Source organism: Strongylocentrotus purpuratus, unplaced genomic scaffold (assembly GCF_000002235.5).
Source record: "Strongylocentrotus purpuratus isolate Spur 01 unplaced genomic scaffold, Spur_5.0 spur5_scaffold_16, whole genome shotgun sequence".
In the NCBI taxonomy this organism is placed as follows: Eukaryota; Metazoa; Echinodermata; class Echinoidea; order Camarodonta; family Strongylocentrotidae; genus Strongylocentrotus; species Strongylocentrotus purpuratus.
In genome coordinates this window covers 17274276-17418454 of record NW_022145601.1, presented here as the reverse complement: position 1 = coordinate 17418454, position 144179 = coordinate 17274276, and the positions used below count along the sequence as shown (strand labels likewise).

The following is a 144179-nucleotide window of genomic DNA, read 5'->3' as shown; positions in this document are numbered from 1 at the left end:
TTCATTTAGACAATTTAAATGTCTTTGAACAACTATTTCAGATATTTTTTAGTGCATTTTTTCGCCCCAAACTCAGGATTTAGCTTGAGTAAATGTCACTGAATTAAATGGAATACAAATTTAACAAATGATTTTGGACCAATTTGTTTGCACTAATCATAAGTAAGATTTTCGGGTTCCTGAACTCAGATTAATTATTGTTGCAGGTTTACTTTCTACCATACCGTCAGCTTTACATTTAAGTAGAAAGAGATAAAGTCTCACTACATTTTATCTCCTATTAAAGGTACTATGTCCCATTTGCAGGCACAACAAAATGAAAAAATTAAATTCCACCGGCATTCGAAAGATAATACTAATTTAAAACTTCCCTCAAGACGAACTGGCTTGACAATGTCTTTTTGTTGGAAAATAACACCAGTTAGTTTTCGAATCGACTTTAGTGATTGCAATCATTTAAGTAAAATATGGTATGGTTTTCAGACCATTGTACCGAATGGCTGTACGTGTTGTGCTGCACAAAGATTCAATCAGTTTAATTTTAGATTTTGGGCCATCACGAGAAGTGGGTTATTAAAGTAGACTAATGCGCATGTACCGTTTACAACTCATTTTATGTATGTTATTACCAAAGAAAATGAAAGTCAGTCAGTCACTCAATAGTGTCTGGCAGTTAAGTCAAGAAAGTAAACGGGTTTCCTTGCATAATTTGAATACTAGAACACTGCTAATGGTAACATTTCACAAATACGTAAAATATTCATGATTCCTGCAATTTTTTTTTTTACAGAATTTGATGTTGGCTGCAATAGGACATAGTACCTGTAAGGAATCTGTCATTTCCAATCGAAAATAAACCATTCTCATTCATGTCTTTCCAAACCATGCTCATTCGTCTTTTTAAGTCTTCCTTTGTTTATCTGACTTTTAACATTTCATAACATTCATTTATTTTCTTCTACCAGTAGGATTTAATTTTTTTTGTTTTTTTTGTACACATTAGTACTTTTCTTAAAGACCGTCCACTTGCAAACGATTTCCGTGGCTGCACGGTCTTAAAAGCTAAACCCTTTTTTCAACATATCAAAGCCTATTTATATTTTCATGTAATAGTATATTTGTAAAGCGCTTAGAGACATTTATATTAAGCGCTATATAAAAATTAAAAAATATATATATATTATATATTATCTAAACTGGTGATCAAATACTGGAAAAAAATCACACTGAAGTAAATTCATCTGATCCACCCTTGATAATAGTAGTAATAATTGTGTTGCCCAGGGAAGCTACATCAGCTTCAATGCTAATTTACCTGAGAAATACCTCCGGGCAACTACCCACATCACATTAAAATCACATTTACTATAGGGGTTATTGAGGATTCAAAACCGAGTGCTACCGAATTCAATGACATATTTTTGTAAAATAATTTTTTTTTGTGCACATTTTTGTCAATGTAGTAGTAATGATCTCATTTCACACTCTGGCTTTTAAACTTCCAAATAAATTACATGACTAAATGCCACGTTAAATGGTGTTTTTTCCCCTTTCACGAAAGATACTGTAAGATGCACTATACCGACTATCAATGTACTCATCTGTCAAGAACAGACGTTTCGCCTATTGTCAAAACTGCATGTACTGTATAGAATTTTCAACCTGTCTTCTAAATATTGAAATGAAAAATAACACCTCAATCGAGGCGCTTGAAACATGTTCTTCCACCTGATCCTTAGAAGAGATCACGTTAATGTTGTAAATTGGGTTTTCGACGATTTAACTTAAAGATAACGTTGGGTTCTGGGAAGAGGTGAACAATAATTTGTTTGCGTTATCATTGTTTTATGTAAGTGTGGAAGAACATCAGAGAAAAATATGTTCACTGAAAAGCACGGCTCTTCAAATGCCTTAATATTCTAAATATGGCATGTAACATCATACAAATCGAGACGGATTTTTATCCAACATGTTCGTGTAGTCCCATATACATCTTTCGGTGTACAGTTTTTGTAACTTTACTAAGACTGGGCGAAATTTCTCATTTTGATGATTTCCGACCCTTGCAGTACACACCAATACTTATACGCTAGATGATCAACCTTTTCTGAATGATTCCACAACGTTTCTTTCACAATGCAATCGCATGACCAGAACTCAACTTTATCTTTAATGGACTAAAAATGTTCTAGAACTATTTAAAGTGGTAAATATTGTTTTAGAAATAATCTTGAGTCAGAAAAACAAATTCACAGTCCATCATTCAAGTATCAACTACAGATCATTATACAAGCATAAAGCTATGGTCACAAATCAGAGCAGCGACCGACCGATTAGTAGCCTGCTCGGTCGCCGCTGGAATGTAGGCATCGCCCAACGATTTTTTTTGAGAAGTCGAGCAGCCTGTAGGGCCCCAGCGATTCCTGGGCGATGCCCTGTCGATTTCCCGTCAGTCGCCGGTCAAATTTAGGTAAGAAATGGGCGACATCGGAGAGCTTCTCCGGGGGGGGGGGGGGGCGTCCCGGCAGTGACCGATCGATGACCCACCGATACCCGAGCGGTCTCCCACCAGTGATGAGCCTGGGCCAAATTGGCTCAAAACTCGCCGCCCGGCCGCCGAGCAGGCTACTTTTAGGTGATGTGACCATAGCTTAAGTCACGAAGGTTTATCATTATCTTCAACTTTTATTATACCATAGGAATTTACTGTTAAAATAAATAAATACTAATTAATTCTAACTTAATCACCGTTTAGTTTCGAGCAGTTCCGAAGCCAAATAATGCATTGGTTTCTCTTCTGAAGTTGTTATTGACGCCGTAGTAGACAAATATATTGATGATGTGGTTAATGAGACGCAGTTGATATAGAAAATTGACTGTCGCTTCCCCAAGAGAAGAAATCTGCATCCTGATGAGTTGTCTAGTTGGGATATTCTCCAGTGTTAGCACAGGTATAGAGGAGATAACATAAATTACGGTAGCGATGAACATCATTTTGGTCATCGCGTCCTTCTTCTTCCGAGGTTTGGATGTAGCAACCTGGCCCGAAGTAGCTCCATGTGCTGCTTGTACCGCTGGTGAAACTTTATTCTTTACACCGACATGACCCCTGCCGGTATGCATCTTTGACGAGTCCAAGTTTTCAGTCGGGAAGGACACTTCGCCTGTCATTCCATCATCATCCAAAACCATTTGCGAGCGCAGCGCGTCCTCCCTGTCTTCTGGCCTCGTATTGCGCTCTTCCAAATCAAATTGAGCAGGAATGCCAGATGAATGTCCTGGTTCTTGTGTTTCGTGCATGTGTTGTGGAGCTGTAAAACATTTATTTATCGCGGACACGGTGCCGGAATTTATACCAGATTGCGTTACATATGCAGTGTCCTCGTTGTGCTTTCTGATCTTAAGGTAAATCATACCGTAGCAAAAGAAGCAGCTAATGAGTGCCTGGAAATAAAGAAAGATTGGGACCATTGAAGATGCGAACTGAAGCCAAGTTGGTCCAGTGTACGCGCAAACCTTTGAGTCGCCAACCCCGACTGCATTGCCGTATACACCAAAATATAAGCTAGCCGCGAAAGCGAATACGTAACTCACTACAATAGAGATATTTGCAGCCCTTTTCGATGTCTTCAATTTGCATGGACTGCATACCAAGACGTATCTATCGAAAGCAACGAAGCTTCCAATAAGTGAAGATGCATAAGCAAACGCTCGACGAAAGAGCCAGAAGAAAGCACAGTTAAAACGAATTCTAAACCCTTTAGCGACGGCCCATGTGACGGGTACAATAAACAGGACGCTGCTCAGAAGATCGTCAACAGCCAAGGCGATGATCAGTATGTCTGTGGCCAGGTTTGTTTTTCTTTTTCTGAAAACTCGTATGATGATGGCATTTCCAAGGATGCCCAATACACAGGAAATTACTAGGTAACTGATGTTGAAGGCAACCAACAATTCCATCTTGCGAACCCGGTTTTAGAAAAATAACCTCCAAAGAACATGCTTCGATATGATATATCACGAAAAGAGTAAGACGGCATAGATATCAGACATTGGCATTGCATCCCTTCTGTTCAATTCATTCATGAATATGTAACAGGAAGGGATTATCCAAGCCAATAGAAATATAAAACGCGTCAGAGAAGCTAACGTTGCTTGGTTTAAGATTCGTTTGAACATTTGATGATGGCATCAACCAATGGTTTTCAACCCTAACATGTGGTTTGTCTGCTTCATCGACTCGAAGCATGCATCAATTCGTCCTAAATGGAGTTGGCGGTTTGAAAACCGGAATGACGATATTCACAAACAAATATACAAATGTATGTCCACCATAACAACAAATGGCGATTTGCGTTTCTCATTAAATTCATTTAATCGAAGCAAAGAAACGGTGCATTCCCCAAGACTTGGAGAAGGATTTTTTTATCTTTTACAAATATCTTTTCGTGCTTCACCTGAACACAGATTGATTATAGTTGCAGGCACTAACGACCATACCGTCAGCTTTCCATTTATGTAGAAAAGTTATTAGTGGTCTCACCACATTTTGTACCCTAACGGGCTGAATTCATGAGCACTTGATTTCCTAGCTGAAGAAAAAAAAAACGGTTCTGTCATTCGCAATGGAAAGTAAACTATTCTCATTCATGTCTTTCCACACCATTCTCATTCATCTTTTATGTCTTCCGGTGTCCATCCGACTATGAAAATGTCATAATTTTCATTCATTATCATCCACCAGTAGGGATTGTTAATATACATAAATACTTTTATTGAGGACCGTCCACTTGCAAACGATTTCTGTGGTTGCTCGGCCTTGAAAAAGAATACCCTTCATCATTATCTCAATTAGGCTATGGACATTTTCTTGTATAATTTATTATTTTCTTCACTGATGGTAAGATACTAGAACAAATCACCCTGAAGTAAATGTATCTGAACCCTTCTTAATCGTAGTTATAATTGTGTTTAACACAGAGAAGCTTCATCAGCTTCAATGCAACGTTACATGAGGGCTAGGCAAATATTATTTCCCCAGTAACTGCCTGGTTCCCATTTACACAAATGTGAGAAAGGCAAAAGAGAATTAATGTCATTGCCGATGGACGCTATAGTGCCGAGCTAGGATTTGAACCCTCAACCCTCGGATTAAAAGTCGAGTGAATGAACCACCATACCACGTATGACACCCCTACTTCGCTTTTCCTCATCATCGTCCTGTCATCACTTTGCACATTGTGATGTCGATCGTTCTATGCGGACTGTCAAGTCTGTCTGTGACTATAATAACTCTAGTAGCACTAAACGTTCAGACATGCATACAAAGATAGAAACCCCTAATGTTCCCACAAATAAGATAAATGAGCGTTTTATCGCTATAGCATTAAACGATTTCTTATATACAACATGTCCCGTACGACATATGTCTTTCCCGCTCATTTTCATCCAAACATCTTGAATCTCTTGATTTGACAATCGAATAATAATGCTTTCAGGTGTTACTATCGGTTGTCATGTTCATATCAGAGAAATTCCATTGGTGGGTGAAATATATGGATAAGTGTCTTGCGTCGGATTGCACGGAATAGCCATTTTTTTTATTTTTAAAGTTCTTTCTGATCGTTATCATCGCAATACTTTGCCGGATAGCACAACGACATTATTGGTTGCACAGTCTATTAAAAAAGGCACAATAATAATATTATTCAAAACCCAATTTAATTTGTTGTTGGTTTCTTCCAGTTCAGTAACTTCAAGGGAGGTGTGGGCGAGTTGTGTGCGCGATTGTGTGTGTATATTATATGTGCGTATGGGGTGCACGTGAGCGTGTGCGTATAGAGTCACTGTACTTTTTCTATACAGTGAACGTACCCCAAATGTAAAGAGAGGTATAGCCATCGGGCAATATTTTCGTGCAATTCTCAAGCTCGTTAAGTGATGCTTTTGAAGAAAAGAATTGAGGTTACTTTTTTAATAGGACATTGAATTCACAATAATCATAACAATGTTTTCATACCTCTAATTACACCCCGAGGCGCATTTAGAGTGTAATTATATTAGAGCCTGGTCAATCACATTTTATTTGGATCTATGTGTGTGTGTAATTGGGTTTTTACAGACGTGTATCAATCATATATGATTATTTACGTCTGGGGACCGACCTTTAACGTCACCATCCAAAATACGTGACTCAGTTTCTAACCTGCGTCCTCGGCTGGTACACGGGGCAGCCTTTATATGGTTCAATCATAGTTTCTCAATTTCTGGATAAACGCCACCGGCATAGCTATACTACAATAGGGAGTCGGGCTAACTCGGCTCAAAGACAACTCGGTCCAGCTGCAAAAAACGGTTAGTTTGTGCAGGTTTAGGGTTAGGTTTAGGGTTAGGGTTAGGGTTAGGGTTAGGGTTAGAGCTAGAGTTTGAGTTAGGGTCAGGGTAAAATGACAAAAACTGACCGCTTTTGCAGCTGGGCCGAGTTGTCTTTGAGCCGAGTTGGCCCGGATTCAATAATAGCTATAACTTCTCTTCGACAAGAAATCGTTCCCTGCTTATGAATCGAATAATGTGATGCGTGGAGTCAAGTCTTTACCCATTGATGAAAGGAGTAATTGTGGTGGGTCTTATTATCCGGGCTGGTTATTTTTGTTTTGGAAATGTGAACATCCTAGATTCATGGTAATCGAAAACGGGTCAGAATATTGCCCTGAAATGGTGATGAGCTGCTTTATTTTATGGGTAAGAAGGGGAAATCGGTCACGGTAATGGTCATGAGTTGCCTATTACTGCTAAAACCTAACTAATCAACATCCGGCGAGGCTCATAGCTCGTTAGATGAATAACATCCTGAGACCTACACTATCTGTTTTGGGGAATAACCGTACGTAGTATTCGTGGGTTCGGCCCCTGCGCCTGTCGATCAGATGATATTAATAACTTCAAAATCGAGTAAATGACCCTGTTTATTTTCTTCTTTTTCTTCGTACCCCCTTCCCCCTTCTCGTCCCTGCCCCTCCGCCACCACTCGAGCGTTCACGCCACTGGTGTGTATAGTATTGTTTGCGTATTTATTATGGTCTCATGTGTATTTCTCTTTGATTTTGACTGTCGATCGCAAGGTCCGCGGTTCGAGTCCCGCCGCGGCACTAATGTCTTTTGGCAAGACATTGATCTACATTTGCCACACTCAACCCAGGTGATGTAAATGGGTACCTGGAAGGAATTAATTCCTTGAAATGCTAAAGCGCTGTATAAACGGCTGCTAGGCTAAAGACGGGGTAATAATAAATGTGCCTCGGAATAGAATTATCTAGATAGATGGCGCTATAGAAATGCCTATTATTATTATTATTTTGATTTTATGTTCATTGATTTTTAAATTAGTTTTAGTTTGTATATTTCATTTTGTATGATTGTATTGTTTCATTAATTTTTTAAAGTAAGTGGACCCCTATGAAGAAGAAAAAAAAAGCACTCGTGCTAAAAAGGGTGTTCTAACCCAAAAGTGGTAAATTAATAAACTTAAAGATAAAAATGAGTTCTCGTAATGCGATTGCATTGTGAAAGAAAAGGTGTGGAATGGATCAGAAACAGTTGATCATGTAGTATGTAAGTATTGGTGTGCACTGCAAGGTTCTGGAGTCATTAAAATCAATAAAAAACCTTGATTTCCTTGTCTTTCTATGCTCATTACTCAGCCAGTAAAATTGTTTGGCAAATGTCATTTATTTGTAATCTTGAACATTCAGTGTAAGTTTCGTTTGATTCTGTGATAATTAATTTTTTTTTTTTTTTTACCAGAACTGGAGTTTATCTTTAATCATCAATTAATGCAATGTTTTGTCATATATTTTTGCTAGCGTGCGTCCCCGCTATTTCTAAAGCAGGCTTTGGTTCTTCAATGTAGAAATATTCCTGAGATCGGACGTAAAGATACCATGGATAAAAGATTCCTATACCCCATTTTCCTAATTCGACTGCATTCGTCGAAAAAAAGCGGAAATCTGTGAATTGCATTGGTATTCGTATACCGGTACAGCAATATGCCGTAACATGTCAATACACTTCTGATATCCATAGTGAACTTCTAATATACATGGTGATAGACCCCGGGGCAGACCAGCCAAGAAATGGATAGATTGTGCAAAAGGTCGATGGTACTACTAGATGTCTGGGATCCCTCACAGAAGCGACCAGAACGTCACAAGATAGGAAGATCTGGCTTCAGGTCATGAAGCAGAAGCCATCACACATCTCCCAGATGGTGTGGAAGGCTTAGGTCAGGTGGGTCAAGTTGGTCTTTATAACTAAGTATAACGACGATAAAAGAGAAAACAAAGCTTTACATATATATATATATATATATCGTCATTACAAACAACAAATCTCCAAACATGGATTATGTCGTAGTACTAACTCAAGCTCTTGCTCGTGATGCCTGCAAGGAAGAAAAAAAAATCACTGATGGCAAAATATTTGATACGCATCTCTTCTGAATCGACGGTTGACGAAAAAGTACACAAACCCGTTAATGAGATGGTTAACACTTTGCAGTTGATACAGGAGAAACACCGTCCACTGTCCGAGTTCTGTCCCCTGTAAGGATATCATTTGACTAGGAGAAAAGTTCTCTAAGACTGCCACTGGGAGAGAGGTGATGAAGAAGATGATGGTGTAGATCAGAAGCATCTTAGTCATTGCATCCCCCTGTGCTCGACATTGGCCTTTGTGGCGCTTGCTTCCACGACCTGATGGTCTTTCTTTCCTCAGCATGCTTAGTGCGACTTTCCCTTTAGAGGTGGCATGTCTACCTTCCCTCCAAGCGCTAGCCGGAGCATTTATCTCATCAGAAAGGAAGACCGATCCACTGGGCCTCTCGTGTATCGCTTGCAGTAGTGTATCAGACACACATAGATGATGTTTGTCATTTGGTTCAACACTTGGGTTCAATGGTGATCTGGTCATTCTAGAACTTTCTCCTTTGCCTCTCGAAGAACCCGGCTCGCTGTTATTTCCGATACGACCTACGACCGCTGAAACAGAATTTATTCCAGTTGTGCGTTTTGGAAGGTTCTGCCTAACTTGTGAACCAGAGTGAGATTCCAGGCCTACATCATTATCGCATGCGTCATTGAAAACATCGTCTAGAGTAATGTCAGGGATTGTGCGAGACGGTTTCATTGTAACTCCCTTCGTTGGCAAAGTTTTCGTGAAAACCATGGCAGAGGAAGTAGATTCACTTGTTTCGTTCATATCGGAATCAGACGACCCATCAGGGCTTGATGTAGAGCGAGAAGTAAATAGACTCCCCGTATTTGGAAACGGTGGATTCATGCAATTGTGTGTCTCTGATACTTGTGACACCAAACGACCCACTACAGGCTTGTCACTTTTATCTGAACAGTGGTTGATCGCCCTTTGCGACAGCCTTTCTCTCTGTCTCTTTATCTTCCAATAGATACTTCCATATGCAATTGAGGAACACATTATAGCGCATACAAATAGGACATCTACCACACATCCTGACAGTCCAGCCAACCAGTTAGGTCCATTGTAAACACAAATAGAGGACTCACCGGTTGAAATGACGTCCCCATAAACCAGGAAATGTACCTGTGAGAGGAAGCCGCACGCGAGTCCTAAAGCAACGACCAGTTTACTATTCCGCCTCGAGAATTTGAACCTCCAGGGATTACAAACGTGGGTGTATCTATCACAAGCGATGATGGTTGTCTGGATGACAGATGCCGCAGCCATACTACGTCTGCAGAAGTAGAGGGCCCGGCAAAAACTGACGACATGAAATCTGACATCTGCAGTCCACACAATGAGCCCTATCAAAAGGATGCAATATACGAGGTCCGTCGCAGCCAAAGCTCGAATGAATATATCCGTTGATGTCTTCCCTGACTTTCTTACAAAGACTCTGATTATCAGCCAATTTCCGAGTATGCCCACTGTAGAAAGTAAAGCCAGGAAAACCAAAGCAACGGCAGAAATCACGCTCTCCATTTTTAATTTGACGCTGATCGATGCCTGAGCTGGTGCTTGAATTGTTGGTAATGGACTGGCGTCAGGAATGAGTGGTTTCGTGCATTACAAGCCAAGTGATTTGTCCTATCACCAGAGGTTCCTTATACTTTAGGCCACCCTCAATGGAATGACGGTGGTAGTGCAGCAAGATCATCTCCCAGATTGTTGAAGATCACGAAGAAAATCTTTGGAGTAATGTAATTGATTTGCACCATAAAACCATATGAAGTACTCTGTTTGTTTCCCCATAAAACATGGTCAATTGAATGCAATCGATAGTGGTGTATGATCTGAGCATCTCCTTGAATGTTGATGAAAAATGAGTAAGCCCTTGAAGCGATCTAGAAACCATCTTCGGAGTGTTCCACGAGTTGTTCCGCAAATTCTCAAACACCGTCAATGAAATGAAACCACTGATCCTGCATGAGAACCTCCTTGAATGTTAAAAAAAAAACAGTGAGCAAGTCCTTGAAGAGATCTAACAACGGTTACATAATAAAACCATCCTCGGAGCACTCCACGAGGTATTCCTCATATTATTGACAAAAACTTTGACAATGAAAAGAAAGTGGTACGTAGTAGTATATGAAAATGTCCTTGATTGTTCAAGAGCAATTAAGAAGCAGCAATGCAATTCCTTGGAGCAATTTAACAACTTTTGTACCATAAAACCATAAAACCATCTCCTGTCGGGTTTCAAATCTCCCAATTCTGAGCCTTTTGTCCATCTCATTTAGTGGGGGTCATCATAAGTTTACTTGTATCATATGAGGAGGGGGTGGTACAGTTTTACCCGGTGGCTAAAATGGGAGATGCCATCGATAATAGGATATGGAATGGGTCGTATCACATCTTCTTCCCATGTTCCCAACCCCATTTTCACTTTATCTCAGTCCCCCTCTCTTTTTTGCTCATTTTTAGCCTTTTTTGCCATTTGATTTTGTTTTTAAGGGAATGGGGCACCTCCCGCAATGCCCCGCCTCCTTGTAGCTACACCACTGATCTCAGGTAATACCTAGTCAAATTCGTCATCGAAGACGAAAAAGCAATATCAAACACCTATAAATCACCATCGTCTACTTTTTCAATATATCTTGATCGTTATGACATAGATATTATCAGCCGGGTGGTTTTTTGTAGTGGGTATGATTACAGCGTGGGTTAATAAAAAAAGAAACCCTTTACTCAGTCCCCGATATTAAAATATCTCAATGCTGGCACAGTAACCCATATTTTCATTATTAGCCTATAAATCACAATTGTCTACGTCTCCAACATCTCGTGATCGTAACGACATATATATTATTACCCGGGAGAGCAGCTGTCACGCTTAAAATGTTCGTCAATAAAAGGGGAAACAATATCAGAATATATCTTCGTAACCAATTATATTATTTTCATGTTTAAAATGTGCGTCAATAAAAGGGGAAACAATGTCAGGACATCTTTGTAGCCAATTATATTGCTTAGATCCACTATAATTATGGCACGATAGTTTCAACTTTTACCCCATTTAAGGTAAAATAAAAAAGATAGCGATGGATAAAACATCTGTACCGACAACTTGGATTATGGATTAAAGGAATCTTAATGGTATCTTGAGATATTGATGGTTGAATGATGGTTAAAAGTACTGGGTTTCCTATTTGATGTCAAAATGTATAGTCATTGGAAACAAACAGACGAACCGAATTGATTATCGTCAAGATTAATAGGTTTCTAGTTGTTGTGACGGTGATGTTGTTGGTGATTCTCTCTCTCTCCCCTCTCGCCCTATCTCTCTCTCTCTCTATATATACATCTAATAGCACAACATGTCCTTACATGTCGTTAAACCCTGGGAGCTCTTGGAGTTCATACATGAGAAAGTATTTCAGTTATTGGATCCATTCGATTTACAACCCAATCTATCAAATAATGCTTGAACACTATTGCAATAACAATGAGTTTTGTATCAAGGGGCTTAGTTGACCAAAAGTTCACCAACCGTTCTGACAGACACAAACATATTTTACTTTACATCACAACTGACTAACGACCCGGCCCTTTTGTACATTACCTCTCTTACATCCCCCCCCCCAAAAAAAGAGTCCAATAATACGTTTGAAAAGATTATATTCGGCATTTTGTATGGCATGAATTATTAGATAATGCCACTTTTTATTCACCAACTATATAAGTATTGTCAATGTAATTCTGTCCCAGACATTTTCCTCTGATACAAAATTTGATACACCTCTTGTATTGTGTTCTACATCCGTTTATTGCTTTTTTATGAAGAGCTCTCTAGATAAAATCATGACATATATCAGACAACTCAAAGAAAAATTTGCAGCTTATCGTTAAGGATTCCTTACAAGTCGGAGACTATTGTCAAGATTCCAATTAAGTTTAGACCCTCAGGCCTAGTCAGGGGGCGAAGTACGCTATGCACTTTGCTCCGTTAAATGTTTGCAATAGGAACATGATGGAGCCAAGTTCGTTTGCAAACCTATTTTAAAGTCAATTCTGACGCAGCAAGATAAAGTTTTGGAAAAGAATATAGTACTTGCGGTCTATTTGTGAACTAACACGGTTGCCATACGAACGTGCTGCAAAGTTGTGTGAGTATGATTATAAAGAATATTTATGTGCATGACTATAAGCTTTCTATTCTGTTTGTAAATGCTTTGAAAATGATATCTGAGTGCCGGAATAGATGGACCCTAAAATATAATACCTTTATGATCAAATAAATAGAACAGCCTAAATATTGAAGTATTTAGAACAATTTGGAAAAACACAATTTTGAAAGGAAAGTATCTCAGCATATCGAATTAAAGTGGTATTGTTGTTCATTCACTTAATTTTAATCAAAAGGTGAGGTTTCCTTTCTCTGTCTTGCCCTAAGTTCTTTGGCAAGATAGATGGTAGCTTTACGTCCGATCTCAGGAATATTTCTACATTGAAGGACCAAAGATGCTTTAGCATGGCTGCCATCACGGCGCTGTAGCATTTCAAGGAAATCAACTGGGTCGAGTGTGGCAAATGTAGATTAATGTCTTGCCAAAGGACATTAGTGCTGCGGCGGGACTCGAACCGCGGACCTTGTGATCCACAGTCCGGTGACTCGACCACGACATCTCTACACCTCTAAGAAGTATAGAGTTACTCCGTGAATATCAAGCGTTGGCTTTAAAAATTACAGCCCAGTGCTAACATAGATAATGTACTACATTGGCAACAATTCAAAATTAAATAATTCATACAAGTCTGCAATGCATGAAACCTGAGATTATACTCGTATAGTAAGACAGTGACAACCAATGCTGCATGATGACTGGTGTATTTCTCCAAGAATGATAATGGATCATTTAATGTTCAATAAATACGCAGATCCTGTCTGGAAAGATCTATTGATTGCATGGAATCACTACAAGTACTACAACACAGTTAAATTAAAGAAATTATTTACCAGACACTTTGCCTGAATTCTCATATACTGGAAGGCCGCCGAAAACCTGTCAATATTAGACGTTTTGATTCTGATATGATATATGTTAAGGATATTTCGCACATTGATGGTTCATTTGTGTCTTTTGATCGAATCCAAATATTTCGAAGAAAAAATTGGATAAGACACATCATATGGGGGATAAAATCCTCAGTGACATCTGGATGGATGGTAAAGACAAGAAGTGAGAATTTCTAACTCCTTAGTAAATGGGGAAGAGGAAGACCAAGAAATGGAATGATGTCAGACTTGATAGGTGATAGATCATGATTAAGACATAATGAGGAAGTAGGCTAAAGAAAGAGTGGATGCATGGAGAAAGAACTAAAGAGGGATTCGGTTTGTGGACCTGCCTTTGGCAGAACATCTGACTGAGGCATTACCATACGAGATGTTTCAATGTATGACATATACACTGTACAAGCCTATTTTACGATATATTGAGGGAGCCAGGCGCCTTTGAATGCTTTTGCAGATAAATGGCGCTATACAAATGCTGTTCATCATCATCATCATCATCATCATATATTACTACGCGATTTTTAATTGATTCAGTAACATTATGAATAATGGCACAGGTACGAATAAAAAGTAATTTGCTCTGCAGAATTAGTTTGTTTGATAAAGTTGTCAAAGTTTGATTAGTCTTGAAATTATCTTGTACACGAAAGGACTGCCCTGCCGCAGTAGGCCTACAGCTACTATTTAACAGCAGTACTACATGTATGTCCATTCAAGTCCTCATTTCATAAATAATTAACAATTTTTTTTTACGTGAGACATGCACATCATTTTATAGTTCATCCGTTGATATCTCTACACGGCAGATTATTGAGTTATTTTGTCGCTTGAAGGCTTAAATAAACACTTAAGAGAAATGATGCACATACGTAAAGAAGCTTTATGAAATGTTTGCATAAAAGTTTATATCTATAGTATGATGAAAGTCCACATCAGCATTAAAGGTAATACAAAGTTTTGGTATGGGACCATGAATTTGGTTCAAATGAACATATTGGAAGCATATGCGATCTTACACTTGTCAATGATCGTTGTCGCCGTTGAAATCGAGTAAAAAGTGATGTAATTGTGAATGATAAACTCTTTATTTTGTATAGCTCCCTCTCAAAATCGGTATTACTTCGATATTTCTTGATTAAAATCGACCGGTTTTTTCTATTCCCGTTTGGAAATTATATATCAGAACTGCATATTCCGAGATGTTCAAGGTCGCAGCTACCATTGCAGGCGCGGATCCAGGATTTTCCAATAGGGGGGGCCGGAAATTCGAAATTCGCGCAGACCGTTATATAAACTTACCAATACTGACAAGGTCACATTAGAAGCACTGTACTTTAATAGTGTATTGGTACCTACAAACGGGCACAATTATTTTGGAAAGGGGACATGCTCACGTCACATCTCTTGTCCGATATCAACATTCCCCGTTTTCAAGTTATGCTCGCGCGCAATTTTTTTTGACATTTCCATCAGTGGGGGCTGAAGCCTCTTGCCCTAATATCTATTTCCTGGTTTAATAATTTGGCGAGTGAGCGGAAATTTGAGCTTATGTATGTTGTGAAAAGTGTTAATTGTCACCAAAATATACGAGATAAGATATAACAAATGCATATTGGTAATTTTTAAATTTTCGGGGAAAGAGAGGCTGCAACACCATCACGCATTAACTGCAGGTGTTTTGAAATCAAATCAGACTCCCCAAAAATTGTTAACCAAAACGCACGAATCCAGTTTCAAAAATCCAAAAAAATGTCAGCTTCAGAGGGGGGCACATCACCCATCAGACTCCCTCTAAAAGTATTAACCGAATCGCACGAATCTAGGTATAAAAAAAAAATCAGCTTCAGAGCTAGAGAGGAACCCCCCCCCCCCACACACACACACCCTGTGCGCGCCAGCGTGAAATTAACGCTGGCGCTAATGCGTAAGCAGGGGCGGAGGAGCTATTTCCAAAGTGGAAAGCACCAACAAAAAAGGGCACCTACAAAGCGAAATCTCAAAGCGAAAATATACATTTTTTTAGACATTGGTATATACCCTTTCATTGTGATCCCATTATCAGGGACGATTTCAATATTTGTTTTTCTTTATATATCATACAAGTTATTGCTTAAGCATCACACTTTCGGCTAAGTGTGATTGTCTGAATATTCATTTGCGAGCGAGCAAAGCGAGCGAGAAAAAATGTAAGATCTGTGAGGTCGTAGAGTAAAAAATTACATCTTATAAAGAGGGGGGGGGGGAATCATGATGGGGTTATAAGCATCACGGAAGACTAAAAAAACATTTGTTTTAAAGTGACATAATTATAATTGTATCATCTATAAATGCGAGCGAGCGAGCGAGCTTTAGGGGAAATTACTCTTAGTCGCTTTAAATTTGGTGCAAGACTAATGATGAGCAGGTTGGGGGCACGTGCCCCCCCCCCGATGATGAGAGGTTAAGGGGACACATATCGAAAGGGATAAAGACACTTATTAGAAAAGAAAAGGAGCATGTGTCAAGGTACAAAGAGTAATTATCAAAGGTTCAAACTGGGCACTTCTTACACCTGAAAGGAGGCACTCACCAGAAATGAGATAGGGCACTTATGAGTATGGGAAATGGGCATTTGTCGACGGAAAAGAGGCATCCATCAGAAATTGATTTATCAGAGGTGAAAAGGGGCATTTATGAAAAGGGGATAGGTCCCTATATAGAAAGGAAAAGGGGCACGATTCAAAATTAAAGGGCAGTTAGCAAAGGTGAAAATGGGCACCCATCATAGATGAAAAGAGTACTTATCAGGAGGGGAAGGGGTACTTTTCAAGGTAAAATGAGCATCTCTCAGATTCGAATAGGGGCAATTATCGGAGGTGAAGAGCGCACTGAAGTGAAACGAATTAACTTCATATATATGAAAATGGTCATTTACCAGAGATGAAAAGGGACACTTTTTATTTATGAAGGGCCTCATTTTTCTAAATAGCCCTTATCAGATAGGAAAGGGGGCACATGTGTTGATGAAATGTGCGCTTATCCGAGTTAAAAAGGGGAAGGGGCACTTCTTTACAAAGTAAAAGTGGCCCTTTTAGGGGGGGGGGGTACTTGAAGAGTGGGGCGAACTTTGCCCCCTACCCCTGCCACCCGCCCCATCATCTGAAAATCCAAAATGATGTTGTAGGGGCCGGGCGCGGCTTTATCATGAGTGCATGCTTTTATGTGAACCTCTTAAATATAAATATATTATGCTGGATTCTGACCCAGATTGCACACTCTAAAATGATAGTATGATCATCCCCAATACGCTTGTAGTTCACGTATGCACCCCTTCCTCCTAATTCGTCGTTACCGTCACTGCCATTTACGTATGGCCGGTGTGACCGCGTAGAATGTAACCCGCACCGATCGTCCGACTATTAGAGATCGATCGAGAGCGGACGATCGGTGCGGATTTTATCCGCGCAGAATGTCCGTGTCGGACATTCCGTGTGCGCCTCAAATGTCTGACGGACAATCCATGCGGAAGAGGTCTCGCACCAATAGTCCGCCTGCCGCACCGAATGTCCGTACTCTAGTCCACACATATACATAGTCAATATAGGGGAGGCTGTTAGGGCTAAATAGGGGTTGTTTGGTGCAGATTCTTCTAAAAGCACCAAATTTGCCCCAGAGGTAGATTATACCATACTTTTACGATTTCTTCCGGACGCCAAGAAGGGTACCCTCTGGGTATGCCATATTAGGCAAATTCAAAATGGCCGCCATCTGAGTTAAAGGTCAAGCGTAGTTCGGAAAAGCGGTTGTATGATAATAGTTTATATATTTATGGGGTTTTGGGGGTCAGAGAATCTGATTATGATATTCTTTCATCAATTTAAGATCTCCTTGGGGCTGCCATACTGGTCATATTGGTCAAATCCAAAATGGCCGCCATCTGATAGTTACAGGTCAAGTGTAGTTACGAAAGAAAATGGGCTAGTATGATAAAAGTTTATATATTTATGGGGTTTTCGGGGTCAGAGAATCTGATTATGATATTCTTTCATCGATTTGAGATCTCCTCGGGTCATACTGGTAATATTGGTCAAATCCAAAATGGCCGCCATTTGATAGTTCCAGATCAATAGTAGTTCCAAAAGGAAAAGAGCTAAAATGATAAAAAAAAAATTTTTATATAGTAAGGGGGTTTTCTGGGTCAGAGAATCTGATTATGATGTTGCTTGTATCAATATTGCAGGTCTCCTTGGGGCTGTCATGCTGGCCATATTGGCCAAATAAAAAATGGCCGCCATCCGATCGAGTTAAAGGTAAAGCGTAGTTTCAAAAGGAAAAGGACCAGTATGATAAAAGTTGATGAATTCATGGGGTTTCCGGGGTCGGATAATCTGATTATGATGTTCTTTTATCAATTTTATTTCACCATCCTGTCCTAAGGCTACAATGAAGTCCATTTCCTAGTTGAAGAAGATGAGTGAAGATGCGCCAAATTCACACTTGAGTGGGTTTAAATCTTGGCCTGCGCCCATATGTTTCATCAATATGCAAACTTTCCTCTGTGAAATGCATAATACATTCGTTTTCGAGGATTGGCAAGGAAAAAAGATAAACAGTAAAAACAGACCATGAATAAAGAAATAAACAGCTTGTTCGATTTGTTTTGAAGCATTATATTCAAAGACCCGGACAGCTTTATCTTTATTATCCATATAAATAACGTCTCTAATCACTGTCAGACGGGAGATAATACCAATACGAAATGCATTAAGCAACGTCTAGACATAACGGTCGAATCTCAACTTTAGTTTTCTCATTCTTCTTTACATTTCGAAGCGTTACATGGGATCTTAATCCTTAATCTTAATTTAAGCATGCTTTGAATCTGGTCACGCTTCGAAAAGTTCGTGGCCTAGCATTTTGCTTCTGTTGATGATCAAATAGAGAAAGCACCCTTTATAGATCAAGGAGAGTTTGAACAAAGCACGAAGTAGGAGCAGTGCAATTTAAATATCAAGGGATGGATTAGAGTTTATTTCTAAAATGAAATGAAAGGGCTATTTTATTTTCATGAGTCCTTTCACTTCATTGAAGAAATAACCTCTCTTTATATCTTAGAGACACTTTCTCTTGAAAGTCAAATAAACTCGAGAGCATCCTAGGGCTCCGCCCTGGAACCCCTGGTAGGGGCTCTTCCAGGCCCCTAAAGCTGTGCCATAGTGTACGGATCCATTAGAAAGCAAAATAAGCCCAATAAATAATTTGTATATATATATATATATATATATATATATATATATATATATATATATATATATATATATATATGTATGTATGTATATATATATATATATATATATATATATAGTTCTCCTATGCAAACTTCCTCTGTGAAATGCATACTAAATTCGTTTTCGAGGGTTGGCAATGAAAATAGATAAACAGTAGAAACAGACCATGAATAAAGAAATAAACAGCTTGTTCGATTTGTTTTGACGCATTATCTTTAAAAACCCGGACAGCTTTATCTTTATTATCCTTAAAAAATAACTTCTATAATCACTCTGAGATGGAATAAAATACCAAAACGAATTGCCATATGCAACGTCTAGACATAAAGGTTGAATCTCAACTTTATTTTTCTTATTCTTCTTTTAAATTTCGAAGCGTTGCATGGGATCTTAATCCTGTTTTTTTTTCTACATACATTAATGCCCCCATTTAAGCATACTTGGAATCTGGTCACGCTTCGAAAAGTTCGTGGCCTAGCCTTTCGCTTCTGTTGATGATCAAATAAAGAAAGCAGTCTTTATAGATCAGGGAGAGTGTGAAAAAGCACACAGTAGGAGTAGTGCAGTTTAAATATCAAAGGATGGATTAGAGTTTATTTCTAAAATGAAATAATAATAATAAAATAATGTGACAAATTTATATAGCGCTTGTGACAAAAGTTTCAAAGCACTGTACATGTACACAAATCAAAATTACTTCAAACAAAATTGCTATTACTAATGGAATTAACATTACTCAAATTACCAAGAAAACAAAATACTACCTACATAACAACTAATTATCATTACTTATATTAACAAGAAAATCAAATATTTCTATCATAACTTAACAAATTGACATTACTCAAATTACCAAGAAGATCAAACATTACTAATATTACTAAAGAAATTAACAAAACATGTAAATTCCTTGGAAATTAACACATTATATCAGTAATAGTAATAATTTGAAAAGACATAATGAAGGCATGGTAATATTTATTCGAACTTATTTTAGAGTTATTTGGGTTGCTTTTGGAATAGATGAGTTTTTAGATTCTTTTTGAAAATGTCAATGGTGGGTGAGTCCTGGATATGGGCGGGGAGAATGTTCCAAAGTGTGGGGGCACAGACTGAGAAGGCCCTGTTACCATAGCGGTTGTGGGTGCGAGGACCAAGTGCGAGCTGGGGTCTGGATGATGATCTAAGGTTCATGCCGGTAGTCTGTTTGGGTGAGATCAGTTCAATCAGGTATGATGGTGCGTGTTGATGGATGATGTGGAACGTGAGAAGAAGAATCTTGAATTGGATCCGTTGGGGAATTAAGAGCCAATGTAGGGTGCGGATGACTGGAGTGATGTGATCGTGCTTTCTGGTGCGAAATGAAACTGAAAGGGCTATTTTATTTTCAAGAGTCCTTTCACTTCATTTAAGAAATAATCACTCTGAAATGGAATTAAAATACCAAAACGAATTGCATTGTGCAACGTCTAGACATAAAGGTGAAATCTCAACTTTATTTTTCTTATTCTTCTTTTAAATTTCGAAGCGTTGCATGGGATCTTAATCCTGTTTTTTCTACATACATCAATACCCCCATTTAAGCATACTTATAATCTGGTCACGCTTCGAAAAGTTCGTGGCCTAGCATTTTGCTTCTGTTGATGATCAAATAGAGAAAACACCCTTTATAGAACAGGGAGAGTGTGAACAAAGCACGAAGTAGGAGCAGTGCAATTTAAATATCAATTTAAAAACCCAGACAGCTTTATCTTTATTATCCTTAAAAAATAACGTCTATAATCACTCTGAGATGGAATAAAATACCAATACGAATTGCATTATGCAACGTCTAGACATAAGTCGAGTCCCTGGGGACTTGGATCACGATAATGCCGATAATACTTTACCGATGACCAGATTTCAAGTAAAGTTTACTATAAAGAACCAATTCCGACATTCAGAAATGATTTTCGGTGACTGATGTGTCAGATGTGATCATTCACAAAGGAAAGGCCAGCACACAAAAACAAATTACAGTTCCTCTCTCAGCTCTCTTTATGTTCATGTAATCTTTGTAAAAGTTCGTTCCCGATTTTGGCGCATGCGGAGTGTGCAATTACGAACTCGCTAATGGATAAAAGAACATCATAATCAGATTATCCGACCCCGAAAACCCAATGAATTCATCAACTTTTATCATACTAGCCCATTTCCTTTCATAACTATACTTGACCTGTAACTCAGATGGCGGCCATTTTGGATTTGACCAATATGACGAGTAAGGCAGCCCCAAGGAGACCTCAAATCAATGAAAGAACATCAAAATCAGATTCTCTGACCCCCAAAACCCTATAAATATATAAACTATAATCATACAAGCGCTTTTCCTTTTGGAACTACGCTTGACCTTTAACTCAGATAGTGGCCATTTTGGATTTGCCCAAGATGGCAGTCCCAGAGAGCGCCCTTCTTGGCGTCCGGCAGAAATCGTAATAGTATGGTATAATCTACCTCTGGGGCAAATTTGGTGCTTTTAGAAGAATCTGCACCAAAATATCCCTAACAGCCCCCACTAATACAAGTATAATTATACTTAATGAATGAAACGACTGGATAACCCATATTCAGCTTTGCCAGCTAGCTAGGGACTACACTACAGGTCTTCCCGGCGCGGGTCCATGGGGGAGGGGGGGGGGGGGGCGGGGCGAGAGGGTCTTGACCCCAAACCGCCAACAAAAAAAAAGAAGAGAGAGAGGGAGAGAGAGAGAGTCAGAGAGAGAGAGAAGGTAAAGCGGAGAGTAAGGGAAAGGAAGAAGAGGAAGAAGAAAAGAAAAGGGGGAAAAGAAGGAGATCGGGGGCGAAAGGCCTTTGCCACCCCCTCCCCCCTCCCCTCAGCAAAAGAGAGAGAGAGAGAGAGAGAGAGAGAGAGAGAGAGAGAGAGAGAAAGAGAGAGAAAGAAGGAAGGAAAAATAAAGGAAAGGGAAAGGAAGAAGAAAAGAAAAGGGGAAAGAAGGAGATCGGGGAGCCGCCGAAAGGGCTTTGCTTCCCAGGTTGTTGCCCCCCCCCCCCCCCAAGCAAAAAGAAAGAGAGAAGGAAGAGAAGGAAAAGAAAAAAGGGAAAAGAGGAGATAAAGGGAAAGAAAGAAAAGAAGGGGATATCAGTTGCAGTTTTCCCGCCAACAAGTTGGGGATCGGGGGGGAGGGCAAATGGCCCTTGTCCCCCCCCCCCCTTCTACAGCAAACTTAAAAGAGAGAGCAAGGAAGAGAAGGGAAAGGGAAAGAAAAGAAAGGTACGGGAGATCAATTGTGATTTTTCCCATCACGCGGTGTGGATCGGGGGCGAAAGGCCTTCGCCTGCCCTCCCCTGGCAAACAAAGAGAGAGAGAGAGAAGGAAGGAAAAGAAGGGAAAGGGAAAGAAGAGAGAAGAGGAAAGGAAGAAGAAAAGAAAAAGGGGAAAAGAAGGAGATCGGGGGGGGGGGGGGCGGAAGGGCCTTGCCGCCCATGCTGTTGCCTCACCCCCCCCCCCCGCAAAACAAGAGAGAAGGAAGGAAAGGGTAAGAAACAAAAGAAGAAAAGAAAAAAGGGATATCATTATCAGTTGGGAAAGAGGAGAGCTAAAATGGAACACAAAAGAGGAAGAAGAAAAGAAAAGGGTGAAAAGAAGCAAAGATCAGTTGCGATTAATCCCACCAAATTCGTGTGGATCGGGGGGAGGGGGCGAAAGGCCCCTGCCTCCCTCAGCAAACTTAAATGTGTGAGAGAGAGAGAGAGAGAGAGAAGTAAGGGAAGGGAAAGGGGGAAAAAAGAGGAAGAAGAAAGGTAGGGAGATCAGTTGCAATTTGTCCCGATTTATACCCCTTCTCCCCCCCCCCCTTAGCAAAGAGAGAGAGAGAAGGAAGGAAAAGAAGGGAAAGGGAAATAAGAGAAAAAGAAGAAGAAAAGAAAAAAGCAAAAAGAAGGAGATTGGGGGCCGGAAGGGCCTTGCCGCCCATGCTGTTGTCCCCCCCCCCCCCGCGCCAAACAAGAGAGAAGGAAGGAAAGGGAAAGAAACAAAAGAGGAAAAGAAAAGAAGGAATATCAGTTGCAATTTTTCTGCAAACAAGATGTGGATCGCGGAGAAAGGCCTTTGTCTCTGCCCCCTCCCCTCCCCGACCACCCCACCCCCTCCCCGCCAAAAAAAAAGAGAGAAAGAAGGGAAAGGGAAAGAGGAGAGCTAAAATGAAACACAAAAGAGGAAGAAGAAAAGAAAAGGGTGAAAAGAAGCAGAGATCAGTTGCGATTAATCCCACCAAAATCGCGTGGATCGGGGGGAGGGGGCGAAGGGCCCCTGCCACCCTCAGCAAACTTAAATGAGAGAGAGAGAGAGAGAGAGAGAGAGAGAGAGAGAGAGAGAGAGAGAGAGAGAGAAGTAAGGGAAGTGAAAGGGAAAGAGGAGAGAAAGGGACAGAAAACAAAGAGGAAGAAAAAAAAGTAATTAGGGAAGATCAGTTGCGATTTTCATTGGTTCTTCTATCATCAATTTGCAATTATCATTGTACAAATGTATTTATATATTCATTTATTTATTCTTGTTTGATAACAAAAATATGAATATAAACTCATAAACTCATAACAGCAACAAAATTAAATGTAGAAGGAAACTATCTTGCTGGGAGCAAGAAGCGCAAAAATTATCATGCATTTGCATGTACATGTCAGTGTATCATTAATATAATTCATATTGTTTAATTACATCTTGTGAAATAGTATGCATTCAAGCTTTGGGGATTTTTTGTTGGTGTATTTGTTTGAAAGAAAGCGTTTGGAGCTTATAATGCACATGTTGCAATTTCAGGTGCAACTTAGTGTTCAAATATGGAACACGCACGGCCAGGCACTAGTGTAGGAAATCTTCAAATGTTAATCAGGTATATGACTAAATTACTTGTCTGTTGCCTTACGAAAAAGTTTATATTTAGTCAGGCCTGAATTGAGTCGCAAAACAATTATTATGTTAAAAGGAAAAAAAACATATGTGATGACATTGAAATTCCCCAATAACCAATACGATTGGAGAGCGAGTACTCGTTTTTGTTTTTCTTCAAAACTTACTCAACTATAAATAGCTGGCCCGGATACTTGAGCCTCTCACAAAACGCAAGTATAGGCCTGATGTGTCGTCAGTGGCGTCGCTAGTCCTTTTTCAGTGGGGGGGGGGGGGGGATAGAGGTCAACGATTCCCGACAAAACAAGCCACCAATTAATTACCGACAAAATCAAATGTTCCAATATCTACAAATTTAACCCTATAAACCCGGGGCCAAAGGCTAAATTGTTATGCGCAAATGGTCATTGTCGTCGACGACATCAATATACAAATTATTTCGTCAACTTAGTAAGCATCATGGCTATATATTTTAATGCAGGCGCGTAGCTAGGATCTTATTTCAGGGATGGGCGGTATTGAGCAAGCGAATCACTTAAAGAGTGCGCAAAGCGCTCCCTAGGTGGGGGAGGGGATGGGTGAAAGGCATCCCGCGCGAAGCGCAGTAGCTTAGACGTTCCATTAAATTATTATGAAAAGAAGACGATTTGTTGTACCGTTCTCGACTCTTAATCCTTGTCTGAATTCAGTTTCCCCATCCCACACGAAGCGCGGAGGCTTAGACGTTTCATTAAATTATTATAGAAAGAAAACAATTTGTTGTATACCGTTCTCTACTCTTAAGCCTAATTGTCTGAATTCAGTTTCTCCCCCTCTTGTGCGAAGCCCGGGAGCTTCGACGTTTCATTAAATTATTAGAAAAAGAAGACGATTCATTGAACCGACTCTAAATCATTGTCTGAAGTTTCAAAAATGTTTCTTTGTCCGATAAAAAGTCACAGCTTTAAGGGGAACAAATTGCTGGCCGACCGACATAAAAAATACCACCGACTTCAACCCCACCCCCCCCCCTTTAGCGACGCCCCTGAATGTAGAGTGGCCTGAGCGGGTAGGCACAGGGCGTGGTTCTAAACTTACAGAGACACTTCGATGAAGACACCTTTATTTCATGATTGCGTGTGTTGAACTGCCATGGGCTTTACAACTTTAAACCTCCATGGTTTATTTTGCATATATAGGGATTTACATGATCATTTATATAATAAAAGGAAATAATGAATATTCAAATATCATAGTTAGCAAATAAAGGATGACTAACAGAGGAATGAAAACAAACAGATAGGAGAGGATGATCAAGCATAATGATGTGCACCAATCTATACATGTGAATTACTAAGTAGCCTGTTCACACTACAGCTCTACACAATAACAAAGCATTTGTAGCCTTACTTTTAAGCAGTTGAAGAAATTAATAAAAGTAGGCCTACTTGAAGAAATCGTTGAATTATAAGATATTCAGTTTATTTTATTAAGTATGACAAAACACACATTTAACACCTTTGGAAAAAATAATACCCCAGGAACGTGAAAAACAAAACTTTTATTGTCACACATGCCTATAATCGGACATATTTAAAAACGGAAATGTGGCACTTTGTCTTTGTCTTTAATTTGCACCTGAAAATAAATTCTTTGTTCCTCGTCTATGTCATCGCGGCGAAAAATTTCAGACTTTTCTTCTTTTCATGCAGCCTCAGACAAATGTGCCAAAGAAGTTCTGTCTTCTTGTATTCCTGAAAACAAAGTTTGGGCAATAGTTTTCAAGTTCAGTTTATCTTTACGAGATTTCGTGTAATATTAAGCTTTGGTTGAGATTTCTTTGGGTCATTGTACTTATCGGAGAAGTTTTGATCCGTTTCAAGACAGAGAATGTTCTCTCGCAAGTTGCCGTTGTAACCGGGATTGTAAGGTAAATGAGAAGAAGGATGTGCACCTCTGAGAATGATCTCTGATAGATTGGACTGTTGTTGAAAATCTCACAGATTGTTTTAATGTATATTTGATAGGTTTACTCTCATCGTCGCACACGTCTTGGAGGCTTGTTAGCTGCCGAGTTAATGCTACAAAGTCAATATCTCCGGCATACACTTCCCTCAACTCATCAGCACGAACAAAATATTGGGGAGGGGGCTCATGATAACCGAGCCCGGCTGAAATATATATATATATATATATTTTTTTTTTTGGGGGGGGTGGTTCAATGATATCCGGGCCCCTCAAAAATATTGGGGGGCTCCGTGATGTTATCCGAGCCCCCCACAAATATCGGGGGGCTCCGTGATTTTATCCGAGCCCCACCAAAAATACTTGAGGGGGGGGGGGGCTTATGATATCTGAGCCCCACCAACATATGGGGGGGGGGGGCTCAATGATATCAGAGTCCCTCCAAAATATTTGGGGGTTTAAATGATATCCGAGATCTACCAAATATATTTTTGGGGTCAATGATAAGCGAGATCCGATGTCTGAGCCCCCCTCTCTCCTCCCTAAATAAATATTTATAAAATGTTTATATTTGAATGGTACGTCTGTAGATTATAGGTATACATGAGTTTCATGCCTAGAATATAATCATTGGGGAGGAGGGGGTTCATGATATCCGAGCCCCGCAATAAGTCTCGGGGGCGGCTCAATGATATCTGAGCCCCACTTAAAATATTGGGGGCTCAATGGTATCTTAGCCCCTAAGGACTCAATGATATCTAAGCCCCACCAAAAGATTGGGGGCTCAATTAATGATATATATATGCCCCGCCAAAAATATTGGGGGGGGGGGGGCTCAATGATCTCTGAGCCCCCCCCCCCAATATTTTTTTTCTGCGCCCCCCCCCTATCCCCCTCCCCCCGATTCCTAAGCCTAATTACAGTTCAATGAAGTCTATTTTTTAAACTTAAAGGGATTGGGTAACTTTGTTTTAGGTTCTGAATCAAAAAATCCTGGAATGATAGTTAGGGCTAGTTCTGATCGGAAAACGACCCAAATATCGGAGTATGGCAAGCTGCCCCAGGGCCTTTTCCTATATACGGATCAGAGAAAAAATACTTTAAACATTTCGGGGGTTACTTTTTTGACTTTCGGGGGCTCTTTTTGGCATTTCGGGGGCTAATTCACCCCGAGCCCCCGTGTATTTTTCCTCCTGATACGGATAAGTGAGTGCCCTGATGGGTCTACTTCTAACTCGTGTTTTTAGCCCTTTTTTCTTCACTTTTTCCTTTCCTTTCTCTTTTCTTTCCTTTCATTTCTTATTTTTTCAAAGAGGGGGGGGGGGGCGGGTCCATCGCCCCCCGTATATCCGCGCCTGAGTGACACCCACACAACTAACCTTATTTATTACCGAATAAAAAAATGAAGAAAGAGCCCCTCGACACCATAGGTGTAAGTATTCAGCCAGTTCCTACCCCCCCCCCCACCAATATAAACTTTAAAAGTGATTATTTTTTTCTAATTTGATACCAGTGATATACAGATGTTGCTGAATACTTTTTATGCGTTTGTTGGAGAATGACATATATCACAATTTACAGTCAGGCAAAAAATGTGCTTATTTACTATTTAGAGGCCGACATGTCAGGTCCCGCGGAACGGCGGGCTTGGGGGGTTCAAGCCCCCCCCCCCCTCCCACCCCCACACTTTTGAAAAAGTATATTAAAGAGAATTAAATAGAAAGAAATAGAAAAGAAAGTATGCTCATGTAACCGTAATTAAATGCCCATACCCCTGAGCTAATTCCGGAGGCTCTGCCCCCTGGACCCCATCTTGGGCCCTAAGGCTGGCCCCTGGATGCTAATCTGACCTTAATTGTAATGTCTAAAACCCCTGCGCTTCCGGGGGCTCCGCCCCTTGGACCATCCGCCAATTAGTGACCTGCCAGTGTCATGAATATGGTATTAAAATATGCTCATCTGACCGTAAGTACGAAGCCACGTACAATCGATTACAACAGTAATTGTGGGGCCAATATCACGAGTATGCCTTCATAGAATAAATGTTTTAAAGAAAATATTCACTTCTACTTTCAAAAGGACTGGCCCATTTGCTTTAAAAAATTGTAAAGAGTTATTATTATGTAATTTCTAGAAAAAATGCCAACCACATGATTTACAATGAGTCTAAATACATTGATTTGCCAAATGTCTTCCTTTTTATCAAATATACACGTAAAGCAATGGGGGGACAGACTGCGCGGATAGCAATCCGCACGGATCGTCCCTCGGACGATCCGTGCGAGCAGAAAACCCGCATATTATGTCCGACGGACAAACGAAACTGGTAGGACAAACGGCGCGGTCACACCGGCCGGCGTATTTTTTATTTACACGCTAGCGAGGGGAATTTCTCGATTAATTCCAATGAAACCGCTTAAAATTCCAATTTACATCCAGGAGAAAGTTTGCTTAACTTTTTCTTGAAACACTTGAACGGTTATGGAAACTGTTTGTGTTTCTAATCTTCAAATATTAATATTATTCTGCATCAAATATAAAACATTGATTTCTACTGTAATATGTAAAGGCACGAACTTACGTTAATACATACACATATTTTTTTTGTAACCAAGAAGGTGCACCATGGTAATACATTTAACAAACACATCAACATGTTACCTAGACAACTCATCACCATAGCCATTGTAAAACCATATATTAATGATACATGTAAAATATAGATTGAAGCAATTCTCGTCGATTGGCTGTATCCTGAGTGTGATTTATATAATGGATTTTGAGTAACATTTGCATCTACCTGTAGTTGAAGAAAAGATACAGTGTATAACATCAATTAAGTTGGAGTTCAATTAGAAGGAAGTAACGAGGAATATTGAAGCAAGGGAGACTGGGAGATGAGGAAAGCAGGAAGTTAGAAATTGAGAGATTACTCGCGTGACAGCCTTGCATTAATGAATCCTTTATATAATGTTGTCTTGAGAGAAAGTAGACGATTTTTTTTTTAAATTGGAGATTAGTGCAAGTATTAGATATATTGGAAATAGAATAAATGAGAAAGTTATTTTTTATCGAGATCAATACATGGGGGGGGGGCACCATCAAAATAGGGCACTTTCTGGAATATAAGGTGCACCTACAAAGGGAAACATCAAAATGTAAATCTACCATATTAAGACATTGATAGACGTACGCGTAACGCATGTCACACACAGAAAAATGAGAAGAAAAGAAAGAATAATTTTTTAAAAAAGAAGATAGAGGAAAAGGAGAGAGACAGAGAGAGGGAGAGAAAGAAAGAAAGAAAGAAAAAAGGAAGAACAGAAACTTAACTTTACACTTAGGCCTACATATTATTACATTTCCGACTGAGTTGGCTCGACATGTGCTTAAGTAGTCTGCGGACGAAAGTACAACAATACGAAAACAGAAGTTATATGAAATTGTCTTTAAGAGAGAAAGAGAGGTTAAATTCTAAAATGAAATGAAAGGGGTTATGTGACTTTCAAGGAGGAAATTACAATTTCTATCGCTCATGACGACTATTTGGAATTTCCTAATTTTTTTTAAAGTTCAAGAACTTCCTGGGGCTCCGCCCCATGCAAGACTCTCGGCAACAGCAAATTATTTACACAATTTCTTGCTGTCTGCTGCCTCGAGATCACTGGAGCGAAGAAAGGTAACATATAGCAAGAATCCCTATTCAGTGAAGGATTTATCCCTTTTATTATTAAAGACTCCCGACAAAGGCTCTCCCCCTGCAAAATTGGAGAGAGTTTTATGTAGTTTAAGCTTCTAACAACCACGCCCGTGGACCTTTTATTAGTTACACAAAGGTAAAAGTGTATAGCAAGAATCCCTATTTAGTGAAGGATTCATCCTTTTTATGCAGATGCTTCTTCTACCATTCTTGACCAGAAGTGCGTTTCAAACTCAATGATATGGGCATCATCCCATTGAATGTTGTGTCCAGTGTTACGGGTTTGTTTTGCTACTTGCTGCCTAATCTGAGGGCTCTGTTGTGCTCTTTAAAAAGATGACACAATAGGGGCGGCGCAATTTAAATATCAAGGAATGTATTAGAGTTTATTTCTAAAATGAAATGAAAGGGCTATTTGACTCTCAATAAAAACTCTAATCCATCCCTTGAAATTTAAATTGCACTGCCCCCATTCAGTGTGCCATTTTCAAAGAGCACAAAAAGGCTTCAGATTGAAGATTCCATCTCATAAAATCGTCTATAAGAGAGAAAGAGAGTTTATTTCGAGAGAAAAAATGAAATGAAAGGGCTATTTGACAAGAGCCCTTTCATTTCATTTTAGAAATAACCTCTCTTCCTCTCTTATGCTATGGTCACATTACCCAAAAGTAGCCTGCTCGGCGGCCGAGCGGCGAGTTTTTAACCAATTCTGCCCGGCGGCTGCCCGGCCACCGAGCGGCGACCGGCCGGCCACCGAGCGGGGACCGGCCAGTCACCGCTCGTTGTTAGGGCATCGCTCGGTCGCCGCTGAAGTTTTAGCGCGGAGTTAAAATTTGGGCGGCGCCTGCCCACTTTTCACCCGCCGCCCAAAATACGCTCGGTGCCTGGGCGGTCGCCGCCCGGGCACCGAACTAATCGCTGGGCGATGCCTAATTCCAGCAGCGACCGAGCAGGCTACTGATCGGTTCGTCGCTGCTCTAATTTGTGACCATAGCTTTATAGACAATTTTCTCTCTTGAAAGTCAATAACCCTTTCATTTCATTTTAGAAATAACCTCTTTTTTCTCCTAAAGACAATTTCTCTCTTGAAAAGGCTCTGCCAGACCCCTCAAGCTCTGCCATGTTGTATGGATCCATTAGAAAGCAAAATAAGCCCACTCAATAATTGATATAAATTATATTAAAACGTCATAGCCAGGGCTCAAATTAATTTTTTGTCCACGGGGGCTCTTCCCCCCCCAAAAAAAAAGAGCCCCCGTGAGCCTTCTCACGGGGGCTCTTTTAGTACTGACGGGGGCTCTTTTTTATACAAATATCCATTGAATTGGTACCTATGATACTCCTCAATTATTTGCTATTTCATCATTATCATTCCAATCAGCATTTTCCCTCTTACAAATTTACAAGCTACATAGCTGTTACTGGCCTGTGTATATAATATATACGCATACAACACTGATCTTTATGATGTCTTTAACGTGACATATCTTCTTCTCCCCTTGCAAACGAGAAAGAAAACAAGGTCATTAAAAGGGATTAAGCGACAAATAATGATTGTGATTCAAATTGATGCGAATATTTGTTTGAATAAGCACTGCTATTCACCCGAATCTTCTTTGTAAAAACAACTTTTACAAATCTCAGTCATGCTTACTGAGTTGAGACGTTCCATTCAATGTAAAATACTCATTAAAGAATACACTTCTCCTAATCTGAAAGTGATCTTACAACACAGTGGCAGATTTGCATGGCTGAGATTTGTAAAAGTCGTTTTTACAAAGAAGATTCTGGTGAAAAGTTTATTTATTTATTATTTATTTAAAAATATTTATACAGGATGACAATATCAACCAAGGCTGTTTTTCATATTGGTCCTGTATATACATACATGGTAAAATACAAACAATGAAATACAATATATCAATGAAATACAAATATCATTGAAATATGCAAAACATGAATAGATTAATGAATATTGAATAATAATAACATTTTATAAAATAACCAGCAACTGGATACATATATTTACATTCAAAGGTTTACCCAGGATCACAAAAAGAGTGATTTGAAACAATGTACGAAAAAAAAAAAAAAAAAAAAACTAACAAACTTGTATTTATTACAGTAGGGTAAAAAAAAAATATATATACACACATCCATGAGGATATTGGTTATTTACAACATTAATGAAAGTACAATCTTTTATAAAGGTATTTAAATGAAGAAATAGATGTAGAATTCTGTAAGTTAATAGGTAATGAGTTCCAGATAACTCCTCCTGAGTACATAAGACTGTTCTTAAAACATTCTAGATTAGGTTTTGGTAATATTACATTTGTTTTGTCAGCGGCTCTAGTATTTAAGTTATGTCTATCGCAGACCATTTCAATAGCATTACACAGATGTGTTGGTGCAATACCATGTACAGATTTATACATTAAAACAGCTAAAAAATAATTTCTCCTTTCGTCAAATGATTGCCATTTCATTAATTTTATTAAATCATCACCTCTAACATTTTCATAGTCATAGTTGGATGTAATTATACGTGCTGCTCTCTTTTGTAATCTTAAGAGTAACTCTTTATTTTGCCTTGAGCAATTTCCCCAGACTGTGCATGAATAGTCAATACATGGTAAAATAATTGTATTATACATGAGCTTTAAGGATTTAACATCTAAAAATTTGGACATATTACGTAATGAAAACAGTTTCATAGAAATCAATCTGGTAAGTCTTTTAACATGAATATCCCAAGTAAGGTGTTCATCAATTTCCACCCCTAAATATTTAAAATTATGAACCTGTTCCATTTTCGTTCCATCCATGTATATATTCAAGTTATATGTTTTACGTGTACTTAAAAGCATAATTTTGGTCTTTTCAGCATTAACTTTTAAATTATTCTGAGTATACCATCTATGTATTGAATGAACATCATTTTGTAACAATATGGTTAGTTCATCAATATTTTTATGAGAAGTATATATAACAACATCATCAGCAAACATATTACAGGTACATGTCTTCAAAGACTGAGCTATATCATTAATAAAAAGTAGAAATAAGATTGGTCCGAGGACACTCCCTTGGGGTATTCCATTTGATAATGTCTTTGAGTTTGAGAGTATACCATGACAGAAAACCATTTGTCTCCTTTCAAACAAATAACTACTAAACCATTTCAACTGTTCATCCTTTATACCATAACATTGTAGTTTCTTAAGTAATAATTTATGGTCAATTGAATCAAAACATTTGGAAATATCTAAAAAGCACGCAGCTACTAATTCTTTTTCATTAAAAGATTCCAGCCAATCATCTATAGTTCTATGAATACATGTATTGGTTGAATGGTTGGGTAGAAAAGCTGATTGATCAATAGAAATCAATTCATTCAAGCGAAGATAATTCAATAATTGTTTTTGGATGACTTTCTCTAAAATTTTAATTACATGACAGGTTACAGATATTGGTCTATAGTTGGTTGGATCATCTTTTTTTCCCTTACCCTTATATATAGGTGTTACTTTTGATATTTTCCAATCAGACGGAACTGAGCCATTTCTTAGACTTGCATTATATAGTAAAACCAATGGTTTAGATAGAACCGATGCTCCAATACAAAGCAATTTAGAATCTACATTAAATAGGTCAAGATTACTTACATTTCCTAATTTGCATAACAATTCATAAACAACATTTTCCTTTAGTCTTTGAAATTCAAAACTATAAATACATTCTGGATGTTTCCAGCTAAAATCGTCATTTTTTGGTTTATTCATTTTTCCAACTGACGCAAAAAAATTGTTCAATTTATCAGCACTTAATTCATTAGGCAATACATCATTTTTACGTTTCCTGCCGGTGATCTTATTCAGCTCACGCCATATTTTTTTACTATCTTTTTTACAATCTCGAATAACATCCTTGGTATAATCCCTCTTATTATCACGTCTTAATCTAGTAATACGGTTTCTTATGCATTTATAATCTTTTTTTATTGCTGGGTCGATATTAGATTTCCTCTTTAAAAAGTCTCTTTTATAAATCAATTGGACTAATTCTTTTGAAATCCAGGGACAATATCTTTGTTTCATACGCATAGTTTTAAGAGGTGCATGTTTATCACATACCTTAGTAAAAGTTGATTTCCATTTAAACCATTTTTCATCAATATTATACGTATCATCTTCAAAATCAAGATTACTGGTATCAAAGCTTCTTTCTAAGTCCTGTAAAAAAACATCTCTATCAAATCGTTGATAATCACGAAAAGTAACCTCTTTGTGATTATTATGTTTGGTCATTGAAAAATTTATGCATGTATAGATGAGATAATGGTCACTTAATGAAATCTTTGCAACATTGGTGACAGCATGTCTTTCAGGTATCGTAGTTAAAATATGATCTAAACATTTTGAAGAATTGCTTGTAACCCTAGTAGGCTTCAACACTAATTGTGTCATGAGAAATAAGTTTTCAATCAAATTAATTGGATTATTACATAAATTATGGTCTAAGATGTAATCATAATTAAGATCACCTAATATTATAAGTTCCTTATTTTCTTGTGACACCTTTTCTAATACATCCAATAGATTATTAAAATATGATACATCAGCATTTGGTGGTCTATAAATACAAGACATCAATACTTGTTCATGATTAAAAAACATTTCAAACCAAATACCTTCCAATGAATTACTTATTAGATCATGTCGCAATGTGTATGGAATAGATTTTAAAATATATACACAAACACCACCACCTCTTTTCTTGTTCATAGTCTTTGGTCTATCCTTACGAATTATTACATAATTGTCTATAAAAACATCATTATCATTTATCTGATCATGTAGCCATGTCTCTGAAATACATAAAACATCAAATTTTATTTTCATAAGTAATAATCGAATCTCATCTATTTTATCTAATAAACTCCTAACATTTAAATGCCCGACTTTAAGGCCATTATGTTTAGATAATTTAAAGTTACATTTGGAATATTCATTACTATGTTTTAGATTTGTGGTATGATGAACATTATCAGATATATCATTAGCAGTTATAATGGAAACACGGTCATCATATTCATTCTCCTCTTGAGCAGTTACAGAGTGGCCATGATGTACTGTGGCGCTCTCTTCTTGGCCTAATGTTCATATATAACAGTTTTTTATCTTGTGACCATACTCGAGACAGTTTCTGCATTGCAAAGGCGCACCATGTCGACAGCTTAATGCATTGTGGTTTGGTTCTCCACAGTACTCACATCCTGGTCCTTGAAGTACTGAGGCATATGTAGGGCAGGGCATGAGCTCCTTTCCACGACCCAAGTCTGACGATCTGTGCCAAGGTGCTTGACGTTGATGACTTGGTGGGATGAGCGGATCCACATATGACGGTCCCATGAATTGATTTTTTTAAAAGCATTGCTTATTCAAAAAAAAAATCCTTGCATCAATTTGAATCACAATGATTATTTGTCGCATGATCCTTTTATTAAATAACCTTGTTTTCTTTTTTGTTTGCAGGGGGAAAAGAAGCTATGTCACGTTAAGAAATCATAAAGATCAGTTGTATTATGCGTATATACATTATGATACCAGAACAAATGTTGATTATCAGAATGTCATTTTGGAATACCTCTAAACAAATACCACATTGTCTTTAGCCCGTATCAGTATTAGTATCATGCAATATAAAGCTATTATTCTTTATTTAATTCAGTATAATGCTTTTCCTCAAAAATAGTTTTGCCATTTTGTTAGGGTTGAGACGCTAAGAAATGGTTTCAAATGTACATTACACGAACCCTGAACCATTGCAAAATGATGGTGGTTCTCTCTCTCTCTCTTTACTTTAATCATGCATTATCAACTACATATAAAGCAGCAACCAAAAACTTAGGGTTATCTGAGATAGGTGAAAGTAAGAGTTAAAAAGAAAGTCATGCTAAAACGGCGCTTCACTCCCCCCCCCCATGAAAAAAATAAAATAGATTAGTAGTCCTCCTCTCCAGCACCCCCCCCCCCGCTTTAATATCACATTTTCACTTGGCAGCCCAAGGGGGCCGGGGGTGGGAGGAGGGGGGTTAAACCCCTAACCCCCCCCCCGTAGATCTGCCCATGTTACCATATCATTCCACGACATCTTGGTCTTCCTCTTCTTCTCAATAGGGACTTTTAGATTTGCGTGGACGTGGACGTGTTACGTCCTTTTAAGGCACTGGCAGTCACATGTCACGTCCTTTTAAGCACTGGCACTGCCTTAAAAGGAGGTCACACGTTTCAGTCCACGTTCCCATCGTGCAAATCTAAAGGTCCCTAATATTGATTTACTGGTCGAGGTTCATTATTTGCTATTCATTTGAAATCACCAGATTTCAGCGGGTTAACGCTTTCACAACGAAAAACTTCTCCATGACCATGTTTCTGCCCTTGCGCGATCGCCTCCAGCTCCAGCAGACATAGCGCGGCAGCGTGCACACGTACCGCTACTAAGGGCGCAGTAGGCCTATAACCACTGCTGACGGCGGCACTGCACTGTGAGCTGAATCGGTAATAATAGGCCTACTCATAGAACGAGAAATCTTGCACGCTAATCTAAATTCCATTTCATTTGAAAATTGAAACTCAATATCGTGTTAAAGTTATACCAGAAAAGAAAATCTTTATATTATAATTCCACGGGGGCGATTTTTTATTTTGCAATCGCCCCCGTGAGCAACCTGACGGGGGCGATTATGTAGCTCACGGGGGCGAATCGCCCACCGCCCCCGTGTATTTTGAGCGCTGTCATAGCGATTCATCCAAATAAGAAATCCAAGTAAGAGGCATTTTGAAAGTTTTAAGAAAATTCTTTCAAATTCCAGGATATTGGGTGTTCTTTTTCAGGAAACTCTATTTAAACGAGTGAAAGCACTGGCGGTTCTGTTTTTTAAACTGTAACAATTCTCCTTTGATCAGATATAGACCAAAAACAAGCCTCATTATCTTCAGTATACAAGTGTCATTTCGGACCTTACAGCTTTCATAGAAATCGCTTCTGGACCGTCAAAGAAAAAGTTTGAGAACCCCTAGTCTACGCATTATACACATCAGGACCAACTTGACAAAAATTTGAGGGGGGTTCGACCCCCCTCCCCCCTCCCCCCTCCCCCTCCCCCCTCCCCCTCCCCCCTCCACCCCTGCGTATACGCGCCTGCATGTGCATCCCTTCCTCCTTATTCCCTTATCCATCGTTACGGTCACTACCATTTGAGTAGGGCCGGCCCCCTCCTTAATAACGACTCCAAAGCCATCAAGAATGACCCCATCATAGATTACCATTCTGCCGTTCTTTGGAGGGGCCGGGCGCGGCCTTTTCAGAAGTGTTTCTACACTAACCTTTTCATGCACTCCGGCTTAACATAAACAAGCATGCTAAGATTGTTTTGAAAAGAAGCATAATTTCGACTCAGTTTCGCATAACCTAAAAATAAGAATACGGCCAGTCACCCCTTCCCCCCCCCCTCTCCTCAATGCATCCGCCTTCACGCACCCCCTTCCCTTTGTCTTTCCCTTATTCGTCGTTACTGCCATTGTCACTAATTTTTAGTGCCATTTCGTTGTCTTTCTTTCTCCCCGGCTCCTCTCTTCTTTTTCTTTCCTCTTTTTTGAACTCTCTCTTTCTTTTCTTTACTTTTTTGTTCTCTTTTCTTTTATCTTCTCCTTTTTCCCCCTTTTTTTCCTTCTTTTTTTCTTTCTCTTTTTTCCTTCTCAATTTTTTTTGCTTCGCCAATAGGGGGGGCCGCGGCCGTTTCGGCCCACCCCTGGATCCGCCACTGCATTGTATGGCCTTGAAATTTATTTAAAGCACCGATAAATTTGACATTTTTTATTTCTTGAAACTCTTCTAAATTTCTCGTTTTTGAGCCCATTTTTTTTTAAAAGTTGCTTATTCTAACACTAGATTTCAAAATGGCTATGCAAATTTTTAATTTCATAATTCAATCCTGTTGAAATATTACCAAAACTTTGTATTACCTTTAACTATAATTATTTATCTACGGTTCGTGGAAAGGTTCGAGGTACATATATGTATATACATATTGTATGATAGCCTGACTACACAGATCACTGTACATTTGTCTCCTATATTCATATCCGGTACATGTCATGATTTGATCTGTAAAGGGCAATCTTACCCTTGTAATAATTTTATTTATATGAAAACAGAAACGTAAAATAAACAGAATGGCGAAGTTTTAAATAAATCGGACAAATAATACAAAAGTTATGAATGTTAAAAATATGAGGTCACTGAGAGATCAATGAGAAAAAAACCCCACCCCTTGGTCTTAAATTTTTGAAAAATTATTTTAGTAATTTGTGTGTTGCAACAAATAGGGAAGTTGTCCGCCATTACATAAGAGAGTGAATCTACCAATTCAGCCAATTTAAAGAGCATACACTTATAATAATTACAACAAAACATTTTTTTTCCTTCATCCGTTTTCATTGATCCTTTCTGCTTAGTATAGTTTGCTATCAAGGTTGGATTTCCCTTGAAGGATGTGTAGCTTTAAAGAAAGTGCACTTTCTGAGAAACTTCTAACTCTTGGTAGATTCAGAGACAAACTTTTGATTACCAGTAACCCTTGCAGAATGAAAATAAAAAATCTTTACAGACACTGTGATAGTTAACAAAAAAGAAAAGTTTTGACTCAAGGGGACCCTCAATTATTGCGAATAATTTGGATGACATTGGTTTTCGAAGTCACAAGGACAAATTTATTTCACAATATGAAAATTGAATTGACCACACTGTGGATAATTTTTGTGAACTCATCTCAAAGCGTTTTCAAGTGTATCAGTTCTTTAGTTGTAAAAAAGTCTCCACTTGAAATGAAAAAAAATAATGTAAAAATTCAAAACCCTGAATGCAACATAAGAACCCCATTATAACCACATGCCTTTAATACATTTAGCATGTTTTGGCCGGGAGCGAATTTCACCAAGGAATATGTCAGGTCACCCTTGGAATTCTACAATGTGGATTCATTTTTACGAATACAATGTGCCCAGATAGTGCATACAAGGTCGGCACATGTAGAGGGTCACAAACTTCATTTTTATCATTTTGTAAACGCACTATTGTATTTTGACAATCTACACGGAAGGCATATTATCTATCGATTTCTCCTTTTTCCATGTTCCCCCCCCTCTCTCTCTCTCTCTCTCTCTCTCTATCTACCTCTCTCTACCTCTCTCCGCTATCTCTCTGTGTCTACTATCGGCCTTCCTGTTCATATTGCATCGATATTCTATTTAATACCAAAAAAAAACTGGATCAAGATCACGGTCGTCCTAATTGGTAACAGACATGAACAAATGATAACTTTCAGTTTAAAGTACATGCACTTTAGACAATTTCAGCACAGCTTGCGTGCAGTGATCCATGGTCGCTTTATGATGTCATGTCAAAGTCTTCAATCAAACCCTGTTGAGATTGCTGCTTGATGCCAGTCAAATTCTAAGACCATTGTGTCTTACTCCGGAGCTCTTTTGAAAGAAATAGCGAAAAAGGGAATATTGCCCGGGAATTCTTTCACTCAGTTATTGCCAATAATGATCTTAGAATTGCTTGTTTGAGTTTGGGCAAGACGGCAAACGAGCCGTTGCAGGCTGGGCGCTTTTATCGATGGATCGCTCGTCGCGAACACGACACGGGGAGCACGGGGTCATTATTTATCTAATGTTAGCCTAAGAATTGTCGTACAAATGAAAACAAATTTGGATATGTCAACTTGCGATCACTGCTTGACGGGTGTTCGAGCAAAGATCTGTTTGCCTTCGAAGTAAAGTTCAAATACGGCATAATCACTCAGTAAGCATGTCGGAGTGATCTATACTGGGCAATCCATATGTGATTTCAACGGACCCAACCTGATCGGAACATTCTGTCATGTCATTAATTGCTATTTACACTTACAGAAGATGTCAATGTTTTGCAAAATAAATTATGCATTTTTAATCTTTAATGGAAATGAATAAAGCAAGCAATCAATAAATCAATACCACCAACAAAAAAAACACGCTTGCAACCGTACCAGTTGCCCTTTCCAGTGAAGCTCCTTGATATTACATTATGCCTCGAGAGATTCGACCTTAGCACTAGGTGTATGTTTATTGTCCCTGTGGGGTGGCTACGGGGGTAAATGGGGGACGCGCCCCTCCAATCGAATAACAAATATGAAATTGGAAAAAATAACAAGAGAGAAAAAGAAAGGAAATAATGGGAAGGGGTGAAAAAAGAAAACAATGGCATCCTTTCCCACTTAGCAGAGACCTTGAAAGTTAGCATATCATTTCCAGAGTGAAATCGGTGTACCCTCCCCTCCCCGTGACCCCCCTCCCAATCCCATGATTCTCGTGCCCCCTCATTGGCTGGACTCGGGATACGCCACTGTCTGATTCAGTGAAGTTCACTGAATGCTGAACCAAACGCGTTGGTGCCTACATTTCATACTTAGTACCTGGGCTACCGTCACACAGCATCAACAAGTCTGTCCTCTACCATTAACTACTAACTTTCTTCAACCATGATTACAGGAAGTTTGCACCAATACATAACAGCCATCCCACGCAATGATTGTTTGGTCCATTATTTGAGCAGCCTTTAGTGTGTATGATCGTACGATGCTTGGATTTTCTTACTTGTGAACGTACTCTCGTTATTTTGCTTCTGCATTGTTTTTCTATTGGTAAAGAACCCTTGGGGGAAGGATCCGTCCTGAGACAGAACAATGTCTTGGTAAGTCCGACTTGATTCGTTTCATTGCGGCACTTGTTGCTTTACCTCTCCTTGGATTGCGTTTGTGCTTTCAAATTCAGGACATATTCTGCATAGACACACGGCCAAGTCACATCAGCATGAGAGCGATCGAGTGTGCGATTTGTTATCCTGACAATGTTCTATGTGGTTGCTTTCTATGTAGATAAGTCCCAACTTTATCGATTTACATTATGACTGTTCGTTTTATTCTACATAGTTATTTCCGCACTCTTCAATGACGAATACTTATTTATATTTGCTTTACATTGTGCTATGTTGATTCCACCAACTTTGTTTCATGTATGATTTTATTCTCTTAGGAACCTTCCAACAAATTTGTAGCATTTACTGCCACTTTATACATGCCTTCGCCAGCCCCCACTGTAACTCATTAATCCTTGATTTAGAATTGACTAGTACAACTACAAGCAAGTCATTTGATTTAGTATATTTTACTTTGCCATGTTTAATAAAGAGAACTTTGTACTCTGTTTGTTTCTATTTTGGATGAGTGCAATTATTGACTGATTATGATTGCGGACTCTGAGGTTTCGGCTTTGTGTAACTAGACACAATAATAAGTCTTAATAATTATTTTCTCCCTTTGACCCCCTCTCTCTCTCTCTCTCTCTCTCTCTTTCTCTGACTCTGTCTGTCTGTCTATCTCTCTTTCTCTGTCTGCCTGCCTGTCTGTCTCTGTCTATCTTTCTCTCTATTTTTGCTTCTTATTTATCATGATTCTAAAGTTTTCGAGGCAAGATGACGTCCCACACAAAGCTCTCAACAGGGATATACCCTCATCACGTGGTTATCGAAGAAGAACGAGGGGAGAAAATTGTAAGTACGGAACAGACTTTTAATTGCTGCGATTAATTCTAAGCGTTTTTTTATCACGCAATATCATTGTTTCGTTGACCTTCAGTGATTCTGTAATGAACGTTTGGTGGTAGAAAAGTTATCACGCATGATTTTAAACTGGGGCGGTAACGTGGGCCAAGGCACCGACGAGGGGGCACCGACAGCAAATTGAAAAAAAAAGGGGGGGGGGGGAGGCACCGGTCTTTTTTTTAGTCGATGCCAGGTGAATAACAAGGGTAATGGGTCATGGTAGGGTGTAGCAAGGGTTCGCACCATCATTTCCCCCCTCTTTTGCCATTTTATGGTTCAGGTGGTAAGCGCTCCGTTCCCCCCGCCTACGCCCTGCCCTAAAAAGGTCAACTGCCCCATTCAATAACTGTATCGGCCATGAACTCGACCCGGATTCGTTAAATATTTATTTAGGTTGAGTCAACAAGACCAACAGCAATTAAGTGGTCCAGTAAAATACTTCGCGAGTGACGGGGCGAGTGACCCGTGGTGCCCATACCGTTTAACAGCAACCCTGATGTAATGTCATAACCATTTCCTTTGTAACATTTCAAATTCCGTTTGGCTTTGAGTACTACGTATTTTGTCAAAAAAGTGCTCGTATTCTTTCCTTTTCGTGATAAATTCAAACAAAATTGTATTTCCCTAAAGGACAATACCTAGTTTATAAAGTTTGAAAGCCATGTTATTCAACGCAGAATGTGTATTTGTAGCAGTAAACGAAGTGCGTATTAGTTGGATGTGCCAGTATACCGCATATAAAGGTTAAGCTTAAATTATTAATATGACCCACACACTGATTAATGAGCAATGTGTAACTTAACATGTGTTCAAATGACCTATGCTTTATGTACTGTATATAGTTGTAACCATGTGAAAAAAAGAATTTCCACTTAATGTGGATAATTAAAAAAATCAAATCTATACCTCTTTACCTTTCCCTACGTGTATCTTTCTCTTTTTTCTTTTGTGTTCATTTAATATCGGTTCGATTTATTTCAAAACGTTCGCCATTCTGTTTCTCTCGTTCGATTTTACACATATGAACTTATTACAAAGGTTGAATTGTTAATACAAATATAAGAATTACGCGCTGAACTTGAACTGTCGTCATTGAAGTTCGGTAGAATGAAAAGTACGCATAACAATTTATTTTTATTTGTAGGAGTGCTGGGGGTACAGAAAGAGTAACATTCGAACTGTTGCAGTATACGGTGCGGGCATCCTGACCTGCGGTGTACTATTCCTGATCATATTTTATTGGAAACCCGACTGGGGACTGCGTCTTACCCATGCCAAATGTCCAAATGAACACGCCGACAGCCTGATAGTGAAGGTAATTTTTCAAAGTTTGAAGACATGTTTTTTTAATTTTGTTATTATTATTTTCTAGAGTACTGTTTTTGTCTCATTGTCTTTTCATTCTGAATCTAATCCATTGAAATGAGATTCAAAATAACGTCAAGAGAATTTCTGTTAGGGAGTACTTGCATTTGTTTGGAACCTAAAAACACAAGTATTTCGCAATGCAAGAACATCATACAATGACGTACTGTCCATTCCGATAAGTTTGATTATAAGTATAAGTATAAGTATAGATAATCTATTCTGGTAATGGCATATAATAATTATTGTTTCTATATCTTTCAATTTAACACCTCTCGCCTTCTCTCCCCTCCCTCTCCCTCCCTCCCTTCCTTCCTTTCTTTCTCTCTCTCTCTCTCTCTCTCTTCTTCTCCGTCTCCGACGTGATTTTCCTTTTCTTATTCCCTTGTTACTTTCTCCTCTTCCTTCTATTTGTCTTTTAATTTTTGCTCTTCATTTTCTTCTTCGTATCATCTTTTCATATATTTTTAAAATCTGTCTTCGAATCCCCCTCTCTATCTCTTTATCTCCTCCTCTTCCTCTCTGTCTCTCTCTTTCTCTCTGTGTCTCACTCGCTGGCTCTCGCGGCACCCCCTCTCTTCCTCTCTCACTCTCCCCCCTGCCCACCCCCTCTCTCTCTCTTGCTCCTAATTCATCAATTCCCAGGATATCTATGCAAGGGACCATAAATGTAAAATCATAAGAGAACGTGTCATCGGAGACTCGGACATCAGGTAACATTCTTTCTTATATTTCAATATCGCGCACTTCACTTAAGAATCAAAATGAAATTGTTGACAATTACGCCAGAAATCTCTGTATAGGAATTGCCTTTAATCGGCCAACCAAATTACTTCACTACTGCTCAGACATCGAAAATACATCTCCATTATACATATTGAAGGACAAAAACACAAGTCCGAAAATCTATTAGGAGACCAAAATATGTGTGCATCGTAATACAAAATTGGGTTTCGCCCCCTTAAATCATTTTTTAGGCCGCCATCCTTGTCACGCATCGCTTATGATTGCGGTCTCTTGCACTTTTTCAACAGATAGTTCGGATAATACTAGGAAGAAACAAATGTTGACATGAAGAAATTAATGTTTGTATATGTTGTATTATACCTTACATTTATTTATATGTTCTTTGATATTCAGTTATATTTTGAAAAATGCAGAAATGAAATAAAATAAAATCAAAATATGTCTTTTCCCCTCCACAGCGATGGGCCGACTCTCTCACTGCCATTGATCAACACAGTAACACAGCGAGAGACGAAACTAGACAAGGGGCACATGAGATACTTCAAATTTCAGAAAGCGGTCTATATTTGGGATTCAGATGGACAGCTTTACTTTAAGCTCAGGTATTTTTCAAAATATTTAAAGTAGTAAGATGTATTTTTCCAGAATCCGTTTTTCCTAAGTGTGTTTGGTCATTCTGGAGGTTAGTTATTTCGAAGGTTCGTTCATTAGACAGTGATCAGTCAACGAGCATTACGATTCAAACATAAACTTGTAAAATCAAAGAGGCTTTGGATTTCTGGACAGTAACAAGCCTCGCGGATTAATGATCATTTTGATAACATTTGGATAAAAGTGCAGTTTGATTGTCGCACCTCTGGGTTATTAAGCATGATTGAAGAACCCATTTATTAATAAACAGTTGTGATTAACGAACCTTTGGACTAGTCAACATTTTCATTAATTTGACGAACCTTTGGACCAGTGAACATTTTGATTAATTTGACGAACCTTTGGACTAGTGAACATTTTGATTAATTTGACGAACCTTTGAATTAATGAAATTTTGATTGAATAACCTTTGGACTAATGAACATTTTGATTAATATGACGAACTTTTGGATTAATCAACATTTCGATCTACGAAATTTAGGAATAATGAACATTTTTAATAACGAAGCTTTGATTAAAGATAAACTTTAGTACTGGTAATGCGATTGCATTGTGAAAGAAAAGGTGTGGAAAGGATCAGAAACAGTTGATCATGTAGCATGTAAGTATTGGTGTGCACTGCAAGGTTCTGGAGTCATCAAAATCATGATAAATTTGACCGAGTCTTGGTAAAGTAACAAGCACATACACAGAAAGCTATGTATGGGACAACACGCATGGTGTCGGGGTTGGTACTACCTTGATTCCTTGTCTTTCTATGCACATTACTCAGCCAGTATACATTTTCTTCCAAAATTGTTTGGCACATGTCATTTATTTGTAATCTTGGACATTCAGTGTAAGTTTCGTTTGATTCTGTGAGAAATAATTTTCTTTTTTTTACCAGTACTCAACCTTCTCTTTAATGCACATTTTGATTAAAGAAACACTTGATAAAACACCCTCTGAATTGATAAGTCGTTATATTCACGGTGCTAATCGGATTGCCGTATCTGTTAATGTAATGACAGACATTCGGACTGAAGAATACTTGGGGGTTTAGCACGAGAAGTTTGACAATGTTTGATAATCAAATAAGGAAGCTACCTACATGATCCGTTATCATAGCTACCTTGGGTGTTAGAGCTGAATAAGGCATGGATTCTAATATTTCTTCCTCAGTCATATTTCCATATGGGAATGTTGAAATATAATTATCTATTAAAATATCATTTTGACCGCTCTCCTTGGAAACATTCCCACCTCTTCTATCGTTTTTTTTCTTACAGAGGCCTTGCACACAACGTCCCCTGTTCAGATTTCTATGATATCTACAGCAAAGGACTCGACGAAGAAACAACTCAAGAAAGGTAGACAGATTCTCATTTCGGATCATAAGATTTATAATAAAAAAATGATACCGCTTGCATTAAGCACTATTCTCTGATTTAGTGAGATAACACGAACATTCTATGTTGTAATATACCTTCCCTCAAAATAAAGATCATCAAATAATCATCTCCATTCGATTACGTTCGGTATAGGGGATCTTTATCTAGTAAACTATAAAGACTGAAATAACAGGAGTGAAAACTCAATGTTTGCATTCAATTTGCAGTTATAGATACGAAACCTTGTGTTATGTAATATCTTTTCCCCCCAATGAATCTGCGTTAGATGGAGGCAACACATTCGAAATCAGTATAAGTTTTATTCAGTAAACTAGAGACAAATATTTGGTAATAAGCTGGCTTAAGAGCATTGTAAAGTGGGCTATCGTTTCTTCAAGGCCTTTGCAGTTATATGAATATTTCCGGGGCGATAAAGGATTTCATTATTGTCCACTTGCATATTGCTGCCTGAAATGCGTTTTAACTGCAGTGGACTTATCCACTGTATACTCACTACCCCCCCCCCCCCCCACACACACACACGTAGATACCCACGTCCATAATGTCTACTCTCATGATTTAGAATGGGGGTCGTTCTTACACACTCCCCCTAAGCCCCACACGCGCATACATATAGTGGGGGCTGTTAGGGCTAAATAGGGGTTGTTTGGTGCAGATTCTTCTAAAAGCACCAAATTTGGCCCAGAGGTAGATTATACCACACTTTTACAATTTCTGCCGGACGCTAAGAAGGGCACCCTCTGGGTATGCCATATTGGGCAAATCCGAAATGGCCGCCATCTGAGTTTAAGGTCAAGCGTAGTTCCAAAAGAAAAATCGCTTGTATGATAATAGTTTATATATTGATGGGGTTTTGGGGGTCAGAGAATCTGATGTTGATGTTCTTTCATCGATTTGAGGTCTCCTAGGGGCTGCCATACTGGTCATATTGGTCAAATCCAAAATGGCCGCCATCTGATAGTTACAGGTCAATAGTAGTTCCAAAAGGAAAAGAGCTAAAATGATAACAGTTTATGTATTTATGGATGTTTCGGGGTCAGAGAATCTGGATATCATGTTCTTTTACCAATTTGAGGTTTACTTGGGGCTGTCATGCTGGTCATATTGGTCAAATCTAAAATGGCTGCCACCTTTGAGTAAAGGGTCAAGTGTAGTCTCAAAAGGGAAAGGGCTAGTATGATAACAATTTATATAGTAAGGGGTTTTCCTGGTCAGAGAATCTGATTATGATGTTGCTTGTATTAAGTACAGGGCTCCTTGGGGCTATCATGCTGGCCATATTGGCCAAATAAAAAAATGGCCGCCATCCGAGTTAAAGGTCAAGCGTAGTTTTAAAAGGAAAAGGACCAGTATGATAAAAGTTGATGAATTCATGGGGTTTACGGGGTCGGATAATCTGATTATGATGTTCTTTTATCAATTTTATGTCCCCATCCTGTCCTAAGGCTACAATGAAGTCCATTTCCTGGTTGAAGAAGATGAGGGAAGATGCGCCAAATTCATACCTGAGTGGGTATAAATCTTGGCCTGCGCCCATATGTTTCATCAATAGGCAAACTTTCCTCTGTGAAATGCATAATAAATTCGTTTTCGAGGATTGGCAGGGAAAGTAGATAAACATTAGAAACAGACCATGGATAAAGAAATAAACAGCTTGTTCGATTTGTTTTGAAGCATTATATTCAAAGACCCGGACAGTTTTATTTGTATTATCCATATAAATAACGTCTATAATCACTCTCAGATGGGAGATAATACCAATACGAAATGTATTAAGCAACGTCTAGACATATAGGTGGAATCTCAACTTTATTTTTCTCATACTTTACAATTCGAAGCTTTGCATGGGATCTTAATCCTGTTTTTCCTACATACATCAATGCCCCCATTTAAGCATACTTTGAATCTGTTCACGCTCCGAAAAGTTCGTGGTCTTACCCTATTATCCATACAAAATAACGTCTATAATCACTCTGAGATGGAATAAAAACCAATACGAATTGCACTATGCAACGTCGAGACATGTGACCTTTGTAAAAGTTCGTTCCCGATTTTGGCGCATGCGGAGTATCTAATTACGAACTCGCTTATTGATGAAAGAACATCATAATCAGATTATACGACCCCGGAAACCCCATAAATTCATCAACTTTTATCATACTAGCCCATTTCCTTTCGAAACTACACATGACCTGTAACTATCAGATGGCGGCTATTTTGGATTTGACCAATATGACCAGTATGGCAGCCCCAAGGAGACCTAAACTCAATGAAAGAACATCATAATCAGATTCTCTGACCCCCAAAACCCTATAAATATATAAACTATTATCATACAAGCGCTTTTCCTTTTGGAACTACGCTTGACCTTTAACTCAGATGGCGGCCATTTCGGATTTGCCCAATATGGCAGTCCCAGAGAGCGTCCTTCTTGGCGTCCGGCAGAAATCGTAATAGTATGGTATCTACCTCTGGGCCAAATTTGGTGCTTTTAGAAGAATCTGCACCAAAATATCCCTAACAGCCCCCACTATAATGTCTACGCCCATGATTTAGAACGGATGTCATTCTCACATACCCCCCCCCCCCCCACGCTAAAACCCACATCCATAATGAATTCTCTCATGATTTAGAATGGGGGCCGTTCTCATACACACTGCCCCAACACACGCACACATACCCACATCCATAATGTCTAGTCTCATGATTTAGAATGGATGTCGTTCTCACAAACTCCCCCACACGCACACATACCATATCTACTCTCATCATTTAGAATGGGGGTCGTTCTCACACACACACGCACATATACCCACATCCATAATATCTACTCTCATCATTTAGAATGGGGGCAGTTCTCAGACACTGGCTTTCCCTACACACGCACACATACCCACATCCATAATATCTACTTTTATCATTTAGAATGGATGTCATTCTCACACACTCCCCCACACACGCACACATACCCACATCCATAATGTCTAGTCTCATGATTTAGAATGGGGGTCGTTCTTACTCACTGCCCCTCCCCCACACATACCAACACCTTAAAGGTACTATGTCCCATTTGCAGGCCAAAAAAATGAAAAAGTTAAATTCCAACTGCATTTGAAAGATAATACTAATTTAGAACTTCCCTAAAAAAGGTAGGGCTTGAAAATGTCTTCGATTGGGAAAATAATGACTATTAGTTGTCAAATCGACTTTAGGGCTATAGAGCCCAGAAGTAATAGTCTTGATTTTCAGACAATTGTACCGAATGGTCATACGTTTTATGCTGCGCAAAGATTCAATCAGTTTAATCTAGGCCATCACAAGATGTGGGTTATTGATGTAGACAAATGCTCATGTACCATTTACAACTCTTTTCATGTATGTTATTACCAAAGAAGGAAAAAAGGCCAGTCAGTCACTCAATAGTGTCTGACAGTGAAGTCTAGCAAGTAAAAGGGTTTCCTTGCATAATTTGAATATGAGGACACTGCTAACTTTTAAATTTCACAGATAGGACATACATGACATATTGATAATTCCTGCAAAGTTCTACATAATTTGAGGTTGGCTGCAAAAGGGACATAGTACCTTTAATATGTACTCCCATGATTAAGAATGGAGGTCGTTCTCACACACACACACGCACACATACCCACATCCATAATGTCTACTCTCATGATTTAGAATGGAGGTCGTTCTCACAAATTCCCCCACACGCACACATACCCATAACCATAATATCTACTCTCATTATTTAGATTGGGGGTCGTTCTCACACACACACGCACACATACCCACATCCATAATGTCTACTCTCATGATTTAGAATGGAGGTCGTTCTCACAAACTCCCCCACACGCACACATACCCATAGCCATAATATCTACTCTCATCATTTAGATTGGGGGTCGTTCTCACACACACACGCACACAAACCCACATCCATAATGTCTACTCTCATGATTTAGAATGGAGGTTGTTCTCACACACTTCCCCTCCCCCACACGCACACATACCCATAGCCATAATATCTACTCTCATCATTTAGATTGGGGGTCGTTCTCACACACACACGCACACATACCCACATCCATAATGTCTACTCTCATGATTTAGAATGGAGGTTGTTCTCACACACTTCCCCTCCCCCACACGCACACATACCCATAGCCATAATATCTACTTTCATCATTTAGAATGGGAGTCGTTCTCACACACACACGCACACATACCCACATCCATAATATCTACTCTCATCATTTAGAATGGGGGTCGTTCTCACACACTGCCCTTCCTCCGCACGCACACATACCCACATCCATAATGTCTAGTCTCATGATTTAGTATGGGGTCGTTCTCACTCACTGCCCCTCCCCCACTCACGCACACATACCAACACCTTAATATGTACTCCCATGATTAAGAATGGATGTCATTCTCACACACTCCCCCACACACACAAACCTACCTACATCTATAATATCTACTCTCATCATTTAGAGTGGGGTTCGTTCTCCCACACTGCTCCTCCCCCACACGCACACAAACCTATATCCATAATATCATGATTTAGAACCGAGGTCATTCTCACACTCTCCCTCACACACACGCACACAAACCACATCCATAATATTTACTCACATGATTTAGAATGGATGTCATTCTCACAAACTCCCCCACACGCACACAAACCCACATCCATAATACCTACTCACATGATTTAGAATGGATGTCATTCTCACACACCCCCACACGCACGCATACCCACATCCATAATATCTACTCACATGATTTAGAATGGGTTGATTCTTAACCGCTGCTACTAACCTGGAGAAAACATCTCTGTGTTTTACCACACATTCATTGCGGTATATAAATATTTATTTTGTTTCATCAATGTAACAGACTTACGATGATTTTAGGGTCATTGCCTCGACGTGGTCCTAAACAGATCTAATTTTTTAGAAACAAATTTACTGGATGATTTGTTATGGATTCCCGCAATTAAATCGATAAACCCTGCTGGAAAGAACATACTCATTCACAGTGTGAAATCACAGTTCACACTGTGAACACATTGAGAAACACAGTGTGATTCACACTGTGAATGAGTGTGAATGCGTGTGTTCTTTCCTTTTCCGGTTATCCACACTGTGAACCACAGTGTGACACGAATCGACCACAATGTGAAAACGGCCCAATTTAACATTGTGGAGCACACTGTGATTCACAGTGTGAAACACAGTGTGATTCACACTGTGAATTAGTGTGAATGCGTGTGTTCTTTCCTTTTCCGGTTATCCACACTGTGAACCACAGTGTGAAACGAATCGACCACAATGTGAAAACGGCTCAATTTAACATTGTGGAGCACAGTGTGAAACACATTGTGATTCACACTGTAAATGAGTGTGAATGAGTGTGTTTTTTTCCTTTTCTGGTTATCCACACTGTGAACCACAGTGTGAAACGAATCGACCACAATGTGAAAACGGCCCAATTTAACATTGTGGAGCACACTGTGATTCACAGTGTGATTCACACTGTGAATGAGTGTGAATGAGTGTGTTCTTTCCAGCAGGGAATTCATTACACTTTGCATCTAGTTTCCAAAAACCCTTGCAACAAATACTTACTTTTATGTATGTCCGCTTCCTAGACAGCAGCTTTATGGTCTCAATGAGATACAGGTACGCGTCCGGCCAATCCTGGTACTTCTTTTACAAGAGGTACGTAATCACAGATGTGCATCATGTATAACCTTTTATTCCAGGATTGTTCAAAGTCTATATTCATATCTCTTAATTTGTGTGCGAATATAAATGACAAAATCTTATTATTTCTGTCTATTGTCTTCGAAGCTTGTTTTGGTACCACGCACTCTCATTTTTTGTAATGGTGAAATTCAACATATTTATAGTCGTATTCATATTATTATTATTATTATTTTTATTTTTTTAAAATATTTTTTGGGGGGGATAAAAATGTGGGTTGCCTTTCTATCTGTCAATCGGAAAAATGTTATAGTGATGCTCTGAGGAGACAAATCTCTGCTGGATGTATATACTTGCTTATCTTGTATTTCAAACAATTCTTACGATATCCTTTTTTAAAAAAATCAAATGAATTAGTCATTCTGTTTTGATTTTGCATTGTTTCTTGCCTTCGTTTTTCTTTTAATGGTACTTTTCTTTTTAGTCCATGATTACTGGTTCTTCTCATTAAAAAAAACCCCTCTAAATTTTGAATGAAAGCAAAAACTGTTGAATTTATTTCAATAGATCTATTTGAATTTGATGTAAAACTCATCTATGTCTACTATTTAAAAAAAAATTAATGTTGGTGTAGGTGATGAACCCTTTTTACATTTTTCAACTCTTCGTCGTCATCTTCTGGTTTTGTATCAACTACATCTACTACACGCTTTGTATCGTGGTGATGTCGGCTGTTTCTATCTCCGTCTCACTTTACACAACGAGAACGGTGAGCTTCCAGATATTTCATTTTAAGGAATGTTTTTTATTTTGTATTTATTTATTTCTGCATACGGGCGGAACACCCTAGTCAGCACAGCTGTTTTCATATGGGTCCAATTAAAATACATAGCATGTTTTTACAAAAGAAACAAGACAATGAATCAAATATATAAATATCAAATATGTTTGAGACAACATTGTTATGTTGAATGTTGAATAGAAAAAGAAACAAATAAACTATTTTCGCCCTGAAAATATGTTTGTTCGATTGAGAGTAGAAAATGAGAGAACAACTAGATTAGTGAAAAATTTAGTAAAAAGGATAAAGAAAATGAACTTGTTAACTTATTAAGTTGATATTGATAAATTGCAAATCGGCAACTCTGTGACGCACCTGTGAGTATCCCTCTCATTAAGTTTCCTACTGAAAGATCATCAACCCATTTCCATTTTCACGGCTGTTGACTGTGAAACGGAAATGTTATATAGAGGGGATGTACATTAGACCTTATCCAATTGCTGAGCCTAAGCGTGCTCCCCAATCTCAATCATTGCCCGAATCCATTATCATTGATGCAAATATAGCCCGAAGCAAACATCGCAAGAGTAAAGTTCATAATAATGAACATGTTTGCCTATCATATCACCGACATATATACGTCAGGATATATTTATCGTCTTATTTGATCAGTATTCATCATTCCAATTCCTCAGTGCATGTGCTTGTAATCTAATTCTCAGTTAGGGGCTTATTAAGATCAGGTTTTATTGATCTTCCCCATAAATGTCATTCCTCACATTTTTAAATTTAATTTACTCATCTTTTATTTTCTTTCATGTTTAATCGATAATTTTCATTTAAAATGAAATATCACATAGTAACTTCATAAACCATGGTGGATTATACTATAAAAACATAAATGACATGAAATGTACACGTGTCTACATACATTAGAAAAATCAATCAATTGTCAAAAAACTATTATTATTATTACTAATGTCAACAAAAGTACATAACATAACAAGAGACAAACAGTAAACTAAGCTTATCAGAAAGCAAAACAGTAAAACAGAGAGCAGGCACCTGGCCAAATGAAAATGAAAATAAAAATGTAAAACATAACCTCTCATTCTACCCATTCAATACACTCTTGCTGGTCAGTGGTGGAGCCAGAATTTCAATTTAGGGTGAGGGTGGAAATATTATTTTCTGGTAGTTAATACAATTTCAATTTGGCTACACATCACTGCAACACCAAACGACAGCTACACATAGCGAGGGAATGTAGATATGTAGTAACAATGTGTTGTCTATTATGATTTCCTGTGATGATATAATATATTTTGTTTCCATATTTTAAGAATTATAGTTCCGTTGAAGGCGTGTCATGAAATACCACGGTTACATAGTTACGTAGCTCCTTGTGCCTCGTCCATTAAAATGCTGCGCTGACCTATTTAATAGACATTTACGAGATCATTATAGTTGCAAACAACATGTTGAAATTAAACTAACTAAAATATCTACGCAAGTAATTAAATATCTTTCGATGACAGATTCCATTTTATCGATGGTTAAAACAAGGTTAATAGCACAATTTAGGAAGACATCAACTACTGTAATTGTATTTAAAGTTCCTACGTTAGTTTACAAAGGTATCATATTTTGTTAATTGAAAATAAAACATTTCTTCGGTGACAGGAAAGCACTCGACTTCGGACGATGGCAGAGGTTCATGAAACAGTGGAAGTTTTACGCAGAAACGGAGGTATGTTATATTAAATAATATGGGTGGTATTCTCGAAAGCGGACTAACTTTAGTCCATGGTTTAATCCACCAACTCATTATGGAATGCCAAGTGTCCATATGAATATTTTTTCTAATAATTTAATATGTTACTAAATTAAAATAAAATGTACATAACACGATATTTACTTGGGTAATATCCCAAAGTCTCTTTACCCCCCCCCCCCCATAATTGACACATATTCAGCTATGGTGCCCCCACCTGTGAAAACGTGGGTGCAGTCTATGAAAAACGACCAAAGTGTGTAACTCGTTTGGGATATATTAAAACAAATGAACAAATAGGTGGATGTTAAGTATGTACAATGTTGAGTACATCCCATAAGATCAGAAAACAATCACGACTTTTTTTTCGTCTCAATGGTCTTTTGTTTGTTTTTTCATTTTATGTTGGGGCGTCGGTTTAGATTTTGGTAAGGGGTGGTTTTGTCAGGCCGAAGACAGGGATGGGTTAGTTTTTTTTCCTCGTAATTTCAGAATCTAATCGATTGTACAACTCCAATGAAAAGCGATGGCCCATTGCCACGCCCCCTAGCTCTCTTCTCCCATTCTAAATATGCATGACCCCCTCTCCTTCCATCATCCTCAAGATGTATAGACGCCCTTGAATATTTGATATTGAATAGTACCAGCAACCTCTTGATAACTCCAGATCGTGAAACAGTGCCTAACTCGGAGCTTGTACCTGGTGACGTCATCATCATCCCGACCAATGGCTGTAGTCTAACCTGTGACGCAGTACTTCTCTCGGGCAACTGCATCGTCAATGAAAGTATGCTCACAGGTAAGTGTGAAGCATTATATTGGCCACAATTTTAATGAATGTTAAAGATAAAGGTGAGTTCTGGTAATGCGATTGTATTGTGAAAGAAAAGGTGTGGAATTGATCAGATAAAGCTGATCATGGAGCATGTAAATATTGGTGTGCACTGCAAGGTTCTGGGATCATCAAAATCATAGTAAATTTGGCCCAGTCTTGGTAAAGTATCAACCACTGTACACAGAAAGATGTATATGGGACTACACAAATGGTGTCGGGGCTAGCTTACCTTGATTTCCTTATCTTTCTATGCTCATTACTCAGCCAGTATACATTTTCTTCCAAAATGGTTTGGCACATGACAATGATTTGTAATCTTGAACATTTAGTGTAAGTTTCGTTTGAATATGTGAGAATTCATTTTCTTTTTTTAACCAGAACTCAAGTTTATCTTTAAGATCGAACACAAAGTTAGCCTGGCACTATCAATTTATGTTAGACCATTTTAGCCACCATAATCATATTTCGAAATTGGCCTGTTATGGGTTCAAATTTAATGATTGAATAACTCCATAATGTCGGATAAGGAGAATCGGTTAACGTACATGTACTGAGTTTTTCGCATAAAATGGCGCCATACAAGATTGGACGATCACCCTTTTACATTAAAATTAAACGCAATGGTATAACACGAGGTAAGAAATAATCAGTCTCCCATCCTCTTCTCTATCTCTCTCTCTCTCTCTCTCTTCCACCCTCTCTCCCTCTCCTCTTTTTCTTCTTCGTCCCCTACGGGATTCTCCTTTTTTTAATTCCCTTGTTACATTCAGACCAAACCAGCCATTTTCTTTCAATATGTGGATACGCTCTAACGCTCTTTGAAATTTACTACGCTCTTTATATCTTCTTGAATCCTTTGTTTTTTTTCTTCATTTCATTTTTCTAACAAACTTAAGGGTTAAATCAGTCGAGAGAAATTTGACTAAGTTGTTTTTTCTCTGAGGATTCGGAGTTGGTTTATTAAAGCTCGACTGAAAATCGGCGGTTATTTTGTTATACATCGGAGATGACTGATGACCACAAATGCGTGTTTGCATGATTTTCATACCAAGTTCCAATTTATTATATTAAAAAAAGCTCAAAACAGACGGGAAAGCATCCGCCCCTGTTTGGATCCCATCTTGAGACTTGTTAATCATTTTTATTCCTATACCATTTTCGTAACACAGGAGAGAGCGTACCCGTGACAAAGACGCCCCTACTTAATCCCCAGGGTGTTAAAATGATATATTCCATGGACACACATAAAAGACACACTCTCTTCTGCGGCACGAAAGTGATCCAGGTGCGAACTCATGGGGATGAGGCTGTGAAATGCGTTGTTACTCAAACAGGTAAACATTTTTTTTTTTTTTTTTTTTTTTTTTTGGGGGGGGGGGGGGGTTGTTGGACACACGGGTGACATATTCGAAGCACAAAATATGAAAACAATCGCATTTCTATCATGAACAGTGGAATCATAGAAAAATCTTCTTCAACTACCGTTGTAACTTTTCTTTGGAATGTATTGAAAAGGTATCGTGAGTTAAATGAATATTTTACTTCGACTTACGTTATAAACCGTGCCAAGAATGCACAATGAATTTTTATACTCTTACCGCCTCGACGCTAAAAGCCTTCAGCGTGTACGTCTCACTCAATGTCACCTTGCTTGTTAATATGAGATGGTGCAGTTCACTTTACATTTGACAATACCAAACAATTCTTAGTTTTAAACTAATAGTTACCAGGGAGTATGTTTTGTAGCTAAACTCACGTTTCCTGCAAAACAATTTACCTAGGGTTTTCAACTGCCAAGGGACAACTGGTGAAGTCTATTCTCTACCCGAAGCCTACCGAGATCAAACTATACAGGGATGCCCTGCTCTTCGTTGGAATACTCACAATAATAGGTACGTGTCTATTGATTTTGAAATGAGGGGGGGGGGGGTTAATGCCTGCAAGGGTGCCAGAAGAAGTTTTGCATGAGTAAATTTGCATTTGTAGCTTTGTCGGCAAATCTTGAAAATGTTAGGACCTTAGGCTTATTCATGCATTATTTTTTGTTTAGTTGCAAATATTTGTATTCTAGTGACATGTCTGCGAGAGAAAGAGAGAGAGAGAGAGAGAGAGAGAGAGAGGGGGGAGGGTAAAGGTAGATAGGGAGAGAGAGAGAGAGAGAGATAAAAGAAAATGTCCTGGGTGTTATTTTGGTGAAAGAAAATTTGATACAAAATATTGACCATAAAAGAGAGCGTTAGAATAAAACTGGCAAATGGTGTTTGGGTGACTTGGTGTGATGGATACATCATCGGACTGTGGATCACATGTTTTGAGGTTCGAGTCCCGTCGCGGCACCAATTGTCCTTTAGTATGACGTTAATCTATATTTGCCACTCTTAACACAGGTGTAGTGATTTGTTTAAATAACGTTTTAGCCCTCCATTGGCTTTTTTCATTGAGTCAAACGAAACATTTTACAATTCAATGAAATAAAGTCTTTCTTTAACTCCAATAAAACAAAATTCGTTCATATTTCTCTCCTCGATGTTTATACAAATTAATGTTGAAGGGTAGTAAATTGGCTACAAAAGTACATTTGAGGCGCCTTGAGTATACCCTGGGATGAATATGTGCGCTATATTTATGTACCAATTTTTTTTTTTTCAAGAGCGAGAGGCAGAGAGACAGAGAGAATTTTTTTCGCAAAGATAAGACAGAAAGTGAGGATAAGAGAGGAAATGAAACGGAGAGATGAGAAAGAGAGAAAAAAAAGATTAAACAAATATATATATATTAGTTACCCATGACAGCTCGTGCGTTAATACCGCTATTTTTAGTTCGGTTCTTTAGTAAAGTACACTTGGTGCAAACTTTAGAAAGTTTAACTTCCTTGCATTTGGAGGTTGCTGGTCTTAAGAACAACAACCTCCAAATTAAAGGAAGTTTAGCTTTCTAAAGTTTGAATCAGTCTGGCATAAAATCAATTCTTATGTGAGTTGTGGTATACACCACTATGCTTTTATTACTTAGTGTACTTTCAGTAGCATTTACGTATCTACGCTGCTTTTATTACTTAGTGTACTTTCAGTAGCATTTACGTAATACGTAAATGCTACTGAAAGTACACAAAGTAATATAAACAGAGTGGTGGATACCACAACTCACATAAGAATTGATTTTATGCCATTCTGATTTCTTCTAAAACCACGATCTTGTGGCTGAACAGGTTGAACACGGGTGATTCTCCTGTAATAACTTTCATGTTCCCCTAGGACATGTTGTACATGATATACATCAACCCCCAAGATGCCGTTAGTTTAGTATACTTGTTTTTACTCTGTGTTTATTGGAAAGCATGCTTTATTTTTTCAGACCTTCAGCACATAAAAATATTTCCCATCTTGACCATTAATTGCCCCAGTGAGAAATAAATCTTGCCACTATTCTTGCTTGGTTTCTTTTTCTTTACCGTTCACGAATAAATCAAATCAAATCAAAGTTCTAAACTTGTCGCCATAGTGCAATATTTACTTCCGCAACTTCTGCTTTGTCACGCATTGCTTGGCTTTGTTTTTTTACCTTTGTTTTCATTTTGTTTCTTTTTAGATTTTTTGAGAGAGCCTGCCAAATTTCCCACGAATAAATAGCGATGTGCATTGTGATTATATATCGTTTACTAGTGATTTATCCAACCATACATTTGTTACCTATTTAAAATCCTCTTTTGTAATATTGCTTTTATATTGGTGTATATCCATAATTATTGTATTTCAGTAAATTTATTCTATTTGATTTGATTTGATATGCTTAACTTTTTTAAAGTATCTACATGAACATCCGCTTTAAATTCCTGAATACCCATATACCATGAATACAAGTTTGGATTTTATTATTTTAATTTAACATGGATTTTAGTCAGTGATTATCTTTTTAAGATTTTCTTCCCTTTGCTCAATTTCAAAGCTATCATCGGGTTTATCTACACGGCGGTCATAATGACGCTTCAGGGGGTAAGAACTTACAATAAATACTTAGATTTATAGGAAGGGAGTCTGAGAGTTGAAACCGGGACTTCTCGTATACCCCGAACCAAAATCGTCATTATCTTTCTTTACTCCCCTACCCAACCAAAATAATCATTGATTCCAGCAGCGGAGAAGAAGATAAAGAAAGGGGGTAATATTTGATAAATGTTAAAGGTTACACATGTTAAAAATATAAATGACATCTGGTGAAAAGATTTTTTAGAAGTTTCTCGGACCTTATCCGATGCAATTATTGTTTTGTGAGCAGGGGAAAATAAAGAAGTGTACTTAGGACAAGGCCTTTTTTTATGTGTGTTTTTTTTTTTTGGGGGGGGGGGAGTGTGGGGGGGGGGGATAATGCCTACAGAATGTCGAATGTGCAAAGCAACCAGTCAAACCTTGTGATATGAATATGTAGGCTTCATATGGTAAGAGCTTTAAAAAGTGTTTAATAGCTACATGAAAATAAGGGCTTTTAGACTACTCATTTCATGACATTTGCAGAAAATAACAATCTTTAAAACTGGACATCTGCATGGTAGGAGTCGTGGTTTATGAAGGGTTACTCACCTCGGAATATGCTAAATTCATTCATTCTTATATAATTCATTTGTCTTATACATTTCCTTCTTCTAAGGCAAGTGCCTCCAAAACGATTATCCACGCTATCGACATACTCTCGATCGCCGTGCCCCCAGCACTCCCCGCTGTCTTAACCATCGGTATGGTGTTCGCCCAATTTCGGCTAAAAAAAGAAGGCATCTACTGCATCAGCCCTCAGCGAATCAACCTATGTGGGACTGTAGATGTTGTTTGCTTCGACAAGGTTTGCTTTTATTATTATAATAATCATTATTATCATTTTATTTAAATTTTTATTTATTTGTTTATTTACTTATTTTATTATTATCATTATTATTATTATCATTATTATTATTATTATTATTATTATTATTTTTTTTTTATTTTTTTTTTATTTATTTATTTATTTATTTATTTTTTTTTTTTGGGGGGGGGGGGGGGGGGGGGGGGGTGGCACATCCCGCCTTTGTCCCCATGTTTAAACTCAATGTGCCATACATGCACTAAGTCCATACAACCAAAAGTACAAAATAATTGTACATCTGCACCCCTCTTATTTCAGACTAAAGAAACCCTCGCTCTTTTGTCTCTTTTTGTTGGGCCGGGGGGGGGGGGGTGGTTAGAATATGTTATATTGTACCCCCCCCCCCCACATCAGATTATCATTGTTTAAAGTGTACCATAAGTAAAATGTCTGTTAGAGATTTTTATAAAGACAATATCGGAATTTCCTTGTATATAATCTTAATCTTTCATAGAAGTGGGTGTAATATATTCTCCGAAGTCGCCACTATTTTTCTATCTCTCTCTCTCCTTTTCTCTTTCATTCTCATTCTCTCCGTAATCCCCATCCTCTTCCGGTTCCCATCTCATCGCAAACCCTCTTGTCACAATCTCTCTTCCTCCCTCTCGTCCTTTTTTTCCAGACGGGAACACTTACTGAAGATGGACTTGATCTTTTAGGAGTGCAAGCTGCTTCAAAAGGAAGGTATTAAAACCATGCGGTGTAAAAAATAATTTATTATCTTGTGTGGTTTGTTTCCAAGAATTTCAAATGCAGAGAAAAACTTGTACACGTTATAAAAATAAAGTGAATTAATGAGGGACAGAGGCGAGAAAAGTATTTTTGTACAGGTTGAACTATGAATACAGGTGTCAATGGGAAACTCTCCTCATAGGAAAGCAAGAATGTGGTCCTTATATGCAGGGGGTCGTGAAGGCCAGTTTTGACTGTATTTTTTATCTAGATCAAAATGTAGTATATATCGAGGGGTCAGTGACACAAAGACGTAACTTCATTTTGGCCATTTTTAGAAAAAGTGTTTTATGTGTCACTGAGTTAAGTATATGTTTCACCAGCCATTGACTTCGATGGGGTGTTGGGTGGGGTTAAGTCTTTGTGTTTCCTGGAAATCCCACATTTTTCTGAACATTTTGATTTATCAAATACTCATTTTGGCAAAATATGGAGTTACGTCTTTGTGTCACTGCACCCTCGATAGGTAGTATAGTTTGTTATTGAATTTTAAGGGTTATGTTGCCTGTTAACTGAAACTCGTTTGTTCGTTCGTGTCTCCTTAGATCAAGATTAATGTATCTTGATCTTCAGAGTAGTTGCTACAACCGGCCGTGTCAGACACGTTGCCCCGGGGTGCGAGATAAAACTACAGTTACAATAAGCAAATGTTGCTAGAACATCGACAGGCTTAGCGACTATATATTTTTACTCTCTATAGCTTCAGCCCGATGGTAGCCGATGCCAAGTCGCTCTTCTCCGAGCCCGTCTCCGTTGCTATGGCAACCTGTCACGAGCTAATGGAGGTGGATGGAGAAATAACGGGGGATCCCCTGGATATCAAGATGTTTGACGCGACAAGTTGGGTAGGTAGCATTTGAGATTCATGCCGATTCGTTTAAACTTTATTGACAAGCATTTTATGAACATTTTCTCCATCGCAGACGAATCTTTTCATCTGCTAAGATAATTTGAGTTTTCTGTTGTACGCGGTAAGCCTAAATTTTGAATTCTCTCATCAATACCCGACTTCAGACACATTTGTTTAGAAAATCCTTGCAGAAAAGTGTCTTAAATGACATCCTCTTTAACATTATGATACAATTTAAGTGAATTTTGTCATCAAATTTCGGGGCTCCCAACACTTTAGTGGGACTTTAACCCTGTAAAAATAGCACATGTAAAGAAGACTTTCTTTAATAAGGGGCAGAACCATTGACCACGTTTAGAAAAGTTTCATGAAGTCAAAAGAGTCCCATGATGAAAGATCATGTTAGAATGCAAAGTGCGTTTTTTCATAAACTCAAACGATTGCTTTTGCAAATCAAGCAGCCCTTAATTCCCACCTCCATTCTTTAATAACTATTTTCTAGAACCAGAACCGTTCTTTTAAAAGAGTTGTAAACGAAGGGACAAAGGAACGCACACATTGAAGAAAACAAAACTCTAACAATTTCAAGAATTGCATTAACGGTTTAGCGGTTGTTTTTCTTGATCTTGATTTATAAAAGTATACCCCCTTGAAATAAGCCAACTCACGGTTGCAGTCTGAGCATGAGCAGATAAAGGTCATAGCAGAACAATTTTTGAAATACACGGAGACGAAATACTGAATACGTGCTCATGAAAGTTATGCAATCATTATTCATTCATGCACAATCAGTGCACTTCATGATACACAGGTGGAAATATTTCTTTGAAAAGGGGAAACAAAGACTATTTATATAGCACCTCCATCGCTGTAGGAGTAATTATTTCATAATGTACAAAGTGGGACCTCTTCATGTTTTGAAGATCTTTGGATATTCGGGGTCATTGCAGTAATATGCTAACCGTGAACTGGTCTATTGGCGAGCAATCCTGCGTGCTCACATAATTAGCATATCCCAATGAATATGTATAGAATATTTATTCGTAATATAACCCATACTCTCATTTCCTGCCAGGCCTGTTACTGTTCCTATACATGTATATTAAACATTTTCATCCCTACAACAGACCCTGGATCTCGGTGAGAAGGCGAGTAGCCGGCTTCCAGGTGCAATGGCGATTGCGAAGACCGGTTCGTCGGACCAGATCGGAGCAAAGGGCACTCTTGATGAAAAACAGGTCAGAAGATGTTTTTTCTTTAAATTATTTAAATCTCCGGCTGTTGCTTCTATTTGACTATTTGATTAAGGTGCTAGAGTTTTGGTGGGAGACATAGGTGTCAGCATGGTCAGTTGTGAATGTTCTCATTCTTCTTATTGCATGCACTTTAAAACAGCAATAAAGTACACTGGGAAATGTGTTAGTTGACTCGAGGCTAGAGCTAATTTTAAAAGAAAATCATGAAAAAGAGGTACACAGATGTTACGACCGCGAAATCTTTCTTTTCATACGTATGTTAACACAATAAAAGTAAATTTTCCCTTGTCTTCATTAAAGCATCTCATATGGTGGCCCAGACGGGTCGTCTCGTATTATAAACTTTGCTGTGAAATTCGCGACAAAATATGCGACAAGTTGCATATTTTTTCGCATATTTCAGAACAAAGTTCATGATACGCTATGTCCCTTGTGGGCCACCATAATCTCAGAATAGGGCAACCTAAAAAGGTGCAAATTGCATAGCGTTACAATCTTTACGTTGCTATTATTACCGTTATATTTATATACCCTTTACACGTCAGATACATTAATCAAACTAGTTAAACAGCATGCATGTTACAAATATGACTATTGGTATGGCAGGAAGATTGATCGAAGCTTCACTAGGAGTAGTAGCTACCCCACAATACGTACATTATACTTTGTCTTTTCACAGGAGTTAACCGAAATTGCGACGTTAAAGATATTTCCTTTCGCGTCGGCTCTTCAGACCATGTGTGTCATTGCCATGGATACAGTGACCCGGAAGACATATGCCCTTGCGAAGGGGTCACCAGAAAAGATTTCCAAGCTCTCACAAAAAGACACAGGTAACGAGAATAACATGACCCTCCCACACGCACTCCCTTCACGTTTACTAAGAGGTCCTACAAGATCGAAAATACGCCTATAGTAAAGGTTAAGTTGAGTTCTGGAAAACAATGTTAATGACGTCTTACAGTATAGCCAACCAAATGTAACCCTAAACATAACCTAAAACACAATTGAAACCCTAACACTAAACATATTCTTTGGACGAATTAAAACCCGGAACAACTGTTTATGGGGGATATGTAGGATTGGAGCTGTTAAATTGTCAGCCCATCATCCCTATTTATCGAGGACGCAGACTTGGTCAAACATACACTGTAACAAAAGAAATCACAATGTCATCACAGTTTGTCAATGTAAATTAATCTTAATGGGAAGGATTTCTGAAAAAAAGAAATTTTGCTGAATTGTCAAAGAAGTGTTCCATTAAATGCAATATCTCGTATCTTCTTCTTATTTTTTAATAGTGCCACTGGACTTCCAAGACGTTTTAGATGGATTCACAAAACAGGGCTTGAGGTTAATTGCATTGGCATGGAAACCCATCGATATCAACCCAGACGATCCCAATGAACTTTCAAGGATCCAGAGGTTAGTAAAACTATAAAATTATCATCATTGTTTTCGTCGTCAGGTTCGTAACCGAATTTAGTACCACTATCATTATTATTTTTTATAATCATTGTTTCATTATCATTCCCATTGTCATCATCCTTGGCATCGGCATCATCACGGTCATTATCTTAATAAAAACACAATACTTTTTCTCATCATTATCATCATCATGATGTGGTGCGTTCCTCTTTCTCCTCCTCCTTCTCATCCTACACCTCCTTAACCCCTCCACCGCTCCTCCCGATCATCATCATCATAATCATCATCATCAGTATGTGGTTCTCAAATTTATATGCTTTGGCAAATTGCTAACCGAGTCTGGGTAATTTAACTAATGCCCGAACAAAATGATGTGTATTATTTGTTTTATAAAATTATGTTTTATTTGTTTTATAACATGATTTTACTAACGACCGGTCATTATAAAAAAATACGTGTTAGGCGAAATAAATGCCTGGTCACGTGTACGCTCTCAACCAATCATTTGATTAGGATCCACATCATCATCTTCTAAGTACTTCTTTCTAACGACTTTCGTCATTATCATCTCGAAGTTTAAGGTCAGCTGATATCAATGTTGTAATGCTGTTTGTTAATGGGATGTCGATGGAGTTACAACTGTTTCTGTTCGACTATGTCAGAAGCTGTTTTGAACAGAATTGTCTATATCTAAATTCCATTTGTATTTTATCGTCTGGCATGTATGTAGAGATATAGTGGAGTGCGATCTGGAATTCGCTGGTCTCCTGATAATGCAAAACAAACTGAAACCTGCTACGACTCCCGCCATTACTGAACTAAATGAAGCCAATATTAGAACCATCATGGTGACAGGTAATTTCAATCAAATATTACTTTATTCCCCCTCCCCTTTTTTTAAAACCGGCCATTACCATTATTTTACTCTTTTTTTAAAACCGAATATCACCATGATGGTAATTGTGCCTACTGTCAGTTTTACATCTCCTTCTTCTTATTCTTTTTCGTCTTTGTCTCTCACTCTCTCCCTCTCTCTGTCTCTTTCTCGGTCTGTCCCTCTATCTGTCTCTCTGTCTCTGTCTCTCTTCACAATCTCTTTCTCCTTCTATTCGAGCTTGTATATTATCTTGTCGCTGTGCCCCCTCTGTGTGTGTGTCTCTCTGTCTGTTTCCCCCCATACCTCCTCTCTCCGTCACAAGTCTACGAAAAAATATAGCTAACGTCATATACATGTACATGCCGATGTTCGCTTTAATAGGGATGCAGACGATTTTTTTTCTGCAGTTGTAGATCGGCCCATAATTCCCTTCCATGTTCTGCTATTTCACATTGAACTCAATTGCATGTTTGTTTGTTTGGTTTTTAATGTGATAATGACTGTCTACTTTCCATCCTTTGGGGGCATACTTTTTGCTAGGAGACAACATCTTCACAGCGATCAACGTGGGGCGGGAATGCGGCATGGTTCGACCAGGCGCAACCATCATGCGCGTCGAAGCCGGGCCTCCCCACGACCACTTGAAGGCCAAACTCGTCATTACACCTCTGGTCGATGACGTGCAGAGAGACGTCGATAATAATTGCGATACAAATGGGGTGAGAATAATTCAGGAATTGTTTTGATTTTGTTTCAGTCTGCCTCTTGTGTAATCTTAAAAAGTGATTGTACTTGATACAATTCACCTTCTCAGTAGGTTTTTTAAAATTATTTTGGAATAGTTATTATTGTATGTTTTAATGTTATTAATAAATATGTTTGATGTTATTTTAATACATTTTAAAGCCTTCTTCAATAAACAATGTGTTTTCACAAATAACTTTTTTATTCTACTGAAAGTAAAACCACTGCATGAAATATTTGTGACGCATTTCTTTGCAGTAATGACTTTTATTATTTACTGCTTCATGCACGACTACTTCTTCTACCACTACTACTACTACTACTACTACTACCACCACCACCACTACCACCACCACCATCACTACCACTGCTTCTACTACTACTACTACTACTACTACTACTATTACTACCACCACCACCAATACTACTACTTCTACTACGACTACTACTACTACTACTACTACTACAACTACTACCACTACTACCACCACCACCACCACCACTACCACTACTACCACTACTACTACCATACCACCACCACCACCACCACTACTACTACTATTACTTCTACTACCACCACCACCACCACTACTACTACTTCTACTACGACTACTACTACTGCCACTACTATTACCACCACCACCACTACTACTACTTCTACTACGACTACTACTACTACTACCACTACTACCACCACCACCACCACTACTACTACTACTACTACTACTACTACCACTACTACTACCACTACTACCACCACCACCACCACTACTACTACTTCTACTACTACTACTACTACTACTACTACTACTCCTACTGCTACCACCACCACCACCACTACTACTACTACGACTACTACCACTACTACCACTACTACTACCACTACTACCACCACCACCACCACTACTACTACTACTACGACTACTACGACTACTACCACTACTACTACCACTACTACCACCACCACCACCACTACTACTACTTCTACTACTACTACTACTACTAACACTACTGCTACCACCACCACCACTACCACCACTTCTTCTACTACCCATACTTCTACTACTACTATTACTATACTGTTGATACTACAATTGCTATTACTATCATTACTACGAACAAATCCACCACCACTTCTTATCGTTTTCCTGTAATTCTAGACGATGAAAGAAGATAAAGTGCTCATTTCCCAGCAGGGAGAAGAGAGCCCATTGATAGCCTGTGACGGTACAACCTTCGGCATCATTCGAGATCATTACCCCCAAATAATGCCAAAGGTAATAATAATCATTATGATCATAATGATATCAATAATGATGATAATACAATAATAATGATATTACTTGTAGTGATAATAATAATATACTATACTTATAAAGCACATATCACAGATAGTATGTTTCTATGCGCTGTAATAGAGAGAAGGAAAGAGAAAGAAAAAACTAGAGGAGAGTGGGACACGCTCACCATACTTCTTGAAGTCACCAGTGAAATTTAAAGCTTCATTTTAAAAACGGTTTTAGTCGTTGTTGAGGTAAATTGGTCTTCATACACTAGGAATAGATTTTCATTGTAGGTACACATAAATTGACGTGAAGCCAATCAAACCGTTTGGACAGAAAGAAAAAAAAATCAAAGTATCTGTATAAAATATTTAATTAGAAACGAAAATAAAAGTAACAGTAATGTGCATTTCTTTTTAACACCCCAAAGCTTATCGTTATGCTAACAACTCCTCGTAATGTTTTTTTCACATCCATTCAGAGTTAAACAAAAATATCACTGATTTCCAAGAAATGCATCAGAACTACATCATTACCACCCATATCATCTGAGCGTCCAATGTACATGTAACTATGTCAATTTGATAGATATTCACAAAGAGGATGACAAACGTTTCCCCAAGTTGAACAGAGTTCAAACTACCAAACTAAATTTTGCGAAAGACATATCTGATTAACCGATTGAGCGTGCCGTGTGCGCGGTCGTAACCTCTCAAATCTTATTATGTCATCAATATTGTTTTGACAAATAGACGAGCTTGTCGTTCTTGACTTAAACATGGACTCAAGAATTGTGAAGAATTTTATCACGGTACTTCAACCTTCATTTAAAGATTTTATTTTCCAAAATGTTTGAATTAATACAGATCGCAGCGCAGGGTGTAATATTTGCCAGGATGTCCCCTGACCAAAAATCACAGCTGGTCGAAACGCTCCAGTCACTGGGTCTATCTGTTGGCATGTGTGGAGATGGTGCAAATGACTGCGGTGCTCTCAAACAAGCCCATGTCGGCATAGCTCTCTCAGAGGCCGAGGCATCCGTAGCGGCTCCGTTCACCTCTAAAACGGCAACAATCAGCTGTATCCCGACAGTCATAAAGTAAGTTGTTAACTTCAGTTGATTGGAAGTTTTGTTAACACAATGTTTATGTTCAATAAGTTCTTAAAGTTTGAAGTTGAATCATTTATGTATTAAAGAAAAAAAATGGAATTTGAATTCAATACAATTTTGAGAAAAATAGAGGGTCAAATTTTCGTCAAAAAAGGCCTTTTTGATCAGTTAATACATGCATATGTATCCCGACAGTCATAAAGTAAGTTGCTAACTTCAGTCGATTGTAATTTTTTTAACAATGTTTAGAATTTAATTTATTCATTTCCAAAGAAACTTACATCAGCCTAAAAAAACTGCTTTTCAGCAAGTCCGTGTTTATGTCCTATAACTTCTTAAAGTTTGAAGTTTAATTATTTTATGTTTAAAAAAAATGAAATTTGAACCCAATACAATCTTAAGAAAAATAGAAGGTCATTTTTTCGTCAAAAAGAGCCTTTTCATGTTAGCCTTTTTGATCAGTTAATACATGCATATGGATACGATCGTCATAAGAAAACACATAGCTCAGGTTTAATAACTGGGTAGACATTCACAGTACAAGTATACAAACGCACACACTCACACACACACGCACTCACACTCATCGAAATAGTCTTTGTATCATTTATAACTTTGGTTAAAAAAATTGGTGAATTATTATTTTATGTCAAGGAATGAAAGGGGAAAAAATAACTAGAACCCTCACAATCCTGCAGTTTTGACCAAAATAAACTTTACGTTAATTATATTTTATTCAGTCTCTCACTCTCTCTTTCTCTTTCTCTCTCTCTCTCTCTCTCTCACTCTATGTTCCATTTTGTAGGGAGGGTCGTTGTGCCATGGTGACGTCATTTGGTCTGTTTAAGTTCATGGCTCTGTATAGTCTCATCATGTTCACCTCTGTAACAGTACTCACTTCGGTATGTTTATATCCATCGACATCCCATATTACAATGCTTATACTTCTCGTCGCAGTAGCAATATATTAATGTGTATAGATTAATTTGTAACTATATAAGAATATACTCTATGTCACAAATACACCGGTCGGAGAAAGTTCAAATTGCTTAAGGTTCCTCTGACCAAAACGCCCTCACCTTTGGTTCCAAATAGTCTGTTCTTGTTGTTTGTTATGTGATCCGAGATTGTTACAAGTTATTTTTTCGATAGATTTGTACACATGTTCTTATTTTAATCTTACAATTAGGGTTACAGCTTAGGGTTATATTGCTTTAATTTCACCAATCTTACAGATACAGGTTATATGTTACAGTTTAGATTGTATAAACGTAGTAAAGTTTAGTTTGTTATACTCTATGTAAGATTCGTTGTTATTATACTCATCATATTTATACACCACTCTTTTCCATATCTATATGTAACATGTGTTTTATGGACCTCTGCCTTGTGCAGCTGATTCTGAAATAAAGTTAAATTGACTTAAATACTAAATTGAATTGAATTAGGTCACTTTAACCTCGTATTTTTAGGTATCATTGTATTCTAACAGATTACGCCACCATTGCACGTGTTCTTCTTCCACCTTATCCATTTCGTTTCAAATTCATTCTATTTAATATGTTATTGTGCTTATATATTTTGCATTTTGGGGTGTAGGTTCAATACTACATTGGCGATATGCAGTTCTTCATTATTGACATCGTGCTCTGCACTTCATTCGTACTTGCAGGTGAGTCAGGAATACATAATTTTGGCAAGGTCCTCGGAATTTTCATCAGATTCCATAGACTTTTAGATGAATTAAATATCAAAATACAAGCAATCTCTATCTGCTATGATTTTGTTCTTTCTTTTCTTTCTTCTCCTTGAATAAAATGATAAATAAATCGAAGCAGAAACATGAGTTATATCCCGACCACGGATCTAAGTTCCCACTTGCCAGTACGACATGAATGTGTTATTATACAATTAAAAAATGATGTTTATAACATGATTTTACTAATGACCAGTCATTAGCACTTACTTATGACCGGTCATTAGTAAAATTACGTGTTAGGCAAAATAAATGCCTCGTCATGTGTACGTCCTGAATCCGTTTCATCATCTTATTAACCAGGGCAGGTGCGCGGATTTGTACGATCTATACTGTGAGATTGCAATGCGGTGAACTTCGATCGGTGGAGACAGAAATTACATCCATCCTCCATTTGGGACTCCTTTAAGATATAAAAATATTCAAGAGCTTTCATCAATTATATCACAGTGCTCCCACAAACGAAATAAGGGTCGTTATTCGAGCATGCGTAATAGGTCCATGTGATACGTCAGCAAAGGAAATAAAGGTCACAGTTCTTTCTTTTTTCTTCACTCCTTCAATGCTCTATCATGCAATATGTATTTGGATTCTTCCTATTTAGTTGGTTACAACAAGGCCTATCATCAGATATCAACCAAACGCCCCATTACCAAGCTGGTCACCCCTCCTATCGTGTTCTCCCTCATCGCACACGTAGTGATCCTAATCGGGTTCCAAGTCCTAGTGTTGGTCCTGGTCCTCAATCAACCATGGTAAGTCCTGGTCCATATGTCCTATTTGTCCCTAGCTCTATTCGGATCCATGTAAGGTATTGTCATCATTTATCATTAGGCCCATGGATCATAATATAATACGGACTTTTAGATTCGCACGAAGACAATGGGGATTGCTACGATCGACGTCCTTTTAATGCACTGCCTTGAATGGACGTCACATGTTTCAGTCCACGCAAATCTAAAAGTCCCTATTCTCATTATTGTTACAATCAATGGCGTAGCCTTAGTCCAGCCTACGTAAGCTATTAATATTTCAATCACTTTCTATGTAGGTCTATGTAGGCCAGGCCTTCTCAACTGGCGGCGCGCGCGCCACTCGTGGCGCTTGCGGTCAGTCAGAGTGGCGCGCGGCTGTTTCAAAAAATTAATAAAAATTAAAAATTAAAAATTAAAGAAAGAACAACATTAAAAAATTATATTTTAGAATAAAAAAAAACTCAGAAAAATTAAAAAGTCGCAGTCGAAGTTGAGCCCAAAATGTAAGCAAGCCATTTTGTTTGTTTGATTTTTACTTCATTTTGACATTTTCCGTGTTTATTGCACAAAAATAACTACATATAATTAACTTCCAGTGTAGGTTTTAGCCAGGAATTGTACTAATTATTTCACATCAATATGAAATTATTATTGATGTTTTATGGAACAAAAAGGTGTTAAAATGCCACATCTGGGCCTCAAAAAAGTCCTAAATCCACTAGCTTCCGGGGGCTTCGCCCCTTGGACCCCACCCGGTATCGGCTCGGTCGCTACGCTCCCTCGTAACACAGTCACCAAACTTCAAACGTTGGCACTTCAACCTCAATTCATTTTTGTTTTGGCGCTTCTAATAAACTAGTTGAGAAGGCCTGATGTAGGCCTACCAAAAGACCTCGTTTCACACAAGCAGCTCAAGAATATAAATTAAGACAGAAATCAATGTTAGAATTAAAAGGAAATGTTTCAATCCTTTTCTCAATTACCAAAATCTCTGAAAGGGAAAATCAAAGATGTTAGTACATACAAAAACTAAAAGGGAAAATAGAAAAGGAAAACGATAAGACAAAGGTAAAGGGGCAGAAAAGAAACAAGAAGCGGTTGTCACACTTGAAGTGTTTCGGGGGTATACTAAACATTGCTGGAATAAAAGAAGGAACAATAAGAGTCAGCATTTATTTGTGCAATTTGCATATAAGTTTAACTCCTCAATTTCTGATTCAACTATAGGTATGAGCCCTCGGAGCTAGACGAAGCACACAGGAACGTTGTGTCGTACGAAAACATGGCAGTTTGGCTACTTGCAAATTTTCAGTACCTTACCCTAGCTTTCGTTAACACGCCGGGGCCTCCGTACAGCAACCGATTTTACAAAAACAGTAGGTACCAAGTGAGAAAATCATTTACAATTAAACAGAGAAGATAGACATCGTAAAGTACTTTTGTCTATCTGTCTTTCCTTTCATCTTAAATTGTGCTTTTGGAGTCGTTTAATATTCCCCGTATCTTTTACTTCACATATAGGCCTAGTCCGTAACAGTTCATATACAAATAATATACCGGGTTTTTTTCTTGGGGGGGGGGGGAGGAGGGATATAGGCCTACATTAGTTGTGAATCATTAGGTCTATATTATTAAATGATGATTTCTTTTTAAATTTCCATTATTATTATTATTATTAGCAAAACTCACTACTGACCTCTATTTTCCTTTATTTTCAGTTCCTCTTTTGATCGTCTTCATAGTCGATTTTCTCATCTGCCTCGGCTTTCTTTTCTATCCACCTGCCAGAATCATCAAAGCATTTAAGGTAAGACCCTCTACTGACATGTAAATAATGCTGCGGCCCATTGGTTAGTCCAGATCCGGGTCTAGATCCTGTCCGTTTTTTAATAAGCCAGTTCACGGTTGCAGTCTGAGCATGAGCAGATAAAGGTCATTGCAGAACAAATTTTGAAATACACGGAGACGAAATACTGGATACGTGTTCATGAAAGTTATGTAACATTATTCATTCATGCACATTCAGTGCCATCCATGATACACAGGTGGAAGTATTCTTTGAAAAGGGGAAACAAAGGCTATTTATATAGCACCTCCATCGCTGTAGGAGTGATTATTTCAAAATGTAAAAAGTGGGACCTCTTCATGTTTTTAAGATCTGTGGATATTCGGGGTCATTGCAGTAATGTGCTAACCGTGAACTGGTCTATTCTCCTACGGCACAAGCATCAATCCCCACACACAGCGTGGTATCTCGATCCAATCATCCTGCGATACCCCAAATTAACCGTCGTTTTCCCTGATTCGCAACTCAAACGTGAATAAATTATTTTCAATTTCGCCTCCCTACCCTATAGCATAATCTGTAAAACAATACATGTACAAGTTTCATAATACATACTATACCTGTATCCTGGGGAGCACCACGCTTCGACGGCAAGACAATGCTATACCATATAGCTCCCCCATGTCAGACGTCCGTTCTACAGCGTGTCGAACTAGGTCAATGAGCTTTGTAAGCTCATCGAATCTGAATACTGCAAAACGGCACCTGTTCAACATTCTTATGCTAATCAGTTAGCTCTGCTAACAATTACAAATATATACAAGAACGGGTGCAGAATGGCAAAGTCTACTGTCAACGTTGAGGCCGTGTTATTGTATCAGCCGATTTGGCGGAAACGGTCCACAGGCTGGACTACCTATTGGTCCAAAGCTCCATTTAACTCTATTTGCATAACCCTAACCAACTAATTGGTATAAGAATGATCAATTCTAAAAAGCTCGGTTCGACGCTCAATTATTGCTGTGAGAAATATTTATTTCTTAAAACAGGTCGTCAGTTTCAATGTGCAGTAGATGATAATTCACTGACACTAGACTTTAAAAACAAATTGTATTGCCCTTTGGGTGCCAAAACATGAGTTGGTCGGTCTGACGTAATCTTTTTTTTTCTTTTACTTTTTTTTTCTTTTTTCCTTCCTCTTTTGGCTGATATTTCTCAGTTCTGAAAACTTTAATAATATTCGCTCAACATTGTTTTCTTCTAACAAACGGTAAAGAGCCAACCGTAGATTTCAAATTTTGTTGGGTCGGTCGCCAAGGGCAATACAACATCTTTTTTTTACGTCTAACGGTTGTACAAGTCTGGCACAGAGTAAACCCGTAGTCCCACTAAGAAATGCCCCCTAGTCTCTCTGAGAGTGTTCGGGTGAGGGAAATGAAGATATTGACTTTTCTATGTGGTGTGATTGGAGGAAACTGTAAAGTGTCAAATGAGGCCTGTTAATTGGTCATAAAACTGAAGGCTTATTATGGTGATTAAACACCCGTTATTAAATGAACACCCAATTGGTGTCGAATTCCCAATGGGAGCGCACTGTTATGCCTCTTTGAATATCGTGATAAAATGTGTATCTTTTGAACTAGAGTATATCATGGTCCAGATCAATAAAATTCTACGAATGATATGAGCTGATGACGGTAATTATTTTGTACTAAATATTGCAAAATACTGGATACGTGGTCAGGAAAGTTATATGTACAATACTGATAAACCTTTTCCCACCTTTTCATCCGTTTTATCCCATTGCAGTTGAAGCATATCCCTTCCTACACTTTCAAGGCGCTGATCCTTTTTCTCGCAGCAGTGCATTTCATCATTGCGTTATCTGTCGAGGTATGTGTGCTTCTTCTGAAGTAAGAGATATTGAGCTGCGTTATGATTGAATGACAATCCCAGCGTTGTTTATGTAAACATATTCCAAGGGCATGTAGCAATGAATATTGATTATATTGTTCAACAAAAAACAGTACCCTCAAATGTCACGCCGATTACTTTAACAAGGACAACATTCACAATTGTGTATGCAGTTGTTAACTTCAAAGTGCTTTGCGAATAATTGATTCACAAGATCAGACAACATTGATATCCATGGCATTCGTTGAGTTGATTCTTAATATAAGGACTTCTAAGAGTACAATAGAATGATGATAGGCCGAATCACCGGTTTGACTTCATGTACACATAATGCAATGGGTAGTGAAATTATGAAATTTGTATGAAGTTAAGAAAATAAGTAAATAGAAAAATTTTGAGAATTTTAATCAGACAAGAAAACCGGTAAAATTAAAATCATCAACTCGTAAGACAAGTAGATTTTTAAAACATTTTAAAAGATAAATTCTATTTTTCATTGCAGTATGTTCTGGCGCCCTCTAAGCGATTGATGAACCTCATCACGTGTCAGTGTTTTCGCAAGAAAAAGGCGCCGAAATACCACGGAGTCGAACTCACTGTGCTTAAGAAACCGCTCATGGACATCCTTTCCGAGTCGGAAACCATCGCGTGTGAATAAATCCGTGAATGATGAGCCGAGCATGAGCACGAGGACGACATTAGACACGACATTGACTATGGCAATGGATGGAATTTATGCTGGTGAAATGATTACGTAGTTAAAGGCATGACACATGAGGTGGTCAACCGCTACGGTCAAATAAAACTAGAGGCATACATCACCAAATCCATCAGACCAAAAAAAGCTATTCACACACTAGTATATCTCATACCTCAATCCAGGACATAGAAACTCCTTCTTCCCCAGAAATGTGAAGACATTGAACATCCTCCCAGTCAATGTCGTGACAGCCCAACCTGTCGAAGCCTTTCGTCTCCACTTGACGAGAGGAAACAGTAGCAAGACCCAATGCTGTCTTTACTTGTACCTTGTTGATTATTGGAACATGCACCCACACACTCCACCAAAGAATTGCAAGAATCTTCAAGATTGAAGGAAGCAGACTGTTCCACCAAAAAAATGATTATGGACTTGCAGTAATTGTTTGAGTGGATTTATATAAGAGGTTCACGAAAAGATTACTCTCGATGTTAATGATATGAATGTGTATGTTGTGTAACTGATGTAGCAATGTAGCTGCCGAAAGCCAGAGCCTGCTTTAATTTACATGATTACTTTTGATAAAAGCAACCAAGAAGAATTTATTATATGTAAAATAAAGATGGAATGCATTTAATCCATCTTAATAGCTTACCACGTATTCTGACAATGTGGCAAAATAGAATGTACATATTGAAATATAAAAATCTATAACAGTTTTTTGTAAATATTTTTTTTATCGACATTTTCCTTGTACGCCGAAAATGATAGTGCGTTTTTATAAATGTATAATCAATAATGAGTACATTCATTCATGTATAATTTGAACCCTGTAACTTGTGTTTCAAAGTCACTGGATTTATCCACTAGATCACGACTCCTCACCCAAAATGTTTTCGGAGGTGAGGAAAAATGCATTGTACTCACAGAAAATTTACATAGCACAATCATAGAATTGAAATTGTAAACACTCCGTAACGGAACATATGCGACATTCCAAGTTAGAAAGGAATAAAGCCTACAAACCTGTGATTTTACAAAAGTGATAAGAATGATGAAATATAAATCCTTTGTAAGAATGCTATGTTAACATGATGGCAAAGACTCTGAAGAATAAACCAAAGTCTATTCCAATAACCCTGTGCAGTGCTCACAATACTCTCATTGCTTGCTGCCAAATCTTGGCATCTAACCCAGATGTGTTGGCTCAGCCAGTAGAGCATCCGCCTCACAACCAGGAGGTCGTGGGTTCGAACCCCGGCTACCTTGTTTGGCGTTCAACAATAAGAGATATCGCAACGTCGATCTGGCGCTACTCAGTGGCTGCCGGGCTCACGATCAATAAATAAATTATTGGGCAGAAAGAATTTCCTTTTTCGGTTTAACTTAATAAAATTTGGAGTGGACTTTAAAGGATTATTATTATAATTATTATAATATTATTATAAACATTAATATGACGTATTACGTAATCGGGACATGATATCTATAGGCAGTGCTATAGGGTTTTGAAATTTCCCTGAAATTGATTTCTCGAAAGTCTTCGCGATCGTGTTATTTTCTTCAGGACGTATACACTGTTTGTTTTATAAGTCTAGATATTTGGAGGAGAATAGCTTTATATACCATTCATGTTTATGTATACTTGTATAATCTTTGATCTTATTTGTTGGATAATCAAGTACCAATTGTTCAATTTAAGAAATAAATACATACAAAGAGTTATTATTAATTCTTCTCAATTTGACTTTTTTTTCCCAAGGATTTACAGCAAATATCATTTTGTAGCTCGGATTCCCGTTATGTATGTGTGTCGCCCCCTGCCGGCATTTAACCTACAACACCTCACTATTGAAGATCTACCAGTCAATTCGATGCAATTCAGTGGCGGATCCAGGGGTGGGCTGAAGCGGCGCAAAAAAATTGAGACGGAAAAAAGAGGAAGAAAAAAAAAAAGGAAAAAAAGGGGGAAAAAAGGAGAAGATAAAAGAAAAGAGAAGAAAAAGGAAAAGAAAAGAGAGAGAGAGAGAGAGAGTTCAAAAAGAGGAAAGAAAGAGAAGAGAGGAGCCGGGGAGAAAGAAAGACAGTCAAGTTGTCAAGTTGTACTGTTGTACTGTGTATAATGTGTAGACCAGGGGTTCTGATATTAACACCTTTTTGTTCTCAACCGCCTACCAGTCAATGTAAATAAATGAGCCATTGTTTTTGGAGTGAGATTACCGGCACATAATGGCCTTTGACCCACAATCATAACTTAAGCCCAATCTTGGCACAAGAGGATTTTGACAATACTTTTTGAAAAGTCTGTTGTTCAGTCATCCTTAGCAGCACAGCTATGAACATGGTATCATGAGATAGGTTACTAGTTCATCTTTACCTTTAAATATGATTTAAGGTAACATAGGTTATAACTTTTCAATTAGAAGCCACCAAATATGGGTACACTTTGTTGTATACGCACTGTACATAGTACATGCACATTTAAGTGAACAGATCTTTTTTCTTTCACCTGTTAACCTGTTAAATTATTTGTAGTTGAAAGGTCAGGATGCGAACTGCATACTTTAATTGTTGCTAGGTAGGGCAAGTTGTATGGCTTGTCCTACCTAATAAACGGACCTATTGGGAAATGTTGGTTGGTATAGCGGTAATGTCCGTGGTACGGTTAGCATCTCTGCCGGCATCTCTGTCTTCGTCTTTCAGATGGTGAAATTAAAGGTTGGTCCAAGACGTAAATAATCATATCTTTTTGATAAGCACCTGTAATAAAAATGATAAAAATAAACAATTATACACAACACAAACACCAGTGCGTGCGCACACACACACACGCACAGACATTGCCGGAGAGTGGCATGCAAACTGAAATAACGACAAAGGACACACAGTGTAATGCATCATTGCTTCAAGGACAAAATCTTATTGTTACAGGTGATATAACATTACAGGTACAGTGTACATATAAAATTATGGCTTTAATTTCTGCAACAAAATTGTATTACTGAAATCGCCTTTTGCTTTGAGAAATGTGCTGGTATAAACAAATTAGAACAAATTAGAACGATCACGATGATAATGCTAGTAATGCTAACTATTGACACATACTGACCCTTTGGCCTGAATTCACAAAGGAAAACCTCCTTTGTGAATTCGGGCCTTTATGTTCGAAAGACAAACTTTTGAAAGGTTAATGATTTACACCTTTTAAATCTCAGCATATTCATGTTTCAGTTGTCTCGCCAAGAACTCCCATCAGCCATAATTGAACTCTTTACAAAAAATGACGCTATACACACATACCAAACACGACATGCAACACGTGCAAACTATCATCTACCTCTAACCAGGACAATTTTCGCCGAAAAAACTATTTGATACCCAGGACCAAACTACTGGAGCACTATTGATCCGAATCTCAAACAGCTTAAAAACTGTGGCAGCTTCAAAAAACATATCAAAAAGTTATTATTGAATTCGTACGTGTAATGCACAACTACACTTTTTTTTTCTTCCGACTGTGACTCCCGACCTAGAACATTCTATTCTAAAACCTTCTTTTCTCTCTTCTCATTCTTCTTCTGACTCCCATTCTTTACTTTCTCTTCCTATTTTTCTTCTTTCTTACATCAATCATCCATATCATTTATATTATACAGTTTAATTATTATACTTCTACCTTATTATAAATGACACTGTGTCAACATTATTGTGAGGAACTTAAATTCTACAAGCTATATGCATTTTATTAAGCTTCTTTTTTCACATGTAATTTCGAAATTATTTAGTGTAAATGCCATACAAACTTATGCTGTGTAGATGTCTTTATTGTTCACGAATATCAATTCTGTAAATATGCTATGTTTTGTTAATGTATTGTATTTTTTCATGCGATATAAAAGAAACTAAACTAAAATTAGACTGAAGGCAGAACAGGAAAACAGGTGAAATGAAAGAGAGCTTGACGCAAGGCTGAAGGGGGCAAGATAATTTGTACTTGTATGCATTCAATGTTAAGTCCGCTTTATATGACAAGATATATAATTCTTTGAAAATATACTCTGTTTGCATAAAAGGTAAAGTAAAAAACTGCAGGGTTATGCAAAAAATGTAAAAGCAATATGTTTAGATGTTATTGTTACATACTGAATGTGCGGTACATAAAACTAATTGTTTGGTCGTGAATGTTTGGCTTCCTGAAAGTAATTTTAATTTTAATTTCTAAAGAAATTCAGGCTGGCACCCAGTAAATAAACATCTTGTTGTCAACCTTGTAAATTGACTTGTCTTAAATTACAACATCGAGGACGGCATCTTTAAGCTGAAATCTCTTTACAAATTGAAAAAGATATAGATTTTATGAGGTTTCTGATATCAGTGAAATGATATTTAGGAGATTGATTCACGCTTACTGGAAAAGGCTATCTGGCAATTAAGAGCAATCCTCCGTATCATGACAATTACCCCCTGGATGATTACCCCCCCCCCCCCTGAACAATCATCCCCTCCCTAGGAATATTACCCCCTTAGTGCCTTCAGTATCAAACTGCGTCCCACAGGATATATTCAAATCTGGCACTTAATGATTTAATTGAGTCCTCCCCCCCAAACAAAAGAGGTAATAAACAAAAGAAATAACGGCTGTTTCTTATTGAAGTATGTATGTTGAATGTTCGAAAAGTAGCAAGAAAAGAAGTTATGGCGAAGTTTTCAGACAAATTTAAGATGACTCATAATTGATAAGTTGATGATTGGCAATTCATTCAATCCTGTACTTTCCAATATTTTGCATTTTTATATTGTCAAAAATCTAAAAGAAGGCCGACAAATGGGAAAAGCAGACGAATGACAGTTTGAAGAAAGAAAAAAATTGAATCCCCCGAAAATTGTAATCACTTTAAGTATGAGAACTTCATATTGGCTGGATCGGTATTGTCACTGTGATGCAGTGGAGGACTACTTTCCCCTTTTTTCCAACACAAAAAATGGCTAAAATGGCAATTTTTCAAATGTTATGACTCAGGACCATGTCTTTTTAGAAGACCTGCAATAATATGCCTTCCGTTCCATAATTTATTTTGAGCAGTGTCCTAATTGAGAAGGCTCTGTAGGAGAATATTATTTCAATTTGAGATTTGCACACACTCAGTGATCTCATATTTATAACATTCATAAATCTCTTATTATTAGTCTGATCTATTTCAATTTCATTTCTGCCTGCATGCAAATACACGTATTCCAAAGGTTAGATTGCCTTTAAAAATGAACCGAACAAAAGTCGAACAACAACAAAACCATTGGAACGTTATAGAGGAAATGTGAACCTACCCTGCAAATTATCAAGAATACCAGCAGTGTGGTGACTATCGTGTTCAGTTACACACATAGCTGATGCTTTTGAAATCTGAGGAGATTCTCGAGCATTCCACCATACCGCCCCCACCCCCACCCCACCCCCTCTCAGTGGTATTTAGGATACGTATATGCTTGTTTCCTTCCTTTGAAAGAACCCCCTATCTCACGACTGCCAACATTTTTGAACCCCCCCCCCCCCCCTTCGCGGGCTTTCCTATCTCGGTGTCCGGCACACAGATATTTTATACCCCCTTTTAAAATTTCTCAGGAGTCCAAAGAGAGAGAGAAAAAACACCCCCTTTTAAATATGTTATATATAACCCCTCTTTTAAATTTCTCAGGAATCCAAATAGAGAGAGAAAAAAACACACCCCTTTTAAAAGAAATCTCCGATGAATTGTCAAATACACCACTTTAAGAAGCAAAACATTCTCGGGCCGGACTTTGTCGCGCGAAAAGTACCCCTTTACCGGAGATTTTGGGAACACGAAATGCAGTCCCTCCAACCATGCTCCAACCCCAGAGTGGCCCATGGGGGGAGTGGGCCGGATCCACCATAGAGAGCGCTTTAAACGTCACGCCATTAAAATCCACGTTTCAACAGGTACACCGAGCTCAGAGCGAGGTCGGTGTTTTGCTCATTATTGTTGGGTCGAGTAGAACAATCAATCGGCTGCGAATTTATAAAGTCGACCGACGCGTATTATTCAATAGGGACTTTTAGATGTGTGTGGACTAAAAGTGCATTGCATTAAATGGACGTCGATCGTAGCAATCAACATTTGTCTTCGTGCAAATCTAAAAGTCCCTATTATTACTGTATTAGTCAACGAACTACACAGTTGGTGTAAAATATGCCTTGCTCGTTGCCCATTCCAGCATTGGCTATTTAGGCTTTCCAACTACTACTTTCACCGGTTCTCTGCAATGTGGCGTTGCTTCCGTTAGCATGCAGTCAGCCCAATGAACTTATCCATGTATTTTTGATGCGTTGTCTCTCTCTGATAAACGACTAGTTTTCCCAAATCCGTTCTTTCCCGCTGCTATCGGAAGATACGAAATGTTTTAAGAACCTCGCATGTACAAGGGTAAGTATTAAAGTAACATTGCTTTGTTCAATATTTCAGTTTAAAGATAAACTTGAGTACTGGTAATGCGATTGCATTGTGAAAGAAAAGGTGTGGAATGGATCAGAAAAGTTGATCATATAGCATGTAAGTAATGGTGTGTAATGCAAGGTTCTAGAGTCGTCAAAATCATCATAAATGTGGCAGAGTCTTGGTAAAGTAACAATCACACAGATAGATGTATATGGGGCAACACATATGGTGTCGGGGCTAGTACTACCCTGATTTCCTTATCTTTCTATGCTCATTACTCAGCCAGTATACATTTTCTTCCAAAATTGTTTGGCACATGACATTTATTTGTAATCTTGAACATTTAGTGTAAGTTTCGTTAGATTCTGTGAGAATTCATTTTCTTTTTTTACCAGTACTCAAGTTTATCTTTAACTTTTATAGGAACACTATTCAGGTGACCTCAAACATGTCAAGAATCCTACCTGCCTCTCTGGCGATACGTACAAGCAGGGAGGTGAAAGAAAGGAGGTGAAACTCTTGTAATTTATTCCTAAAGTTGGCTAAAGTAATACTTTTGAAAAAAGGCTTGACAAAGAGAGACCCAGCGACCACAAGAAGTTGATTTTCATTCGTAAACATTCTTATTCTGTATTTTTAAAAAATCATTACCTCCTTTTTACTTTCGTATATTTTGTATCTTTAATACATGCTAAATATACTTATATAGACTTAAAAATAAAGAAAACGTAAAGTTTTTTGTTTTTGTTTTGATTTTGAATATCCCGTGGAATAGCAATACTCATTATTGAAGGGCCACCTGGCATCCATAAGGCTGAAACGGATAAACGAAATGGATAAATACAATATAAATAAAACAAAGAAATCAGAGGACAAAGCAAAGTTTACCGAACATCGGACACCATGGCCCCGTCTTAGTTCAGTTTCAATTTTTTCATTAATTTTTTTTTTCTTCATTTTTTCATTTACATTCATTGCATAAACCAAATGCAATAAACAATAAGAATTACAAGAATTGTGTATTGAATTGGTGTAAAAATACATACACTTGTATCAGGCCGTGAAAGCAAAAAAAATACAGTCGAATAAACATAAGGAGATATGAAATGCAATTGCACGGTATTTTAACTGAAATTAGACAAATATTATTGTGGTGAAACAGGAGGAATCTAGTAAACAGCTAAGCTTCAACACTGGTGGTGATGGTCAGGCGCGTACACAGGGGGGGGGGGGGGGGGGGGGGGGGGGGGTGGGGGTTAAACCCCCCCCTTTGGTAATTGTTTGTGTGTAAACCCCCCTAAATTTCTCTAAACCCCCCCCCCTTTTGGATTTTTTAAAACATTTTTTTATATATATTCCCATGGTTGACCTAAAAAAGCTGACCTTACCCCCCCCCCCAACGGAGCAAATTATCAAATTTTCGAATTTCGAGACCAAAAAAAAAAGTGTCCTCTCCCCCCCCCCCCCCCCCCCCCCCCCCCCCCCCCCCCACTTATTCAGCGGTCGGCTGAGTCGTTGCGAATTTTTTTTTGGGACCAAAAAAAAAAGGAAAAAAGTGACCTCTTCCCCCCCCCCCCCCCCCCCCCCCCCCCCCCCCCCCCCCCCGCTTATTCAGCGGCTGGCTGAGTCGTTGCGAAATTTTCGGCCCGATTTATAAATGTTAAACCCCCCCCCCCCCCCCCTTGAAAAAATCCTGCGTACGCGCCTGGTGATGGTGGTAATGGTGGTGGTAATGTTTTTATTAAAAATTAATTGGCAGCCAGATGGCTGAATTGCAAAATTGTGTACATTGCGTAAAAACATACATAATTATACAAACATAATTTAACTACAGTAAAACTATCCAGCAAATCGTATTAACCCTTTGCTTACGGGAACCTGGTGGTCCCTGTGTTAAGCCTATGGGACCTATAACAATTCAGTAGTCAACGGGTTAAGAGATAACGCACATTGATTGGATTATCTAAATAAATCAGTTATACACCTACATATAAATTAATAGAGTTGCCAAACAGGTGGCAATTGCTTAATCTTTTCCACAATCATATATGACAAGATTGTTCTAAATAAGAGAGAAGAGAGATCAAAATTAAAGTAAGGAGGGAAAGTACAGACAGCACAGGAGATCCAGGAAAAGTGTGAGAGATAGAGAAAGACAGGGAGAAAAAGGGAGATAGTTAGGGAGAAAGAAAGAGAGACAAAGTGAGAGATAGAGAGAGATATACGTGTAAACAATGCTAAGGATGAAAATGCATAACGGACATATCGAAATAAAGTAATATCTACAACTTTCCTGACACTTGAGAGAATACTGGTTGTAGATCCATTAATTACAAGTAAATTTTACATTTGTTATTAATGAGCTATGGATAACGTATTTGTAAATTGATAGGTACTAATAATATGCAATACAATTTTTAAAAAACATGAAACTTGGTAATTTAGAGGTTTTGGGGTAATAATTATGTGATGAGTATGTTTTCCATCAATACAAAAATTAACCATAAACATACTAAAGTTATATACTCTTTCACATAAAATAAAATAACTCTACAACTTCTCTTCATCATTAGTTGACATGTTAGTGTGTACAAAATGCATGATCAGTACTGTGAAATCAGCAAGTCAATTAAGTAGGGAACTGGATTGTTACGAAATCGTTTGGTTTTACATTTTAACTGCTCTCTAGTATTTGATTTGCGTAGGTTTATAATGTTCTATACAAGGAGGCCTGAGATAAGATTCTTTCTCATTTAAAATCAGTTTCTCAGCAAAATTCATACACAGTTCCCTCTTTCTGTCAGCCAAAGAGGACAGATTCATAGATTCAGGACGGTCTCATATGACTGGTAATTAGGTTCTAAGATTATTCTCAGGTTCGTTTTTTCATCCTTTCTCGACGATCTCATTGTTCTTTAATTAGGCCCCCGTTCCACATACCCTAGGAGAGGTTCGAGGAAACCGGTCTAGATGTTCTTTTTTGGTAAAATTATATTTTGTTATTATTTTCTCTCACTAAATCAAATACATATTGTACAAGTCATTCATATTAAACAAAATTGTACATAATTCTTCATAACAAAATTGTACATATTCTTCATAGCAAAACTGGATGAACTGTACATTGATATTAGTGGTGCGGATATCTTCGATTGGCAGTTCGTGACATTTCACGGTCCTACTAAGATGTATCCTTCCATTGGCACGTTTTATCATGAAATCAATATGCATATGATCACTCCACTCTAAATCACAGCTGATATAAACTCCTAACAATTTGACAGACGTTGATTGCTTTAGAGGGTGTTGATCTATTTCCAGTGACATGGTTTTGGGGCTTTAAAAAAAATCACACCTGCATACCCTCACATGACTTTGTAGCAGGGTTAAGGCCCGGGCAGCGCTCAAAATACACGGGGCGATGGGCGATTCGCCCCCGTGAGCTACATAATCGCCCCCGTCAGGTTGCTCACGGGGCCGGCGATTGAAAAATTAAAAATCGCCCCCGTGGAATTATAAAATAAAGATTATCTTTTCTGTTATATAACTTTAACACAATATTGAGTTTCAATTTTCAAACCTTAAACCAATGAAATGAAACTTAGATTAGCGTGCAAGATTTCTCGTTCTATGAGTATTATTACCGATTCAGCTCGCAGTGCAGTGCCGCCATCAGCAGTAGTTATAGGCCTACTGCGCCGTTAGTAACGGTACGTGTTCACGCTGCCGCCCCATATCTGCTGGAGCTGGAGGCGATCGCTCAAGGGCAGTAACATGGTCATGGAGAAGTTTTTCGTCGTGAAAAGCGCAAACCCGCTGAAATCTGGTGATTTCAAATGACCAGCAAATAGTGAACATCGACCAGTAAATCAAAATTAGGGACTTTTAGATTTGCACGACGAGAACGTGGACTGCAACGTGTGACCTCCTTTTAAGGCACTATCAGTGCTTAAAAGGACGTCACATGATTGTGACTGCCATTGCCTTAAAAGGACGTGACACGTCCACGCAAATCTAAAAGTCCCTATTGGGAAGAAGTGGAAGACCAAGATGTCGTTGAATGATATGGTAACATGGGCAGATCTACGGGGGGGGGGGGGTTAGGGGGTTTAACATTTTTGCGCCGACTCAGGCGGCCGGTGAATATTAAAGCGGGGGGGATGATGGAGAGGAGGACCACTAATTTTTTAATTTTTTTTTTAACTCTCACTTTAACCTATCCCATATAACCCTATGTTTTGTGTTGCTGCTTTATATGTAGATGATAATGCATGATTACAATAAATAGAGAAAGCTAGAGAGAGAGAGAGAACCACCATCATTATGCAATGGTTCAGGGTTTATGTAATGTACGTTTGAAACCATTTCTTAGCGTCTCAACCCTAAAAAAATAGCGAAACTATTTTTGAGGAAAAGCATTATACTGAACTGAATAAAGAATAATAACTTTATATTGGCTCATACTAATACTGATACGGGCTAAATACAATGTGGTATCGGCACAGTAAGATCGGGTATTTGTATAGAGGTATTCCAAAATGACATTCTGATAATCAACATTTTGTTCTGTTATCATATGTATATACGCATAATACAACTGATCTTTGTGATTTCTTAACGTGACATAGCTTCTTCTCCCCCTGCAAACAAAAAAGAAAACAGGGTTATGTAATAAAAGGATCATGGGACAAAATGATCATTGTGATTCAAATTGATGCAAGGATTTTTTTAAATATTAAACAATGCTTTTCACCAGAATCTTCTTTGTAAAAAGGACTTTTAAAAATCTCAGCCATGCAATTCTGCTACTGTGTTGTAAGATCACTTTCACATTAGGAGAAGTGTATTCTTTGATGAGTATTTTAAATTGAATGAAACGTCTCAACTCAGTAAGCATGGCTAAGATTTGTAAAAGTGGTTTTTACAAAGAAGATTCTGGTGAATAGCTATTCGCATCAATTTGAATCACAATCATTATTTGTCGCTTAATCCCTTTGAATGACCTTGTTTTCTTTCTCGTTTGCAAGGGGAGCGGTATGTCACTGAAACAGCTCCCGTAGGAATTTTGGTTAGGTATTTACGATCAGGTAGAGAGTAGCGAGCGTAAATTGGTGTGGGGGGTTCAGGGGGTGGAGCCCTGGAAGCTCAGGGGTTTTAGGCAGTTAATTATGGTCAGAGAAGCACAAATATTTTGATGCCGCATTTATGTCACTGGCTGGTCAGGGGGGGGGGGGGGTTGTTAAGGTTAAATTTACGTTATTATCCTATTTTTTAAAGGTTTGGGAGGCTAGGGGGGGGGCGTTAGAATCGGCCCGTGAATCCGCACCTGTACAAAAAAGTACACACACAAAATCGCCTCGCCGCTACGCGGCTCATTAAAGAAAGAATGTAAAGGTCGCTCCGAATAATGAGGAGGAAATAATGTGCAGAACGGGAAAAAATCAAGAGAATGTCATCAGGGGATGAAAGTCAGTAACAGCTATGTAGCTTGTAAATTTGTAAGAGGGAAAATGCTGATTAAAATGATAATGATGAAATAGCAAACAAATGAGGAGTATCATAGGTACCAATTGAATGGAAATTTGTATAAAAAAGAACCCTCGTCAGTACTAAAAGAGCCCCCGTGAGAAGGTTCACGGGGGCTCTTTTTTGGGGGGAAGAGCCCCCTCGGACAAAAAAAAAATAATTTGAGCCCTGGTTAAGGGACATTCTACCTGACGTGGAACATTCGGCCAAAAAGGTGTTGAGGTGTCGCTTCCATTAGAATTGATTGATCTCCAGCGAATCTCGTGTCAACAACAGTAACATCCTCAACATACTTCTAATATTTCAATACTTTCATATACTGATATTGCCAACAAGGTTGTATATTTGGCAGCACTGGATGTTTAGGTTGCATTTCTATGCTATGCTTATACTTGAAAGCTAACCATTGTCTCCTAAGATCGAGGAGAGAAGCCAGAGATGTCAAGGGCAGAGCACCTGCACTAATCCTTAAACAATTTGGTATTGTATAGAATCTTACATTTTATTTTCATTTTCTGAAGCACTGCCGTAGGCCTCACATCCACAGTCTATGATCGGTCTTATGTAGGCTTTATATTTAACATAATTCGAGATTTAGACGGTCTTCCCCCATGAGGTGCCAGTTAACCCTAAACAAGCCTGGCTATTTTGAGGTCTTAGTACGGCCGGAGGGGGGGGGGGGCATTATGGCTCCCCTTACGATCTCGGCCGTGAAACGGCTGATCTCCGCGAAAATTTGCACGCATGTCATGTGAAGTGTATAGAAGAATATTATAATTCCAATTTTTGGAAAAATTCACTCATTTGCATATTTATGGTAATTTATGCAAATAAGGTCATAAATGACATTTTTACCCATGAATCATATATTATTCATATTTAAGCTTTCTTTTTTCACTACATTATATTCATTAGACCATTTGACATAATAATACGACAAAAAAATTGGAAGAGCCAGCTTATTCCTTATGTTATCTCTTGTTTTGATAATTTCTTATATATTTCATTGTTTTTTTAACTTATGTATTTAATGTTTTTGATGTTTTATTTCATTTCTTACTACAATTCAACTATTTTGACTCCTAAAACAACCATCTAAACTTTAAACAAAACCCAATAACCAATGTTTGATCTATTTTTAGGAAAAATGACATTTCCATATGTTTTGTACACAAATTACGTGACCACGTGACCTAGGAACTGTAGGTCCAATTTTCAAAAAAAATATTTTAAAAGATGCGCAAGACTCACAAGAAAAAAATCAGAGAGCGGCGGGGCGCCATCCATGTGCGTTCCCGAACAATCAGAAAAATTCGTGGAGGGGGGGGGGGGCATAATGGCCCCCGGCCTTATTAGGGTTAAGCATCTTAAAATATTATTTTTGCTTTTGCATCTAGCGGCTATATTTTCTATTTGCTGGTTCCAAGTGAATATTTTAATCAAATATCATACCTAAAAAGCGATCAGTATTTTCAGATTGTAACGGTACTTTGTTTAGGGTAAGGTTTACCTCATGTGTTTTTGTATTTTTAGTGAAAAGCACAGGAACGGTCTTTTTCTTTAGAGTTGAAAACCCCAGGTGGTTAACCAACTTTGTAGGACATCTGTATACATTTGCATTTGTTGTGGGTAAAGGGATATTGCTGCCAGAGATCCATGAGACACAGTCGTGAGCACGGGAAGCGCGTTCCCTACGGGGATAGGTGCAGGGAGGGGGGGGGGGGAGGGGTGTTACCCCCGCCCGGGGCGCGGAAGCTTTGACGTTTCATTAAATTATAAGAGAAAAAAGACGATTCGTTGTACCATTCCCGACTCATAATCCTTGTCCGAAATCAGCCCCCCCTTCCCCTCGCTTTGACGTTTCAAGATATTATTACAGAAAGAAGACGATTCGTTGTACCGTTCTCGACTCGTAATCCTTGTCTGAATTCAGCTACCCCCTACCGCTCGAAGCGCGGAAGTTTTGACGTTTCATTAAAATATTAGAGAAAGAAGACGATTCGTTGTACTGTTCTCGACTCTTAATCCTTGTCTGAATTTTCAAAAATGTTTCTGTGCTCCTTTTTCTTTTTGGCAAGCGTTTTTGTGGGGCGACCGCCCCCACCGCCTCCTTGCTACGCGCCTGTGCTGAGAGCGTGTCCAGCTAAAGCTGAATGGAATGGGTTACTCAATCTGAGGTTTTTTTTGTGTTCTTTTAATTGCTCATTAAGATTTCTGCCAGTTTCCCCAACATAAGAATTATTACAATCTGTGAAAGTAATCTTGTACACCATGCCTGTCTTTCCCTCTCTTGGAATTTGGTCTTTGTAGGATATACTCTTTTGCATTATTCGGTACGTTTTTATACAGTATAAGGTTTTTTTTTTTTATCTTTCCCGGGAGCTGGATTGTTTTATCAACTATAGTTCTATTAAATTCCGTCAGTCCAAACTTCCCAAGCATCCCTACCTTTTCTTGGTCTATATAACCATTCTTTCTCTTTCAATAGTGGTATTATCTTTGTTTTTGGTATGTAAACCATTTAACCTTTTGATGCAAGACCAGATGTTTTATTCCGGCACAAATCGGTTAAGTTTCTCGCAGAATTAAGTCATGCCACTACCATTAGAGTCGAGAAATTGTATGAGTTCTTGTCCGTGTGCGGACAGGCTTGAGTATTCATCAACTGCAGTTTGGTATGGAAAGCACTAATTACATAATTCGCTCCAGCCATAAACTTGTGCGTCATTTAGTCTTTTCTTGAGGAGCTTTTCTGCGGCTACTCTGACTAGTTAAAGAACTTTTACTTCTGTTTCGTCATTTTTTAAAGCATTACCAATTGTATAATAGAATCCATTATCTGATCATTACGTTTCAGATGCTAAAAAGTTGCCACATTCAGTACTTTGTGGATCTTCATTTTTAAGAAAAAGGGTACTTTTTCAAAATGGTTCCAAACAAACATGGTTCGCAGGTATACGCGTGTGAGGTTTTTTCTAGCCCTCAGGGCAAGACCTACCCAATTCCGTCCAAAATCCATTGAATTGACAACTTATTCCTTGTTTGCCATGCTTTCATAACCGTTAATAGACACCATCTCCCCCAAGCAATAAACATGTATCCATTGAAAAATGATACAAAGAGTTCAGTGACCCTGATCATTTCAATTCAATCCCCGATGTGAACCTAGTCTGTAGGTACAGACCCTTGTCCTTCATTTTGCGAAACAGTGTCTGCTCTTTGAGACTAGGCTGACCCATACTGCATAGGCTCTGTATTAGCTACTCCAGACACACCTATCGAGGGAGCTCAGCCATGGACTGTAAGGACTAGGCTCTGCTCAAGGCTTTATAAATTGCGGTAACTTGTAAAATTCGAGTCTAGGTCTGCAGACTAGATATGATACGTGTTTTTTCCTCCAATGGAAATCTCCCGAAATGGAACTCCATGCATCGAACAATTTTGACGTATTAACGGAAATACATGAAACATTCCTATTTGAATATCTGGCTCAGTATGATATGAATTAATACCAGTCATGCGTAATAATTATGTGCAAATGTTCATCTTTATGGCTTTCACATTTACGCCATGTTCGTGATTATTTCAAAGAGAAGGTTGAGTTCTGGCAACAGGGGAAAATCTTGTGAGGTTTTTCATTCTTTTTTATGTCAGGTTGAAAGAATAAGTCATAGAAGAAATGTAAGTATGGCTCTCCGTATTACCTCATATCGAAAATTCCTTCATATCTATAATCTGACAAGAAATAACTGGGAAGTTTTGAACTAAACACCACGCCTTATAATCGTAGTCCTATATACCCAATTATAATGCAGTGCATGTGAGTTCTAGCATATCACGATATACGCCTGTCCTAGTATGTGCTATAAATGTATAGTCGTTCTTTCCCAATAGACCAGTTTACTAACATATTCAAAATTGTGGATGTTTTTTTTCCTTGGGACGTAGAGATGAGTTATCACATCAACTTGTTTTAATAAATGAACTACAACACTTGGAATCCAGTCTGTATACATTACGTGTTGAAATGTCGAGCAAAGTATTCATAAAATCTTAATATGTAATAGTACACCGGTCTATTGCTTCCAGATTTATAGTTTCTTTCACATGACAGATCTGTTTGTCTTTAACATGATTGCAGTGTCTAGAAACATAACGACCGGCATACTCCTATCAAGCCAAATATATCCTTATTCCCTTCCAAATTTGATGTAAATAGAGGCAAATCGCAGCACTGGGAATATCATAACCTTATTGATGGATAAAGGCACCCCACGCATTTTAGAATCCGGTCTGAAATTGTGTCATATTAATTGATTACAATTGACAACTTTATTCTCTCAGTCCGTTTCGATACATAAACTGTATCCAGTATATCCAAATGCCCATACTTTGCCTCGTTAACATTAATTGCCATGTTACCACATATGTAATATGCACATGAAATAACCTCGTGCAATAGCACGCGCTGTAAATATATATAATCTGTAACATGATAGTGTACAGAGCGTGCTTTAATTATAATGTATAATGTAAATTATAAGGTATAATGTACTGGTAGTTATTTGAATGAGACTGCATTTTAAACTGGTAATTTTCATAATCTAATAAAATCCTAATGAAGCTCAACGTGAAAAACGAGCAGTTGGAGAAAAAAAAAACAGATGCACAACAACAGCACGAACCCAAAATTACTTATTTTAGAAGACATGAATTTGAAGATTCCTTAATTGAAATGATATGCTTACAAGTTCACCTACCTTATCAAAAAAGTTTTACTATAGTTTGTATTTATAGACCACCCTCTTGCGATGTTTCATTTTATGATAGATTGGAAACATACTAGAGAGGATAAATTGTTCACTTACTGCTATCAATGAATTACTTATTTTAGGTGACTTAAATTGCGATTATCTCAATTTCCATAATTCAAGTACCTCTTGTAAACTTGACTTTATCATGAAGTCTTTCAATTTGACTCAAATTATCACATCGCCTACTCGTGTGACGAACAGATCTGAAACATTGATTGATACGGTATTTACGTCAAGAGTTGAAAATATTGCCGAGCATGGATGTGTTTACACTTCACTTAGTGATCATTACTTGGTTTACGCAATACGTAAATTACACCCAAAGTACAAATCAACTTGTGATCATAAAATAATCCAGTTTAGATCATTCAAACACTATGATAATAAAGAGTTCAAATTATTATTATCCAAAGCCCATTTGAACCGATCGAATGTTGCTGACGGACCGAATATAAATGTCAATAAATATTTGTATGAATGGAAACGGTTGTTTATGGACATTGTTAATGCTATTGCCCCGAAAAAACACAGTTAAGGGTTCGAATAGAATCTGTTTCCTGGATAAATGCTGATCTCCGTGCATTAATGGCCAAGCGTGATAAAGTTCACAAAAGATTTTTATGTTTCAGACGGAATGCCAATCGTGACAATTTCCAAACAAGGGATGAATGTGATAAACTTTGGTCTGAGTACAAATCCTCGAGAAATAAAGTAAACGATTCTCTTAAACGAAGTAAAATCGAGTATTTCAAATCAGAAATAAGTAATAATCAAGGGGATCCTAAAGGTATGTGGAAATGTCTGCGTTCACTTATGCCTAAAATGAAGAGGGAATTACCAAGAACTCTTTATTTGAATACTCAATCTTATTATGACACTGATATCAGTATCGCTGATGCATTTAATGACTACCTAATTCAAATTAATATCAATGACTTGGAATGTAATAGTGACTCTCTTAGTGATACTGATCTTCCTCCCATTGTCCAGACCGATAATGAAGGTCTTGGTAGTTCTGCTAATTTATTTGTATTCGATGAGGTCGACTCTGATTCTGTTAAGAAAATCATAGCAAATTTGGATACCTCTAAGTCAACTGGTGTTGATGAAATCAATGTAAAACTAATAAAAAAATGCTGGTGACGCGATAATTCCTAGCATCACCCAACTAATTTGTCATTATCGTCTGGCACATACCCGGATGAATGGAAACCGCGAAAGTACTTCCATTGTACAAAAAGGTGACAATAATGCAATACCAAATTACCGCCCAATCTCCATTCTCCCAACTCTTAGTAAAATTTTAGAGAGATTGGTTCATCGGCAGCTCTATGATCATCTCGTCTCCAATAATGTGCTTTCCAATACACAATTTGGATTTAGACCCGGTCACTCTACCTCCTCAGCACTCAGTGCTCTAACCGATACTTGGGTACGTGCTATTGACAGTGGCAAAATTATTGGTGCTCTTTTTGTAGATTTAAAACGTGCATTCGATACTGTTGACTCATCTTTACCGTCATCTTCATCGTTAGCCAAATTACACAAAATTGGATTAACTAATGATACTTTATTATGGTTTCAATCCTACCTTACAAATAGAAAACAACAAGTCTCAGTTAGACAAACTTTGTCAAAGGAACGTTGCCTGGGAGTTGCCCTCTTTGGTATCTTTCAAATTTAATCTTAAACAATATCTCAAGTCATTGGACGTATAAGGGATTCTATGGCACCTAGTTACTCACCAATAGTCTGTTTCCTATTTGTTTAAATATCTTTATTTTCTGTTACTCGGTATTGTACTTAAATATTTGATTATTCTATATTGCAAACATTCACCTTGATATATTTCAATGTTTTTACATTCTCTTTTTAAACTATTTACTTGGCATTATTGTGTATGTACTTTGAATGATTTTATTTGAACATATTGTGTTGCATTCATGTATGTATGTTTTAGGGGCCCCATGGGAGACCAACTGATGTTGAATGGGCTACCCCGTACGAATAAATAAATTTGTAAAAAATAATGAAAAATAAAAATTGTCCCTGCCTAACTTGTGTTAACGTCTCTGCCAGTCTTAAACTGGCCTTTTCAGCCTTTAGAGAACACATCTATCTATCTATCTATCAGGCTATAGTTCATCCAGACGTTGGGAAAAGCCCTCCTCATTACATTTCCATTCTCTTCTGTCTCTAGCTTTCCTAGTCCAAGCGGCCGTTCCCATGTATGATGTTAGGTCATCTCCAAAAACAACTGTAGTAATATCCTCGAAATCGAGGTGTCAACCAGCATCAAAATGGATATCATGTGCTTTGTAACGGTGTAAACCTAAACTACAATCATACAAACATCTGCGGTAAATTATGTCAGGTGCAGTTCAAGGCAGACAGTTGATTGTTTTTCTGCTTAATGCCCCCATTTTTAATTAGTGGCCTTTAATTATCACTGTAGAAGGATATCATAATTATGTTATAATTTCAATTGTATATTAAATGGGTTGTAAGTATACCATTGACTTATCCTCTGTAGTACTTGTAAAGTGCGGGTGAAAGGTCGATGTTTGTGTCTAACACGAGTTATATTTCAACTTAACGGCAATTTCGATACACTTTTCATGGGGCGTTTATGTAACATGACATTATTTTCAAAAAGTGGCACACAAGGCTATTGAGATTGTACAAGGTTGATTTTCCGAAAGTGCCAACAAGTATCAAAGTATGGATATCATGTGCTTTGTAACGGTGTAAACCTAAACTACAATCATAAACAATCTCCGCGGTATACATGTAAAGGGCAGTTCAAGGCAGACAGTTGATTGTTTTCTGCTAAAGGCCCCCGTTTCTATCGAATGACCTTTAATTATCACTATAAAAGGATAGGCCGATCATGTATTACAATTTCAATGTTTAATTGACTGTAAGTATATCATTGACTCATCCTCCGTAGTACTTGTTATAAATGCGGGTGAAAGGCAGATGTTTGTGTCTAACTGTAAAACACGATATGCGCCTGTCTTGATGTTCTATAAATACAAGAGACAGTTGACTGCCTTTTTAATTGTTCTGTAAAAACATGCACACCTGTATGTACTTTCCTGGCAGGTCAGAATCACCGTACGTGCACCTTCTTTTTTAGCGTAGTACGGGCTCGAAACTTGTCACTTGGTATTTCTTCCTCCGACGTTCGCCTATTGTCGTCAAACATATAGAATAAGGTTTGACGATTTGAGTTTGGAGACTTCTAGTGTATCAGTCCTCTTTTTTAACATTTTTTTTTTATTGTGATACCTTTTTTTTAATAAATATTACATTTTAAATACCGAGGCTCATGCTCTTTGCATTCCCCTTTCCTGTTCTTCTCTCCATATGTATTCAATTCTTGGAAGTTCTAGGTTTTATCTCTTTATTCCTTTACTTTCTTTCCTCATTTCCTCGGTGATTAATGCAATTTAAAGCCATACTGTCCTATGAGCACTTACAAATATATTGAGATGTCTTTTGGCAGCATCAGTTTTAATGTTTTTGTTTCCCTAATTTCTGCAGAAATGTCCAAGACGAGCTAGCTGGTACCATCCTTGGGTGTTTCCTAAAGATCGCATCATTGATAACACAAAGCCTTTAAGTCAACCACAATGGGTTCAAATGCTTGCATCAGCTTCCTGAAGACCCTTAGCCGGAAGAAGCAGTTCGGCGACGAAGACACGTATTCCACACCTTTGCGACGTTACCTGAGCACGCTTGACCTGACCTTCCTGGGCATTGGTTCCATGTTCGGAGCAGGGTTGTATGTCCTAACTGGAACTGTTGCCAAGGAGTATGCTGGACCTGCCGTGTTCGTCTCGTACTTCATCGCCGGCCTCGCCTCCTTGTTCGCTTCGTTATGCTACGCAGAGTTCTCGTGTCGCATCCCCAGGACTGGTTCTGCTTACCTCTTCACCTACGTCACCATCGGTGAGCTTTGGGCGTTCCTCATCGGATGGAACATGATTCTGGAGTACACTGCTTCTGCAGCTTCGGTCGGACGTTCCTTCAGTGGTTACATCGATGAACTGTCCAACGGAGCATACTCTAATTTCACTATAACCTATGTGATGGGCAATAAAACATGGGATGTGCCTTTCATAGCTCCCTACCCTGATATCCTAGGAGCAGGATATTGTCTGTTCGTCATGATCTTTGTTCTGCTTGGGGTAGGAACATCTTCCATTCTGAACAATATCTTCCTACTAATAAACGTTGTTGCTGTGGGGATCATCATCGGGTTGGGGGCAAAGTACGCCGATATTAGTAACTGGCAAGAGGATGGTGGGTTCGCTCCATATGGTTTCCAGGGGATAATAACAGGAGCAGCGACATGTTTTTATTCTTTTGTTGGTTTCGACGTCATTGCAATATCAAGTGAGGAGACTCTGAACCCACGTAAAAGTATACCCATCGCTATGGTTTCGTCCATTGTTATCATAACAGTGGTATACATGATCCCATCAGCAATATTGACACTAATGATACCGTACCAGGAAATCAACGCCGCTTCGGCCTTTTCGCAGGCGTTCGCTTACAACGGTGTCTTGTGGGCCAAGTGGGCTGTTGGAGTTGGAGCGATATGTGCCACTTTTACTTGTATATTAACATCCCTCTTTTGTTTACCCCGGTCCTTGTACGCAATGGCATCGGACGGACTTCTTTTTGAATGCTTTGCTACAGTCAACAGCAGGACACAAGTACCTGTTACCGCCGGGATCATATTTGGATTCTTTGTTGCCCTCCTCGACATTTTCTTCACATTGGTAGACCTTGTGGCATTTCTATCAATCGGTGTTCTATGCGCGTATGGCATTGTAGCAGCTTCAATTGTGATCTTGCGATACAGGCCCGGAGGCTATAACATCAACTTAAGCATTCAGGACTCTTTTTTATCAGATCAAGATGGTACGAAAGGAGAAATCCATACATTGATACCTCTTCGCTCCTCAACATCAACTGAACCCATCTTGAGTCACTCGGACAGTGCGCACGATCTTCATCTTGCAGGGGCACTCAAGGAAAAATACAGAGGATGGCCAATCTTGTGGCGGCTCTATGGTTACCCACCAGGAAAGGTTGTCCTAGTGGCTCTTCTAATCGGGATCCTTTTAGGCGTAGGGGCCATGTCCCTGGGGCTCCACGGCTACGAGTACTTGTTCGCTTTGGAGTGGTGGGCTATCCTTCTAATGATCGTACTGTTAACTGCGAGCCTTGTTTGCTTTAGTGTAATACCTCTGCATTATCAGAACGACCCCGGAGAGCAGTTTAGCGTAAGTTCGTCTCATTCCATTAACAATAACTTTAATTCTATGGGCTACATTAACTCTAGGTTATTTACGATACTCGTTGTTTCAAGAAACGTTATACAAGTTAAATTAGATGCTTTATATGAGACCTAAAAGGAGAGAACGACCTACAGAGTCCATTTTTTGTTGAAATAAATAAACATATAAATAGTACAAGCCGTATCCCTATACCTCTGCTTCAGACAAAAGTACTGACCCATTAAACCTTTATCCCTTAGAGGCTTTTGTTACGATGGTTCTCTGAATAAAAAGCATGGCTTTAACTCCTTTTAACAGTCAAATGATGTTAAAAAAACATTCGACGTCGTTCAAGGGGATGGTCCAGTTGAGGGTCGGCCACCGGAAGTGACAGCCCACAAGCCCACAACAACCATAAGACTGATAGTCTTGAGATCCCTCACAAAAGTAGTCAGATAGTCCCCCGAGATTGACATATAAGTCTTGTGGACTGCCGGTTTCGGGGCCGTCGATTTAGTGAACTCCTAGAAAGGTTAATCAGATGGCCTGCCAGTCTAACATGTTGAGCTTGTTGACTCTCTGTCTCTAAGAGCCCTCCATCAAATGGACTAACTCTATTCCTAGAAGCATCCTTAAGACAAGATGTGTCACTGTTTGCCAATACAAAATTGTCACGGGCGAAATTTTAAACAAAGCCTTTGTTCCCCCATTTGGCAAATTTTAAAATGCTGAAATTTTGCCTTTTTCTTTCCCCTTTCCCCTTTTTGTTGGCATATCTGGAAATATGGTTTGATATTCTGACAAATACTTCTTTCCATTCAAATCTGTTTTACGAAAAGTTCATGCTCTTGCATTTCTTTTCATATGACTAGACAAACAGGTAGTCTTTCCTTATGCGTTACTAATAAAATAAACGGTATGATCTTCAATCATTTTATAAGTTTGGAGCAATAAGGCAATACCAAGAACGTTAAAGGAAACATCACCCCCAAAGAACGAGTGTAGGTATTCTGAAAAGTGAGATGTATTCATTCCCTTTGATGTATAACATTCATTACCAAAATGTATAAGAGATATATAAATGAAGTATTCTTGGCATGATGTGATGCCTTTTAGCATAACATGGGCGTAGCCATTTTCTTGACAATGTAACGTTGAAGTTGTACATGTATCTTGCACCAAGCTTTGGTTGGAAAGCCTTATTAATCAATAACAAAACCTTTACAATTAAATGAGGGGGAAATCATAGCAGAGAAGATATATAACAGGGGAAAAATTGTAACTAAATCATTTTAAATTACTAAAATATAGCAGCTGCGTTCCGGCGATTTTAGTAAGAAGGATAATAGCAGGTGAATAAGAGGCTTCATTACCACACACACACCTGGGAAGGAAGCATCCATAAATTTGAATACATTTCTTTCTACTATTTTCCACAGGTTCCTTTCGTACCACTGATCCCTATTCTAAGCGTCCTTTTAAACTGCGGGTTGATGCTCATGCTCACGTGGATCACATGGATCCGTTTTGCTGTATGGATGGCATTAGGTATGTTGATGAATACCGTGCAACACATCGTTGCCTGTTAAAGGTATAGACCACTGAGTTCTGGTCATGCGAATGCATTGTGAAAGAAAACGTTGTGGAATCGATCAGAAAAGGTTGATCATCTAGCTTATAAGTAGTAGCGTGTACTGCAAGGTTGTGGAATTATCAATATGATAAATTTGGCCCAGTTTTTGTAAAGTTACAAGCACTGTACACAGAAAGATGTATATGGGACTACGCGATATCTATCCAGTCCAGGTAGATATGATAATTTACCAAATATATCAATTAGTAGGCGGTTTCCCGGCAAAATTGTATCATCACGTATTAGTCAAAACATATTCTTTTACATGATTGGTAATAAGAGTTCCCATTTCATTTTTTGAGAGGGGGGGGGGGGGGGAGCGTTTCCAAAACTGGTCTATACCTTTTAGAGCCAGATGTGTCTCAATAAAGGCAAAGTCCACTCCGGAAATAACTTGCTTTTAATAGATGCAGAAAAAAAGAGAAACAGAAGAAAACAAATTTGAGTAAAATCGAATAGCTAATAAAGAAGTAACTGTTATGATTTTTTTTTAAAGTAAGGAAAAACTAACGAACTTAGAAAATCACTACACAAATTGCCTATTTGGTTACCAGTTTGTGACGTCATTGCCTCACTATTTATGAATTGCTTTATATATTGTATCCCGAAGAGTAAAAAGTAAAACGAAGAGAGAGGGGACGTTTCGACGCTACAATCCCCTCCCACAATGATTCCAGTTCCACCTTTAAAGCCCCACTGCAATAGTTTAGCCACGAGGGATTAGACCATGGTCACAGACAGGTGGTTATCTCATCAAATCATTTCTCAATTAAAATAAGAAAAAGAGGATCATGGGGAGCAATGGTCACCGCTTAGACATTGTTTGCTATATACAGGGCGCAAGTAGCTATAGGTAGTGCAGTGTGACTGTACAGGTTGGGTACACTCTATGTGGTTTTAACTCTCTAGGCGAAATCAGAATTTTCCCGCAATCCACTCAGTGAATTCCAACCATGATATATCCATCAGAACATTACAAAACAAAAGATACTTATTTTTCTAATAATCCAAGGATAATGCATGACGATCGTTGCGTTCTGTTCATGATTTATAATAATGACAATAGTAGGTTCTTGTATAGCGCTCCTGTTTGTCAGTGTTGACACTTATAGCGACCCATTGTTATTATACTACATGGATATTTGCACAGTCGCTATTACGGGGGCTCTGGCAGTTGAAGAAGAAAAAAATTGCTGCAGGCACGCATTTACCTCACTTTGGCTGAAAGTTGCAAATGTAGATTCATGTCATGTCAACGGAAATCTGTGCAGTCCCTGCTCGAAATGTTCTGTTTAGTTCATAACAATTGATAATTACATTCCCCTTTGAAACATCTTGTGGGAAATTCTATAGATGGGCAATCATGCAGCACGTAACATTCAACTGCATTATGGCAGTACATTACGTAGTAATTTGCATGACAATAATCGGTTTTCAATGACTGGTATGTTTGCAGGTTTGCTGATCTATGGCTTCTATGGCTACAAACACAGCAAGGTGGGATTGCAGGAGAGACGGGAGGCAGAGGAAGAGCAATTCGTCACACAGACAAGTCCAACGCCCTCTTACGGTAGTCTACCGAACGACGGAAACGGTCTCATGACACCAAGCTGATAAACATAGATATTATTATTTGTTTTAAAGCAGATGTTTCTGCATTTATTGATGAATCAAATATAAAACATTCAAATAACAATAATAGTATATAATATAATTGATTTAAATAAAGAGTGGCAACCTAAATACACACAAAAAAAGAATATATATATATATATATATATATATAATTGAAAACTTGAAAGTATGGAGATAAGTAAAATAATCAAGATAAATGCAGTATATATACATCCGCGTGTATACACACACATATTTGATAGATATATATATATTTATATATCTATATATTGATTAATTGCTTTGGAATACTTCGGAAAATAGAAGAAGTAGAAGATATAAATACATGCTTCCGTCAAAAATTCAGAAACTTTGAAATTTAAGACAAAGACGAATTCCATAACTCCAGCATAAGTGGTAACGTATGGGACTACACATAAGTAATGATGTTGGATTTCCCTTATTTAAGGAATAATGATCAAGTCTGTCTTCCATTTTTGAGATAATAGCTGCAAGGAGAGCAAAATCTGTTCACCGGGAATCGAACCCAGGTCATTGCCTGTGTACGCCAATTGCGTGAATCATGATATCGCGGAGATAGGTTAATTGCTCCACAGCCTGTTCAACCTCCTAGCAGTTTAATAATCGGTTATTTTTTTGTTTTTTTTTTGAGGAACACTGGAGTCTTGAACATTGTCAAACCGTATGACGGATTCCGGTATAATTTTAAGAATGTATAGAAGAATATATATATATATATATATATATATATATATTATTATTATTATATCTACACTTACACAAAAACGACGATTTTCTTTCCAAAAAGGGGCTAAATCCACTTTTAGTGTTTATGTGTAAATCAAGAATGTTTAATTTACCACTTTCTCTCGTTGGTTATCACTTTTTTGTTTGTAAAGGTAGGAATATTGCTTAACATCAAATGTTATCATCTTTAAGCAAATTCAGAAATATATCCTTTTTTTTTTGCATGGATTTAGCCACTTTGGGAAATAAGCTCTTCACCTGTATATGTACACTATATATCAGTAACGTAATAATAATGATGATGATGATTATAATGACAATAACCAGCATAACAAATTCCCGTGGTGATGGTTTTATTTTTGTTATATGTTATAACCATTTTGAACGCCACCAAACCGCAATACTAGTGTTTAATAGGGGAAAGGTTAAGAGGTTCACAAACAAAATAGCATGTTAACTAGATTCGAGGTTGTCCGTCACATAATTTTCATCAATAAAACATAGAAAGTAAATATGTCCGAAAAACACTGTTGTGACTATGTCGAAATGTAATTGATGGAAAGTGCTAAATAATAGTTTTTCTGGATAAGAATTCCTGCGAAAGTAAAGCAGAATAAACCAATCTTTTAAATGATTGTTTGCCATTTGTTTTTATTGTAATGGGGACAAAGTCACTCTCGAGACTATGCTCCCTTACTTTTAGCAAACGGATTTAGTCAACATCTGAAATAATGATGTCGAAATGTAATAAGTTGAAAGTGCTAAATAATAGTTTTTCTCGATCTTAATACAGCAGATTCTAAAAAGTATAAATTCTTTATATATTTGGAATCGTTCATGGCTGTCTTCTAGCCAAATTACTATGATTAAAAACAATTCTCTAGTTATGTTATACATGTAAATGTTATTCATCAGTTTATAGTGTCTATATTGTATTAAAACTGTTCAGCATTTGGAATTGAAGCACCCCCAACATGAAAAATTTTACACATAAGTTTTATTTTGTGCAATAATAATTTCTTCCGAGAAATGTTATACTTTTCTAGCATTTTTTTAAATCGTACATGTTTCCATGGACCTCTATTTTTATGAAGGATATTGTTGGTGCTACGTGTATTATAACGTCATTAAGAGGGTAAACATGTATTTTTCTTGTTCCAGAGTATCTTCCATTTTTTTAAATTTTACAGGTTAACCTAAACCTCTATTTTTGTATGAAGGACATTATTGGTTTCTACACCTATTTAACTTCGTTAAGACAGGGGAAAATGTATATTTCTTGTTTATCTATCAATTTGTCAGTACAATCAAAATGTCATTAGTATATCTTTTCAGAATTTTTAAAACAACTTAATAGTATTACAATCATTACGTTTCAGGTGCTTTTAATAATTTTTTGAACCATCTCGACCTATTTATTTTCTCTACGCTTATAGGAATCAAGTCACACATCACTTTAAGGACGAGCTTCAATATTTATGTAAAGCTTCGAATAAATAAAATGCATATGGTAGAATATGATTTTGTCATTTAAATTGTATGTTCTTTCAAATTTGACACTCAGTTTTTCATTAACTTACACAATATCAATATTTTGTGTAGCGCCCTCTGCAACAAAACTCAACTATCCCTTTATGTATTACGTCATTGTCTTGTTTGTTCATTATAATAGGTAACGCGCAAGCTATTGGAATTACCTTATCTTGATTTCTTAAAAGTCTGTTTGATCGTGTTGGTATTAAAATATCATATTTAGATATATTAGATAGCTTAGACAGATACCGAGATGTGATTGGTCCAGAGCTCGTCACGTGATATCAATTGCGAGGGTCCAAATTGTTATATTTTCCTGGTTGGTTATATTTTCCTGGTTGGTTAAATTTTACCGGCTGGTGAAATTTTTTTTTCATAAATTTAGTTTTCCCTTAAAATTATTTTTTCCACATTTTCTTTTTCCCAAAAAGGCTTTTTGGGGTAAGAATTTTTTTTTTGATTTTTTTTTTTTTTTCCCAAAAAATTTTGATTTTGATTTTTTTTTTGGTGTAAGGTTTTTTTTTTTCTTGAACTATCTCAACAGATTATTTTTCCGAAATTTTGATTGTCCCCGAAAAAGAAAAAAAAATTCGGGCAAAAAAAATATGGAGCCCCCCCCCCCCCCCCCCACAAAAAAAATCAAGGCTATCTAATATAACAGTTATTGACTGGCATAGGGTAAATAACATTCTTTGGACCCGAAGGGAGTTATATTTTCCCTCGTGACCATATTTTCCCTCGTGACCATATTTTCCCTCAGCGCTGCGCGCTTCGGGAAAATATTACCACTTGGGAAATATAACTCCCTTCAGCCGTCCAAATAATGTTATATTACACCCCCTGTCAGTCAATAACTGTATATTATTAGACAGGGATGCAGCTTCTATCAAGTTGTAGCATTACATGTGAATGTTTTGGGGTAGATACATACAGATACAGATTTGTACATACTTCCCCGACAAATGTCATGTATTGCTCTATATTGTGAACATTCAAGAATATGTTAGTAATGTTGTTATATTCCTTATATATTATATTACTCTTTTATTTTGTGTATGAAAACATGAGTAATGTCTTGCTTATTTTATTAAAAAAACAATATTAATGTGATCATCATTTATTACAAACATGGGTGTATATTTCCATTTATCAACAACTCTGTTTTTTATATTTAACGCGTCATATTTGAACGTTCCTTTGAATTATAATAGAACATGTATAACATATTTCACATCCCTTTAAAGACGAGCCTAAATATCTATGTAAAGCTTAGAATGAATAAAATGCATATGGTAGAAGATCTATTAATTTGTTCGTTATTTATCTACTTGTGTCTTCTTCTTTTTTTTTCTCACCCCCCCCCCCCCCCCCCCTCCCTAGCAAAAGCATCAACAACAACAAATACAAAAGACTCAATATCTATGTAAAGCTTAGAATGAATAAAATGCATATATGGTAGAAGATCTATTAATTTGTTCGTTATTTGTCTACTTGTGCCTACCTCTCACCCCCCCCCCCCCTAGCAAAAGCATCAACAACAACAAATACAAAAGACTAAATATCTATGTAAAGCTTAGAATGAATAAAATGCATATGGTAGAAGATTTATTAATTTGTACGGTTATTTGTCTACTTGTGTCTTCTTCTTCTTTTTTTTCTTTTTTTTTTTTTTTTTTTTTTGGGGGGGGGGGGGTCTTTTGTATTTGTTGTTGTTGATGCTTTTGCTAGGGAGTGGGGGGGGGGGGGGGGGGGGGGTGAGAGGTAGGGAGGTAGGGAGGGAACAGGTGACCTGTGTCCTTTTAAGCCCGATATGGCCTTTAGATTGAATACCCAACAGATGTATGTGGTGTGTGGTATTTGTAGTAAAGGTGTCGTAGTTAAATGGTTGAATCACTTTAAAAAAAAAAAATATTAAAGAAAAAAAATGTTTTATTAAAATAAAAAGTCCGAAAAATAACAATACTATGTTCATATTTTATGATATAAAATGCATTAAAACAAGTGGATTAAAAAAAAATCAGTAATAAGTTAAAGTAGGAAAAACATCACAAATAATAAAACGCAATCAGTTAAAGCAATAGGCTGGTGACTTAAAGGGAGGCTTTACTACTTCAGCAAGCAGGGATTAGACCACCCAGTGAGCCATCGAGGCCACTGTGACAGGTGGCTATCGCATTAACTCAGCTCTCATTTAACATAAGAAAAAGAGGATCTTGGGGGACCAACAGGCACCGATTTGGGAAGTTTTCTATATAGAGGGAGCAAGTAGCTACAAGTAGGACAGTTTGTTTGTTTGATTGATTTTATTTCTGCGTTCAAAAATATACAAATTCAAAGTCAAAGTACAAAATTTCGAACAATAACAAATACAATGAATACAATGTTTACAAAAGTAATTAAATGAAAAATCATGTACAATTATATCATTCGATAAACATGTACGAAGCATACAATAACATAAGAAATATGAAATATTTTCAATAAATTAGAGAGGTAATTTGGAACGCAGGAGACCACCATCGTGAGCGGTTAGGCTGGAAATGGATGGCGGCCTCGTGTGCCTTTAAAGAAGGGAAAACAGAGATGAACAGAATATGTGACAGAAAAGAAAAACAAGAGAAAAAAGCAGAGAGGAAAAAGAAAACAGAAATTTGAGATTAGAGAAAAAAGAAGAATGAGAATAGGCAAGTAAAAAGAAAAGCCAAGCAAAGAATAGGAGACAAGAATAAAGCTGAGAGAGAGAGAGAGAGAGAGAGAGAGAGAGAGAGAGAGAGAGAGAGAGAGAGAGTGAGAGAGAGAGAGGGAGATAATAAATTTGGAAACACCGCGTTACTTTGCAACAGGTGGTGGGTATGATAATAGTAATAATGATGAAAATTACATAAACAGACATGATAGATAGGAAACAAAAGTACGAGGACAAATATCCGATATATATATATATATATATATATATATATATATATATATATATATATAAGTAAAAAATAACAAATAGCATAAACCTCTACAAGGTTGCAAGGTAACAAGCATTTAGAAGTTTCAAAATACATAATTAATTGGTTATTCAGTACCAGCAAGATTAAAAATGCACATAATACGAAAGTGTAAAATAATACATTAATTAATACATTAAGTTCACCCGAACACAATTTTGCCGCTTGATTTTGTTTCAAAACTAAAGCAGATAATAAAATCATTCTCATGATTCCAATAATGTACACACATGTCGATTCCTCAATAGGGTTGACATGCATTTATAATACAACAAACACATGCCATACAACGTCATTAGAGCCCAAATATATTAACTATTTGCCACTTTGAAGGACGACCTGAAACAAGAGAGCAAACTATATGTGCAATAGGACCAGCATATCGCACCATTATCATCGTTAATGAAATGAAAAACGGCCTATCATATTCCTTTTGTCGTAGGTGTGGTACTAGGGAGCCGTGTTCATACCGGTATTTAATCCCTAGAAAGCTTCTTGTATTGGCTGTAAAGACACGCTGCACGTTGTTTTTTTAAGACTCGTTCAGATGATGCGGTACATCGCCGCAAACACAACAACAAACAATTTTGTTTTTAAAGACGCCAAAAAAGTACAAGTTCACTGACTTCTCGTTTACATGCATTTAAATTGTAATACACACATTTCAACGGGGTACCTGTGAACTTGTACTTTTTCCTGGGTTTCAAGAAACGATGTGCTAGAGGAATTGTCGCCGCAGCAAATGGGGGAACACTGTGGCAAGAAACGCAAATCTTGTCCATACGACATTTGAATGTCGGATTTCCAAACTAAGCCAACATCGTACGGACAGTATTATAGATGTATATATGTGTTGAGACGAAACAAATGAGGAATAATACAACAGCTGTTCTAACTTCGCTCAACAACATATGGCAAGGGGTCATTGATATGTGCCATTGTTTTAGCACAGATATCAGCAGAAACGCGGACTACAATTGCCTGTATCATTAGTATTCGCTGTTCCTGTCTGCTATACTGACCGTGTACACTTCTGCAGGGACTGGCCTTTCGATTTCTATTCATATTCCTGGGCTTTTGGAATGTGTTTAGTTTTCTTGTGGTAAGTTGAAAGTTCGTGGATACAAAGGAGATTAATTTTTTGCTTTCTAATCATTAGTGCCGATTGGTACTTTAACCGAATTTTATGATCCGTGTAATAAATATGCGACCGACCCAAATCGATGACACAGAAATCAAACAATAGTCTACGGCTACGCCATGGTATAAGACCGCCATTATTTTAGTACATGCAGTGTTGAATTCGTCAGGTTCATTATGTTGATATCAATGGCTAGATTGATAATTGGGAAGTGATATCAAAAGGTTCATTACAATTTTTTATATATCTAATATAAGTATTTGTAGATGATATTTCTTTCTTTATACCCGTCACCGATGACGTATTTCGTATTTAGGGTGGGGCGTAGACACCGATTCGGTTGCCCTGCTTAGCCAGCCATAGCTGGGGGAGGGGAGAGGCAACTAAGAGCATAACAAGAAATGAGTCAATGTTTAATGTAATTAAAAAAGGCCATGAAAATCCGCAAGGACTGCAAAGTTGACATTCGTTACCAATATACAATCGTCGTGATCATATTATTATCAAATGTAATGCACATATCTTTCTGAAAAGTGCCTCGTTACACATTATTTTATTTGCCTGTTACGAATAATTGTATTTCATAAGTCAGAGAGCGAATTGCATGCATTGATTGTTGCTAGGTAGAACAAATGTATGGATTGTCCTACGGTAATAACAATTAATGCATGCCATTCGCATTCTGACCATTGAAATGCAGGAATTCATAAAAGGTGAATTAAATAGAATTATGCATAACAAATTATTATATTACGAAAGTTATGTAGTATTTAGCACTCTCGATGCCCCCAGTAATGGCGGTAATTGGCATTTCAATGCACGTTCAGCTATCCAAATCAGTGTGTCGGACAATATCTAGCTCATTCCCTCAGTTGTACCATCTTCGATGGCGCCAGGAGACAGTATGTCATTCATGTGCTAAACTGGATCTTCCTTGCAGATACGTAGACAAAAGATTCCTGTCTAGCCTTAAACTAACAGGCCACTTTCAAAGGGAAATAAATTATGCTTTTGAATGATAATTACGTTTCGCTACCACTCGTCTGATAATATGAGAAGTACACAGTGCTTAACTTCACAGGAGGCAAGCTAAAGGAAATGGAGCAAAATTTCCTAAAATATTAATCAAAATTACTCGATTGGGCATGTGTGGGCACTAAACTGACATAAAAAAACATAGATTATAGATTTTCGCACGGATTTACAATGATTATTTATGCACGGATGAATTTTTCTACAAATCAGACATGAATGTTATTTTGAAATAGTCAAACTTGTCATTGACTGCTTTTTTCATGAAGCTACACCTACGACCTACCTATCAATAGAAAATGTACTTTGTACTCCCAAAGAGAATTCTATTGTATCATAATTTGTCCTTCACCACTGCATTCACCAAAGTGACGCGAAAGAGAGAGAGTGCGACGCTCAGAAAATGGTGATTGAGTAATTGTGCAGGAGCTAATATTTCGTTTTCATGACCCCCCCCCCCCCTTTTTACTCTCCTTTTCTGTACATTTCTGTATACCTTCATTTATTTAGTGTACATGTACAAAAGCTAGATAAAGTTGCAAATATCCAATAGCATTTAATTTAAAGAGAAATCCAAATTATAACAGAAAGTAACTCTAAAAGACAGCTGCTGTCTGATTCTTCTGCTGCAGAAAAATCAGAGAAGCAGACTGGTTTGTACGAAATCTTGACAAAAAATAAGAAAGTAATGAGTTGTAATCACTACACGTATGGAAATTTTAAATTGGCAGAAAAAAAATAATAAAGTAATGCGTTGTAATCACTACACGCATAGGGACTTTAAATTGGCTGAATCAGTAATGTAACTGTGATGTAGTGCCGGACAACTTTCCCTTTTGTTCCAACACACAAAACGACTAAAATGTCAATTTTTAAAAAAATGTATGACTCGGCGTGGTCTTTTCTTTTTAGACGACCTGCAATAATATATTTTGAGTAGTAACCCCAAGGGTGAATGCACTAGGGAGAAAAACACATGTGATTATTTAGTATACTCGACAAACAGGAGCGTTATCCGTCATGACGTCACAATCACCTGAACAAAATTGCAAATTTGAGAATCGCATGGCTGTAGGGATCATATAATTCAAACACTCGTATCATTAATGATATATTGTAATTGGTCCGATTTTTTCAAAATTTTCCCGTTCTAACTTTCTGACTTGTGTGCTTTTATTCAAATTAACTTATTACAAGGGTTGGGTTTCTGCCCTATAAGGGGATGGGGCGGGGAGCATACTTCTCTCTTTCTCTTTTCTCTCTCTCTCTCTCTCTCTCTCTCTCTCTTTCTCTCTCTCTCTCTCTCTCTCTGAAGAAAAATATACAAGGATTTCGCCTTTATTAAATGGATAAGATAAAATAGAATTTAAAGAAATAGAAAACCAGCCAATACATATCCGAATGTTTTCTGTTTAATAATGATTTACTGTTCTCTTCGTTCATTCCTCTAATTTCTGTATGAATTCGTTTTTATGTACCTTGTATTTTACCATTGAAGTGATTTGTATATAATTTTATGTTTGCATGTTTTAATATTAAACTGAAGAGTGAATAAAGACTGGACTGAAATGATTAGGGGGAGGGGCACGTGTCTCCGTCACTCCAGTAGGTTCTCCACTCTCTGCGTGTATAATCTGCCTAATATTATGTTGGTCAACTTTTTGCTTCTTACTCTTGGGAACGCAATAGGGACTTTTAGATTTAGACGACGAGAACGTGGACCACCACGTGTGACATCCTTTTAAGGTAATGTGACGTCCTTTTAAGGCACTGCCGGGCACGGCCCAGTGCCTTAACACACTGTCACATGCGGCAGTCTACGCTCTCGTCGTGTAAATCTAAAAGTCCCTAATGTTAAAGAAGTGGGACTGTCAATCCAAATCTTTGCTGTACATAGCACAGATGTAATACCTCAGTTACATATGCAGACCGACACCTGACCGAATAAAAATTAACATTACCTCCATATTGTCCGATGGCTAAACATCGGTCGGTTTGGAGTCGGTGTGGAGTCGGTCTGTAGTCGGTCTAGAGTCGGTGTGGAGTAAGCGGTATGACTCGGGCATGATACCTTAGTCAAAAGAACCAGACCGTTTCCAGACCGGCTACAGACCGAATGAAAAGGAACATTACCTCCATATAGTGACCAATGGCCACACATCGGTCGGTTGGGAGTCGGTATGGAGTCGGTGCGGAGTCGGTGTGGAGTCGGTCTGGCGGTATGACTCGGGCATGAAACCCCAGTTACAAGAAAGAGACCAGTACTAACCGGCTACAGACCGAATAAAAAGTGGCATTACCTCTAACATTTCCAAAGGCCAGATATCGGTCAGTTTGGAGTAGGTTTGAAATCGGTGTGGGGAAGGTGTGGAGTCGATATGGAGTCGTTTTAGCGCTGTGACTCGAGCATGAAACCCCATTTACAAGAAAGAGACCGATTTCAGACCGGCTACAGACCGAATAAAAAGTGGCATTACCTCTAACATTTCCCAAGACCAAATATCGGTCAGTTTGGAGTCGGTTTGATATCTTTGTGGAGTCGGTGTGGAGTCGTCTTAGCGGTGAGACTCGGGCATGATACCGCAGTTACAAGAACGAGACCGTTACCAGACCGACTACAGACCGAATAAAAAGTAACATTACCTCCATTATATTGTCCCATGGTCAAACATCGGTTGGTTTGGAATCGATGTGGAATCGGTCTGTAGTCGGTGTGGAGCCGTTTTTAGCGGTGAGACTCGGGCATGAAACCGCGGTTACAAGAACGAGACCGATACCAGACCGACTATAGACAGACCGAATAAAAGTGGCATTGCCTCTAACATTTCCAATGACCAACATTGGTCGGTTTGGAGTCGGTTTGGCGGTTTGACTCGGGTATGATACCCCAGTTACACTGCCAAACCGACACCAGACCGACTACAGACTGATAGAAAATACCATTACCTCCAACATGTCCAGTTGAGTCGGTGTAGGTTACTGAGATTAACCTGTGCTTTATACAGAAATGAATTCCATTGGAACACGTGCTGGACACGCCTAAGGATTTGAACAAAAGCGACGGGCATAATATGCACGGGTGAACGCTGCTTCGTTGTATCATGGTTGAAGAAGTCTATGGTTGTATTGAAATATTCGAGCAGTAACAGAGAAGACGGGGTAGAGTAAATCTTGGCTTTACATTATTGCACAACGTAGATAGAGGAACGGACTCTTAACTATAAAGCACAATGTCCATAGTTAGGGAGATACAGGAGTGAAAAGCAATTAATGGAATACTACTCCAGCAGATCCACGTGAACATGAACATGCATTGCAGTAGCTTGTCCTAGCATCAAAACCAGGTAATTATCTAGCATAATATCAGTGATGTCCGTTGTTCTTGTTGTTGGTAGTGGTTTTATGGCGTTCATTAAGTATTGATGTCCACTTTAAGGCGAATCTTTTACTATGGTACAACCGGGTGGAAATAAGAGACCCCGGACTTCACGTCATTTGTGACACACCCACACACACCTTTCATCTGCGAGAATCTTTCAGAGTGAAACAGACAGAGACAACAGAAGAAGGAGAAGAGAAGAAGAAGAAGAAGAAGAAGAAGAAGAAGAAGAAGAGGAGAAGAAGAAGAAGGAAGAGAAGAAGAAGAAGAAGAAGAAGAAGAAGAAGGAGAAGGAGAAGGAGAAGGAGAAGAAGAAGAAGGAGAAGCAGAAGAAAAAGAACTTGGAAGAGAAGAAGGACAAGAAGAAGATGAAGAAGAAGAAGAAGAAGAAGAAGAAGAAGAGGAAGAAGAAGAAGAAGGAGAAGAAGAAGAAGAAGAAGGAGAAGGAGAAGGAGAAGGAGAAGGAGAAGGAGAAGAAGCAGAAGCAGAAGAAAAAGAACTTGGAAGAGAAGAAGGACAAGAAGAAGATGAAGAAGAAGCAGAAGATGAAGAAGAAGAAGAAGAAAGAGTAGAAGAAGAATGGCGTGTGAGTAGTGATTTTTCTTGAAGGATAGAATAATGCCGTTTTCCGTTCTTAGGCCTGACGCCTTCAGTAGAGACTGATCAGGGCTTGTAATATGGTCTGCCGGTCGTCTATATATTTTTTCAAAACTTAATTTGTCGTGCACCGGAGTCTTTATTTTATTGGGAACATTTGTCTAAATTGTGTACAGGGTCGCGTTACGAATTATTTCCTCCACCTGTTACGACTAAATGTATTTCAATAGTCAGAATAGTAATTGCAATACAAAAAGTTAGATGGGACAAACGTTATGGTCCGAGGTTCGAAGTCGCCAATATATCTGAAAAGCTTGAGTAGTGATTTTTCTCACAAAGAAATATCGTTAATTTTTCATTATTTAACTAACAAGGAGAAAATCGACCAGATGATAAAATATGAATACAAAATCCTAATTGTGTCAAGAAAGTTACATAATTTGTTCGATAGCAGTTTTAATTTGTGAAAAATAGAAAAGATATTACTATTCTAAAACCTGCATTTTGACACTTTTCCGATTACATCCGGCTCTCGAAAATAAAAATTCTTGTACAGCTCTTAATGATTTTATATTTGAGAGATTAGTGCCCGCACATGCCCAGTCGGGTAATTTTGATTTATATTTCAGAAAGTTGTACTCCATTTCCTTTCGCTTGCCTCCTGTAACGGTAAGCATTGTGTACTGCTCGTATTATCAGACGAGTGGTATAGCGAAAAGTAATTATCATTACAAAAGCAAATTTCCCTTTGAAAGTGGCCCGTTAGTTTGCAGCTGGGCAGGAAATTTTTGTCTTCGTATCTGCAAGAAAGATCCAGTATCAGATCCGACATATTTTCTCCTGGCGGCATCGTAGATGGTACAAAGGGAATGAGCTACATGTCACTATGAATATGACGGACAAAGAAAGCGGACAAAATATGCAGTTCCTCATTCTACCCTCAACAATTGCTGTGGTAGACAAAGGAACATCCATTCACTGCTATTATGTAAAAATGTGTAGAACAGGTGTCACATGCATATTCACCTGTGCTACTTATTTTTTTACATAATAGCAGTAAAGGGATGTTCCTTTGTCTACCACAGCAATTGTTGAGGGTAGAATGAGGAACTGTATATTTTGTCCGCTTTCTTTGTCCGTCATATTCATAGTGTGTGGCTCCATCTCTTAAAACTTTTTGGTCTGGCAATCCTCAACTTGAGTCCCAGGGGACGGTTCGAATCACAGCCCGGCACTAGGGACTTTTAGATTTGCGTGGACTGATACGTGTGACGTCCATTCAAGGTAGTGCATTAAAAGGACGTCGATCGTAGTGTAGTAATAGGGACTTTTAGATTTGCACGTAAACAGCTTTGACTGCAACGTGTGACGTCATTTTAAGGCACTGCGCATGCGTTACGTCGTCTCAGTCGGCGATCGAGAATGCGTCAACCTTGATTTTCCTAAATCTAGTACATACATACCTACATATTGATATTTATATAGCGCCTTTACATGCTTAAGGTACTAGTATGCCGCGTGCGCATAAAATATACAGTTCCTCAGCTAGACAAAGGAACATCCCTTCCCTGCTATTATGTAAAAAATGTGTAGAACAGGTGTCACATGCATATTCACCTGTTCTACACATTTTTACATAATTGCAGTGAAGGGATGTTCTTTTGTTGAGGGTAGAATGAGGAACTATATATTTTGTCCTCTTTCTTTGTCCGTGATGTTCATAGTGTTACTTCCTGCATGCATGTATATCGTCGAGTGCAATCTAAAAGATTTCTAATTGTAGTCAACATGGGCAGTTGAGTACGTTGACACGCATGAACAGTCGGCGTTCGTCGTGTTCTCGTCCACTCAATCTAAAAGTCTATAGTGTTCGGTCATCCATGACAGTAATAACGGAAGGAAAGCAATGCAGCTATAGTATGAATAGAAAGAATACAATGCTGTTTTTTTTTCTTCATTTGATACGCTACCAGTACCAGACTACAAATAGGCAGACATTCAGCGTGATGAGCTAGCAACATACAATGGCGTGGCGTAAGTCCAGACATTGAGGAGGCAGGGTCAGCATGGGGGTGGTGAAGGGGGGGGGGGGGGGGCTCCAGCCTCACTCGAGACATGATATACACAGGCTCTGAATAGGGGAATGGGTTTGCAGGGTGCCATATTGTTCATTTCCTTGTCCTTTCCCTATTTCTCTCTCACCTTTCTTTTTCATTTTTTTCTTCGTCCTTTTGATGTCTGGGGGGGGGGGGGGGGGGGGCTTATACCCCTGCAGATATAACATCACCAAAACACATGTCATTTCTAAGTGGGTCCATGTGTATGCTATCCCCTCTTCGCCCTCCTGCTGTAGACTTGAATGTTAGACAGGAAAATTATAAACCTATGGGCCCGGATTCACAAAGCAAGGTTTGAGCTCAGACCAAGGTTTGTCGTCAAACCTCCTTTTGTTTCGCCAAACCTCCTTTTGTTCTTTACAAACCAGGTTTGTAAAAAGCGCGTAAAACGCGTCATTTGACGTACGAAAACCAAGGTTTGTCGACAAACCTCCTTTGTGAATTCGGGACATGATGTACACCCTCTGATTTATGGTTGTACGTTTTAGTCATTCATATTTTGATTGCTTATTGTGTTGTACATTGACTTTGTAAATTGACTTTGTAATTTGAGCAATGTCAGCTTTCCAGCTGCATGTTCTTTTATTGTAATAGCCCGAATCAATTCAATTATCATTGTTGAAATATGCGTTTCAAGTACGTTTTCAAAGTGATTCTTTACATGACAAAGATTAATTCACTTGTTAATGTTTTTTTAATATCTTGTCTGATCCATTTGTAAATCAACATGGCAGTTTTCAAATACATGTACCAGCCAGTGCACATGTGGCTTTTATTTTTAAAGGTAATATAAAGTTTTGGTATGGGGTCATGAATTTGGTTCAAGTAAACATATTGGAAGCATATGCGATCTACAATAATCAGTGATCGTTCTCGATTTTAAAATCGAGTCTAAAGTTATGAAAATGTAATAATAAACTATTTATGTTGTGTAACTCCCTCTCAAGGTCAAGATATTAATCAAGCTATACAAAAATGTTTCTTGACTAAACTCGAACAATTAGCTATTCCCGTTTGGAATTATATATCACAACTACATATTCTGATATTTTCATGGCCGCAGCTACCATTGTACGGCCGTATGCGCTATTTGAAATTTATCAAAATTTACTGGGAGCACCGGTACATTGTTATTTTTCATTTTTCTCGAGAGCAGAAGTGTTTCAGGGGATAATTTTCTAGTGCTTATAATACAAATACAGGGGCATCCAAATGTATCAAAATTGTAAAGAATCACTATCCACCCTATTTTCTAAATTTCCCAAAATTGTGGATTACCTTTACAGGGTTTACATGATTTAATAGAAAATTGGTATTGCACCTAAGCGTGACGGGTAATTTACAGCAAAGGAAATTATATTCTGCACAAACATGCAAGAAAAAGAATGGCACTAGAAAAAGAAAAAAAGTAGTCTTATGAGAGTGTGCAAACAAAAACATTTTTGACGATGCTTCAATGCATTACTGATATAAAGGGTGAAAACTGCGTGTGTCGTCATCAAAACTCTCTCGACCAGCTTTGAAGAGAGGTGCCCGCCCATTGTTCATTTGTTTTGACTGTGGAGTAGGCAATAGCATTGTCCTCTAATGTTCCCTCCAGTCTCTCATGGATATCCTTCGGCTCCTTCTTCGGGAGCACCATGAAATGAAAGACTGCACTTTGCTGAACAACATCCATTGTCATAGTCCCAAGTACTCCAATTTCGTGATGCTAAACTTAAAGGGATAGTTGAGTTCTGTTGCAGAGGGCGCTACCAAAAAAGAATTGTGAGATAATGAAAACCTGAGTGTCAAATTTGAAAGAACATACAATTTAAATGACAAAATCATCTTTGTTTGATCCAAATCGGTTCAGAGACGGCTGAAATATCCATAAATATCCACTAATACTTGTGTACCACCACAAATATTAGATAATTTGAAAAAGCCGTTGAATAAACGAAATAGCGCCTTTTTATGTCGTATTTCAGCCAATGCCGATGTTGGCTTTTTTTGTTGGCATTTTCGTGTTGGTTATATTACGCACCACCAGCCGGCTCATGTTATGTTATTTTTTTTAATTAAATAATTAGTTAACGGTCACCGTATTTTTTTAAAAAGTGGAGCTGAATTGGTATGGTCGTATTGGCTAAATTCCACACATTTTGGGGTCTAGAATTCCCTTCATCGCAATTTTAGGTTCTAAAAGGGCACTAGATCTGTCAAAGATAAGAAAAAGACCAATAACCATGCACTTTGAAGGCATTTGTCGTCTGAAAACAGAACTCAACAATCCCTTTAAAACGTGCCCCACAATCGAATGATGAAAAAAAAAAATAGAAAAAGACAAAACAGACGGAAGGGAGGGGGTGGGAGAAAAGAAGATGTTATGGAAACATTTGTTGAACACTGAAGCTTTGTTTGAATATCTGTAGTCAGTACATCAGTAGATCATGGTCTCCTTTTCCTTTTGAATGGTTCATCGGACGGTTATGCATCCGAACAAATCCAACACTGTCTTCTACCGGAGAAACTCTAAGCTTGGTTTTCCCGTCGGCACTTATTTATCTTAAGTTGTATCTACGGATCAGTTCAGGATTTCGACATTCTTCAAAAGGTGGACAAAGAGACCATTGAAACCCATCGCAGTCCTTTTGACCAGACTGATTATGCCGACTGTATTTTTTAGGGGATTTAGATTACGTTTTTTCTTCTTCTTCTAAGGTTGAGTCCTTCCTGATTGAGGTCGGAAGTGTCTTACGGAAAGTAATATAAAAATGAGGATGTTGTTGGCCTAGCTGGCCACGAATCATAGGGCTGTCATACTGTAGAACATTACATTCGCGACTATTGGTATTGTTGTTACATTACTGTCTATTTATCTAAAATAATTGAAATATTTTCATCCATTTTTCTTGCAGATGTACAACTGAATATTTGACCATCCCAGACTAATATAAGACGTACCGAACGAGTGCGGTAGAGGATTCTCTCGTTTGTGTTACCTCTGAGTCGCCAGCCATGGATTGCTGCAGGGACCTTTGCTCCAACATCAGCCGGAGGAAACACCTTGGCACTCATGAGGAGCTTTACGAGACTTCCCTACGCCGTTCCTTAACCACATTCCAGCTGACGGTCATGGGTATGGGTGCCATGATCGGGGCCGGTCTCTACGTGCTCTCTGGAGTGGAAGCCAAGGAGGTCACAGGACCTGCCATTGTTGTCTCCTATGCCATTGCCACTGTTGCCGCCATACTGTCAGCTCTGTGCTACGTAGAGTTCGCGTGTAGGATACCCAAGACAGGGTCTGCGTACACCTTCACCTACGTCGCCATAGGTGAAATATGGGCTTTCCTTATCGGATGGAACTTGATCCTGGAATACGCCATATCCGCCGCCTCGGTAGCCTCCTCGTTCGTGGGTTACATGGATTCTTTGACTGGGTACAAGATAAGAAACTATACCGTTGAAACCATCATGGGTGGGGAGCTATGGGACGTTCCATACATAGCGCCGTACCCGAATCTACTCGCCTCTTTATTAATTATTTTAATATCGATATTTATAGCGGCAGGGGCCAACGTGTCTGTAGGGGTCACCGTTGTGCTCATGGGCGTCAACATCGTGGTCATCGTCATTATCGTTGTGTTGGGGTTCATGAAAGCCGATATCAAAAACTGGCAGGATTACGGTGGTTTTGTACCTAACGGACCTGCGAGCGTGATTGCGGGGGCGGCGACCCTCTTCTACTCGTTCGTTGGCTTCGATACAATCGCCATTGCCAATGAAGAGACGCTGAACCCCAGGAAAAGCATCCCGAGAGCTACCTTCATGTCAATCCTGATAACCAGTGTGTGCTACATCCTTGCATCCGCTGTGCTGACCCTCTTGGTTCCTTACCCACAGTTGGATGAAGAATCGGCATTCGCAGCTGCCTTCCAGCAACGCGGTATCGAGTGGGCAAGGTGGATGGTGGCTGTGGGAGCCCTATGTGCAATGTTTACCACGATCGTCATGTCTCTCTACAGCCTCCCAAGGTCGATCTACGCAATGGCTTCTGACGGACTACTCTTCGATTTCCTAGGAACTGTAAATCAATACACCAAAGTGCCTGTTTATGCAGTTCTCTTCTCCATGGTTCTTGTGGTCATACCTGCCATGTTCTTTACCTTGTCTCAGCTTGTTGAATTCCTCTCCATTGGTGTTCTTCTCGGATATGCTTTCGTGTCAGCTGCGGTCATTACCCTTCGCTACGGACCCGATGATATAACGACGGGCAACGATGCAAGCTTGGAGATGACATCATCACCCAATGGACATGATGATCAGAAACCCTCTGCGCAGCCCCTTGATGATAACTCAAAACTTCTGGACTCAACGTCCGCGGCTGTCCCAGGAACTCTCAAACACCAATTTCGTTCAACACCACTCCTGCGCGCTCTTGCTCGCCTTAGACCAGGAGTCGCAGTCAAGATCGGTCTCTGGGTTTCTATTTTCTTCATGTCCTGTACTCTTTCTCTCGTGGAGTACGGTAGCTCTGACATAGCTGCGCCTAAGGTGTGGGCCATACTACTTCTCATCTTCTTCAGCGTCTGCACTCTTCTAAGTTTTCTCGTCATCACTATTCACTACCAGAATGTAGATACACAGGACTACTATAGGGTAAGCAGAAATATATTTCATACAGAAAACTTTCAGCGCTTGGGGTAATCATAAGAATGTAGTTTAGCCTTCTAATAAGCTTATAATTTAGTACGCAAGTTTTCATCCACTCCTGTTCACTCTCTCAAGTCTAGTGATTCGCACGGTTTCTTGCTGTCTGCTTGGTTTCGAACCCGGGACCTCTCAGTTACGATACCACTGTCCTATCATTAAACCGTCTCCTTCTTTATGGTATGATCAGTAATTGAATTTGCATATATTATTGAATCATCTTTCTTTGTGTTTGTCTTTATCACAGGTCCCATTTGTTCCACTTTTTCCATGGCTTAGTATTTTTGTCAATGTAGTACTGCTGATGAAGCTCAGACCGATCACGTGGTTACGTTTCCTGGTTTGGGTCACCGTAGGTAAGTTCAATTTGCATGTCATTTACATATGCAAATGAGAGGATCATGCCCGATCGACCAATCAGAATCTTCCAAATATTTGGTCCTCGTTTGATGCTGAGAGACTTGAAATATTAAAAGTAGGTCCTACAGTGTTGCTCGACTCATATGAAAGTTCACTACTTACATAATGTCTTTTCAATCATGGTCGGAATAACATTTTTATAACCATACATTTTTGTAATGATAATTTTATAATAGTTTTTAATAGCATAAACCTTTTGCTGATCCTCCAAAAGATTTCATGTTGTCTTTCGTGTGGATTATATAATTTGCGTGCCGTCCTGTCTGGGTATTACAAATACTTAACTAACCATCCCCTCCTGCCCCCTTCTTCCCTCGCCGAATGCAGTGATGGTAGCATTCCTTTGCTCGAGACTAGATGTATCACATTTTCACTAAAAATAGATTAATTCATCCCGGATGCGCTATTTTTCTGGATAATGCAGCATTTAATATTTTCAATGCATATAATATCTTCCTAGTCTTGCTTTTCGTCAACAAGGCTTGGATATTAATCCAAGTAATACCAGATATTCATGAAAATGTAGAGCTTTATGCTTTGTTGTACACATTTCTAAGTAGGGGAATTTTTAAAGAGCAACTTTTTTAAAATGTACTGTACATATCCAGATTTCTCCTCAATATGGTTTCCAACACAGACCAATTAGATCATAATATAATGAAAAGAAAGTTGATTTGAATATCATGGAGTTACAAATTTATGCTGCAGATCCCACATCATCGTTAATACACATAATATGCATGCAGATACAACAAATTTAACGGGGAAATATGACACCTTCCAGAGAATGTGCAGCTGTCGACGTGGTATAGTTTACAGCCCATATATACCATAATACCAGCATACATTGAGCAATAATAGCCATAGTCGACCTAAACACAGCTTTCGCATCTGAACCGTACGAAGTATAATATTCATTGGCAAATTAATTCAATCGAAATATCTGTAATACTATAAATCACTCTAAAGGCATCGAAAACTCGCATGTGGTGTAGGTTTGACCTCGGGAAGTTTTAAATGTTAGGTCATACAACCTTTGTGAAAGGTAACATCTACTTTGAGTGCCAAGTGAAGGTCAACATCGTGTGAACACGGCTAATGCAAAGTAAAATATGATTCCTATGTTTTACGAGCAGTATAAATTCTTCCCTCTTACAAACACCACTTGGGAGATTGCAGGAAATAGAATTAAAACATGGTGGTGAAAAAGAGCAAAATTTAGATGGGATAAAAGAATTGATCATTTGAATTCCCATTTCTTAATTTTCTAGGTTTATTCATCTATTTGGTATACGGGTATCGCCACAGCAAGGCCGGGAGAATCTCGCGGGAGAGACTTAACAATGAAAGCACGGATGTTGGCAACCATGGCAACGGATCAACCGAGAATGCTGCGTCGTATGGAAGTACCAATTAGAAGGACAGGAAAACAGGAATTGGAACCAAAGACTGCTTTTGATCTCCGTTTAAAAGCTAAATATGAGAAATGAGAGATATTCTTATATTATATTTGTTATAGGGAACATGGGAGTTAATAGGAGAAAATTGGGTTAATTATTTTCTAACTCTTAGGCAGGATATTCATTTGGATAAAATATATTCATATATTATATTTAGAATTATAATTCATTAGCGGTGATTGCAATATTTCTTTCTTTTTCACTATAAACAATAAATTCATCCCACATTTAAAAACGAAAAATGAAATGGAAAGGACTATTTTCCTATATATCAACAGCTAACGTTTGTAATTCGCATTCTGACTATTATGACTATTCAAATACAATGATATATAACAGGTGAATGTAATAGCCTGTTGCTAGGTAAACTTCGATGAATTGTGACATTGGCTTAAGAAATGCACGAAGAGGTCATAGTGTTCCGTGAGTGTAAAAACAAATATAAGTCTGATTTTTTAACGCATTGAATTGTAGTCCTATAGTTCAAATTATTGAGCCAAATAGCTGCCTTTAAAACTTGAAGCTTTTTTTTTGCATTAGAGGTCACGAGTGTCTTCCAGTAAAACTTAAAGCCTTTTTCTTTGTTACGTCACGAGTGTCTTCCGTTAGAAGTGTACCTAAAAACTTGTGATAATTGTGTAGATGATTAGCTAAACAGCAATAGACAGGTAGAATCAGTGAAACGCAAATTGAGCATAATTATATAAAAATGTATAGATGAAAGAAATGAGATTTTCTTTCTATCAGATTGGGAACTAAGGTCATGTTTCTTAGTGACGTTCCAAAGTGATTATGGAATCGATGAGATTGATAAATGGATTCTAGATCATATAATGAAAGGAAAGTTGATTTGAATATCATGGAAGAACAAATTCCATGCTGCAGATCCCACACTATCGAAATATTCTCTTTTTTCACTGAGTGCATCAATTGATATTTTTAATAATAATAATAATAATAATAATAATAATAATAGTCCACTCCACATTTTATTAAACCGAAACGGAAATTCTTTTTGCCCAATTGATCGTGAGCCCGGCAGCCACTGAGCAGCGCCAGATCGACGTTGCTCTATCCCTTATTGTTCAATGTGATGTTGATCGTTTTAAAATAATAATTTCAGATTATATACCAAATAGATCGAGTCAAAGCTCTTTTGCCAATATATTACAGACTATATCTTCTATTTTAGTATTTCTGATGATCCTGTCCAGATGATGGCCTTACTGGAGTGTGGATCAGACCAAATATGTGGACGTGTCGTGACATAGTGGAACTTTCACTTGACTCTCAATTCCAAGTGTTGAGGGTTCGGGTCCTAACCCGGTATTAAAGGTACTATGTCCCATATGCAGGCCAAAAAATGAGAAGGTTAAATTCCAAAGGCATTCGACAGACAATAGTACTAATTTAGAATTTCCCTCAAAACGAAATGGTTTGAAAATGACTTTTAGTGGGAAAATAACGACCATCAGTTGTCGAATCGACTAAAGTGATTGCAATCACTTAAGTAATATTCTGATTTTCAGACCCTTTTACCGAATGGTTGTACGATTTGTGCTGCACAGATTCAATCAGTTTAATTTTGGCCGTTATAAGTAGTGGGTTATTGATGTAGACAAATGTTTATCTATAGACAAATGTTTATCTACCCGTTACAGCTCATTTTATGTATGTTATTACCAAAGAAAATATGATGTTAGTCAGTCACTCAATAGTGTATGACAGTGAAGTCTAGAGTGTAAACTGGTTTCGTTGCCTAATCTAAATAATAGGATACTTCTTATATTTAAATTTCACAGATACGACAAACATGACATATTCTTAATTCCTGCAAAGTTCTACAGAATTTGATGTTGGCTGCAAAAGGGACATACTATCTTTAACGTCATTTGTCTACTGAAACGTTAATCTATACGTGTCAGTCTCCGTACCTTGCATTTGTTGGAATAGTATACAATGCAATGTCCGCTGGAAGAGCAGTATTAATACTGTAAATAAGACTCCATTATTTTAATAATTTAGTTTTATTTTAAATATTTATTAAAATTATTAAAGAAAATCACACTTTCTATGTCAGTTTTTGAGTAATTTTTTTTTACTACCCTTGCCCAAAAGAGCTCTGTACTGAAAAATAAGGCAAATTTGACAAAGTAAGTATCCTTTTTGTTTCATTAATTCAATGAATTAATTTATCATATTGCATCCAACTGATTTTATTTTTCTACCCTTAACAAAATTGAAAAAGCATCATTTTAGCATGTCAGTATAGATTAACTTCAGAAGCCTTTAATTAACGAGGAAAATGAGATATTATTTTTTACTTTCAGAGGCGGATAATGAGGCGATCTTGGGAGATAGAGAGAGATAGAGAGCGAGAGAGAGAAAGAGAGAGAGACTATAACAAATAGAGAGGAATATAGGGAGATGAACACGAAGAAAACAGACCAAAAGCCATGAGGATGGTGTTTTCACATTTAATGTAAAAATGCCATCGAAGAATGGAACAATATTTCTTTTGTCAGAAATACCAATAAGAAGCACTTGAATATAAAAATAGGTCAACAGTCTCTCTCGTTTACATTTATTATAGTTAAAATATTCCTTATTTATATTTTAAGGTATATGTAGATTAAGTATTAAGATATAAATATAACAAATATGCATATAGAGTTCTTCCAAGAAGTTCATAATTGCTAAGATTTACCTTCATCTATAATATGTATGTACAGTACGTCAATATGTTGCAAATATTTTTAATTTTCACTTGTAAACAAAAGATTCTTTAAGCGGGAATGCACTACTTGTAGCTACTTGCGCCCTCTATATAGCAAACAATGCCTAAGCGGTACCTGTTGCTCCCCATGATCCCCTTTTTCTTATGTTAATTGAGAGCTTATTTGATGAGATAACCACCTGTCAGTGACCATTCAGGGAGGTGTAATCCGTCCTGACCAAACTAGTGCAGACAGGCTTTAAATGATACACAGCACAAAGGGACTAGACATGCTGCAATGGAATATGGCCATTTGGTCCATCGCTAATTCCTCATGTAGTCCAATTCGTCCATTTCCAGTTTGACTATACCGTAGTGCAAACGTCCAGCTTACTGGTTCATTGGGATCACCGCTAAATCATTCAAGCAACGGGCTGGAACAGAGCAAATTCAGTGTTTGCATGGCCTTTTGTGATCGCCTCCTCTATTGTTTAGCACTAAACTGTTTGGAACCAGCAACCTTGACCACACCAGTATGAAGTCATATTGATGTGGTCTCATACAATTTTGTGTGCACCCAGTTCTTCTCTCTTTTCGTTCAATGCATAGATCAATGAGTCAATGGTGTACTTTACATTTTGTGATAAACCCCTATAGCCTTCGCTATATTCTAGTGGAACCTATTTCACTCTAGACTGAATGGGTAAGAAACTTGAAGGGCATTAGACCGAATGGAGATTAGATTAAATGGAAAATGGTCTTAAAACCCATTGCAAACTTCACAAATATCAACCTAAAACCCACCGCACACTCTACGATCCGACCACAATGCGATTTTAGAAGATTTTGTCAGTAGTATTTGACACGGACATTCAAACAAGTAAAACGTTATTATAGACCAAGGATCTGAATAATCGTATGATAACATTCGGTGATAAATCCCTATAGCCTTCGCAATATTTTAGTGGAACCTATTTCACTCTAGACTGAATGGGTAAGAAACTTAAAGGGCATTAGACCGAATGGAGATTAGATTAAATGGATAATGGTCTTAAAGCTTATCTGCCGTAGTTTACAGGAGGGATTAAACCGCTCGACAAGGTCACCTGACAGGTGGTTATCTCATCAACTCAGCTCTCAGTTAACATAAGAAAAAGAGGATCATGGGGGACCAATGGTCACCGATTAGGCATTGTTTGTTATATAGAGGGCGCAAGTAGCTACCAGTAGTGCAGCGGGCCTTTAAAACCCATTGCAAACTTCTCAAAAATCAACCTAAAACCCACCGCACACTAGACGATCCGACCACAATGCGATTTTAGACGATTTTGTCAGTAGCATTTGATACGGACATTCAAACATGTAAAATATTATAGACCGAGGATCTGAATAATCATATGAGTACAGGTAATACAAAATGTTGGTATGGGGTCATGAATTTGGTTCAAATGAACATATTGGAAGCATATGCGATTTTACAATATTCAGTGATCGTTGTCGCGGTTGAAATCGAGTCTTAAGTTATGAAATTGTAAATGATAAACTCTTTAATTTGTATAGCTCCCTCTCAAGGTCAAGATATTAATTAATCTTTAAAACAATGTTTCTTGACCAAAATCGACCAAGTAGCTATTCCCGTTTGGAAATTATATATCACAAATACATATTCTGATATTTGTATGGTTGCAACTACCATTGTACGGCCGTAGGCGCTATTACAAATTTATCAAAATTTACCCGGAGCACCGGTAAACTTTAATATTCCATTTTTCTCGAAAGCAGAAGTGTTTTAGGGGCTAAATTTTCTAGTGTTTTTGATACATCCACAAGTGCATCCAAATATATCAAAATGGTAAAGAATCACTATCCACCCAATTTTCAAAATTTCCCAAAACTTTGTATTACCTTGAAACAAATTTCAATTTCAAGGGATCTCATGCTTCGTTGGAAGAGGAAAAGTTTAACCGGCTCAAAAAATTAGTAATAGGGACTTTTAGATTTGCGTGGACTGATACGTGTGACGTCCATTCAAGGCAGTGCATTAAAAGGACGTCGATCGTAGCAATCCACGTTGTCGTTGTGCAAATCTAAAAGCCCCTAATGTCAGACTGCGGTAGGGTGATTGTCTACGATTTGAAGCTGATTCGGTTTTTATTTTGACTAGAAGAGTTAAAAACACGACAATCCTGGTTGTTAGTATTATAATTATTATTTCTAATCTAAACCAGGAAGATGATGTTTGTTTAAATTTTCTATTTTGTACAATTGCCATTTCTTCGAAAATCGGATCGCAGGACGCTCGTGTACGTGTGCGGTCACGGTGAGCTTCAGACAATAGGGACTTTTAGATTTGCACAACGACAATGTGGATTGCTACGATCGACGTCCTTTTAATGCACTGCCTTGAATGGACGTCACACGTATCAGTCCACGCACACCTAAAAGTCCCTAATTTCAATAATCTGGTACGTCACCTTAGAAAATGTTTAAACATGACAACTAAATATTTATATACTAATGAATGAGTTCTATGAGCAATACAATAGAGTAATGAAATTGTCCTTGATTTGAGTTCTCGAAAGTCCTTGTGATTGTATTGGATTTAGACAAAATGTGAGAAATATGAGGATTGAACTAAAATCGTATGTATCATTGCCATATGGATGATCACGAAAATATCGTTAAAGGGATAGTTGAGTTCTGTTGCAGAGGGCGCTATACACAAAACAAAAATTTGTGAGATAATGAAAAACTGAGTTTCAAATTTGAAAGAACATGATATTTAAATGACAAAATCATCTTTGTTTGATCAAAATTGGTTCAGAAATGGCTGAAATATAACGATTTCTAATACTTGTGTACCACCACAAATAATAGATATTTTGAAAAATTTGAAAATACCGTTGAAAAAAAATGAAATAACGCCTTTTACGTCGATTTCAGCCAATGCCGATGATGTTTTTTGTAGTTGCTTATATTACGCACAACCAGCCGGCCCATGTATTATTATTTTTAATCAAATAATTAATTAACGGTCACCGGGTTTTAAAGTGGAGCTGAATTGGTATGCTCGTATTGGCTAAATTTCACAAATTTTGGGGTCTAAAATTACCTTCATGGCAATTTTAGGTTCTAAAAGGGCACTATAAATGTCATAGATAAGAATAAGAGCAATAACCATGCACTTTGAAGGCATTTGCGGTCTGAAAACAGAACTCAACTATCCCTTTAATCATGATGCGATAAGATGCTACCATATGAACATTCTGGCCCGTTGACTTCATCCTGCTTCTGTTTCTTCGCTAGATGGCTATGTCGGTATCCATAGGCAAAATAGACAGCAGTACCTGCAATAAATAGAAGCAAAACAACAACATGACAAAGTAGAAACTGAGCACCAAGAGTATCAAGTGAGACAAGCATGAGCACTTTTCAAGAACCCACTATTAATGTTGATAGTTCAATTAGTATTATTGTTAATAATCATTATAATTATCATTATTATCATCATCATCGTCACCATCATCATCATTGTCATTAATGTCATGGTCATTATCATCATTATCATTATCATCATCATCATCATCATCCTTATCATTATTATCAATATAATTATCATTATTGATTTGTACTCGCACACAGACTCACCCACACACTCATTAAGAGATGTTGTGGTCTGACAGATAAGTCACCACGCGGTGAATTACAAGGTACGGGGTCCGAATCCATGTGACTGCACCAAAGTCCTTTTGTAAGAAAACAATCTATATTTGCCACACTGCACTCGGGTGAAGTAAAATGGGTGCCTGGTTGTATCATTCTTTAAGTATTATCAACCCTTTGGAAGCTAAAGGGGATGTTATATCATTATACATGTATCATAATAACGCGCTTCATAATAAGAACTTAATATTGAAATCATTTTGAAGTCATTTGTAATTATGATTACCTTGGTATCTCGATAAACAGAAATGGGAATTTCAGATTTAAAAATATTCATTATTCATGAGAAATTTCATTTGGGTTAGTTAAACATGTTCAACCCTCACAAGTTCCTTCGTTAGAATTGTGTGCACATTTATTACGTGGGAAAGAACTTCGTTTAGAATAGAATAAAAGCAGTTAGACAAATATTGTTTTCCCAGTGGAAAAAAACAGTCAACCACAAGTATATTTGCGAATTGCTAAATATTCTGGCAAAACTAGTTGTCATGATTTCTTAAATGTATGACTTTTCGAAATTTGACATTAAAATGCATATTGGAATTAGCGAGTTAGCTATGAAATTCAATTACTGTTCCACAAACATATTTGGCTTACAGTTAAAATAATACTCTAAATTTAATTGCTGAGGATGGTTTGATTTTCATTATAGGATGGCGTATAATTACAACATGTGTTATAGATCCTGTAGGCCTGACTTGCTCAGATAATATTTATTATAATAATAATAATGGCTTCTTTCATAGCGCACATGTCCGCCACGTCGTGACGTTCCTGGCGTTGCCCGATATTAACGCAATCGCAAAAGATGACTCGTGTGCTGACTCACCTATAGCTAACCAAACTAGATATCGCACCCACGCCCCGGTGCTCAGACGCAAAAGAAGAAAGATGTCTGCCACGATGCTTATATATGGCACCAATGGAACACACTTGATCTGATAAGCAAAACGTAACAATGAGAAATTATTGAGGTGTAAATATTTTGAGGAGCTTGATATTTTCGTCAGAAATATAAACTTAATAAGAGAAGAACAAAAATTCACCAAAGTTTGATGTGTCTGGGATAAACATCTTGTTTAAAATAACAATAATGGGAACATACTAGAAAAGGGGGAAATACCTATTTGAACAGCGTCATAATTTACTCTGAAATCCCACTGTCGATTTAAAAAAATCTTTTTCAAAGTTTGATGTGTCTGTGATTAATACTTTATTCAAAATAACAAAAATTACAAATATTGGAAAAGGGGAAAAATACCCATTTGATCAGCATCTTAAATTATTCTGAAATGCCATCTTCGATGAAAGAACATCGTCGTTACAACATAAACGTTCACAACCTGACGATTAGCAGTCGGTAACGAGAAAACTTAAATCTATGACTACGTTATTGGAAAGCAGTAGAAAATACCCCCCCCCCCCGATACTCCTTATTGGTATGAATGAACGCAATGGAGAAACCGGTTTACTAACATAATTATTCAAGTTTGTATGGACGTTTCTTTCTCGAGTACATAGCGACTAGGTATGTTATTAACCTGTTATTCATGAATGAACTTCAATACTTGAAATCCAATCTGCATATATATTATGCTATGTATGGTGAGCCTCGGGCAAGCTAGCTTTCGGGTTGACAAGAATAACCTTTCTTTTAACAGTACGCACAACAATTGAATGTTTTAGTAAACCGGTCCATTTAATATAAACAAAACTCTGAGACCAAATAGACAAAATATGGTAGAGCCGACATAAAATGAATATCTCATTTTCATTTCATTTATGGAAACATTTTGTTTACTTTTTTTGTTTTAGAAATTACAGTAATCTGTATCAAATAAAGAGGTTGATAACTGGCGCTCTTAAAAATTAATGAACTAAGTAAAACACTGGAATGTGCCTAGAATAATTTAGTTTATAAAGACAACCCATATCATGAAAAGAGTATGTTCTAACTGGTTTGATATGCCATGTTTCATTTCAATAGATATTATTCCATTTGAGTTAACTGCCCCCATAAATAAGGACCATGTTTGGGTGATTCATGGGCTCCACACGAAACTTACACTAAAATAATCCTCCGACTTTGTTGCTTGGTGATGCATCGGGATCACAAGAAAAGAGAGAAGAGCAGCTACCGTGAAGAACACTAGTAAAAGTATTGCCCACCAGTCCCCAGCCGCGAGGTTCTTGTTGCCACACTGTACAATCGCAAGAGCACACACCTGGAAGGTCACGGAGATGACCAAGCTGATAAGGACACAACGACCCGGAGGGACACCGGCGAAGTTCTTGATGATAGGAACGTTTCGGTATCGTTCATTCAGGGTCCCCGCGATGTTGCTTGTTTGACGACCCATCTGAGAATTAGGGCGATGGGTAAGCCTTTGTCTATCATCATGTGAGTATACGTCTTGATCACCATCGGGAATGTCCTCTGCAGTTTTCTCAGTTTCGTCCCGAGATTCGTCTGCTGTTGCGCCATACCGTGTAAGCTCTGAGGCTGTGGTCTCAAAATCGGTAGGTTGGTAACGTATAACTATTAGAGCACCTGAAACGAATGCAAATGAACTTAACGTCCCGACAGAGAGAAAGTGAACCAGCTGATCCATTGAGAAGAATAATGTCAGCAGAATTGTGAGCAATAATGGGACGACAGTTGCATTGACGGGTACTCCGGTTCTTTCGTTTATTCTGGCTAGGGAAGGAAAGAGAAGGCCGTCATTGGCAATAGCGTATACACAGCGAGACATAGGTAACATTGCGCCTAAGAGGGCTGTGAACATACCGCTTATGGCGCCAAAGGCCACTGCCCATCTGGCCCAAACGACGCCATGGTGAGCCAGAGCACTTGGAAACGCCGCATTGACATCGATGTCGCTATATGGAACCATCAAGGTCAGTGATGCCGTAGCCATGACGTTCATAATGATGGTGACCATCACAGCAATGAAAGTGGACACGGGAATGCTTCGCTTTGGGTTCGTTGCCTCCTCGTTACAGATGGCTATCGTATCAAAACCTACAAAGGAGTAAAAGACAGTTGCAGCGCCCGCTATGACACCTTCTATTCCAAATGGAGCAAAGCCACCGCCATCTGTCCAATTCGAGAAGTCTGCTAAGCGGATCCCTAAACCAAAGATGAGTAGTACAACCAGCATGTTGATAGAGAGAAAAATGATATTCACCCACGATGAAACGGACACACCTAGTAGTACAAAAACACCAGTAAAAATTTCAATTGCAACTGCGAGGAGGTCAGGGTACTGAGCAATATTCGGAGCTTGCCACAGTTGTCCACCCATTATATGCTCGATGGTGAAATTGGAAATGGCATTGTCGCACATGTTGTCCACGTATCCACTCATTCCGCGACCAACCGAAGCAGAACCTACAACGTATTCGAGCACCAAGTTCCAGCCGATGAAGAAAGCCCACACCTCGCCAAGAGCAACGTACGTGAACGTATAAGCGGAACCCGTCCGATGGATCTTTCCCGCAAATTCTGCATAGCACATGGCCGCAAGAAGGGCTACAACCCCTGCAAGAAGATAGGACACCAGTATGGCAGGACCGGCTGTGTCCTTGGCGACTACGCCAGCGACGACGTACAGTCCTGGACCAACCATGCTGCCTATCCCGAGAAGTGTTAGGTCAAAGGTGTTCAGCTTCTGCCGCAATTGAGACTCACGTATCTCCCCATTCGTCGGTATCTTCTTCGTGCGCGTCAAATTGGCGAGAAATTGTCTGCTATTATTTGACGCCATTTCTTTTACAGCTCGTATGTCTTATGTAGTCTTATGTAGAGGCTCAGGCATTTCCCCACCTGTAAAATTGTGAGTTGTTCTGAAGATACGCTTATCAGCATCGGACCAACTTTAACTCCACATCTTTTGGCAAGCAAAGTCGAACTTGAATCCTGTCAAAATAAGAAGAGAAATAATTTTGCAACAAAACATTTCACGAATCTTGTAAATTGCAATAGTAATTGGCAATCGCCTGACAAGCAAGCAAACAAGGCAACAAGAAAAGGGAATTTTTAGGTCATCCATATGGAGTCCAAATATTGGACTACGATCACCTCAACTTAACCCGTCCCCCTCGTCTGTTTGCTGCATCTGCCAAACAAGGCATATTGCCTTTAAAGTCTAACCTGTCTATAGCAACCGCCCAAGGGAAACACATAAAGTGGTCTTTGTAGATGGGTAGTCACTTAAGCAGGTTAGACCGTATCAACATTTTGAATGTATATTTAGTGTGTGGGGCCAAACATACAACTCGGGCATGGTAGCGAAGAGCGCTACAAAGAAAATGCTGTTTGAGAGATCTTTCAAACTACATTCAACCTTGGGTCATTGTAAGTATACAGCGCGTTTTTTGTTGATCAGTCAGCGGTAAGAAAATCCAATGCACTCAGCGTTATGAATAAGGACACAATCAGCAAGTAACAATAAAGGAACATCCAGCCTATAAAGAAAACAGACAAATCTGAAAATCTGAGTTCTGAATGAAATCACACACACAAAAACAAGAAAATAGTAATCAGTTTACGTCTGGGAACTTCAAATTGGCTGAATCGCTATTGTCGTTGCGACGTAATGCAGAAGTAATTTTCCATATTTTACACACACAAAATGACTAAAATGTCATTTTTTCAGAATGCATGACTCATGAGGGTCTTTTATATATTTATATCCGACAATCGATTGAAATGCATGTACTTAATTTAGCCTATGTTTCAATGGGATGTATTTAAAATTTTACTTATATGACGGTTGTGTGAAACGCAGGCTCCACTGGCCTACAAGGGGAATGGAAGGCCGTGTCTACTGATCCTTTCCAATACGATTCCCTACCACCAAATTAATGCATTACGATGAAAAAATCTAGCCACTTCAAAAGAGCACTGCAGAGGTCACCCCTCCCCTTTTCTCTCTCTCCTTATTTCTCTCGATCTATCTCTCTCTCTCTCTCTATCCTTCTTTCTCTCTCTCTCTATCCTCCTTTCTCTCTGTCTTTCTCTCTCTATCCTTCTTTCTCTCTCTCTCTCTCTCTCTCTATATATATATAAATATATAAATATCACTAGCCCTTTCTCTCTCTCTCTCTCTCTCTCTCTTTCTCTCTATCTCTCTTACTCTTTGTCTCTCACTTTTTGTTTCTCTCTCTCTGTTGATATTGGCGATCATGTTATTCCACAACTTTCTGTGTCTAGCCTTCACCATTAGCCCCACTCCCTGGTCTTTCTTCACTCATCTCTCTTTATCTCTCTCTCTCTCCTCAATTAACCATATCTACAGGCTGTTCAACTGTCGTACTCTTCCTCTCCCCTCCCCCTCCCACCCTCCCACCCCCCCCCCCCCCCACCATCTATTCTTTAGAGTGGCCGATATTGCATTCGAAATTTTCACATTCTATGTTATGCTTCGTCCAAAACCAAGTTAGGCCCATTTAACAAAACTCGACACTGCTTTGCATGATATTCACATATAGGATTTGAAATATAAACAAACATTATCTTAATCGATGTCCTACCTTTCGTACTTCCCCTAACGTTCTGCTTGTATGTCTTGCCGGTGATATTAAATTCGCTGGATTTGATAACTACATGACTGTATTTGAGCCAATATAGTGACTCTATTACAATATTCACTAATGCGGCACGAATAGAGCGTATTTCGTAAGCCCAATTATTACTATTGTAGAAAGGTCAGTTCAGTAGTTCAGTTTGTTTGTGTTTGCTGACCCACGACGACTCAGTATAGGTGAAAAGCCGGTGTCATATTTTCCGAAACAAAATCAAAAAGCAAAGTTTCGATGACAAACGAACTAGTCTCGTTCATGGACCTTGCATGTATAGCGAGGTTTTCGCTTCTCTGCAGAGGGGACAATGTCGTGTTCTTTGTTACTTGTTTAGAGTGAATGGATGCATGGCTCAGTGCCCTGTTTCACACAACCTTGTTATCAATAACAGATCTGCAATACTAATAGCTGTTATAAAGCTACCGACATTATTGCTTTTGAATGGATGAGAGCAAATGTTTTATAGAAATATGAGACTTCTTATTAATAAAAAGGTTTTGTGAAACGGGGCCTTGATACGTTAATCCAGTTCGTAGATACAAATTGCACAGGAAAATACGCAAGGGCACCAAATCAACAATTTTGTAGCAAACTTACGTGACTGAAATACACGAAGCAAGCAAGCAAGCACTAAGCTACTGACAGTAATATCCTGCAGTACCACATCATTGTAATAGGAGTACCTGAAAGGCGCCAACTCCACGTGACTGTTACACGTACTAAAGCTTCGAGCGAAAAGAGAGGTACGAGCTTACAAATATACACAATTATTAACTAATTGCAACATTAGATGTGTATCTATTAGAAAGCAATTTAACAATTTAGTTTTGAGGACTTTTTACAGGAAACTTCACCTGAAACGATGTTACCTGGTGCCATATTTTGAATGCACAGTTAAGGTCCAGCATGTGACCTCCCATCCCCCCTCCCCCCTTCGACCCGATTTCTTAGTTTTTAAGGTAAACAGGCAATTTCGAATTGTAAGATATAAACTAACGCACAGTATGAGCGTGGTCGAATAAACAACCATATTTTCTTTTGGGGAGTGACAGAAATGCGTCAATTAGCGAATAAATTTAATGCAAACACCCCCATCTGCGGCCTGCCTGCATGAGAATCACAACAGCAATGAGCACCTTCTTCCCAAGTGATTAAAAAAAACAAAAAACATATTAACTGTAATTGCCATAAGTATTTCCAATAGCAGTGAATATAGTAAATATTAAATTCCGCTTCCTTAGCAACGTTTTTGCTCTCAGTTTAGGTAACGAAACATTACTTGAGTGGAACATGTGGAATCTTACTTCTCCTTTTTTCTAAGTGTCTCAAACATACATGTTCCAGATATTTTGGTATTCCAACCATTATATTTTCTAAATATCTGAAAAGGACGCCAAACTAGGTTTTGCCGCATCTTTAGATCCCACATTGGTTTTAAGACTGAGGAAACAGAATTACCGAATTGATTTTATCCCCCAATAAAAAAAAGTTCTAATTAACTCATTATAACCCAAAATCAATGGGATTCGAATTTATTTGTACATGACACTTTATTCCATTCTTCTAATCCCAAGATTACTCTTAAAATTCAATACAATATCTCCTACTGCCCATGTCCAATATGCAGAGAGGCTAGTCTTGAAGAATGGGGCTGCAAATAGTATCGCCGGATAACTACAATTGTCAATAGTTCAGTTTTTATGAGAACTTTGAAATAAGGTACATTCAAAATTTAATCTTGTTTACTCTTTTTTAAGTTATTCTACATTCTTTTTCAGATGTAGCTATGATAGGCTTAATTATTCAGTTTTACTCAATATAATAATTGCTATTTAACATTATCTTTTAATGTATAATGTCACATTCTTTTCTTACTGATCCTCAAATATAATGTCAATATACACTTGTAAGGTCTTGTTTCATGTTTTCTTGCATTTTAATGTAAATATGACATTTTTAGTCTTCAGACTTTTGCCATGTCTTTTTATTGCAATAGAACCGAAATTGAATTCAATTGAACTGTAATTACATTTAATTATCCCGTGGACCGTATCAAACACATGTTGCTTCTCACAGACTCCGAGATTGCCAGTAATCAATAGAGTCCAGATGGCATGTTAGACTATTAGATTCCATTGTCGCACAGGGATTTTACGAGCAAAATATAATCAATTTCAATCAATCTTGTTGAATTTCTACACAATCGGTAAACAAGTCTTGGTTACAGATGTGAAGGTATTGCCATTGTAATTTTAAATCAGTTCAGTTCTCTCTAAGTATATTCAGAATCGTATTCTGTTTTTTAAAGGGAGTTCAACAGATGCGAAACGCCTTGATACACAGTTTATTATCAGTTAGTTGTTAGTCGTTACCCGGCCGTATCTACATCTCTTTCCTCTCAATTCTACATCATCAACGCATTCCATTATCATCATGTTATGGACAGGACGTATAACGTGGACATTTTTAGGGATTGATTGCTGATGGACAATGATTTCGGCTTGTGTGGATCCACTAGAGTGGCAAAACGAAATCCATCAATGACTATTGTTGCCAGAGGTACTTCTGACATCTCATCCATGTATAATGATGTTGTCCGTGTTCATCATCTACTAGATATGTAATGACCACTGCGACATCGTTAACTACGAATATTTCTGTCTGTGAGAGGAACGTTTTGTCACGAAGGAGTGACAGATTTGTCAGAATTAGTTCCATAAAAATTCATTGAACAAGGATATATACCTTATTGTATACCCCTTTCGCGGATCCCCTGTTTTTATGCGATTGAGACGAAGTCCATCTTAAAGACTCACTGTAGGTAGCCTTACGTGGTTCCCTTACGTTTGACATTTCATTCACCTTGCTTCTTATGGAGATGGCGATTACGGATGCATTAATCACTTGTTATGCTGTAGGTTATTTTCTAATCGTCGGTTGTCTCTTGCAAGGTCTGTACGTCTCGTCCCAGACAGCATGCAGAGATTGTCTTGTTTCCGGTGCCGATCAACTTTCTCCGAGTCGGGGTGAGAATCTAACGCTGTTTTGTACTGTAGGAACTGCGTTAGGCAACCTGACCAACATCACATGGCAATTCCAGAGTGATGACAACGGCACGATGGTTGTATTAGATGAGTTTGATGATGAGCGCTTTGTCATAATGGTCGAGGAGGTAAGCGAGGGATATTTCAACCACACTTTGTACATCTCTTCCGTTAATGCACGAGACTCTGGGAGATATTGGTGCAGCAATGTGATGAACATTAGTGAACCTGTCAAGATCGATGTTTTGATTCCATTCAACTTCAGCTACCCTGTTTGTTCGGCTAATGGTGGACAAGATATACTCGCGGGGCCAGATGAGGTGATCGAACTGTATTGTGAGGCACCAGTGAGCAACCCACAATGGCTCCTACAGTGGCAGAAGACGTTGTCAATGTCTACTGCTTCAATCGAAGGGACCAAAGACGTCCATGATGGTGTTGACGTCTTAACTGCATCCGTGTCCGTCAGTGCTGCCGAGTATCACGGGGCTGTTCTTGAGTGCTTTGCATACTGTCCGTACTTCCTCACCCTTAATTCCGACCTATGCGGGCAATCTGTCAGATCTATTTGCAAGCTGAAAACATTCTATGTCACCGATGTCCCACTCATGGACACCTTTCACATTGCCCCCGTTCGCCATTTTGTTACAGAGGGCGCTTCAGTCACCATCTTCTGTACAACGAATCGTGACTATGAATCAGGAGGGCCAACCGTTGACTTTATTTTAAGCACAGATGTACCTGTGGAGCGAGTATCTATTCCGAATGGTCACGCCTTAGTTATATCAAACATAAGTTTTAGTGACAATAAAACAACTATTGGTTGTGGACTATACTTCCAAGGAAAACTCTATCGGATGAAATACTCAACAGTCTACGTTGTAGAGCCAACTACAACCACAGTAGGTTCTAGTGACACAACTTCAATGTTCAATGCAAACGATAGTGGAGCTAACTTCAGTGATGTTACAGATATGATACCTGACACCTTAGACACGGAAATTACAACGTTTGGCACCGACACTTCGTGGAACACGACAACTAAATCTACTACACCGTTTACTGGTCAAGTGTCTTCCACATTGAATCAAAATATAGAAAACAGAACAACAGGTGATATGTTTACGTCATCAACAACATTTCCAAGTGAGCTAGGAGCTACTGTGACGACGGACGTCAGTCTATCTGTTTCTAACGCTTCCGGCACCTCGGATTACCCCACCCCTGACACCAACGCTTCGACCATTACACCACACCGCGAATTCAACGCTGGTCCAAGTCGAACCTTCATCGGGCTTGTCGTCGGCTGCTCAACCGCTGCTCTTCTCCTTATCATTGTCCTTATTGTCGTGGCAAAAACGCTTGCTAAGAAAACCATGGGACACCAAAGTTCTTGGTCGCCGAAACATAACGGCAAACGAACCTACTGGGACTACAGGGACGAGAGAAAACATCTCAGGGTGAGCACTCTCAGTGGCGGCATCGTCGGTCAGGATGGAAGTTTTGATTTAGATGAGGCAAGATTGGAAAAATTGTAAAAGACATTGGATATTTCATTTGCCGCATGGACATTAAAGGGATAGTTGAGTTCTGTTTTCAGAACGCATATGTCTTAAAAGTGCATGGTTATTGCTTTTATTCTTATCTATGACATTTCTAGTGCCCTTTTAGGACCTAAAATTGATATGAAGAAGATTTTAGACCCCAAAATGTGTCACATTTAGCCATCACCAGGAAGACAAAGACAATGATGATGTATTGTACATATTATGTATGGAAGCATGCAATTATAGATTTTGAACTGGTGGAAATTACATACCATCGTCTATTCTAGAATATTAGTTTAGTCTGACATATCTGACATAGCAACTTATATGTTGCTATTGTTTGTGGTATTGTAACAGGTGGTCAACTTTGGCAAAGTTACATGCCACTTTCTCAAGTTAGCTCATTGATGACTGGCAGATGATGTCACAGGGGGAATGAGATTTGGAGGTTTTGGGGGTGGAGCTTAGCAAGCTTGAAAAACAAAAATTTCAAAAAATATTTAAAAATCTATGAAACAAATTCAGAAGTTTACATATCAAAATATGAGATGTATGCATGACTGCACACCAACAGGAATACACTTGTATTTCGATGTCATAGGCCCTGTAATCGGGTAAAAAATCAACAAAGCAACAGGACCCGATGGTGTATCAAATAGGACATTATAAGTGTGTAGCCAGCAATTGGCTCCAGTTCTAGGGCAATTGTTTTTGATGATTTTCGATTCTGGTTTGATACCCAATACTTGGAAAAAATCTTCAATCGTTCCAGTTCCAAAAATTACAAAGGCAAAAGAACCAAATGATTTTCGCCCTGTAGCTTTGACATCGAATATTATGAAGTGTTTTGAGAGATTGATGTTGACATATTTGTTGAAACAAACTAAAAAATCCATGGATCCTTTTCAATTTGCGTATAGCCTGACCGAACAGGAGTGTGGAGGATGCCGTTCTTGTGTATTTGCATGAAATATATGAGCATTTGAGAACTATGCTCGGTCGCTTTTCTTGGACTTTAGTAATAACACTATTGCACCTCACTGTCTGGCTCGTAAATTGATATGAATGAATGAGGCGATTGAACAGGGTGGAAACTATAAATATCTTGGAACTATCTTAAATGACAAATTATCATGGAGGGATAACACACAATCGGTGTATAAGAGAGCTATAACAATATATATATTATATATATATTATATTATTGTGTTCATTTGGCCATCTCTCAAAACAGGACAAGGAGAAATTGGAAAGGCCACGTAAAATAGCACAGCGCACTATTGGGGTAGAATTAGCTTTTGTCGAATCTCATTGTACTAAGCAAATTGTTGATAAGGTCTGTGCAATCACGAAAGACAATACCCATCCACTTCATTCATTTAATATTCATTTAATCGTTCTGGTATCCGACTTCGCCCAACCCCCAACCCGCCTTTCACGATTCAGATATTCATTTGTGCCCGACTCTGTTCATAAATTCAAATCACAGGTTAAACGTTAAACTTCTGCGTCGGAAATTAATTAATACTGAAACTATTATGATTTGAAATACCAATGACCAAGGCTTAATTTTGAAACTCATGATTCGAAGTACCAATGACCATTCTTGTCGCTTCATTACCTTTTGCATGTATTTGATCTATTGTTTCATCTATTTCTATAAAACATGGTGTACTTATTTCTTGTAACTATGTTTTTTCTTGAAAATTACTGTAACGCCAGTGGAAACCAAATTTCTATGTAACTTGTTTGCAACTAAGACCAAATTAAATATCTTGTTTCTTGTATTGTACTTGGCTTCACGGATTAATTCGTCCTGTATAGTGATTCTCTTTATTCCGAAGCAATGTACATGTACTAATGCTTACGAACGTACTCGTGTACTAGTACATGTGTATATGACAGAGAACGCACGACGCATGTCTGTGACGAAGGGAATAGTGCATATTCATATATCCACTAAACTTGGTGCCAATATGTCGATATATTTAAAAATGATTTCATTGTTTTTCACGGCAAATAAAAATAATTTTAATATTGGCAAAACATAAAATGTTGAATTAATGTTGAGTAATAACATACATGAGAACCATGAGCAAATCATGTACCATTATACCTTAAAACACAACATACCATGATCGCACATCGTGGTGAAGAAAAAATCCTCAACATTATTTTAACTTGACAGACATGGCTTCTTCTAATATGTGCTTTATAAAATTGCTCAGGAATTCTGGTATTGGAGCTTTTAATGAAAAACCAAGGATCACATCACTTCATTTATGCTATATCAAACAAAGCTTTTTTTTAGCACCCGATCATTAGGCCTACAGTCAAATTATGAAAATAAACACAAGTGTTAAATGCACAAGGAATTACAAATAAAGGAATTACATTAACGTTCACAGAACAACAAATAGGTACTGCATTATAAAGGTGACTTGTTGACTCTTTTCTTTGCATCGGTGATGGAAACTCAGAAAATGTTACGGTTCATGTTAGACTATTTATTGAGTTATAATGATAATGCCACTGTACATAAACAAAAGACGAATTCTAAGATAGAAATGTATAGAAAATCAAGCATTATCACATGATCAAGAGTATTTCGGTATTGTATCCAGACAGAAACTATTATAATCTCAGTCCTGAAACTGAAGAAAGGTTAGCAAAAGAAACAGATTAATTCATAAAAATGAAAATAGAAAGAATAGAAACATTCGAATGGGACTACAAAATCTGTTTTACAGTTAATATGATTATGCAGACAAATAATTAGAAGCTACTGCAAATTTAAGAAAAATATATGTGATTGGAAATTATTAAAAAAACACTTCTGAAAATATATTTTCAGAGTTAATAGATGAAGCTGGGTCAACCAAATCTTGTTTTATTACAATCTATTAATTTTCTTCAATTATAACAATATGATATCTGTATGGATGTTTTAGACGAGAACTACAACTACAAAATTGTTAAAAGAAAGAATCAAACACTGAAATTAAATAACCTGTTCGAGATCAGTTTTGTTGTTTAATTATTGGTTAGTTTGTCTTTATGCATCTCCTTCCAAACTTGGATTACATTTTTAACGAATTGTTACCACATGTACTAAATTCCCTACGTACTTTGCACACTCACGGCCAAAATGTGTAGTTTATAATGGTCAATGTTATACAAAAAGCAATTATTCTATACCAAACGACGTAAGTCCATTGGTTTTGTTAAAACTTATATAGGGAAATCTCTACTACGCAAATATTTCGATGTAGGCAATGAATGACTCATATAATCATATGCTCAGTTTAAATAACACCAGATGTTCCACACAGTTCAAGTTTCGATCGATATCTACTTTGGTATTACTGTGAAAATGTTTCTGTATAAAACTTAAACTTTAAAAAAAAGCAGAAACACGAAGTTGCAAACCATCCAGAGACTCCTAATAAATTGCGTTACTGATTAATTAATTATATCATTACAAATCTTTATTCTCGGTTTTCTTATGTATAACTGAATTTATTATAAAATTGAAGATAATATGGCGTATATATTCAATACTGAATGAACGCCATTAAACTATTACTAACAACAACAACAGTCTCCTTTCTCTTATTTACATAGTTGCGATTGATCGCAACAGTTTATGAGAAGGGGACCCAGGTCGATATATTTTCCTGTACAATACAACAATGTAACTGGTTTCACAAAACCCTAATCCAGACATTGAGATAGATGATACTTTCGATATGGAAATAGTAGGACTGACCAGGGCAAAAAATGTCAGTAGATGCCAATGATCTGTAACACATTTAAATGTACATTAAACTGCACGTTTGAAACGCGCGAACGATCCGAACCTGTAAATGATTATGATATCAATTGGTCTTTGTCTATCGAAGAAATATATACAATTGAGTTTTTAAAGCAATTATCCCATGATTTAAACTCTTCAAAATACAAGTCGTGAAAAAGAGTCATACAAATGCATTTTTAGGCAACGTCGGTATATCATCAACACCATAATAATAATAATAATAATAATAATAGTAATAATAACAATAATAATAATAATAATAATAATAACTAGACATATAATACTTGTTTGGAACAAGTATAGGTGGGCTGGTCAACTAAAATTTGAGACAAAATAGAGCAAAAATAAGCGACATACTGCTTACAAATTCTTAAAAGACAATATCATGTAGATTCATAACGTGAACTAAATTCACCTTCTATAGGCATAACACGCAAATTATGAAGTTTTTGACATGAGGCCTTTAACCAAAATTTTCACTATGATGACGTCATCAAAATGAAAAATGGTTATTACTGCGCTTGTAGAGAATTGTCTTAGCTACAACATATCGAAATTTTGAAGAAAATTGATCAATATTTACAGAGATACAATAAATTGTACATAAATATGCTGACGTCATAATATGCAAATTCGTATTTTGAGTTCCAAGGCCATTGTGATGATGTCACGATACACTTAATGGCCAAATGAGACATGGAATCATATCTCCGACTCATACTTTATCTAAATATGAAAAAAATTTGAAGGTCACGTTTCATTCCAAAGAGCTATAATGGATTTTGTATAGGCATGTTTTTGCCCATATATGCTATGTATTAAAAGAGCTCGCGCGCACGGATATTTATCTTGAATTGACGCTCATCTTGTTATTAATGGTCATAAAGATAAACATGGTATCAAATTCCTCGAAAAAATATGAGAAATATCATGAAAGGAAAAAAAATGGCGATTCTATGTTTTGTAATGGTGTTACGCGCGAAAACGCGCGCGCATGCTCGTACGCGCGATTTTTTATAAAATGCTTAAAATGACCTAAAACGTATGCAAAATAAATTTGAGACGACTTTGAGCATTTTGAAATTTTGCGTGCGCACTGACGCGCGGACATACGCGCATGCGCGCGTTTTTTGACCTGAAATTAACAGGACTGATACTGACCTTGATCAAGATAAATATGAATGAGAAATACCTTTTGGTAATGAAGATATGATCATGAGTTGATTTTCAGAAAATTTCACAAAATGGCGCCTAGATGACGTCATCAGTCAAGGTCAAGGTTGGAAACCTCAGTGTGTTTTGTTTATATGCCTATACATATGTGTGCCAAATTTCAAGGCAATTGATTGAGCTATTTTCAAGTTATCTTGTTAGCAAAAAAGTGGGTGGAAATAAGAAAAATAAATAAATAAATAATAAAGGCAATTTTAACAAAATTATAAGGTGGTCTGTATTAGATGCAGCCCACCTGATAATAATGATTATAGTGAGAAATATTAGTAATGATAGTGAAGTCTTGTAAAGCGCTCATGTCTTAAACATTACCACTACTGGCGCTCAATTATTACTACCCTGGATATCCAACGCTTAGGTTATTCATAACATACAATACTTGAACATTTCTCAAACTGTATATGATATATCAAATACATTTCGTGTACATATACAGCATATGGTAATGGTAATGGTTTTATTAAAAATTAATTTGCAGCCAGATGGTTGCATTGCAGAACTTTGTACATTGTAAAAACATAAATATTTATACAAACATGAAACGTATTAAGACATAGCAGTGAATGAATGTTCTAAATAAATCAGTGTACATAATATACAAATTAATAAAATTCATAAAATTCGCTGAACATCTAACAGTTGCTTAATTCTATTCCACAATCATCATATGGCTGGAGGGAAACATAGAAGAGAGGTAGGGAGGATAATAGTGCAGACAGCACCGGAGATCCAGGAAAAGTGTGAGATAGAGACAGACAGAGGGAGAGAAAGAGAGAAAGGGAGAGAGAGAGAGAGAGAGAGAGAGAGAGAGAGACAAAGCGAGAGACAGAGAGATATATATATGTAAAAGATAATGCTGAGGATGAGAGTGTGTATCAGACATATCGAAAATAAGGTAAAAAGTACAATTTCGACAGATAGAATACTGGTTGTAAAAACTAATAAATTACATTTTACATTTACATTGGTGAGTTATGGATAACTTCTTATGTTAGTTGAGAGCTGAGTTAATGAGATAGCCACCTGTCAGTGACCTCGCTGTGTGGTCTAATCCCTTCTGGCCCAGTAGTGTTGACGGTCTTTAACACATGAGCACCGAATGTCTAAATTGATGATAATGCTAAAATATCTCCATCGCAAATATTTCAAAAAATCAAACCTAAATACAGGTTCGGCTTCCTTGTTTATCACGCCATAAAACGTGCCCACATTGTAATAATTTGATTCGTTATCCCGAACATGAGTTCTTTTGGATATAACATAAAGTATTTAAGTTGGTTTCATGGAAGCCTTTACGATCTTGTTAACCCGTTAACTACTGAATTATCTTATTCCCATAGGCTTTCAAACAGGAGCCACCAGGTTCCAGAAGGCAATAGCTTAAATGGACAAATAGACCACACTAATGTTCATTCGGTAGTTGAAATATCAAATATCTCTTACAATTTTCCCAATCTTGCCTCATCTAAATCAAACTTACATCTTGACCGACGATGCTGCCACTGAGAGTGCTCATGCTTTTTTTTTCGTCCCTGTAGTCCCAGTATGTTCGTTTGCCGTTGTGTTTCGGCCACTAAGAACTTTGGTGTCCCATGGTTTTCTTAGCCAGCGTTTTTCCCACGACAATAAGGACAGTGATAAAGAGGAGAGCGGCGGTTGAGCAGCCGACGACAAGCCCGATGAAGGTTCGGCTTGGACCAACGTTGGGTTCGTGGCGTGGTTTAACGGTCGGAGCGTTGGTGTCAGGAGAGGGATAATCCGAGGTTTCGGAGCCGTTAGAAACAGATAGACTGACGTCTGTCGTCAAAGTAGCTCCTTGCTCACTTGGAAATGTTGTTGATGACGTAAACATATCACCTGTTGTTTTGTTTTCTATATTTTGATTCAATGTGGGTGACACTTGACCAGTAAACGGTGTAGTAGATTTAGTTGTCGTATTCCACGAATTGTCATTGCCAAACTTGGTAATTCCCGTTTTTGTGGTGTCAGGTGTCATACCTGTTATGTCACTGAAATTAGCTCCAATATCGTTTGCAATGAACAATGAAGTTGTGTCACTAGAACCTACTGTGGTTGTTGTTGGCTCTATAACGTAGACTGTTGAGTATTTCATCCGATAGAGTTTTCCTTGGAAGTATAGCCCACAACCAATGATTGTTTTATTGTCACTAAAAATTATGTTCGATAGAACTAAGGTGTGAGCATTGGAAAAAGGTACTCGCTCCATAGGTAGATCTGTGCTTAAAATATAGTCAGCGGTTGGCCCTCCTGATTCAAAGTCACGATTCGTTGTACAGAAGATGGTAACTGAAGCGCCCTCTGTGACAAACTGGCGAACGGGGGCAATGTGAAAGGTGTCCATGAGTGGGACATCGGTGACATAGAATGTTTCCAGCTTGCAAATAGATCTGACAGATTGCCCGCATAGGTCGGAATTAAAGGTGAGAAGGTACGGACAGTATGCGAAGCACTCAAGAACAGCCCCGTGATACTCGGCAACACTGACGGACACGGATGCAGTTAAGACGTCAACACCATCATGGACGTCTCTGGTACCTTCGATCGAAGCAGCAGACATTGACAACGTCTTCTGCCACTGTAGGAGCCATTGCGGGTTGCTTTCTGGTGCCTCACAA

The 144179-nt window shown here is 38.1% G+C and overlaps 3 protein-coding genes and 1 pseudogene across 4 annotated transcripts; 3 read left to right on the top strand and 1 right to left on the bottom strand.

Moving 5' to 3' along the window:
* Positions 1 to 39861: 39861 nt before the first annotated feature.
* On the top strand, positions 39862 to 74742 carry LOC115924689 (probable cation-transporting ATPase 13A3). The gene is made up of 30 exons (XM_030987434.1): positions 39862 to 40166; positions 40934 to 41024; positions 42220 to 42390; positions 43086 to 43153; positions 43646 to 43789; positions 45107 to 45187; positions 50886 to 50955; positions 51575 to 51709; positions 53405 to 53471; positions 54163 to 54294; positions 55500 to 55664; positions 56112 to 56222; positions 58276 to 58322; positions 58975 to 59163; positions 59846 to 59907; positions 60656 to 60800; positions 61933 to 62043; positions 62741 to 62894; positions 63363 to 63486; positions 64220 to 64344; positions 64907 to 65085; positions 66271 to 66387; positions 67260 to 67492; positions 68310 to 68406; positions 69104 to 69176; positions 69865 to 70015; positions 71243 to 71391; positions 71734 to 71822; positions 73611 to 73694; positions 74218 to 74742. The coding sequence occupies exons 1-30, from the start codon at positions 40159 to 40161 to the stop codon at positions 74371 to 74373; spliced, it is 3528 nt and encodes a 1175-aa protein (XP_030843294.1). The 5' UTR covers positions 39862 to 40158; the 3' UTR covers positions 74374 to 74742.
* Positions 74743 to 80411: 5669 nt separating this feature from the next.
* LOC115918219 (cationic amino acid transporter 4-like) lies at positions 80412 to 99825 on the top strand. Its single transcript, XM_030986944.1, has 4 exons — positions 80412 to 80855; positions 94754 to 96504; positions 97938 to 98046; positions 99588 to 99825. The coding sequence occupies exons 2-4, from the start codon at positions 94843 to 94845 to the stop codon at positions 99743 to 99745; spliced, it is 1929 nt and encodes a 642-aa protein (XP_030842804.1). The 5' UTR covers positions 80412 to 80855; positions 94754 to 94842; the 3' UTR covers positions 99746 to 99825.
* Positions 99826 to 105970: 6145 nt separating this feature from the next.
* On the top strand, positions 105971 to 119856 carry LOC100887921 (cationic amino acid transporter 4). Of its 2 annotated transcripts, none has more exons than XM_011677970.2 (4): positions 105971 to 106144; positions 116209 to 117949; positions 118248 to 118356; positions 119692 to 119856. In XM_011677970.2, the coding sequence occupies exons 2-4, from the start codon at positions 116309 to 116311 to the stop codon at positions 119835 to 119837; spliced, it is 1896 nt and encodes a 631-aa protein (XP_011676272.1). In that variant the 5' UTR covers positions 105971 to 106144; positions 116209 to 116308; the 3' UTR covers positions 119838 to 119856. The 2 variants fall into 2 exon arrangements, with proteins under 2 accessions (XP_011676272.1, XP_003731489.1); XM_003731441.3 differs by lacking the exon at positions 105971 to 106144 and adding an exon at positions 110170 to 110559.
* An 8573-nt stretch (positions 119857 to 128429) lies between these two features.
* LOC115924688 lies at positions 128430 to 131954 on the bottom strand (annotated as a pseudogene).
* Between the last annotated feature and the right edge of the window lie 12225 nt (positions 131955 to 144179).

Excerpts from the sequence above, each read along its gene's own strand:
- LOC100887921 (XM_011677970.2), top strand. The coding sequence starts at position 116,309 with ATGGATTGCTGCAGGGACCTTTGCTCCAACATCAGCCGGAGGAAACAC. Across the intron at positions 117,950-118,247 it reads ATACACAGGACTACTATAGG|GTCCCATTTGTTCCACTTTT; the intron begins GTAAGCAGAAAT and ends TCTTTATCACAG. Across the intron at positions 118,357-119,691 it reads CCTGGTTTGGGTCACCGTAG|GTTTATTCATCTATTTGGTA; the intron begins GTAAGTTCAATT and ends TTAATTTTCTAG.
- LOC115918219 (XM_030986944.1), top strand. The coding sequence starts at position 94,843 with ATGGGTTCAAATGCTTGCATCAGCTTCCTGAAGACCCTTAGCCGGAAG. Across the intron at positions 96,505-97,937 it reads ACCCCGGAGAGCAGTTTAGC|GTTCCTTTCGTACCACTGAT; the intron begins GTAAGTTCGTCT and ends TATTTTCCACAG. Across the intron at positions 98,047-99,587 it reads TGCTGTATGGATGGCATTAG|GTTTGCTGATCTATGGCTTC; the intron begins GTATGTTGATGA and ends GTATGTTTGCAG.
- LOC115924689 (XM_030987434.1), top strand. Across the intron at positions 41,025-42,219 it reads AAGAACGAGGGGAGAAAATT|GAGTGCTGGGGGTACAGAAA; the intron begins GTAAGTACGGAA and ends TTTTATTTGTAG. Across the intron at positions 70,016-71,242 it reads CTGGTCCTCAATCAACCATG|GTATGAGCCCTCGGAGCTAG; the intron begins GTAAGTCCTGGT and ends ATTCAACTATAG.